The sequence below is a fragment of the Candoia aspera genome, chromosome 1, assembly GCF_035149785.1.
Source record: "Candoia aspera isolate rCanAsp1 chromosome 1, rCanAsp1.hap2, whole genome shotgun sequence".
In the NCBI taxonomy this organism is placed as follows: domain Eukaryota; kingdom Metazoa; phylum Chordata; class Lepidosauria; order Squamata; family Boidae; genus Candoia; species Candoia aspera.
This window is the reverse complement of record NC_086153.1, coordinates 317,160,023-317,304,201: the sequence shown is the minus strand read 5'-3', so window position 1 is coordinate 317,304,201 and position 144,179 is coordinate 317,160,023. Positions and strand designations below refer to the sequence as shown.

Here is a 144,179-nt window from a genome sequence, read left to right as displayed (position 1 = left end):
GATATATATGATACAAGTGAACATACACATAATCTGATCTTATTTCTTTCTGTACCCTTCATTTCTAATAAAGCTGTATTTTGCCAAAGCTTTTGGATGATATTTATGTCATCCTTGCTCATGTATCCAGGAACTTGCTATACATATCAGATAAGGTAAAAGATGGTGACTACAAACAAAGCATCAGAAGAGTGGGATATAATTAAAAATAATTAAACGAATGAAAGTAGGGAGTTACTTTTCCTGATAAAAGGAAGAGGAGGCATCCTTGCAATTATGTAGGTGTGCATCCTAGGAGTCCCTATGTGTTTCTGGTCCTTTCCTTTTCACACTCTTTAAAAACAAACTATTTGGGAAAGTGAGTATCATGTAGAACTCACAAATTTCCCTGACAAGTTTACCAATTTCGTACTTTAACATGAGTTAATATAATTTACATTGCCAAAACCAATATACAAACCTGTCACTTTTCAAGGAGAATTGGTTAAAGTAATGTGTACGCAATATTACTTGTAAATATGGGGTGATTAAATCTTGGTCCAGATGTACCTTTTACAGAATGGAATGCAGCTGGCAAACCATCTCAAACTGGGCAAAGGCACCCAGTCCATTACTGTGACCTGTCCATTCAAGATCAGTTCTGGGACTGAGAGTACTCGCAAGTTATATTACTGGTCTTTTAGAAAGAATGGTGCCCCATTCATAATGGCTGTATACCCGTTACGAGTTAGCCTATCCACTGCACAATAGAAATCTCACCAGACATTTGTGAATGGTAATTAGGTCAGCTAAAAATACATTCTTTCCTAGGTCCATTGCACCCTTATGACATTGACCATCAGAGCTTCTCTGAGTGGTTCATAATGTATCGCACGTGATTACTTTTGGAAATTAAATAGGCATTGGAAAGCTAAAATTCGTCATGACCACTTTGACCTCAACTCCACAGTTTTTGCAGACGATAGTGAAGTAGCTAAGGCTCCCTCAACTCTAGTTCTGTTTTGATGAATTTCAATTGTTGTAGCCTGTAGCAAGCAGAGGATCCTTAGCCATGTTCATCTAATATTTTGACTGCTCAACCGTTGCCCTTTACCAAATAGGGAAGGGCTACTAGTTTCGTTGGCTGGCTCCACGTAAATGCTTTATAGTGGGAAATGCTTATTCCAATCACCATGAAGAGGTGGACATATAATTACTTCTGAAAAAAGCAGCCTTGAATCCAAATGGGGTGGAATTAATGTTGGGCAGAGAAATTCATCAGTATTTTTTTCCCCATTGATTCTCATTCAATTTCATTTGATGAATTTGTTTTCAAAATTCTTTTAAAGAAAAAAAGAATGGGCACATGGAATTCTTGTACCTATTTAATTCTGAGAGAGCCAGGAAATGTGTGGGGAAGACTGAACAAACAGCCTGTAATTTTTCAGGCTTCTTATATATCAGTTAAATCCTATAGGAATTCATTCCCACTAAGGAGGAGTCCTGACCTTGAAAAATTATTGAAGAATTTCACTTTTTTTCTGGAGTAATTCCAGGCATCGTCTGCCTAGAAAATTGGTGGAGAATTTCAGAAGAAATTGTTTCTAGGGCTGTATAGAATAATTGGGTTGGAAAGGGCTGCATTAGCTATCAAGGTGAATTTTAATTAAAGCATCTCCAATTTGACCTCAAAGGGGATCCACTATCAAACTTCTTTTCGATCTTTCCTAATAGTCATTTGGAATCTGTTTTCCTATATCTTTAGGTCATTATTTTGTGACCAGGAGTCTTGCACAATATAAAATAGGTTGTGGTATTCTTTTGCGTAACATCTTTCCACATACGATTATCTGTTGGACGATAGCTAATATCCCCTTCCATGGTTCGGATGTACTGCAAATGGGCTAGAATGCTCAAGTGGACAAGCGCTCCACTACCAGTATAAATCCATTTAGCCAGGTTGGGTGCAAGGGGCATATATATTCAGTCCTTTCTGGTTTCAGAAGGTGAGATTGGGGACTGATGGATGTCTACTCTGTTTGGCCTAAGGGATACTCAGGCATCTCATTCATAAAAGTTTCTTCAGTGTTCCCCTCTACAAGAGTGAAAACAAGAATATATAGCTGGAATATGGGTATACATTTAAAAAAAAAAAGGAAAGGGGATTTTACTTGGTTGTCATACTACTTTATACCAACATACCTGATATCCAAGCTAAACTGAGAGTCTTAGAGATAGAACTTGGTCAGAATACTTCTTCCCTGCCTGGCTGAAGGATACTGTTGCATTTTTCACATCCGTGAATAATTTTCTGCAGGTACCCATTTCAGAGGACTTTGATGAGTCTCTAGGAAACTTGGCAGGCTTTTACAGTTTTTTCTTTTTCCCCTTTCGGGCTTTAAAAGATAATAAGTAGGCTTTAAGCATTGGCCTCACATTCCTCTTAAACAGTGACAGTTGTGGCAGTTGAGGCTGTTATTTAAAATGATTAAAATGATTATAAACTGTTAAAACACAAATTGTCAACACCACATGTCAAAGCAAGTACTCTTTAAAATCAACTTGGAAGAGTAAAAAAATAGAAAGTTGATGTTATTGTAGAAAGGAGAATGTCTGAGTGAATAGAGTGTCCATGGAAATATATTTGAAAAGCCGTATTTTAATTGTGAAGTGGACTAACAGATAGTAAGGTGGAGGGACTGAAGTTGGGGACAGCAGAATGTTATGGAAAATACAACAGAATAAGAGAGCAGAGGTTCCTAACGCAAAAAGACAAAATTACAAAAGAGGGGGGAAAAGTCTCCTAATACAGTACAGAGGAACACAGCAGGTAAACAATTATTGATTGATATTGATTGATTATGTGCCATCAGGTCATTTTTGACTCCTAGTGACCACATAGATAGCTTTTCTCCATGATGATCCGTCCCTAGGTGCACTCATCACCATTGTAACTGAGTCCATCAACCCTGCTGCTGGTCTTCCCCTTCTTCTCTTTCCTTCCACCTTTCCCAGCATTAGAGCCTTCTCCAGAGAGTGGCGTCTTTGCATAATGGGTCCAAAGTTGGATAATTTGAGCCTGGTCATTTATGTGTTTGGAAAGGATTGAAGACAGAGCTAAGCATGACTGCTGAACTTTCCTATCTATATAAAATGAGATACAGATTTCAGTTCTCTTTCTATTATACAATACAGAATTTAAAATTTACTAAAAAGGAAGGGGGAGAAAACCCCCAGACAATCCCCATTTCCTGGGAGCCTTAGAGATTGCATTCCGTTACACCTCTGTAAAGAAGGGGTTCTCCCACCATTCAACAGGGGGTTGCAGCTGCCTCATGCAACAGATGTCTCGGGCTGCCCCTTGCTGCCATCGAAGTAAGATGCAATTGCCAATCCACTGGCCTCTTTGCAAGAATTTAGCAGGAGGCCACCTTGGCTTTTGCTTCTAGCAACAAAATGCTTTGAGCACTTCATGACTGCCCCCCCGGAACAGGACATGAAGCTTTGGAGAAAGAATATTATTGTGGTATTGCATTCTTTTTGCCTTTCATAAAAGAAAAAAAAGGAAGAAAGAAAGAAAGAAAGAAAGAAAAAGAAAGAAAGAAAGAAAGAAAGAGGTATGGTAAGGGGGACAATTTGGTGTAGCCAGTTTGGTGTAATGATTGGTGTAGTGGTTAAGGCACCAGGCTAGAAACTGGGAGTCTGGCACCCCAGAGAGAACTCTAAAAGAGCTTTGAGAAAATAGGTAAAGTCTAGGTGGCAGCATTAGCTAATCTCAGTTGTTCTTGAAAACTAAGCAGATTCAGCCCTAGCTACACCATAGATGGGAGACCACTGGGAAATCCAGGACTGTTATTAAACTGAGAAGTAAAAAGAAAAAAAAAAACTGGGAAAAAGGCAGTGGCAAAGCATTTCCATATTGCTGCCAAGAAAACAACATGGATATGTTTGTAAAATTACCAAGAAGATGACCTTGACTCAAGAAAACTTTACATTAACTACCACTCACACTACACCATATTTCCCTAGCCTTCTGTCCTCCAGATGTGATGGATTTCATCTCCCATAAATCTCTGAGCAGCACAGCCATTATGGGACTTGATATACCATACAGCTGGAGGGTACCGCTGCAGGTTGGAGAAAGCTGGTATACACTAGATGGATCTGTGGTCTCACAAGATAAGAGGGAATCCTAAATAAATTTCAAGCAGTGAAAAGCAAGTGCAGTTTATGGTGACTGTTCTTGCCAATAGTATTGCAAACAGAAGAGGGCACTAGAGATAACAACTGGAAAAAAATGACTAAATAGGTCACTGGTTTAACCATTCTATTAGGGAACTCTTTATACTGATGTCTAGGGCTATGCAAATCCTTTAAAAAAGGTGCTTGGAAATATATAAGAGTCTGTAAGCAACATCTCTTCTCAAACTGCTAAAGCAGGTACATCTTTGTCCACATTAATACAGCTGCTTCAGAAGTTGCTCCCAACTGTCTCCGCATATGTACATGCAAAGATCCTGGGAAAAGAACAAAGTGAAGAGGCTGTGCATGCACATGCATATGGAAATAGCCAGGAGCAACCTCTGAAAGATGCCTTGCAAAACATGTGGCTGTTCTAACTACTCAAAAAGAGGTGCTTTGTAAGTGCTCCTAATCACTGTAAAACAGCTGTTTTGAAGGATTTCCACGGTTCTACTGATGTCTACCAAACAGCCCTTCTTGTATTTGTAGTGGCCTCATTGTGCACTGGGGAGAAGCAGATGGGCAATTTACATGGATTTCTGACCAGGATTACATTATAGTGCAGCACACTTATATTAGGCCAGACTATTTAGGCCAAAGTGATCTCAACTGTGACTGGATCTCAAGAGGTTTTTTTCCCATTGTCTGGGCAGAAAAATTTCTGTAGGCTAAGCAAGGCAAAGGAACAACAGGGAGCTCCTCATATTCCTTCTTATCCAGAGAACCTGAATGGCCAATTGGCTGGATAAGAATTCCTCCAAGTCCAGAACAGTCATTCCCCACCACCTATAATTTAGAGATTCCCCACATGGAGCAGGTGCCTGCCAGTCCTGATAGTAATACCTCTCTCCAAAAATGTGTTGTTTTTTTTTAAAAATCCCTGAATACACCTGCTAGTTCATGGCCAAGTGAAGAGTGTACTTCTTGTTCAACACTACCCCTTTAATGTAGTTTTTAGCTCTCTAATGCACAGGGCTGGATGTCCCCCACCCAATAAAATGACTACGTGCGTCATTTTATTTATGTTTTTTGGGGGTACCCCTTTAAGATGGTGCATATTTGGAGCTAAGGTGGTGGGGAATGACTGTTCTGGACTTGGAGGAATACCACTTTAACAGGTATCTCCTGCTCCTTGTTTTATAAACAAAACCAAATCACACACCTTTTTCCATACTGAGTTGCTAGGCAAAAAGAAATCCAGTGAACAACAATAGCAATAAATGGAGGGTGTGCATATGCCCTGTACCCATGACCATGTTTGAATATGGATATGCACATGCTCATGTACAGCTGCAAAAATCCTCTGCTGTTTCCCACATTTGATCAGCCGGCTAGAATGAATGACATGGACTGCTGCTAGAAACTTCAACTCTCCACATTGTTTGCGTGCCTATAGCTCAGCCAGATCTGTCAGCCCGCAGATTCCAAGCCAGCTACAAGACACATCTTTCCTTCCTGTGCACAAAATACATATAATGTTTATTACTACAGAGGCTTTGTCTTGTGGATCATCCTATCAGCTTTCATAAACTCTCCATCCAGAACACTGTCAGCTTAATCTGGGTAGGTGCCAAACAGTGTAGAAGACTATTGAGGAAACAGATGCTTACGATACAGGAATGGACACATTCTATACATTCATTTGTGTGCCATTCAGTATTGGAATTTTTCTGCTTCACTGTGATGTGTCGGGTTTTTTTTTAATACAACTGTAATATAATGACTTTGAGGCTGGGTTGCTGGTAACGATTTCAGATGATGAGAGAGAATGAATCTATCTATCATACCATTTTATACTTATTACATGTATAGCCAGTTGTTACTGTTTTTTCTGTAGTGTTTTTCTTTCCTTCCAATTTTACTGGAATAATATCTAATGAAAGTACATAACACAAATGTTAATAATCAAGTTGGTTTTTTATCTTAAGTAGCTTATTCTTTGAGCTAGACAGGGCTTAAAATTGTGCTGTTGGGTTGAAGAGGAGAGAAAAATATTTCAGGAATGGAACTTAATCTCATATTGGTTTGACTTCAGGTCCCATAGTTCTTTGTCAGTGTGACTGAATTATGGGGTATGCAGTCCACCAAATATGTAGCAAGTCAAGTTGTAGAAAGCTGTTTTTCCTGTCCTAACCTGTTTCCTCTTCAGCAAAGGATCGTTACCTTGTCGTGGTGGTGGAGCTTGAGCACCTCAATGATGCCATGAGCTAAACCGTGAAGGGCCACCCAAGACGGGAAGGTCGTGACAGAGAGGTCAGACTAAATGAGATCCCTGGGGAAGGTAATGGCAACCCACCCCAGTATTCTTGCCATGAAAACTAAATGGATCAGTACAACGAGAGATAGGTCGGTATACCATCGGAAGATGAGACCCCCAGGTCGGAAGATGGTCAAAATGCTACTGGGGAGGAACAGAGGATGAGTTCAACTAGCCCCAGACGTGATGACGCAGCTAGCTCAACGCCGAAAGGACGGTTAGCGGCCGACGGTGCTGGTGGTGAACGGCGAATCCGATGTTCTAATGATCAACACGCCATTGGAACCTGGAATGTAAGATCTATGAGCCAGGGCAAATTGGATGTGGTTATTGGTGAGATGTCAAGATTAAAGATCGACATTTTGGGCATCAGCGAACTGAAATGGACTGGAATGGGCCACTTCACATCAAATGACCACCAGATCTACTACTGTGGACAAGAGAACCACAGAAGAAATGGAGTAGCCTTCATAATTAATAGTAAAGTGGCTAAAGCAGTGCTTGGATACAATCCAAAAAACGATAGAATGATCTCAATTCGAATTCAGGGCAAGCCATCTAACATCACAGTGATCCAAATATACGCCCCAACCACAGATGCTGAAGTAGAGCAGTTCTATGAGGATCTGCAGCACCTACTGGACAACACGCCTAAAAGAGATGTTATTTTCATCACAGGAGACTGGAATGCTAAGGTGGGCAGTCAAATGACACCTGGAATTACAGGTAAGCATGGCCTGGGAGAACAAAATGAAGCAAGACATAGGCTGATAGAATTTTGCCAAGACAACTCACTCTGCATAACAAACACTCTCTTCCAACAACCTAAGAGACGGCTTTATACATGGACTTCACCAGATGGACAACACCGAAATCAGATTGACTACATCCTTTGCAGCCAAAGGTGGCGGACATCTATACAGTCGGTAAAAACAAGACCTGGAGCTGACTGTAGTTCTGATCACGAACTTCTTCTTGCACAATTTAGGATCAGACTCAAGAGATTAGGGAAGACCCACAGATCAGCTAGATATGAGCTCACCAATATCCCTCAGGAATATGCAGTGGAGGTAAAGAATCGATTTAAGGGACTGGACTTAGTAGATAGGGTCCCGGAAGAACTCTGGACCGAAGTTCGCAACATTGTTCAGGAGGCGGCAACAAAATACATCCCAAAGAAAGAGAAAACCAAAAAGGCAAAGTGGCTGTCTGCTGAGACACTAGAAGTAGCCCAAGAAAGAAGGAAAGCAAAAGGCAACAGTGATAGGGGGAGATATGCCCAATTAAATGCAAAATTCCAGAGGTTAGCCAGAAGAGATAAGGAATTATTTTTAAACAAGCAATGCGCGGAAGTGGAAGAAGACAATAGAATAGGAAGGACAAGAGACCTCTTCCAGAATATTAGAAACATTGGAGGTAAATTCCAGGCCAAAATGGGTATGATCAAAAACAAAGATGGCAAGGACCAAACAGAAGAAGAAGAGATCAAGAAAAGGTGGCAAGAATATACAGAAGACCTGTATAGGAAGGATAACAATATCGGGGATAGCTTTGACGGTGTGGTCAGTGAGCTAGAGTCAGACATCCTGAAGAGTGAGGTTGAATGGGCCTTAAGAAGCATTGCTAATAACAAGGCAGCAGGAGACGACGGCATCCCAGCTGAACTGTTCAAAATCTTGCGAGATGATGCTGATTAGGTAATGCATGCTATATGCCAGCAAATTTGGAAAACACAAGAATGGCCATCAGATTGGAAAAAATCAACTTACATCCCCATACCAAAAAAGGGAAACACTAAAGAATGTTCAAACTATCGAACAGTGGCACTCATTTCACATGCCAGTAAGGTAATGCTCAAGGTCCTGCAAGGTAGACTTCAGCAATTCATGGAGCGAGAATTGCCAGATGTACAAGCTGGGTTTAGAAAAGGCAGAGGAACTAGGGACCAAATTGCCAATATCCACTGGAGAATGGAAAAAGCCAGGGAGTTTCAGAAAAACATCTATTTCTGTTTTATTGACTGTTCTAAAGCCTTTGACTGTGTGGACCATAACAAATTGTGGCAAGTTCTTAGCGGTATGGGGATACCAAGTCATCTTGTCTGCCTCCTGAAGAATCTGTATAACGACAAAGTAGCAACAGTAAGAACAGACCACGGAACAACGGACTGGTTTAAGATTGGGAAAGGAGTACGGCAGGGCTGTATACTCTCACCCTACCTATTCAACTTGTATGCAGAACACATGATGCGACATGCTGGGCTTGAGGAATCCAAGGCTGGACTTAAAATCGCTGGAAGAAACATTAACAATCTCAGATATGCAGATGATACCACTTTGATGGCTGAAAGCGAAGAGGAACTGAGGAGCCTTATGATGAAGGTGAAAGAAGAAAGTGCAAAAGCTGGCTTGCAGCTAAACCTCAAAAAAACCAAGATTATGGCAACCAGCTTGATCGATAACTGGCAAATAGAGGGATAAATGAGGAGGCAGTGAAAGACTTTGTATTTCTAGGTGCAAAGATTACTGCAGATGCTGACTGCAGTCAGGAAATCAGAAGACGCTTAATACTTGGGAGAAGAGCAATGACAAATCTCGATAAAATAGTTAAGAGCAGAGACATCACACTGACAACAAAGGTCCGCATTGTTAAAGCAATGGTGTTCCCCGTAGTAACATATGGCTGCGAGAGCTGGACCATAAGGAAGGCTGAGAGAAGGAAGATCGATGCTTTTGAACTGTGGTGTTGGAGGAAAATTCTGAGAGTGCCTTGGACTGCCAGAAGATCAAACCAGTCCATCCTCCAGGAAATAAAGCCAGACTGCTCACTTGAGGGAATGATATTCAAGGCAAGACTGAAATACTTTGGCCACACAATGAGAAGACAGGGCACCCTGGAGAAGACGCTGATGCTAGGGAGAGTGGAGGGCAAAAGAAAGAGGGGCCGACCAAGGGCAAGGTGGATGGATGATATTCTAGAGGTGATGGACTCGTCCCTGGGGGAGCTGGGGGTGGTGACGACCGACAGGAAGCTCTGGCGTGGGCTGGTCCATGAAGTCACGAAGAGTCGGAAGCGACTGAATGAATAGACAAAAACAAAACCTGTTTCCTCAATTAGTTCCACAGATTAACTATATCCCACCTTATAATGACAGAATAGCACAGTCTTATTCATGTTCAATCAGAAAAATCATGGCTTCCTCTCTAATAGAAGTGAATCTGAGACTGCAGTTTAATCTTTTAATTTTTTTTTAACAAAAACAACTTGAGTAAGAAATAGTTGAAAGAGATATTTCAAAAAGCAAATATATTGTATGTCACTTTTCTGTTTCAAATAAGGAAATACAACTTGTAACTTCAGGACCAGATGTGGTTCTGCCTTGGGGTACTCCAGAAGTTGCCATATTATAAAATTGAATGTAACTTAAGGTGAAAATGTGGTATGTGGTAAGCAAATACATTAACTGCATTTTAATTTAATTAAATCAATTCTTTTTAAATTTAATTAAATGTATTGTTGTATTGCCCCCCATGTCACTCAAAGGCTAAAAGTGCCCTGGTTTGAAGAACATAGCCTATATCTGCTTGAAAATGATGTAAGTGATGAATCATTAATAAAATCTACAAGAGGAAAATTTGTTATTGCTGCTGGGGTGACATTTCTAGCAAATAATGCAACTAAAACATGCCTTAAACAAAGTAATAGTTTATGAAAAGCAAGAACTGAGAACAGCAGAAAGTCCTATTGATTTAAAAAAAAAACATGCATGTCACTGAGATAATGTGAAAGGAAAAGAAAAGCTAAATTAAGCTAAGCTAAGCCTCCTGGTGGTGCCTATATTGCCACAAAATATATACTCAGAAATAAGTCATCCAGATAAAAATGCAGATAATGGGTTTCCAATATGGGAAACATTCTTGGAGTGAAACGTTGTTTAGAACCCGAGGGTCTTTTTGGAATGCCAGCAGCCAAGACTTAGGATTCTTTGTATAGGAATTGTAACAACAGGAAGCTCAAACAATGGTTGTGAAACAAGGACATTTCCTAGCACTTTGGGGATGGTCTCTCCTGCTTCTTAAAGTGGAATCACGCTATATGACAACTAACAGAGCTTTTCAGAGCTCTGACAATTGGGTCTTGAGAAAAGCCACCAAGTAATTTCCATATTGCTGGCTTCATAATCATTATGAGATTGACTGCATTCATATTTTCTAGCGTGTACATTATCTTGGAAACCAGGATGGGTTTGAGCTACGTTGATCACCTTCTGACCTCTTCTCCTGATGCTTCTGCCATCAGAGCTGAGGATGACATATGGCACATCCCTGCTGGAAAGCTGCCTACACTTCCTTTATAAACTTTAAGCACTGGGCAAAGATTTTTTTCTACTTCTATCCTAGTAAGAAACTTCTAGAGAGCTTGTTGGTATTTCTTGAGAATTCTACTAGATTTTGTGATTTGCCTGCTTCTGTTTCACTGTTGGGAATGTATTTTCTAGCTGTCCATAAAACATTCTGTTTTTTCTCCTTGAACGTATTGATCTAGCCGTTATCCAGAAGTAACTCTTCCAGAATAGGAAGTGGTTCATAGCCTTTTATACTTGATTCAGCCTGAAATAGCTAAATTAATGCATTCTGGGAGAAAAATGGAACATTCCAGGAAATGCCAGAACATCCTGTGGCTGGGAGTCAGAATTGTACTTCTCAATGTTTTCCATGTGTGATATTTATTCTATCGCTATTGATTTTGCGGGTTTGTATTGTGAAATGTTTTGCAATCTTTGATAAATGGTTGTATAGGAATATTTTCAATAAATAAATGGGGAGTTGTGGCCAACTTTAATATCCACTGCAACATCTCAAAGAACAAGGGTTGCAGCAGCAATTATTTGTCCCACACTTATATAAAATTGCTGTCAGAATGATTTAAAGACAAGAAGTTCCTGTCCTCCCAGATGTCTCTGAATAAAGGGGAAATGGTACCTCAATACAGGTAAAGTTAAAGATGACTTGTGGGTGTTCCACTCACGGGCTGGAGACAAGATGAAGGCAATGTTATGGGGCCACAGCAGGTAAAAAGATGTTTCAATTCCTGTTTGTGGCATGGTTAAGGCAAGTGGGGAAAATGTGATTGCTTCTTATCATGCCCAAGCTAAATAGAATTGTTTTTCAGATTGAGCAGAAAGGGAGGATAAATTAAATAATGAATAAACATAATGCTAAGCCATGACTTCTTCTAATCGTTGCTTGATGAATAAGTCAGAAAGGCTGGGTTCACTTACCATAAGAAGCCAGAATGAAACAAATCACATTACTGTACACTTAGTTTGATGGATTAACCCAGTTTAAAATACATTAAACAAAGAAAAAATGAAGAACAGAGAGGAAAACAAGCACCACTCTTAAAGCTGGAAAATTCTTATTCTGATCATTCAGAGTAGCACAGGAGAAGACAAATGGAGTGGAATTGGGGTCCTCTTTCCAATCTCTCCCTCTTCTGCAGCAGCCACCAAGTTGTAATAGATGTTATTTGAGTGTGATTTGATCAATCTTGTCCAGGTCTGTCTGGTCCACATGGCACTGATGTTGTGACTTTCCTTCTCTTTTCATACTACAATTTCTGTAACTAACTTCAGAACAGTGTGCAGATGTATTATGTGTGTTTTGAACTCCCTGAAAACCTTGAAGCTGAGCAATATTGATAAGAAGCATGTGCTTGCTGAGAGGAGTCTATCAGATATGGACATCAAAAATAACAACTTCTTCTGTACGGTCAGGGGGACAATTTAACCCCAAAGAGAGGTCAGAAAGAACATCTCATTCTAAATTGAACTCTCCTGATCAAGTCAGGTCACAAAGTGATGGAAATAATATAATATGCAGGACTGAACCAGCAGGAAGTGGTCCCCATGTTACCGTGTGACTATGGCTGCCTGCATATTTCTGAAGGAAGGCTTAATATGAAGCAAAGCAGTTCATCACGGCATGTAGAAAGAAAGATTTTCTTTGGAGTTTTATTCTTCTTGCAGAAAAGTGTTTTGCCATTGTGCGAGATAAGCTAGGAAGGGAAGCTGCTCTTTGCAAAGGCATTAGAGATCTACTTGAGCCTTCTCAGGACCCCATCTGATGATCTGTAATATCTCTCACATCAATCACTCTGAATAAAATGTGACCCTGGCATGAGCAAAAAGGATATCAGCCTTCTCAACCCAGAGTGCTCCAGTTGCTTTGGATTCCAACTTCCATAGTCCCAAGTGCCATTCTTGGGTTACACTGAATTTTAGACATTTCCTAATTGTGTGAACCAGCCCTGTTTCTCTCTCTGTTAGCTTGAGAAAGCTCCACACTCCACACCCTCTCCCAGAGCCCATATCAATTCAATCACAAATGGGAGCAAGGCTGAGGATGCTATTCATGAAATCATAATAGGTGGGCATTAACCTGATAAGCAGTATCAGCTTTCCCAGAAACCCAGCCTAACCTCATGAAACTGAAAAACAATAGATTTACTGAAGGCTTTCCTAAAATAGGAGGAAATTATTACTCATTTGAATTCTGTTCGTGTTAAGGTCAATGGGCTTCTCTCCCCCCCACCAACTGTAATTGTTAATATTAGATGAAAGAACATTTCCTTTTACATTGTATTTGGCCCAGTAATAGCTCTAAGAAACAGAACAGACACATATATTACACCCCAAAAACATTTTTTGGACTTCACATTGTTTTCGATTTAGGCCATTAGTCATTTTCCTTTGACCTTTAAACTAATAATGCCAGACTCGTGTAAATGGTAAGCAACAAATGGAGGAACTGAGGCACAAGGCAATGGGGAATTGCTTCAAGATAATCACGTAGGAAACCTTAAATGGAGCAAGAAAATGTAGCACAAGCCAACAAGGTCACTTGATTGATTAATTTAGCTCTTTCAAATTAATTTTGGGCACAGTGAAGAATATTGGATCTTAAAATGAAGGTAGACATAATATTGGAAGAGTAGTAAGTCTACTTTTGAAACAGCAAATAATCTCTATATAAACTCAACTCTGGACACTTTCAATTGGCTACTATCTTTACCTTCCTCAATCATTTGGTACACTGAATTACAACCTTGTCTAACCTCCAAATGAGTGCAATAGTTTTAAAAAGAATTGGGGGTGGGGGGGTAGGAAATCAGATACAGAGACCTGTGAACACCTAAGTAGATAAATATGTATGTTGATGTTTTAAATGGATGAATAGCCTATCCCAAGTCTGCAGGAAAGCTGAAAGAAAACCCAGCATTCATTTATAAACACTGGATATCCATCACTATCTTGAACTCCTGGCTCAAGCCCTCCATTAGCTATGGAAACTCAATGAGATGACTTTGTGCCAATCATTCCCTTTGGTCCAAACTACCACATGGGGCTGTTGTTGTGTGGAAAAATGGAAGGAGGGAGTACTAACTATGTATGCAGCCTTAGCTCGTGAAAGAAAAGTGGGATCTTTGATTGATGGATTGATTATGTGCCATCAAGTCATTGTCAACCCTTAGTGACCACATAGATAGATTTTCTCCGTAATGATCTGTCCCTAACCTGGTCATTCAGGTCTTCCAACATCCATCACCACTGTAATTGAGTCTGTCCATATTGCTGCTGGTTGTCCTCCTCTTCACTTTTGTTCCATCTTTCCCAGCATTAGAACCTTCTCTAGAGAGCTGGGTTTTAAAAAAGTGAGATACAAAATAAATAAATACAAATAAAATGTATGTAAATTGTCAAGGTTTGAATATTACATCTGCATTCAATGTAGCACTTTAGAAAGCAAAATTAGCCAGTTGGGGAGCGTGTGTGAAAAAGAATAGTAAAAAGCCTGAAAAACAATCATAAAAGAGAAAATTAGGTATAACTTTGTTAAACTACATAATGTATCTACTTGTTTTCTTTATTTCAGTAACAATTATTTAAGCCTTCTTTAGAGCTCAGAAACACATTCAAGAAGTGATAATATCACCTCTGATAACTTCCAAGGGTTTGCATTAACATGTTTTAAAGCCTGCCTGAGGGTCTTGTTCATCTGAATTAGCTATACTTTATTTCCTTGACTCATCTTCTGTAATGAAAAACTGCACTGTTTTGTGCATTTGCTCTAATAAAGGTGTCCACTAATCCTTTTATGAGAGCAGACTGCCTTTTTAATTTTTATAAAAGAGAAAATCCTGATACCTCTTGCACACAGCCGACTTACCCCCTTAATCTTGATTTTAATGTATTATATACTGTCAAATTTCCTGGAGCAGAATACAGTATCTATTTCTTTCCAAAGAGACACTAAATTCTCCTGATCAAGTCAGGCAACATTTGGATTTCATTACATTTATTACATTATATTCATTACATTTGGATTACATTTTTACCCAGGCCTTTGGTGTGGGAGAGTGGGACCCCTTACTTCATCATTCTTGCCATCTTTTATCTCTATCTTTTATCTTTTATTGATTTGATTGTAATTTCTTTGATTGTTGTGAGCTGCCCAGAGTAGTTGAGAGTTGGGTAGCATACAGTTTTAATATATTATTATTAATAATAATAATATTCATTCCTATATATAAATATCTCCCTACCCCAGTTTCATAAATCACTCTATTTAAATACAAAAATAATCCTCATTAGTGCTTATTTAGAAAATGTTTCACATATATTCTTGTGATCCATAAAATGTCTTTTTTGACTGGTAGAGACTTCTCTTCAGGGTCTCAAGAAGAAAACAACCTTCCCATCCATCAGCTGAAGAAGGGAGAGCATATGTCCTCCATCAGTATAATCTACCCCATGTCTGTGGATTTCTCTAAAGCGTTTAGTAGATTTTTAAAAATGTATACTGTAATGTATTTGGAGTGTCAGGGCTGAACCCATAGGGTGAAAGGCTGGAGGTCCCAAAACCACTCTGTGACTATACTGTACACCTAACTCTGCTAGTTTGGCATTTACTGCTCCCACCATATCTTTTCTAGGGAGATGCCTCTACCTGGCATCCTTCCCACAGCCCCAGTGTTTGACAAAGAGGGATCCTAACCTTAGTGTACCTTACTAATTTAAAAAATTATAAAACAAAATTCTATAGTATATTGGTTGAGTCAGAGGGAGCTATAATAATAATGCCATGGAATAATGCCCTGCCAATGGAACTCTACTCACCTAGCAAAATTAAAGAATGTATTTATCAGCAATCACTGTGTTGTTCTGTACTGATGTTTTTGATTGCACATAAGCATGGCTGTGGGTGGCACTAAATAAATAGCTATTGGTTTTCTTGCTCAGCCAAATAATATTTGTAACATACCAAAGCTCAAAAAGGCAACCTAAAGCAACATGGAGTTGTTGTGCTTTAAATGCAAGCTGAAGGTCTGTGTCAACAGACACAAGGCTGTACACAGACAGCATATATATGCCAAACAATCCAATCAACATTGTACTAATAGGCATTATGTTTCGACAGCCTCAGCTGCATTAATTACATGTGTGTGAAGCCCAGCAATGCATGCACACAAATACTTTTCTGCCTGCAAATAAAACAGTGAGAAACACACAGGTAACTCACCTACTGTACTTACCTGAGCTCTAACTTCTGCATAGCAAAGTATGTTTTAAAAAAACAGAAGGAACTTCTCAGATAGGCATGTTGCTGCAAGTAGGCTTGTCTGGCTGGCCATATGCTTAACGGCTGCTTTCTTCTCAGAACTTCACTCCCACTTTATCCTATCCGGTTTAAACCAAAAGGAGCAGGAACATGATGGTCCCAGCTACTGTATTGGATAGGCTACAAAGCGTCTGGGGGGGATACGAGCATCTCCATCACAAGCCACAAAACACCAGCCCAGTCACAGTTCTTGGAACAGTTAGAACCCTTAAATTATTGTTGTTGTTATTGTTATTATTGTTATTATTACTGTCATTGGCCAGTACAATAATAAATATCATAAAATATTATAAAACACTAGAGCCAACATAGCTAGCATATCACATCGAAAGGTATAAAGTTAGTCTTTATAAAATGTGTACCACAGATTCTATTTCTCCCTTTCCACAGGGGTAGACTCTTTCAGAGTAAGAGATCTTGTAGTATTTGCCCTCTGTTAGAGCAGATGGGCTTTCTGTTACAGAAGGCCCATCTGCTTAGTAAGATTTCAACAGAGGGTTAATAGTATTCTGGACCATGAGACTCAACAGTTGGCATTCTTCTTTCTAGCCTAGTTGTACTGGCCATACATCTTGGGGAAGCTATAATGGTCCTATGGAAATTTGATTGGACACATTCATAGATTGTAAAATGAGAGAGTGGGCCTACTTGAATCCCACCCATCAATTGTGCAATTGATTTGGCCCCAAAAAGCTTAACTGCAGCCAGACAAAATGTGCCTCTTTGCATCACGTAGAATCTTAAGACGGCCTTGGTGTTCTTCGGTGCTTTTGAAACAACATAGCTAGTTTACATAACTGCAATTTTCCTGTTATTTTGAAAGACAACTCCTAGATATTTATATTGGTTAATTTGGTCAGTTGTGTTATTTTTAATAAACCATTTGTATTTCTGTCTGCTATTTGAGAAAACTAAGATTTTGGTTTTATCATAATTAACAGTTAAATTCTAATCTTTACATTAGTTTGCCAGAGTTTTCAATGCATGCCTCAGGCCAACTTGCATTTGGGAGAGTTTTATTGCATCATCCCCATACATCAAAACTGGGATTCTTCTATCAGTGAGTTTAAGGGCATGAATATCTGTTGAATGAAGGAACACTTAAACTGAGTATTTGAAATAGCCAAGTTTTGTTTGGTGCTCAGAACAAAGCCCTCAGGAAGACAACATTCACTGAGAACACTTAAAAACTGCTACTTTCAACTTGAAATATTTGCTTGTCATTTTGACATACCCGCAAATTATTATTATTTTGATTTTGTGCCCAGTCCAAGTGTATTTCACATTTGCATTGGGGCATGAAGATTCCTTTCTGAAACTAGTTTAAAATATCCTGCCCTTTAGCCTCTTTGCCCTTCCTCTTGTATGGTGACAGGCATAAAGAATTCATCAGAGTGATTTTGCCTCAATCTAGTGAAGAGAATTGAAGGAGGGACAGCTGGATGAGTAGAGGGGAACACGGGGTCAGGTTGCATGTGTCTCATCAGAAAGAGCCACAGGTCTGACCTGCTGGAATGAAGGAGACAGCTGAATGGGGAGGGGGAAAGTTATTTAAAGGGTAGAGAAACCATCATCTTCTTCAAAATGTTTAAACTAGGTAGGTATAATGAACATAAGAAACCAAGAAGATTTATATTTAATCTCTCAGACTTGGTTTTCATTTAGGTGATAGTCTAAAAAAGAAAGAAGGATCATAAAAAGAGCCATGCTGGATCAAAAAAGGGGGATACCTAATCTAGTATTCTTTTTCATTATCCCCCCTGAAACACCACAGGCACCCAGGAGTGTTGGTTGTCGCTGCTCCTGGAAACAATGGAGCCATCTACCAATCATGACTGTAGTCACTGAGACCTTTAGTCTCCAGGAATTTTCCTGTTTGCCTTGCACAGCCTTCTAAAATATTATTCCCACATTACAAGGCATGCTATTACAAGGGAAGAATGCTCAATAATTCCACTTGCACTATAATGCCTTTTGGCTGATCCCATCTTCTCCTCAAGGGGGTGGGAGTGGCATCTCTGCAACTAACTGGCATGCTGAATGCTTATAGAATCTCCCCATGTTCCAGAAACCTACATTATCAGACAGAGTACATAAGAGTTCAGGGAACATAATGACTTTTTTGTTTCTTTCTAAATATTAAAGGCTTCTGAACTCAGAAATTTGCATATTTCTGATGCTAATTAATCTAAACTGCAGGCAGACACTGGATAGGCAAGATTGTTTTTTTGTCTGTCAGAGAATCGCTGATTCATTATTCATTTGCTGTAGTCTTTCTTTCTGATTAATTGTTCAGCCTTCCTCAATCCAGTTATCTCCACAGACATTGGAGTAATACATTTGGAGGAAACCAAGTTGGGAAAGACTGATCTATAGGCTGATTATACAATTTAGGAAAGGGTGAATCGGTTCCTGCTTTTGCTACTTTCACTGCCACTGTAATTTTTTAAACAAAAAATATTACATATAAATTTGTAGTTTAATGTATACAGTGTTTTTTGCTCAAAATAAGTGTCTTAAGTGCATTTTCACAGGATTTTTTTTTTGTTGTTGCCAAAAACTGCATCTGAACTTTCAGAAGGGGTAAGCTTAGAGGAATCTGGGCCAATCAAATCAGTATCAGGACAATCCATGAAGATCAATTTCCCAAGCATCCTTACTCTAGTAGCTCTTCCATGACAAGAGAGATTTCCAAAGCTCTTTTCCTCGTGAAAATACTAGTAGGGGTGCTGAAAGGCATTGGCTGTTGACCTCAGATAACGTTTTACCTGGCCCACCATGGAGAACAGTTTGAAGGCTCTCACATCTGAAATAACAATTACACAAAAGAAGAGACAAGCGAAGACAAGCTTTGGAGATAGCTAAGGGCAGGTTTCTTTCTATGCTGCCTTGAGATTCATCTTCCTGCTTCGAAGGCATGTCATTAGAGTCTGCCTGTATTGCTGCAGGGTGGAACAAAGAATATCTATTTTGGACAAACTCATGGTAAATTGCTTCACTCGTGCAAAATAAATCCAAGATAGGGAATAGCTTGTGAGGTCTGTGCCAGCATAGAATAGGTAGCTTCAGGCAATGGGGCATCAGAGCCAGATCCACTCCCTCTGCTCACTTTTACCTGCCCTCCTCTTGATTTAGCAGAGTCTAAACCCTGGGAGCCAAGCTATAGACTCTCCTAACTCTGAACTGTTCTATCTAAATCCCAGCTGCAGTGTACAAGTTTTCCCAATGCACAGGACAAACGTATTTAGGCTACCATAGATAAGCTATTTTAAGAATTATGTCTTCTTTCCAGGGAACTTAAGAATTGTAGTACTATGAAGAGGCAGTGCTATGAAATACCCAATAAAGAATTCTCAGCAACTTCATTGAACTACAATCCCAAGTTCCTTTGTCAGAAGCCATGAACATGTGGGAATGTACATCTACATTGATTATATGATGGAATACAAACGTAATAAATCAACATTTTAGTTTTGCCCTAGGCCTCGGAAAACCTCTGGGTGGTGCTGACAAAAGGATGTTTACAAAGGATTTCACTACTTCACTCAGTCAGTGTGAGTCACCCTGTCCCAACTCATGAGTAATAAATTTCTTCCATATATCAACGAAGAAGAAAGGAAGAAAACATAAAGAGATCAGCCAGATGTCCAACTCTAGTTTTATGTAACTAAAGCAGCATGTAACTGCCTCAGTGTAACTGAAACTTCCTAATCAAATATACAAAACACCTCACACCCCCCATCCAGCAGCTGTGCCTTAGTGGTGTTTGCAGGCTATAAAATTCCAACTGGGTGAACAATGCCAGATAACCTTAACCCTAGTTTGCATATTATAAGGTAGGGTTTGAACCTCAGAACATTGGAAGGGTGTTGCTGGACTGAAATGTTGCCTCTGGGAAGTCTACACAAAGACAATAGCTGCTGCCTCCTACTTTTCTTTGCCAGCAGCTGGCATTCAGCTCTATACTGATCTGAACGTGGAGTTTGCATGTAGTCATGTAATGAATTCATTGATGGGCTGGCCTTCAGGAATTTGGCTAGACCGCTTTCAAAGCCATCTAAACTAAACTTGTGGCAGTGGCACTGAGTTCCAGAAGTTAAGTATGCTTTGTGTCAAGAAGTGATGGTTTTGTTTCTTGGTACTCTTTTTATGGGAGCAAGCATGCTCTATCTGTCAAAATGTGGCACTTACAGTATGCCACCTAAGCTTCAACTGCAGTATTGAAGGAGTTTACTGGCATCCATTTTTGTGGGTTTTAAACTACATTTGTGACGTTTTGGGCATAATGTCCATGCAAATAACATCCCCTTTTATTGGGGGGAAATGCATACTGTGCAAAAAAGGACAGTTATATTGACAAAAAGGAAAGAGAGAGAGAGAGAGAGAATATTTTCTGCTCACTCTTTTGTCTCCATGATACACTGCAAGCACTTTCTCTTGCACATCCATCCAATCAGTGCTTCGCAACCTTTTTGTGCTGAATGTAGCTTAGAACCCACAACTTGTTGGTTCAGCAATTATTTATGCATAGTGGTCTCTGAAAGCAAAACAGGTTTCAACTCTTTTCCTTTCTTTTTCTGTTCAGTTGCTTCATCAAACCATTGTTAATACCAATCATGATGTGCAAACTCACTTCAAACCATGTTTTCACATTCTGAGGCAGCAACTGGTCACAACTCACAGTCTGACCATTCAGACAGGGCACTGATATGTTTCCACAGTTAGGTATGATAGCTGACCAGCTTTTCCAGCTCCCCTGGGTTTCAGACACAGCTTTCTTCCCAGCGAGTAAGGGCAATTAACTTGATTTGCAAAATAGGATCTTCCACAAAACGTAAAATGTATATTCTATCATTATTACCCAAATTACCTTTTGTCTCATTTAAATCCTATGCTTCTAAGCTTTATGGCAGTGTTTTTCAAATTTGGCAACTTAAACTGCGTGGACTTCAACTCTCCGAATTCCCCAGCCAGCCTTAAGAAGTCCACACATGTTAAAAGTTGCCAAGTTTGAAAAACACTTCTTTATGGAAACCAAAATTCTTTTGATCAGATGGATCATAAGCACATAGGAGGAGGTGTGCTGAATCAGATCAAAAATTTGTCAGGATTGTGTCCTCACATAATTAGTCAGGGCCTCTGTGAAGACCATGTGCAGGACGTGAGTACAGTAGCAATCTTCCACACTTCCAGTTCAGAGGATATGATATTCAGAGGAATAAAAAGGTAAAGGTAAAGGTTTCCCTTGACGTAAAGTCCAGTCGTGTCTGACTCTAGGGGGCGGTGCTCATCTCCGTTTCTAAGCCTTGGAGCCGGCGTTGTCATAGACACTTCCGGGTCATGACGACACGGAACGCCGTTACCTTCCCGCTGAAGCGGTACCTATTGATCTACTCACATTTGCATGTTTTCGAACTGCTAGGTGAGCAGGAGCTGGGACTAGCAACGGGAGCTCACCCCGCCGCGCGGTTTCGAACCGCCGACCTTCCGATCGGCAGCTCAGCGGTTTAACCCGCAGCGCCACCGCGTTCCTATTCAGAGGAATAGTGCCTCTGATAATGGAAGTAATATTTTAGCCATTCACTAGTCTTTGCTCAACAAAATCAAAGTCCAGGAAAGTCAGTGGAAACCATTTGCCATGCAAGCAATATGGTTGGGAATTTTAAAAGGCAGCAGTAAAAACTCCTTGACATGTAAACGTTCTTTGGCTCGTAAAAGTTACCAAAGAATAGATAAGCCAAAGAGGATATAAACATCCACACCTATTTTTTTAAATACAGGATTTATATTTGTTGTGAGACTTCTTTAAACCTAGGCATATCTGTTCCCTCTGGGTGCTGCAGAATTGTATGTGTTCTTAATTAGGCACGTTAGATACTAGAGTTGAGACTTTAGTATCTTCAGCATAACATAAATACATCCAAAGATGCAGAAATGTAGAAGAAACAGTTTAACTTTTAACACAACGCAATTAATGTCACAATGGATGCTACCATGACCTTGGTCCTCTACCACTGTTTCCTGGAACTTCTGCTACTAACTTATTGATTCACTAGAATGCATTCTACACCCTGCCCCACAGCTCTCTAATCTGACTGAATCTCTTTCTCTCTTAATCTCTAATTCAACTGACAAGATTTTTTTATCACCCTGTTTCATAATGTTACAGACTTTCTCACATATTTCATGCTGCGACCATTTAATTTGTTTTGTTTTGAGTTTATCTAGTATGGAGCTTTTTAGAATGATGTAACCCTAGACATCTTGTAATCTTAAGCAGAATAGTATAACCTTATGCAATGAATATAAAGAAGAGATTTGATTGATTAGATTTGATAGGATACCAGAACTTTAGCCTGAAATTTGTGACATTGTTGAAGAAGAAGCAAACCAAAATATCCCTAAATTATATATTTTAAAAAATGAAGTGGCTGTCTCAAGAGACACTGAAAATAGCCAGACAAAAACAGAAAGGCCAATAGAGTCAGAGGAATTTGTCGTACTAAATGGAGTATTCCAAAGAAGAACAAGAAAAGACAAGGAGTTATATCTAAGTAAGCAGTGTAAAAACTGAGTGTAACAATCAAATGGGAGAGACAAGAGATGTATGTGAGTAAATTACAGAAATCATTTTTGTGGGTACAACGTGAGACAATGAAGGGAAAATCTACTGGAGAAAGAAAATATGAGAAGATATAGGCTTGCTGGTTGGTGTTTACCAGGCTTGCAGTTGTTGGTTGGTGCTGGTGTGTTGGCAAGGGTTTGTGGAAGTGCTGCTGACCAGAAGAAGTGCAGGGGGTCCTTCAGTTTTTCCCTGAATCATGGACCAATGTGATGAGACAAACAGTGGTGGAGACTGGTGGGAAAGGGAGCCTTGGGAACAACTTGCCTAGTGAGCAAGGTCAGGATGTGGGATGGCCAGGAGAGAAGATCAGACCTGGGCATGTGTCCAGCAGATGTTTTGCTGAGTTGGCAACAGGATGGCAACAGGGTGGCAGTTGCAGTAGCACTGCTGATCAGCTCTTTGGTGATCAGCTCTTTGACTGACACTGTTCCAGGTGAGAAGGGCTGTTGCTTGGTTGTTGAGGACATGACAGTGTGGCTGTGAAGTTGATGCTTTCTGCTCTGGTAGCAGTGGTACTGACCATGGTGTGGCTTCTGCTCTGGACTGCTCCACTGATTGTGACTTGGGGATGCCTACCGTACCTTTGGTGTGTCACAGGGTTTAGTCACCTGAGTGATGAAACTGTACAGCAGCAGCAGCAGCAGCAGATTGGTGGTCCTGAAAGAGAACCAGCCTATATCCTGTCATTGACACATGGTCTGCCATTCTGTACAGCAGTCATTTTGATCATTTGTTTCAACTCACCCTCAGACTCAGAGGGTTCAGAATTTATCCTGTTTGTTTCAGCTCTTGGCAGTTTCACAGTCTAAAGAACTGAGGAGTAAAAGGATTGGACTTTTAAACATTAATTGTGAGGTTTTAGTGGAGTGGGACCTGATATGGTCTGCTTCTTTGCAGGTGAGAGATCGGGGCAGGGGCAGGGTGAGGATGCACTCTGTTCACTCTAGCTAATGAAGGTCTGAGAGTGTGTCCTTTTTCTTTCAGCTACCTGGGTGAGAGCAGAAGGACTGAGGGGTAGGGTGTGATATGTGTATGGATGAGGAGAGGTAGATAAGCTAGCTAGCTGGCCAGTTTTCAGGTTGCTGGACCCATCAGCTATTTGGGAGAGCATGTCATCTGGTTGTACGATAGGCCTTTTGACCTGAGGGAGGATGGACATGTTGGAATTATCAGTGGTTAACTCAGCATTGTCTCATTAGCATAAGGGGGTCTTTCCAGTAAATGCATCTCTATTGTGCTTGTGGGATGTCACATGGGTCACCTGATTTCCACTTCCTCCTTCTTCTTGGGTTTGGGGATTAACAATCTCCATTACCTCTTGGGCATACCAGCAAGCAGGAGGTGCTGCGGAATGCAGCTCTCGTCCTCTCATCTCCCTTGCACGCAGACTTTCTATTTCCATAGAAAGTGTCTACAAAGAACCAGTGATGAATAAGTGCTTTCTACTATGAAGCTACTTGTATCCAGATCTACCGAATAAATGTAAGCTATCTTTTTTTTCCTCTTCATCTAACTACTGTGTGAAGACTGAATTTTATTTCTGAATGTAATTAAGCTTAATGTGCAAGTTTCTTTTTTGGTTCACACTTCTACTTTGCAAGATCATTGTTAGCTGCTTGGAATTCTTTTATTAACCTTTAAAAACTCCACCAGGACAAATGTCAGGGAACTTTAGTGCCCTGTGAGGAAGAGGACATGGGGAAGACAGGCATGGGGAGATATGGTGGGAGCTAGTGAGCAGGCCCCGCTCAGGGAAGATGGCCTCGGTATTTGATACTCATGCTGCATTCCAGCCCCCTGTGCTCTGCTCCATAGTCTGATCTTTGAAGTTTTGGTGACCCCAGTTTCTGGCTGCTGTTTAATGCAAGGTCAATCTGCCTTGCCTCATCCATGATCTTATTATGGATGAGATGGCTACCTGGTATACATTACTGAAACATGGATGAGTGTGGAGGGGAAGTTCCCCCTTATAGAAATGTGCCCACCTGTGTTTCTTTTTTTTTCAAAGAATTTTATTATTTTTCAAAGTACAGTTAAAATACAAAATAGAATATAGAAAAGCTAGAGTACAAAGCTAAAGAAAAAAGAAAAACTATAGAAGTGTAAAACAGAGAGAAAGTAGAAACAGAACATGACTTCTGACTTTCTCCAGTACAGATATGAATACATTTACAAATATAATTTCTTACCATTAAACCTTAGTAACATTATTTCTATCAAAACAAGCCATTTAATCACTAAAACCCAAAATCAAAGCTTCATTTTTCTGACATAAGCAAGTAATCTAAAAGTGGTTGCCAAGTACGAATAAATCCAAAAACAGTATTTTCTCTTATTAACACTGTCAACTTAGCCGTTTGGGCCAGCTCCACCAGTTTAATAATCCAATCTTCCACTGTAGGTATTTGTGGGTCTTTCCATCATTGTGTGTACAAGAGTCTTGCTGTATCATATACTGTATAATAGCAAAGTCCCATGTTATTTCTTCATCAGTCCCAAGAGAAACAGTTCTGTGGGGGTTTTTTGTAAGTCCACTTTAAGGATCTTTTGGATTCTAACACATATTTGATCCCAATTTTTTTTAGCCTTTTCACAGTCCACCAAAGGTGATAAAAAGTCCCTTCACCAAGAGACCATTTCCAACAGACATTTGTTACTCCCCCCACCTGTGTTTCATGTGTGTCACCAACCACAACCCTGGGGCCAGGGCAGTGGACTGGCTATTGTCATCTGAGAAACTCTGACGGCTATCAGGGGTGCTTCCCCATATAAAATTCTGGGTGTGAGACCTTGTTTGTGAAGTTGGGCTGTAGGGATCAGATAGAACTGCTGCTATTGTACCAGCCTTCCTGCTTCATAGCTGCTTCCCTGCTGTGGCTCTGTGTTGTGGCCGAGTTCATGGTGCAGTTCCCCATACTAATGGTTCTGGGAGATTTCAGCCTGCCTTCTCAGGGCCTGGAATCTGAGGCAGTTAGAGAGTTCATGGCCACCAGGGAACCATGGCTCTGATTCAGGTTATTGATGGCCCGACTACTAAGGAGGATCTCATGTTAGGCCTGGTTTTTTATTTGGGACAGTGGTGATGTGATCTGGAGTTGTCATGGACAGATCACTTCGGTTATCCTTGGAGTTCTCTGTGGCTGTTCCCCACTTCAGAAAGAAAGGATCTGCTCAATCTGTCTACCTCAGGCATCTGATGGACCCAGATGGAGCTTGGGATTCTTCTCAAAACTCTATTGTATGGCTTGACCAAGGCCTTAATCACCACTTGGAATGAGTGAGTGGCATCAGTGTTGCTTGTATGGAGTCTTTATACATGTGGATCCCAGAGGGTTTTCAGACATCCTATGGGAGATGAAATGGTATAAGAGATGCCTAGAGTAGTAGAGGAATACGAAGAACGAATCCAATTGAACACAATAAGAACCTATATTAAGGACTGCTTTGTGTCAATAAGAGCTACAGATGTACTTATTTTTCCACTCTTACCACATCTGCAGTTAGCTGGCCAGTGGCCCTGTTTAAGGACTTGGTCCTTCTTGCATAAAGAGGTGATGGAGGAACCTTTACAAGGTTGCTGAGAGGACTATTCTTGCCATCTGTTGGATAAAGTTGCTTGGATACGATCAGTGTTGGACTCTGGCTGTGCAGAACCTATGGAGTTGTCTGAGGCATGGTCTTGGCATGGTTATCTTGGAAGAATTCAAGTTTGTTAGTCCTGAAGAAGTGGGCAGGTCCTTGGGGCTTTGAGTCCTACCATCTGTGTTTCAGATCTGTGTTCTTCCTGGCTGATTAAAGCCTCCTGAGAGATGAGAATATATTGGACCTCAAGAAGAACAAATTACTCAGTACCAGATGAAGTACTAAAAATAAAGCTAAAGATTAAATGTTGTGGACACATAATGCAAAAGCAAGAGTCACCTGATGTTTGGAAAAATGAAAGCAATCAAACAAGAGGCAATCAGAAAATAACATGGCTAGATAGCATTACTGATGACACAGGCGAGAGTTTACAAGAACTCAGAGAATCAGTTAGCAACAGACAATCCTGGAGAGATGATGTCCATTGGGACATGAGGAGTCTGAAGTGACAGAATGATTAAACAACAACAACCTTTGGCTATGATGAAAAAATATCCCAGAAGAAGGCAAATGGCAAATCATTTCTGTAATGCTATTAAGAAAACTGCATGGATTCAGTCACGAGGAGAGCTTACCTTTAACACAACACAGATCCTTTAGGGGTTCTTGTTTTTGAAGGATTATCACCTGATATTTGATTATTAGTTGGTCACCAACAATTTTTTGAGCCTTTGTTAGTACATAGATAAATTCCAAAATTATTACTTTTTTACAATTATTATTTTACACAATTATTTCTTTTTCTTCTAGTCCCCATACATCTTGACTCTAAAGACAGGGTCACTCAGAGAAGGGCCTCCATAAATATTCTCAGAGAATATTCAGGTTTGTATGAAGGCAACCATTCTTTAGATACATTGTGCATGTAGTCCTGCTCAGTTCAATGGCAGCTTTGCATCAAGTGAGCCAGAACATACCCAACGCTCTCTTCAGTATGCTTAAGTTCCATAACAACAGCAGATCTGGTAAGGAGAAGAGTTGATATGGAGATAATTTCTGAAAGACAGAAAGTTCATGTCCTAGATTCAAGCCCTGTCTGATGCAATCAGTCAACAAGATTGCATCCAGGTAAATACTTTTATTTGGCTCAGCATGTGTTCCTTTCTTTTCTTATCCATTCTGCAGGTATTTTTTCTTGTAAGGCAGATCGTTTTTCCCTTCCCTTTTGTCAGAGTACAAATTTACAAATCTTGTTTGCATGCTCCGTGCTGGATTTTAATCAAGTTCACAGTGAAAGGAGATAATTGTTGAAGAAGAAAGAGACTCACAATTGCTTTGCAGCTGACTTCATTACAAGAAAAGAGCTTCTCCCAATGACAGATGGTTGGTAGCCCTTCTCTGCCTACAGCCCTCAGTGAGGCTGAATTAATCACAAGGAAGTGTGTATACACTACACTACCATCTTTGATTTTGGACATGTCTTGTCAACAGCTATGTTTTATTCATCAGAGAAACTGGACCCTGCATTATTTTTTATTCAGTAGAAGGACGGGAGAAAGGTGCACTTCAGTATGGAAGCTTTCTAGATGTCTTTCCAAGTTTACAGCCGGAGAAGGTAAAAGCAAAAGTGGTTTGAGAAATATTATTTGACAGTCGAAAGTTACAGATTAATTTTTAAGAGAGGTCTGACTCAGAAGAGATTTACCAGCCAGCTGAACTGATCAGAACAGCTGAATTTTTCTATAGCACACAGCCACTGCTAACCTCTGTAGCAGAATGATCAAGACAGCCTTGGATGGAAGCTATTTATAACTTGGAAAAATTCAGAAAAGACTTTTCTTGTAACTAGAGATGGGCAAATCTATCCAGTTTCATTCAGTTCTTAAAATTAAGTTTGTTTCATCCTGTTTCTGCATCTGTTTGCAACTTCTTTTAAGACTGTGTGAAAATTTGTACAAATTCTCATGCATATTTCTGAATACATTTTAATGCACTTTTCCATATATATATATATATATATACACACACACACGCACACACGCACACACATACACATACACACATACATACACATACACACACATACATACATATATACATACACACACACACACACACACACACAGTATTTTATTTATTTATTTATTTTATAAATTTATTCACCGCCCATCTCTCCCTCATGGGGGACTCCGGGCAGTTTACAATAAAATGCAGTTAAAACTTAAAACCATTTCAATATAACAATACAATAAAATAAGAATATAGTAACATCTAAGTGGCAAAAGATTTAATCAGTCCATGAGTGTGTGTGTATGTATGTGTGGGTGTGTATATATATATTTAATGCAACTTTGTATATACTTTCCCCTCATCTACATTGTAATGAAGAGGTTGAGTTACCACATTGCAACGTTGCATTGTAGAACATGATTTTTAACTATGTTCTGCCTTGCTATGGTTATGGTTTAAAAAGTATGAATTAGGAATGCTCACATTAAAATATAAATTTAATATCTTTCTCCTCTTTAGTTGTAACATGTGCTGGCTGGGGAATTCTGGGAGTTGAAGTCCACACATCTTAAAGTTGCCAAGATTGAGAAACACTGGTCTACAAAGTGAAAGCTTGCCACTGTTTGTACAGGCTGATGCAATGGGTGTATCTATTTAAACTGACCATATTGACCAAGGTCACCACTTGCATTCCTACAGACAGTGCAAAGCTTGGGCATTTAAGATAAATATTTCTTTGCTGGAGGGATGTATCACCCTTCCCACCTTTCTCTTACAACCCTTCTTCTGGGAAAGGGTTTGTAAGATGTTTGCAGTGAGGAAGTATTGGGTGGAGGAAAGACCTGAACAAGTAGATTGGATTAAGCCCCCACCACCACCACACCATTCCCCTAATCACATGCACACATATCCTTGTATTGGGAAAACAATGATATATATTTGCTGCCGAACACTTAGTTCTTCCCATTTCCCCCAAAGGCTTCATAAACAGAGAATGGGACATTGCCTGTGCCAGAAAGCATTCAAGAACTTGGGCATTTGAGAAGTATTATTGTATATCTTATTCATTTGAAGTGACAAGTGTTCTTCAGTGCATAACTGATGTCCAACCAGGTACCCGCAAGACCATCAAGCACTGAAAAAGGTGTGCTGCCACTGGAAGCACAAAACAAACTGTTTCCCACACAACAGCTTTGTTATTTGCCATTCATTAAATAAATGAAAAGAGTCAAACAGGTTCAGCAACTGTAACTAGGAAATATATAGCTTTGCATTCCACTTACTTACATTTTGCAAACTTTTTTTATTAAAATGTAAAGTTTAAAAGCAGCATTTATCCAGAATCTTCCAAGGGTTTCACACCTGCTCCTGTAGTCAAACAAACATAATTTCATTGCTTGGAAGTATATTATTTTTAGAAATGTGATCACCTTCTTTCTTCTGCATTGTTGATTTAATTATTATTATGTTTTGTTTTTTACTCCACATAAAGCAGCATTTTGGATATAGAGCTACATGAAATGTGCAAGATGTCCATTGAAGCAGGCTGCAGTAAAATTAGATTTGTTGCTTTTTTATTGTTCATTTTAAAACGTTCTATAAAGCAAGTATGTTTTGGAGATCACACAGTTGGTTGCCAGGACAACTTGTTGCATGGCAGGACAGATATTTTAGGACAGTCTTGGCCTACTGGTGCCCTGCCAATGTATTAAGCCTGCAACTTCAACATTACCAAACAATATGATTTAGTGCAATTTTAGAATAAAGAAAATGGGTTAATAGATATGGAGAAGTAAAATTTTATTCACAATGATACTTGTGACACTACGAGGCCAGCAGGGTCAGGTTTCAAAAGGATTTTGCCATACTGGAGTTTTAAAATAACAGAAAGCCTAACCAATTTGAATGTGTATATGTCATGTTCATCGTTTCAATGTTCTGTAACATCGTAACGTTTCGCATGTCACTTTTCTAACCCGTGTTTGCGGGGTGGAAATTTCCAGCCGTGCCAGGCTGTAATCTTCTTACTGCAACTGTGGAATGTATGTTTGGGTTAGTGACTCTGTTCAAGGTTACTTTCTCAGGCCGATGTGGGTAACGGTTGCTAACACCTGGGAGGGGGTGGTTGCTAAGCGGGAGCGGGGGCGGAACTGGATTTGAAGCGAGGGTTTTTTGTTTGTATTTGGTGCGCTTTTGCTCATTCTCAGCTTTCTTCGTATTTGCATACTATTCTTTCAATAAATCAGTTTTCATAAAGAATCCCCTTGTGAGACTGAGTATGTCAGAATAGGCAATCATTACAGTATATTGCTTTTTCAGAACTGAGTCAAATGTAGGACCAACTTTCTTAAAATTTAAATCTTTTCCTTTTAAGAATAATGCAGTGAATATGTATGTATAGAGAGAAAGCAAAAAGAGTCAGAGCCTGTATATAGATGTAGAAATATAGGTAACCATTCAATTTAACAGACTAATTGGGCAAAAGGTTCTATAAAGCAGAATGGCCATTAAATCCAAATGAGATTTTACACATTTTACATACGCACAAAATAGTGAATGGGATTTTATACCTGCACAGGAGCATACAGTATATGGAAAATTTTGTCTATTGCATCCAAAGTCCACTAAAGGGAAGTCTGTTTATATCAAGGTTTTATTGTACAATAATTCAAATTCAGGACTATAAGAGAAGATTACATATAGCTAAAATTATTGTACAATGATTAATTATGCAAATAATTGTACAAATAGTTATACAACTAAGTGCAAAACCTATCAAATGATACCTCCTGCACTCATTGCAGGTATTCTATTCAGAAGGATACTGTAGTTGATAAGGATATGAAGAGTGTTTTCTTCTGTTTCTTTTTCCACAAAGAACACCCCACATGGTGATCAAAACTACTTCTGTCCTTAGACCTGTGCATTATATTTCAACAAACAGCTTACCTTCCTTAGAATTGAACGTTTAGAAAGCATTGCTCACTCCGGATTCTACAAGCCATTTTTAGCTGCTGAATACTGTACTTATCTTTCATACAGAAAGCAGAACCAGCCTGAGTTAATTGAGACCCACAATTCTGTCTCTATAGAGGAAGATGGACTACATTTTCTATTTCTTGTGGACAGATTTAAAAATAAAAATAAAAAAATGTACTAGAAGGCAACTTTTACTAAGAAAGAGGTTCAGACGAAAGAAAGCCAGTACTAACAATGATTAAAACAGAGAAAATCTAAATAAATGTGCACCCTATCTGGGGTAAAACTCAAGAACTAATGAATTCTGTGAGATTATGTGAGTATAAATATGGAATTTCCTCCCCTGCCCCTTTTTTTTGTCATAAAGAATGCTGGTTTTTTCAGATAAGCCTCCTTTTCATAAACCTGATCTCTGTTAAATCCTACATTACCACACAGAAAACCATGCTTGCAGGCCTCTGCTATTCTAGCATTGTGCACCATTTGCTAGAATTGTGTGAACTTCATTTTTGCCTCCGTGCAAGAACGGGGTGGGTTTTGCCAATTAACTTCACACAATTCTTTCACTTTCATGAATATGCCCAAATTTGATTTGCTTTCTGGGCTTGGTTTGGTTTTTAATCAGGAATGCAATATAAAAGCAACTGAAGACTCTGTGTGCTGCATCAGTTCAGCACATAACGGCATAAATCCACCTTATTCATGTTTCCCTGACAAGTTGTCCTATACTGTGCAATTCACTAGTTTAACTCTTAATTCTAGTTGTAGGAAGTTTTTCCTCTGAGCTGAAGGGAGGCTTGTTTGATTGGGAAGATAGAACGTGGAACACAAAATATCCTGAAATTAAAACTCTGTATTGAGTTACTAACTGAAAAAAAATAATAACTATGGACCAAGCAGTTAAAGATACTGTTCCTATATTACCAAGAGATTACTGGTGCCGGAGGTAAAATTAAAAATGTTTGTTGTTGTTTATTCGTTTAGTCGCTTCCGACTCTTCGTGACTTCATGGACCAGCCCACGCCAGAGCTTCCTGTCGGTCAAAATTAAAAATAAACAGCATAACTGAAAAGGATGGAGATTAACAGAATTTCAATGTATGCTAAGCAGAAGTAATAAATAAATGGTTACCTGGCCTTGGAAAGAACACTCACGCTATGATAAGCCTCAGAGAAGATCACTACCATAACTCTCATATGTTCTGTTTCAAATCAAATTTCAGGCATTTAGCATAGTCCCTGTTTTCATGATAAATTTTTAAAAACTACCCAATTTCCCAGGTTCTCCTCATATACTAATAGGGAGAGGGATTTATTTTTTGTATGTTCTAATACAAACAATCTGAAGTAAACCTACCAACCTAATGAGTCAATCAGAATTGGTTATTCTTCAAGATCACAAATGTTGCAATGCTCAAACGACTCTAAGATGCATATACATTAGAAATGTACTGTTGATGAGAAAACATGTTCAAAATGCATATTTCAACACAAATTTAAGTACAACTTTGTGAAGATCTTTTAAAAACAAACTCCAGCTTGATGGAACAATGGGATGGAACTATGAATGGACTTATGAGAAACTGACATGAACTAAAAAGTAGCTGATCCATTGTTCATCCCTGCATGTAAGTGCCTGTTCTGTTTGGCTCCTAGTTGCGACAGACGTCATAGGACGCTGTGGTAGAAGCCAAGTCCTAAAAAGAGCTACAGAGGTGATGGGGACAAAAGATATAACATGTGCTATAGATTATCTCAAGAGGGACAAGCAGATTTCAGTGGAACCAAAATTCTCTAGAGTTTTATGAAGAGCAAACAAATACTATTCATAAATCATCTGAAGACTAAACTACAGTTTACTTGAGATGTAGCCGTATTTCATTTTCCGCTAAATAATTATACTTGGGTGGAGAATTTTCTTGTAATTTTCCCTTAGTTAATTTCAACTTGGGTGGGGTGGATTTTACTTCTAATGCAATACGCAGAAAGATATATGACTGTTCTCCCTACATGCTACATCTTAAGTAAGATTCAACTCTCTACACATACACATATAGTGTATATATACACCTCTAGTTAATTTAGGGAAAACAAGACAGAAACCTCATTGTGCATATCAAGCAAATGTGTAATTTTGTCTTGAGCCTTCAAGTAATGCTAAACTTAGGGTTATTTGGCGTGAGTTGAGTCTAGCCATAACCCCTTGGTCTATCCTCAACCTAAATTCGTTGTTGTGTGGTTATACTCCCACTATCTGATTTGAGAAGTCCCCAAATATCTGTGCTCCCTTTGAACTGAAGGTTTTGGTCCATGGGATCCTACTTAATATTTCTTTAAGCTTGTTAAAATTGGCTTTCCTGAAATCTAATGTGCATGTATGACCATGTTGTTCCAACTTCTTCCAAAGGTCCCCACTACTTTAATCTCTTCAGTCTGCTGTTTGATATTGGTCGGGATAAAATCAAGGAAAGCAAATCCCCTTGCCTCTTCTTCAACCTTCTATAAAATGAAATAGCCATCACGGGGGTGGGGGTCTTGCAATCTTAGCTGGGTTGGCTTTCCAACAGATGTCAGGGTAGTTGAAATCTCCTATGATTACTACAGTATTTCTGTTCTCCCTGAAAGTTCTATAATTTGGTCCAGGAGGCCACTATCCAGAACTTTTCCCTGTGTTGGCAGTCTATAGCACATGCTCATAATAATATCCTTGTCATTTCCTCTTCCTTGCATTCTTACTCAAAGATTCTTGACTGGTACCTTCTGCTCAAGTTTCTGGATCTGTGCACATGTACGCACTTCATCACATATAATGCCACTCTTCTTCTCTTTATGCCCTTGTATTTTAGTTTTGCGTTTCATGACATCACATTTCAGTAATGCCTATTGAATCTAGATCTTCCCATTTGTATTCTATACTCTGTGCATTTGTGTAGAGTCACTGGAAACCTTGGGTCATAAACCTGACCTATTCTTTCCTGCATTTATGTGCTCATTATTGGATGCCCTCACATGCTGGGTGTCACTCCCAGTCCTGTATCCAATACTTCATTCATTCTGTTTGGGGGGCTTTCTTCTCCCTCCCCCATATGATTCAGCACAGAGCCCTTTGGATTGGCTTTTCAAGGCACCTTCCAAACACATCCTTCCTAGCTCTTGTGAGGGACAGTCTATCTCTTGCTAGGAGTCCCTCATCACAGACTGACACTATCTGCATATCCAGTTGTTCACTTCTGTTTTGTTTTTTTCCTTTTCCTGGGCCACATCCTTGACAGGAAGCAGTGAGGAAAAACTCCTTGTTGCACCCAGCTTCTTCACCCTTCTACCCAGTGTTTTATAGTCCCTTGCAGTGTCTCCAAGAATATGGTATGTTGTTTGATTTCACTGGTCCTGTAATTCCTCTTTTTCCCATCAAAACTGGATAGCAATTCCTAGTTACTTTAAGTTATCAGTTCACCGATATGCCTTAATCAGTGGAAGCTTGAGTGTTGACTAATACAGTGTAAGTGATTAAGAGCACAGCACAGCTAAAGGCAAGGCACAAGTAAACAAACCTTTGTAGTACATAGACAAGGCCAACCATAAAGCAAAATGGAAATGATTTATGGTGCTCAAAAAAGAAAAGAAAAGTCAGTATAAAGGCAAGTTCCAACAGCTGAGGTTTCTGCTGGGAATTTGAATAGGCACCACTACTCTCTTAATGGTAATAAACTAGTCTGGATTGTAAATTCTTGGCCAGATTTTCAACTGATATAAACTGGCATCATAGCTTTCTTTAAAATGAAGGTGTCCTCTTAAGCAATTAGAGTTCTTGTTTATTACATTCAGGAATACCACATAGTAGAGCCTCCTGGGGAACAGACAATTTCAGAATGAGGGAAGGGGGCTTGCATTGAAAATTAGAAAATCAGAAAGACAGGCCTACTTCCATAGCTGTTTGCCTAGCTCTCCTCATGATGAACAGTGGGTGGATATAGCCTGCCATTTTTAATTGTTCATACTGTCCTACTGCAGAGTGTCATTTGAGAGCATTATGGGAATTCAAAATTGTTGTCCCTAAACAGCTATCAGTAGCACTCAGTAAGCCTATGGCTGTGGGGCAAGGGAACGCTACTGATATGCAAGGAAGCATTTTGCTGCTCCACATCCACAAATTCTAACTTGAATTATATTGAGAGGCTCCTGCTTGGCCAAAACTTCCAAGAAATTCTGAGGAAAGCCAAAGGCTCTTGGTATGAAATTTCTTGCAGCAATTTTCCACATGCCAATTGTTTTCAGAACGGCTCTGATAAGCATGCATTTAAGAAGATGAAATTCCAACTCATTCTTTCTGTGTTGGCCCACTGGGATGATCATTCTTTCTTGTAATCCTAGAGCCATGGAAGTCTGACTGCAAGAAAATGAATCCTTGGCCTAAAACGTTTAAATAACCTTGCATATTATGGTTGTGTTTGCAAACACGAAGACAAGGGAAAAATCACCAGTCAACACATCTGGGATCACAGATACATCTGTTTCCAGTAGCACTCAACACTAGGCTTAAATGTTGGCTGCAAAGCATCATCTTTAATTTCTCTACCTCAGCTTAACACCTTACAATTCCATGCATGTTTGCTCAAAAGTAAATTCTACTGCATTTAATGAAACTAACTCAATTTAATTACAACAATACATACAGTCTTCAGCAAAGGATCGTTACTTTGTCATGGTGCTGGAGCTTGAGCACCTCAATGATGCCATGAGCTAAACCGTGAAGGGCCACCCAAGACGGGAAGGTCATGACAGAGAGGTCAGACTAAAGGCGATCCCTGGGGAAGGTAATGGCAACCCACCCCAGTATTCTTGCCGTGAAAACTAAATGGATCAGTACAACCAGAGATATGTCGGTATACCATCGGAAGATGAGACCCCCAGGTCAGAAGATGGTCAAAATGCTACTGGGGAGGAACAGAGGATGAGCTCAACTAGCCCCAGACGTGATGACGCAGCTAGCTCAAAGCCGAAAGGACAGCTAGCAGCCGACGGTGCTGGTGGTGAACGGCGAATCCGATGTTCTAAGGATCAACACGCCATTGGAACCTGGAATGTAAGATCTATGAGCCAGGGCAAATTGGATGTGGTTATTGGTGAGATGTCAAGATTAAAGATAGACATTCTGGGCATCAGTGAACTGAAATGGACAAGATTGGGCCACTTCACATCAAATGACCAGCAGATCTACTACTGTGGACAAGAGGACCACAGAAGACATGGGGTAGCCTTCATAATTAATAGTAAAGTGGCTAACGCAGTGCTTGGATACAATCCAAAAAACAATAGAATGATCTCAATTCAAATTCAGGGCAAGCCATCTAACATCACAGTGATCCAAATATACGCCCCAACCACAGATGCTGAAGAAGCTGAAGTAGAGCAGTTCTATGAGGATCTGCAGCACCTACTGGACAACATGCCTAAAAGAGATGTTATTTTCATCACAGGAGACTGGAATGCTAAGGTGGGCAGTCAAATGACACCTGGAATTAAAGGTAAGCATGGCCTGGGAGAACAAAACGAAGCAGGACGTAGGCTGATAGAATTTTGCCAAGACAACTCACTGCATAACAAACACTCTCTTCCAACAACCTAAGAGACGGCTTTATACATGGACTTCACCAGATGGACAACACCGAAATCAGATTGACTACATCCTTTGCAGCCAAAGGTGGTGGACATCTATACAGTCGGTAAAAACAAGACCTGGAGCTGACTGTAGTTCAGATCACAAACTTCTTATTGCACAATTTAGGATCAGACTAAAGAGATTAGGGAAGACCCACAGATCAGCTAGATATGAGCTCACTAATATTCCTAAGGAATATGCAGTGGAGGTGAAGAATCGATTTAAGGGACTGGACTTAGTAGATAGGGTCCCGGAAGAACTCTGGACAGAGGTCCGCAACATTGTTCAGGAGGCGGCAACAAAATACATCTCAAAGAAAGAGAAAACCAAGAAGGCAAAATGGCTGTCTGCTGAGACACTAGAAGTAGCCCAAGAAAGAAGGAAAGCAAAAGGCAACAGTGATAGGGGGAGATATGCCCAATTAAATGCAAAATTCCAGAGGTTAGCCAGAAGAGATAAGGAATTATTTTTAAACAAGCAATGCGCGGAAGTGGAAGAAGACAATAGAATAGGAAGGACAAGAGACCTCTTCCAGAAAATTAGAAACATTGGAGGTAAATTCCAGGCCAAAATGGGTATGATCAAAAACAAAGATGGCAAGGACCTAACAGAAGAAGAAGAGATCAAGAAAAGGTGGCAAGAAGATACAGAAGACCTGTATAGGAAGGATAACAATATCGGGGATAGCTTTGACGGTGTGGTCAGTGAGCTAGAGCCAGACATCCTGAAGAGTGAGGTTGAATGGGCCTTAAGAAGCATTGCTAATAACAAGTCAGCAGGAGACGACGGCATCCCAGCTGAACTGTTCAAAATCTTGCAAGATGATGCTGATTAGGTAATGCATGCTATATGCCAGCAAATTTAGAAAACACAAGAATGGCCATCAGACTGGAAAAAATCAACTTATATCCCCATACCAAAAAGGGAAACACTAAAGAATGTTCAAACTATCGAACAGTGGCACTCATTTCACATGCCAGTAAGGTAATGTTCAAGATCCTGCAAGGTAGACTTCAGCAATTCATGGAGCGAGAATTGCCAGATGTACAAGCTGGGTTTAGAAAAGGCAGAGGAACTAGGGACCAAATTGCCAATATCCACTGGATAATGGAAAAAGCCAGGGAGTTTCAGAAAAACATCTATTTCTGTTTTATTGAGTATTCTAAAGCCTTTGACTGTGTGGACCATAACAAATTGTGGCAAGTTCTTAGCGGTATGGGGATACCAAGTCATCTTGTATGCCTCCTGAAGAATCTGTATAATGACCAAGTAGCAACAGTAAGAACAGACCACGGAACAATGGACTGGTTTAAGATTGGGAAAGGAGTACGGCAGGGCTGTATACTCTCACCCTACCTATTCAACTTGTATGCAGAACACATCATGCAACATGCTGGGCTTGAGGAATCCAAAGCTGGAGTTAAAAACGCTGGAAGAAACGTTAACAATCTCAGATATGCAGATGATACCACTTTGATGGCTGAAAGCAAAGAGGAACTGAGGAGCCTTATGATGAAGGTGAAAGAAGAAAGTGCAAAAGCTGGCTTGCAGCTAAACCTCAAAAAAACCAAGATTATGGCAACCAGCTTGATTGATAACTGGCAAATAGAGGGAGAAAATGTAGAAGCAGTGAAAGACTTTGTATTTCTAGGTGCGAAGATTACTGCAGTCAGGAAATCAGAAGACACTTAATCCTTGGGAGAAGAGCAATGACAAATCTTGATAAAATAGTCAAGAGCAGAGACATCACAATGACAACAAAGGTCCACATAGTTAAAGCAATGGTGTTCCCTGTAGTAAGATATGGCTGCGAGAGCTGGACCATAAGGAAGGCTGAGAGAAGGAAGATCGATGCTTTTGAACTGTGGTGTTGGAGGAAAATCCTGAGAGTGCCTTGGACTGCAAGAAGATCAAACCAGTCCGTACTCCAGGAAATAAAGCCAGACTGCTCACTTGAGGGAATGATATTCAAGGCAAAACTGAAATACTTTGGCCACACAATGAGAAGACAGGACAGCCTGGAGAAGATGCTGATGCTAGGGAGAGTGGAGGGCAAAAAGAAGAGGGGCCGACCAAGGGCAAGGTGGATGGATGATATTCTAGAGGTGACGGACTCGTCCCTGGGGGAGCTGGGGGTGTTGACGACCGACAAGAAGCTCTGGCGTGGTCTGGTCCATGAAGTCATGAAGAGTCGGAAGCGACTAAATGAATAAACAACAACAAAAAATACCGTAATATTATATCTTTTTCAAACCAAAACCCAATCTTTTTCAAACCAATACATAATATTATGTCCTTTTCTATCTATTCAAAAGAAAGCCCATTAAGTTCGTTAGGCTTAGTATAGGTAAATATTACTGGATTACAGCACAGTGGACAACTTAAATCCAGCTGGCTATCTACCCTGAACCCCTATTTTGCAGTTCCCAAAGTATTATAAGATTATATTGTGGAAATTTGATGACAAATGTTATTTTTTACAAAAGTAAGAGTGGAAAGGGATGTCTTAAGACTCTGCAAGCTTCTCACCCATTTCTACCTTAATGTGCCCTAAAATAGCACCAAAATAAGGCAATTTTTTGGACTTCCCCCCAGTGGAATCATAGCATCATCAGGGAGAAAGGAAGAGAGGGAGGGGGGGAGGGAGGCAGGCAGGCAGGCAGGCAGGCAAGCAGGCAGGCAGGAAGGGCAGACTGACTCTTGGCCACAAAAATGCCCACTTTTCAACTAGAGCCTTGATCCAAGTGTTTCTTTAGCAGCAAATGCAGGTACACTTCAGACAAATGTTTTCATACGCACAGAGAACACAGAGAAACAGCCTACAAGTAGGTGCAACTCCCAGATTTTTCTAAACATTCCAAGTACATTCCTGGTGGTTGGCACCTGAACTGATAAACGCTACTAAGGTTTCTGTAATGCCACAGTGCATGGGATGCTACCTTCATGTATTACCCAGTAGAGGTCACTACAGAATGAGCAATGCAAGTGAAATTACTTGAATGAAACATTTAGAATACTATGGGGCAGGTCTTACTTGCTGTAGCTTTGCTGTAGCCTCACTTAGAAGCTCATTAATTGAACATAAGTTCCCATAGTACTGTGATACTGGTGGAGTGTCCATTACAATCAATGAATTATTGATTTGATCTTGTATGATTAAAAATAAAATAGATTAAATTTACATTTCAGAACCACTTTACATTTTTCCAGAAAGCTTATCTTCTGTGTACACCTAAATGTATCAAAGGAATAATTCAATGTGTATAATATATACTGGGTGAGCCCATATCAGGCTAGAAATCAAGACACTGTGAGTTCTAGCCCTGCCTTAGGCACAAAGCCAGCTAGGTAATTTTGGGCAGGTACTCTCTTTCAGCCCTAGGAAGAAGAAGGTAATGGCAAACCACTTCTGAAGAATGTTGCCAAGAAGCTGCATGGACATGTCCGTGTATTCGCCAGGAGTCAAGGCTGACTTGAAGGCACAAAATATACTAGTATCACAAAATATAATATAATGTAATGTACTATTATACAAATTATAATACAAATAACTTAATATAAAACTTATATGAATAATATAACTTAATAACTTACATAAATAAACCCCTACTGGACTTCCAATGAGGATTCATGGTAAACTAGACATACCTGAAGGAGCAGGGATGGCATTGCAGTGGAAATCAGCAGTCAGAGAATTCTGGCCAGCAAAGTCTCTCCAGAAAAAGGAGAGATTGGGAGATCGCTCACTTGTACTCCAGACCGCTGCTCCTCATGAGTAGACTGCAGAAATTTAAGTTTTTGTGGTTGGCTCATGAACTGAGCAGCTGGAAGTCAAGGGATTTCCACCAAGCTCACAGCTGTAATGTAGCCTATATAGACATAAGGTTTGCTGAGCCTCATTCCTTAATCACTTTTGGAAATTGCTTATCAATTGCTTTTCAACTATTAAGAACCTTCCGAGCAACAAGTTTTATAGCACTGGGTGAGTTTCCTTCAATCCTTAGCTAAAGAAGTTTTAAATACAGTTTAAGGACTGTATTCTTTTTTTTTAATAAACAGCATTTTTTTTAGTTTGTATTAGTTTTTTTATCTTTTTAATTGTAATGTTTAATAAAATTATTATATAAAAAAAGAGACACTGCACCAAAACAAAGAGAAAGAGAGAGAAATTAACCTGGTTTTGTATAGCATATTTCTTCCATGGTCAGCCAATGACAGATGGGAAAAATAAATTCTTAGAAATAAAACCTTACTGCCTCTTCTGTTTCAAATAATAAATATGAGCTAATTTCAACACAATCTGAGTCAAGATTAGTTTAGAGGCAGGAGGGTGTGTGTGTGGAAGGATAGAATTAGTACCTGGCAAATGAAACAAGAGGATGTCTACATTCAACAGGAACTACACAGCAAAGTGCCATTTGATGGGTCACCCGATGTCTTTCCCCCACAACATCAGCAGTGTGTATGTCCATTTAACATTCTTCATGAATTTCCAAGGTAGTGATGCTCATGGGCATTATAGGAGAGCTTGCAGCTCTCACTGGAGAGCTTGCAGCCATGTGCCCCAAGCAAAAGCACTGCAAACTTCCAAGAATGCCAGAACCAATGCTGGTCATGGCCTATAATTAGTGATACCCAAAGCTAGTTGGGACTCAACTTTTGAAACTATTAAAATAAAAATTGGGACTCAACTTTTATTTTAATTATTAAAAAATAAGGCAGTAATCTTTCTTTTTTAAAAGATTCTGTTTTGATTACTATCTGACTGAATCCAAGGGACATAATCTCAAGGCCATAATTGGTTTTACATTCAAACACTGGTATTTAAGTACCAACAACTACTATTTCTTGGCAGAAGTAGTCAGGATCAGACAATGTTCTCATTATTGCTTTTTTGTGGGGGGCTAGTTCCTATACTGTTGGAGTCCACCACATACCTGGGAAGAACCCTCTTGATTCCATGCTTTCTGTTTGACTTAACTTTTCTATAAAAAGAAAAAAAAAGGGGGGGAGATGGGGGAGAAAGAGCAAAGGATCAGCTTTTATTATCACCTTTGTTTGGAAGCATGGTCATTTGGCCAGAAAAAGGAAAAGGAAAAGAGATGGGAGCATCCTGCAGGAGAGTGAATAAAAAGGATTGGCAGGTAGCAAACAGGTGTTCTTTAATTATGTTCCCCCGTGACAGCAGGCCCACAACTAGGGTCTGTGTCACCCGGGGCAAACATGGATTCTGCACACTCCTCCCATGAGTTGGTGAGGGAGGTGTTATTTATTTATTTATTTATCAGATTTGTCACCGCCCATCTTCTCCGACTGGAGGTACTCTGGGCGGTTTACAATATAGAACAATAAATATACAATAAAATTCTAATAAAATCCCTCTAAAACAATTTCTTAACTACCCCAGCTCATAAAATCCAGATGGCTGTGATCTCCTTCAGTCATTATGTAGGAGGGGCACTTCAAGGCACTAGTCAACCCCAAGTATGGCGATTCTCCTCCCTGCCCCAAGCCCGGTGGCAGAACCAGGTCTTCAACTTCCTCCGGAAGGCTAGGAGCAATGGGGCTAATCTCACCTCCGGGGGCAAGATGTTCCAAAGGGCGGGCGCCACTGCCGAGAAGGCCTGCCTCCTTGGACCCCGCCAGATGGAATTCTCTTATCGACGGGGTCCGTAGCATGCCCTCTCTGCATGATCGGGTGGGACGGGCTGATGATACGGGGAAGAGGTTAGCAAGTTTTATTATTCTATTATACATTGAATTAATAAAACATTCAGTATACAAATACTATTTTGTCATTTTGGTGCCCCCTCAGGGCAGCGCCCAGGGCACATGCCCCATTTGCCCCCCCGCCTCAGTTGCAGCCCTGTGTGACAGCCATGTTGTGAATGGATAACCCCCCAGCAGCCATTTTCAAGTGTGCCTACATCATGTTCTCAAAATTGCCAGTTTAGCCACCAGGTCCAAAAGATTATGATTCCTGCTACAGAGTATGAGAAAGAAGTGCTGACAGGTTGCAGTAGAAACATCTCTACTTTCTAAGCCCTTTGAGGATAAAATTGCTCATCATGTCAACTTAAACTCTGCTTTTGATACAGTATACATTGAAGTATACTGTATACCACTTGGTCTAAATGTATGGGATCACTCCCAGTTTTTCAAATCTAAGGAAGAGGAAAGATTATTGTAGCTGTCTGGCCTATCACATGCTTTCTTGTTCCTTGCTGGCCTGAATCTAGGGAGAGATAAATGCATGATGGAGAAGGGTACTGGCCTTAAAGGAGGCAGTGGTTCTTCCATTCCAAACGATGTCCTCTCTGGATGCCAAGAATTTTGTCTACTATTTCATCCCTTTGGGAGTAAAGTGTCTGAAACAGTAGATGCAGTTATAGGTAGTCTTGGAGGACAATGATTATTTCAACACTTTTCAGGCTGGGTTCAGGTCTGGTTTGGTGGTAGAACCAGCAATAGTAATTGTTACTCTGTTTATCATGCATGATTTCTCAGTGGGTTTTGATACCATGGATCACAGTATCCTTCTGAACCATCTCTGTGAGTTGGGAGGTGAAGGTTCTGTGTTATCATAGCTCAAGACATGATCTTGTCCCAAATGCTATTTAATATCTGTATGAACTACTTGTATCATCAGGAGAAGGCAGATATCATAAATATGCTGGTATCACTGAGCTCTAATTCTCCATAACATTTTAATTAGAAGAGCCCATATGGGAACAGGGAAGTTTCTATGTTCTAAATGGAGCTGTGCTCCATTTAGCATGACATTTTGGGGTATGCCAAGAGTCATCACTATCACTGAAGACCACATGACTTCCATGATCAGGAATACCTATGATCAGTTGTGATTGGTATACTAATCACAGTCTATCTTGGAAAGGGATACCCTAACTGCATGTACTGCTAACCTCACATCTGGATTACTGTGGTGCAAATTATGTGGGACTATCCTTGCCCTTGCTTTGAAAGCTGCATTTGGTGGAGAATATGGTGGCCAGAGTACTCAGTAGTTCATGCATGTGTTACACAATTGCTGAATGAACTACATCATCTGGCAATTAGCTACCAAGTTCAAGATTTGTTTCTGAAGTATTTTGTTGTTGTTTATTCGTTTAGTCGCTTCCGACTCTTCGTGACTTCATGGACCAGACCACGCCAGAGCTTCCTGTCGGTTGTCAACACCCCCAGCTCCCCCAGGGATGGGTCCGTCACCTCTAGAATATCATCCATCCACCTTGCCCTTGGTCGGCCCCTCTTCCTTTTGCCCTCCACTCTCCCTAGCATCAGCATCTTATCCAGGGTGTCCTGTCTTCTCATTGTGTGGCCAAAGTATTTCAGTTTTGCCTTGAATATCATTCCCTCAAGTGAGCAGTCTGGCTTTATTTCCTGGAGTACAGACTGGTTTGATCTTCTTGCAGTCCAAGGCACTCTCAGAATTTTCCTCCAACACCACAGTTCAAAAGCATCTATCTTCCTTCTCTCAGCCTTCCTTATGGTCCAGCTCTCGCAGCCATATCTTACTACGGGGAACACCATTGCTTTAACTATGTGGACCTTTGTTGTCATTGTGATGTCTCTGCTCTTGACTATTTTATCAAGATTTGTCATTGCTCTTCTCCCAAGGATTAAGTGTCTTCTGATTTCCTGACTGCAGTCAGCATCTGCAGTAATCTTCGCACCTAGAAATACAAAGTCTTTCACTGCTTCTACATTTTCTCCCTCTATTTGCCAGTTATCAATCAAGCTGGTTGCCATAATCTTGGTTTTTTTGAGGTATAGCTGCAAGCCAGCTTTTGCACTTTCTTCTTTCACCTTCATCATAAGGCTCCTCAGTTCCTCTGCGCTTTCAGCCATCAAAGTGGTATAATCTGCATATCTGAGATTGTTAATGTTTCTTCCAGCAATTTTAAGTCCAGCCTTGGATTCCTCAAGCCCAGCATGTCGCATCATGTGTTCTGCATACAAGTTGAATAGGTAGGGTGAGAGTATACAGCCCTGCCGTACTCCTTTCCCAATCTTAAACCAGTCTGTTGTTCCGTGGTCTCTTCTTACCTTTGCTACTTGGTCGTTATACAGATTCCTCAGGAGGCAGACAAGATGACTTGGTATCCCCATACCACTAAGAACTTGCCACAATTTGTTATGGTCCACACAGTCAAAGGCTTTAGAATACTCAATAAAACAGAAATAGATGTTTTTCTGAAACTCCCTGGCTTTTTCCATTATCCAGCGGATATTGGCAATTTGGTCCCTAGTTCCTCTGCCTTTTCTAAACCCAGCTTGTACATCTGGCAATTCTCGCTCCATGAATTGCTGAAGTCTACCTTGCAGGATCTTGAACATTACCTTACTGGCATGTGAAATGAGTGCCACTGTTCGATAGTTTGAACATTCTTTAGTGTTTCCCTTTTTTGGTATGGGGATATAAGTTGATTTTTTCCAGTCTGATGGCCATTCTTGTGTTTTCCAAATTTGCTGGCATATAGCATGCATTACCTTGACAGCATCATCTCGCAAGATTTTGAACAGTTCAGCTGGGATGCCGTCGTCTCCTGCTGCCTTGTTCTTAGCAATGCTTCTTAAGACCCATTCAACCTCACTCTTCAGGATGTCTGGCTCTAGCTCACTGACTGCACCATCAAAGCTATCCCCGATATTGTTATCCTTCCTATACAGGTCTTCTGTATCTTCTTGCCACCTTTTCTTGATCTCTTCTTCTTCTGTTAGGTCCTTGCCATCTTTGTTTTTGATCATACCCATTTTGGCCTGGAATTTACCTCCAATGTTTCTAATTTTCTGGAAGAGGTCTCTTGTCCTTCCTATTCTATTGTCTTCTTCCACTTCCGCGCATTGCTTGTTTAAAAATAATTCCTTATCTCTTCTGGCTAACCTCTGGAATTTTGCATTTAATTGGGCATATCTCCCCCTATCACTGTTGCCTTTTGCTTTCCTTCTTTCTTGGGCTACTTCTAGTGTCTCAGCAGACAGCCATTTTGCCTTCTTGGTTTTCTCTTTCTTTGAGATGTATTTTGTTGCCGCCTCCTGAACAATGTTGCGGACCTCTGTCCAGAGTTCTTCCGGGACCCTATCTACTAAGTCCAGTCCCTTAAATCGATTCTTCACCTCCACTGCATATTCCTTAGGAATATTAGTGAGCTCATATCTAGCTGATCTGTGGGTCTTCCCTAATCTCTTTAGTCTGATCCTAAATTGTGCAAGAAGAAGTTTGTGATCGGGACTACAGTCAGCTCCAGGTCTTGTTTTTACCGACTGTATAGATGTCCACCACCTTTGGCTGCAAAGGATGTAGTCAATCTGATTTCGGTGTTGTCCATCTGGGGAAGTCCATGTATAAAGCCGTCTCTTAAGTTGCTGGAAGAGGGTGTTTGTTATGCACATTGAGTTGTCTTGGCAAAGTTCTATCAGCCTATGTCCTGCTTCGTTTTGTTCTCACAGGCCATGCTTACCTGTAATTCCAGGTGTCATTTGACTGCCCACCTAAGCATTCCAGTCTCCCGTGATGAAAATAACATCTCTTTTAGGCGTGTCGTCCAGTAGGTGCTGCAGATCCTCATAGAACTGCTCTACTTCAGCTTCTTCAGCATCTGTGGTTGGGGCGTATATTTGGATCACTGTGATGTTAGATGGCTTGCCCTGAATTCGAATTGAGATCATTCTATTGTTTTTTGGATTGTATCCAAGCACTGCATTAGCCACTTTACTATTAATTATGAAGGCTACTCCATGTCTTCTGTGGTCCTCTTGTCCACAGTAGTAGATTCTGGTGGTCATTTGATGTGAAGTGGCCCATTCCAGTCCATTTCAGTTCACTGACGCCCAAAATGTCTATCTTTAATCTTGACATATCACCAATAACCACATCAAATTTGCCCTGGCTCATAGATCTTACATTCCAGGTTCCAATGGTGTATTGATCCTTAGAACATCAGATTCGCCGTTCACCACCAGCACCGTCGGCCGCTAGCCGTCCTTTCGGCTTTGAGCTAGCTGCGTCATCACGTCTGGGGCTAGTTGAGCTCATCCTCTGTTCCTCCCCAGTAGCATTTTGACCATCTTCCGACCTGGGGGTCTCATCTTCCGATGGTATACCGACATATCTCTGGTTGTACTGATCCATTTAGTTTTCACGGCAAGAATACTGGGGTGGGTTGCCATTACCTTCCCCAGGGATCGCCTTTAGTCTGACCTCTCTGTCATGACCTTCCCATCTTGGGTGGCCCTTCACGGTTTAGCTCATGGCATCATTGAGGTGCTCAAGCTCCAGCACCACGACAAGGTAACGATCCTTTGCTGAAGTTCTGAAGTATACAATCCTAAAAAACCTGGGACCAGGCAACGTCCCTTACTTCAGCCGTGGTAAATCACTATGCTTGTCTAGGGAGATCTTTCTGTATTTGCTGAAAACAACAGAGTGTCGTCCTGTGGTTATCTGCAAGCAGACATTCTCAGTAGCAGCATCTATACACTGGACTGTTCTCCATCAGGCATATACTAAAACATCTTTCAGGTGCACTTGGGAACAATCTCTTCAATCAAGCCTTCTCTGTTCAAATGAATCCCCACTCTTCTTACCACAATTCTACTAAACAGCACCTTCCAAGTGACTTTTTCCTAAAACATCCTTCCATTAAGAGGTCTGAGTATGATGGAATTTGGAGTCCAAGCTACTTGGAAGATATTTGGTTGGGGATGGCTTATTTTTGTGTATTGTGTATATTTGTGTGATACATAGTTGGGTCATACGTACTTTATTTTTCTGAGAGACTGTGCATTCCAAAATATTTATTCCAACACTACAGCAGAACAGACACAAATATCTACTTTCCCATCACCTCCCTTCAGAATCTGTGCTGTGCTTTAATCTTTCTAAGCTGAATCATATTTGCTGTATATAAAAGTTGAATGTACAACACTTCTCTGAGGGAATATTTATTATGTTGTAGTAGAAAAAGACAATGTGTCTTTTAAAGTAAAGGTAAAAACATGAGCTTCTGTCACCCTATACATGTGCTGCCTGTGGTTACAAAATATTTTATCAAGCAACATAAAAAGGAAGTTTTAGCCAATAGAGTAATACAGTACTGTTGGAGACTGCATCATAGTTTGACCTATGTGGCAAATGGTGAGATGTAGATGAGGGAAAGGGTCTTTCCATGATGCCCCTGTCTGTGTTTAGCTCCTGGCTTGCTGTTGGTTAAATCAGTCTCTGTATTTAAGAGACAAGTACATTTCTTCTCTCCCCTTCTTATGTTTCAGGCCTCATCAGAATCTTCCCTCTCTTCAAGAGGTAGCTTAGATAGAAGTGAGGCTTTTCTACCTGTATTTTTTTTAAAATAAATTGAGTTTTTACTTCAAATGCAATGAATGTCTGTTAACATTTACTGACAGCTGAGCTAAGCTGATTTACTATATCCAAGGCTATTTTTTTGTTCTGAGCATTTTATTTTTAATGGGATGTCTTGCTACTTTATTGTTCAGTATTCTTTCAGCACTCTGCTTAAGTCCAAGGGCATATCCTCTAACAAGGGCTACTGCTAATTCAGGTCTCCAACAAATACCCATAGATGCCTAGGGCTGACTTTCACCCTGCTTACTGCTGCTGGCATTCCCTGCCATTTTCAAGGTAGCTATTTGAGGCCTCTTGACCTACAAGACCAAGACTTCAACCTTGAGTCCAGACTAAGCTGTAGCACTGAGAAGTAAGTAGCTTAAAATCATCCACAGCATAGGAGTCAGAGATACCCTTGCCAATCTACTGCAAAATACCAGAGATAGATCAGTGTGTTCCAATCTAGTCCACCTTCTTCCATTTTGAAACAAAAAATGATGACTAACCTTTCTCAATCTGCTTTCAAAATGTATCAAATCAAACTGCCCATCACTAACGACCTGCTGAGGATGATGGAGGGTTATACTCCAACATACCTGGGTGGTTGGGGGAGGTTGATAGAGATTTGTAAAAAGTTGCTTTCTTGGTTTTGTTTTTAATCCTAGCTGCAGCAAAAGCACAAGAAGGCCTCCTTGCTGCTCTCAAGCCACTCAGCTAAAATGGAGTATCGCCTTGGTGATAAAACAATGAACTAATTCTGAGTCTATGCAGACTGATTCTAAGCACTTGCCATTTCTCTCTCTCTCTCTCTCTCTCTCTCTCTCTCTCTCTCTCTCTCTCTCTCTCTCTCTCTCTTTCTTTTCTGAGGTATTTGAGGTATTTGATGTTAGAATATCTAATTGGTATTGAAATAAAATTTCTTGGGACATATATTTTGAAAATATATAAATAATGTTAAATAATGTTAACAGAGAGAGATGAAACCAAAAACATGTTGTCACTATTAGCTACATTAATAAACCACAAAATTGGAGAGCTATTTGGCTAACAGTGATGGGTGGGAGAAAAATGAGAAATGTTCAGGAGACTAAATAGGACATGATGCAACTTGATTTTTTTTCTTTTAATCATAGCTTGTCTACTGTAAATATTGTAAGGATTCCCCATCAGCTGCATTGTGTTCCCCCCAATATAACAACATAGCATAATTCCATGTACATTGTGGGGTGAAAAGTCATCAGTGAAGATGGTCGACTTTTTTTTTCCAAACAGTGCCATTGAAATGATGCCCTACCATGTCACTCCTGGGGCACTGTGGGAAAATAAATGCCAGCCAACTACACTGTTCTTATGTCTCTGACATTTTTCTCCCCTCTCCTTCCATCTATATCTATTGGTGCTTTCAAATCAGTCTTGACTCCTGACAACTTCATGGACAAATCCATTTAGTTTTCTTGGCACCATTTTTCAGAAGCAGTTTACCATTGCCTTCTTCCTAGGGGACCAAGTTAGGGACAGATCATCATGGAGACAATCTATCTCTGTGGTCACTAAGAGTTGACAGTGATTTGATGGCACATAAGCAATCAATCATTCAATCTTCCCTGGGGACAGAGAAAGTCATCAGCCCAAAGTTACCCAGCACCTACACCTACACACACACCTACACACACACACACACATATATGCCTGCAATTATACCCTTTCCAAAATGGAAAAAAAAGTCCTTCCACAATTCTTTACCTGTGAATGTAATAGCAAATTGTGAAGATGCAATTTTCTTAGTTCAGCCACTCTTGGGGTTGGTTGGTTCCCTAGTCCTGCCAAGGCTAGTCTTGTCCCCCTTTGGGTGGAATTAGATCTGCCATTACTTGGATCTCATTACATATTATATTTATTTATTGATATTGATATTTATTGATGAATGATATTATATATGATTTTATTGAATTTTAAACTGTTTTATTGTGAACCTCCCAGAGTCCCCCATATGGGGGAGATGGGTTGTGATAAAAATATGATAAATAAATAAATAAAACAAATAAATAAATTGTGAAGATGCAATTTTCTTAGTTCAAGCTGTCTTCTTGATCTGAATTGATTTTTTAATAATAATCTGCTAGATGACCATTTATGTTAAGTTTGACTAAGGATTTCTGTTGCATTTCCAGATCAACTTTATGATTGTTGTATACTTATAGTGTGATTGATTGATTGATTGATTATACAGGACTTATAGGCCACTCCAATCAGAACCAACTCTGAGTGACATAGAATTCCTCCTGTTTAAGTCCAGATCAAAACAACACAAAAGCCAATATATAGCTATGCAAGATAATCAATAAATCATCTATATAAGACTCAGGGACGAAATGCAATAAGCATGTTACAGTTGCTTGGCAGACACAATTAACACCTTCCAAATGCTGAAGGGAAAACCAAATCATTCAGACCCCAAGGCCTATTTAAACAACCAGATCTTAATGGACTTCCTAAATGCCAGAAAGGGAAGGAGCTCTTCAAATGTCTGGGGGAATGGCTGTTCCGTTGGAGCAGGGGAATTTCCATGAAGTAATAGAATATTCTCAAAGGCCTGTTTCATACAAGATGAGGACAGAGTTGTTATGACCTTATCAGAGCTTCAAATTCATGCACTTTAGGATTCAGTTCTCAAGCCACAAAGAGCCTATTGGAACTTCCAGGCTGGCGTTTCACCTCAGTAATGCTTTGTATACCACCAGTAGACAATTATCTGAGGCAATAAGAGGGGGTAACTTCATGGTAGACAGAATTTTCCAACATGGTAGAGAAATTCTGATTGGCCAAGCTTCCTGTCCCCATTCTGCAACTTTTCCTATATTGAAAATTACTCTGTTAAGACTCATCAGATTCAACACTGACTTGGGAGTACAGTGCAGTCAATCTCTTCAGCATTGTCAAGAGGGTGGCAATAGACTCACATATTCCAGCAGGCTTCTTTATTCACTAAGCAATGAATCCTGAAGTAGGAATATATTGGAGCAGTTTTCCACATTCATGTAGTTAGGCTTTCATGCCATTTGTACCAGCGATACCAGCAGAGGGATAATAATGAATCACATGATCAGGAAGGTCTCTGTGACTGTCACTTGTATGCAGCAGATACTTAAGTTTGAGTATTGATTTGTAAATATCAAATCAATCACAACATTTGGCTTTTGGGCATTTTTTGAGTGTGTTGTTCATGTAGAACAAGCTTTCCTGGCTTGTACTGCATGCTAGCATCCAAGCTGCAAGTTGATTTGCTGTATCTTAAAGACATTCTATAGACATTATTCAGGTAAATGGTGCTTTTTCTACTTGAATTGCTATGTTAACAAGCTCTGCAAAGAGGCAGGTTAATTATTGATTGAATTAACAACTGTGGAAAACATGTAGCCCATGAGAACAAGCAACTGCCTTTTCCAAATGCATGTGTGTGTCACTAACCACTTAGAGCTTTTGATTCAACTTCTACCCCACACAAAGAGGTTGCTAACAACATCTTATTTCCAATTCCAGTGTACTCCAAGTGCATCAGAGGCTTGTCTGCTGACTGCAAGCAAGCTGTTTAGGAAGCTGAGGCTGGTTAATTAACCTTTAAAAAACATGGTTTTATGGCTGGGTTGAGAGGGAGCTACTTGTGGTTAAGATGTAGATGTAAATTTACTATGCTGTTTGGTGTAGAGATACTCTGAAAATACACAAGGCTGAAACTATTGTGTTTTCTTTCTTTCCTCAGTAAAATGTCCCAAACACTTCCAAAAGTGCCAGGGTCTCCTCAGAGGCAAGTTTTCCTTTGCAGAACTTCCTAAACTGATTATGTAACGACATGGCCCCATGGTCATGTCAATAATTGTGACAAGGAGCATCTCTCTGTAGGGAGCTCCACACTGCCATGATACAGAGGAGGATTTTGCTTTGGAAAGAACAAAAAAGGTGGGGGGTGGGGACCAAGAGGCCCCTGCCACCTCTTGAGTTGGATTTTTTTTTTAATGGGAAGGGATGAACATTAACCAGACTTAATTCCTTCAAGTGTTTGTCTTACCATGGATCTGCTGGGAATGAAAGTCCCAAATGTGTTTTCAGTGAGATCAATTGTCAACATCCTTTTACATATGAAGTGAAGCAGTTGCCTCATGACTTCATGACCAGAATTCTAGATTAAAGCTTTAGAGTTTTTAAAATCTATTAATTAATTAAAGAAAAGATCTTTAAAGTAATTCAAAACAAAACATATTTAGGACAATCCAATCTATAATATGGCTTTTTTTCCTTCCCAGGGACAAAGTTAGAAAAATAACATTGAAATGTGAACAAAGTTGTAAATAACACTATTGTTTCAAAAAGGCTTCTCTTGCTGAGGTTGCATTTATTTTTTTAAAAACAAACCTTTTCCATACCGTACAGGTTGTTATGATTATATTAGTATTGTGATCAACTCTGAAAACTTTTGAAAAATGACCTTGTCTAGAAGAATGAAAACTGACGACAGCACACTTAACTTCCATGTAATAAAAGAGCTTCATAAAAATCAAGGTTTCCTATTACAAAGACCTACTATGGATGAAAAGGGGAAATGGTGTAACTCAGAAAACAAAGCCTCTGACATCCGGTTGCCTTTATTTGGAGATTTAATGTGAATTCTGAGATGATTCAGGCTCCATGTAATAGACAGTTAACCACCTGATATGTAAGTCTGATAAACTATTTGATTGATATTCTTTCAGTTAAAATCCCATTAAAGTTCAGAAAAGATACTTACAGGATTAGATTTGATCCTGACATTCCATTTCAGACCAGTAATTCAGGACCATCCCTATCACTGGGCACAATGAAGCAGCTACTTCAAATGGTGGAGAAGCTGGAAGAAGAATCCAGTACTCTCCCATCCACTTCCAGAAACAACTACTTAATCAATTGTGCCTAATGCACACAGCTTTCCAGGGTGACTTGCTGCCCCTGTGTCCACTATATAAGATATACACCACCCAGAGTTATTGTATGCGAGATGGGCGGTAGAGAAATATGCCAAATAAATAAATACATACATACATACATACATACATACATACATACATACATACTCTTAGAATCACTGCCCAGGTGAGCTCTGATGCTGTTTCTACCAAGGCAGGTGAGTTCAGGAGGGATCATACAAGAGAAGAGAGTAGCAGGGGACAGAAGCGGCAGGGAGACAGAGGGGAGTTGGCGGGTCCTCCTCGTATCTCAGGGACAAGCCTTCCTAGACTGCCCTTACTCAAGCTGGATTCAGCACTGTACAGAGGGAAAGAGTTTGTTGGCTAATGGAGGAGGGGGTAAAAAATTGATGATGGAGGCTGAAATGAAAGACATGGAGGAATATTGAGTATACATGGTGCATCAGAAATGAAGGAAAGGAAGACAGGAAAAAAGCAACTTTTTCTTCCTCCTCTAAGCTGTACAAGATTGGGAAGTCTGTGTTTAGACAAAAGGCTTATAAAGCTCTTTCTGGATCAGACTAAGGTTGGGAAATAGTACATGTAGTCCACTGCTTCAATACATCCAATAGAGGTAATATTCAACAGAGGGGAAATAAGATGGGCAATAGCTTGATACAAGAAGACCTCATCTGTATCCTCTTCCTGCCCAGATAGGCCCCCTAAACTCTCACAATGGCATCATTTTTGTTTCTCTTTTTATTATTACCCACATATTTTCAGCAGGATTTCTATGCTCTGCTTCCTAAATTTCTGTATAATTTTCTTGATGCACAGTGCAACGCCAGCACCCTTTTTGTCTGCTCTAATGTTTTAAAATATATTATAGCTTTCCAGTGCTGGGTGTCAATAATGAATATCATCCCACCAAGTTTCAGTGATATCTATCACATTGTATTTCTCTTCCTTACTAAGGATCTTTAATTCTCCTCATTTAATTCCCATAGTTTGTGCATTGATACAGAAACAACCAAAGCTTTGAATGGAACCATCTACTGACCTCTCAGCTGTAGTTTCCTTTGAAACTGTGTCCCCACCCTGGCCTCCTCCTTCTCTCTTTGAGTTCTGCTCTCTTGGCCCCAGTCTTTGGCTGCATATTTGGTTCTGTGCTTTTACCACCCTCTACCTTTTATTCTGCGGACGCGGTGGCGCTGCGGGTTAAACCTCTGAGCTGTCGATCGGAAGGTCGGCGGTTCGAAACCGCGCGGCGGGGTGAGCTCCCGTTGCTCGTCCCAGCTCCTGCTCACCTAGCAGTTCGAAAACATGCAAATGTGAGTAGATCAATAGGTACCACTTCAGCGGGAAGGTAACGGCGTTCCGAGTCGTCATGCTGGCCACATGACCTGGAAGTGTCTATGACAACGCCGGCTCCATGGCTTAGAAACGGAGATGAGCACCGCCCCCTAGAGTCGGATTCGACTGGACTTTACGTCAAGGGAAACCTTTACCTTTACTTACCTTTTATTCTAGTTTCTATTCTAGTTTTTATTCCCTCCAGAAGAGACTAGTGAGGTGCCTATCAAATGCTTCCTTCCTAGTTTTTGTAAGATGCATCTCATCATGTCCCATGATTCTTTCATGAAAGTAGCATAGACCACAGTCACAGAATCCAAACCCTTCTTGGTGATACATCTGCAAAGCTAGTTTTTGAATTCCAGGATCCTGATTTCTCTTCTTGGGCCTTGACCTTTTATTAGAAGGACTCATGAAAAGAGTACCTGTGTTCCCAGTTCCTTCACCCTCCTCCTCAAAGCCTCATAGTCTCCAGAGATTCTTTCAAGGTTATTTCTGGCTGTGTCATTCACTCACATGTGGATCAGTTAGAAAGAACAGTTGGTAGGTTTTACAATAGGTAACCTCTCAGTCACATCCTGTATACAGGCACTTGGAAGATAATTAACTTTCTTGATATCATATCAAGTCTGCATACAGCTGCTTCAGTTCCTCTTAGCAAGGAATCAACTACCACTACAATATGCCTCTTCTTTCTCAGCATGACTCTTGAATTTCCTTAAACCATGGGGAATCAAATGTCTTCTACAATATTTCATGGCATGGTTTGCTCAGGTGGCTGTGAAGAAGATCCTGGTACCTGTTCCTGATTTTCACTGGCACTGAGTGCTTCCTGATTTTCCTCCTTCTTTGGGTCACATGCTTCTATGCAGTTAGCCTTTGCCAAAGGAAGTTTTTCTTGTTCTTTGGTGTTTGCTTATTCCTCCTCCTGGAGAGCTTCAGCTGTTCTGTATAGGAACCTCTCATCTTTTCTGACGTATTTCAGTTTAACAGCTCTCTCAGTCCTCTCACTTCCTCCTCCAGTAAGGAAACAGGCTTGCCCCTGCAGCAGGTGTAGTTTGGGTCCTCTTCAGGCAGGAAGACAAACATTGCACATACTTTGCAGGTCATGATGATGCTTCATTTGCTGTCCATGTCACTGGGATTCTTGCCTGACAGCTCCTCTACCTAACTCCCATGCAGATCATTCCTGTTTGCTCCCTGTATGCTTGGTCCAGTTACAAGCTCCCAGAAGATGCCTCTCTGGGTGATGACTAGCCTGGACTGAAAGAAGGTGGGAAAAAGTTAAAAAGAAGGAAAAAAAGTTCTTCTCCCACAGAACTCCTTTGCCAAATTTTTGTTTGCTCTTCCATATTGACTATCAGCGGCAGTTACCAATCACTAAATCAATCCATCAATCAGCAGCAATCTCTCTTCCTTATTGGCTCTTCCTCTCTCATTGGTTCGCCTTTCTGTACTGTTTTTTCCAACTCCCCTGCCAAATTCAGGTTTGCTCATTCGGTCATATGGGAGCATGGTTTGGACAAGACTTTGGCCTCTTACCTCTTTGCCCTTGTGCTTTTTCTGAACATGGGGTTATCACTCTTCTGCAAGACCAGCATTCCTATGTTCTATATCTATCTAACTATCTATCTATCTATCTATCTATCTATCTATCTATCTATCTATCTATCTATCTATCATCTCCTTGAAGTTTGTTGCTGCTTCCACTCTCCTCTGCCCTGTTAACCTGTCAGCTGTGATATTTTTGGACATAGGAATATCAATCTTCTTATCAGTATGATACCCACTTTTTATACCTCCGCCCTGAATGATATCACGGAAGACCTGACACTGCCAGTGTCTGGAGGGTGTAAAGGTCTGGATGGGGAACAACAGGCTTCAACTCAACCCTAGCAAGGTCAAGAGGCTCTGGATTTTAGGACCCCCTGGTTGTGGGGACTTTCCATCTTTAGTTCTGAATGGGATGGGATTGCACTGCCCCAGACAGAACCTGTGCATAATTTGGAGGTCCTCCTGGACTTGTAGTTCCTACCTGAAGAGCAGGTAGCAGCCATGGCCAGGTGGGCCTTTGCACAGCTTCATGTTGTGCACCAATTGAGCCTGCTCCTGGACTGGGAGGCCTTACTCAGGGTTACTCATGCCTTGGTTCTCTCCCATTGGACTACTGCAATGCATTCTGCATGGGACTACCCTTGAAAAGTATTCAGACACTTCAGCTGGTGCAAAATGCAGCAGCATGGGTGGTTATGGGTGCTTGTTTTTTGGCACATGTAACACCTCTGCTGCACAAGCTCCACTGGTTCCCAGTATGCTTCAATTCAATGTGCTGGTGGTTACCTTTAAAGCCCTTCATGGCTTGTGGCCAGCTTACTTACAGGACTGTCTCTCCCCAGTGGTACCTACTCATCTGGTTAGATCCAGCAAGAGATGCCTGCTCCAGGTCTGGTCTGTCAGGGAGTGTCATCTGGCAGGACCCAGGAGGAGACCCTTTTCTGCCATGGCACTGGCATTCCAGAATATCTTTCCCTCAGAGATCATACTTACCCTAACCCTCCTGGACTTCCATAAGGCCTCGAGTACCTAGTTTTGTCATTGAACCTGGGGCACTGGAGGTGTGAGTGAATCCATTTCATGGTGATATTAATTATTATGAATTCTTAATTGGTGGTGGTGGTTGTTTTCCCAGCTGCTATTTATTTTATTTATAATTCATATCATTTTTATTCTGCTTTTAACTATTGTTAGTTGCCCAGAGTCATGGAACTGAGATGGGTGGTCATATAAATTCAACAAATAAATAAATTCCCATGTCATGAAAATAGATCTATATAATCTGACAAGACAGTGGAGCATAAGCAGGACACAGGATGAATTCAGAGGGGACGCTGTCAATGTGCCTGCAAGCACACTGAAGATCAATACTCCCATATCTAAAAATATCCCAGCTGAAAGGTCTATGGGATGGAGAATCCACCAAACACTGCCCTGAAACTGTCCTGCATTAAACCAGTAAGTATAGCTCCACTTGCCTGCCTTGTTGACATTGCAATTTATGTTGATGTACCTTTCTGCCCACCGAAGGAGCAGAACAGTGTTACTCAACCTTGGCAGCTTTAAGATGTGTGGACTTCAACTCCCAGAGGAGTTGAAGCCCACACATCTTAAAGATGCTAAGGTTGAGAAACACTGGACTAGAGGAATGCATATTAACATGACATTAAAGTGCCCTCTATTAGGGCTACCAAATCTGAGTTGCAAAAATCCAGATGTTCATGAGATGGCAACAAAGCATTAGAGTTTTTTGTATCTTCTTTCATGTCTACTGTTCACCTCAATTTTTGCAGCCCAGATCTGATAACCCTACATTTTATCATTCTGATTAAATTATTTATAATAATTGTAAGCTCTGATAGAATTATCAGAATCTTTTGGTTTAGTTTACAGATATAAACACTGTACACGCAAAGCCAATCAAAGATGTATCAATTCACCAGGTCTTTGTTTAGATGGCACCTTCTGCTTTGCTGTTGACATCCATTTGTTTTACCCTGTGTTTTTAAGCTGTTTTATGATTTTAAACATGTAGATCTTTTGGAGGTTTGTAATTCTATTTTTTTAATTGTATGTCATTTTAATGGGTTATATAACAACTTTATGATTGTTCTGAGAAGCTGGTCAGAAATTCAGTAAATCCAAATAAATGCAAATAGAGGCAAAATATGGGAAAAGTCCAGATTCTTCATTTTTATAAACTTGATTCAATAATTTCAAAGCTTACAACAGCCCCACCACAGATGAAAATTTTCAAGAGGAGAGCAATTTCACAAGGGGTTCTTGTACCATCTGACAGCAGACTTCAACAGCCATTTAATTGCTGCAGCTAGCCCTTATATTCAGAGTTCAAAACCCTCAAATACCAAGTCTCTGCATGCAATTTGGGGGCAGAATTACCTCTGATTATCCTTTATCTTGTATCTTTCTCTGCTGTTCTTAAACAGCATTGTTCTTTGTGCAAACTATTTTAGAGTTACTGGGGGGAGGTCCACGTTCCAGGCTCCCTGGTGCCTGCTTCTTCCACCCCAGTCCTCAGTGAAACTGCATTTCAAAAGGAAATCTTGATATAACCTCTGCAACAATTATAGCCAATAAAGTTCCCACCCAATGAACTAACACTGCAACTAGGAAAATATATTGTTTTAAAGAAGCCAACGTATAAAGCTGCATAGGTCTTTCTTTTATTTCCCCCCCTCCCACATCTACAAGATGCAACTAGATTTTATTGAAACAATTGGCAAAAAATTCAGTCAACAATATTCTTATCCAAAACGGTAGTTATCAGCCGAGGCAGCTGTTACAATCTTTCACTGGCATACTTTAAAAAGTTCACAGTCCTATTCAATAACTTATTGTTTGGGTAGCCGTGTTTGTTTAGAAGTAAATCACTCATAAATGTGTAATTTCCTGCTGATACCTAATAGCATTTGGTGACAGGAAGCCACTTAGAACAGGCTGAAATGCCAAGATACGCCATTCTCAAAATTTACTCCAAAGTTTGACTTCAGCCTGACTAGGACAGCCACACTTTCTCCAACCTGACTGTAAAATTGGCATATAAAAGTAGTCCTAATAATAATTGTCATTTCTGATTCTCAGCTTAGTGTGAGATTAGAAACATCTTACATTCACCATTTTTCAGTTGCATAGTCTCCCTTGTGAATAATGTTGATCAACCGAATTATCCATTCACTCGTATCCGAACCTCTGCAATTCCATAAGCCAGCTTTCTCCGTGATTTCTGATCTTGTACAGCTTCTTTCAGTTGCTTTATATTTTGGGCTGTGTCTGCTTTGATTACATCCAACCAGTGCATTCTTTGGCATCCTCATCGTCTTTTGCCACTGACCATTCCAAGCATAACGTCTTTCTCCAACGATGTTGATCTCATGACATGACCGAAGTAACTGAGTCTTAAGTTTTGTTATTTTTTCTTCTAGTGACATGACCGGTTTTATGCACTTCAACACTTCTTTATTCGTTATCTTTGCAGTCCAAGGGATGCTCAAGAGCCTCCTCCAACACCATAGTTCAAACGAATCAATTTTCCTTCTATCCAACATTTTCATCATCCAACATTCACAGCCATATGTAGTTATGGGGAACACGATAGTGTGGACTAGCCTACACCTAGTCATCAAGCTGACATCCTTGTTTTTCCAAATTCGATTCATACTCATCATTGCTGTGCGACCCAGCATGATTCGACATTTAATTTCTTGGCTGCATTCGCCACTTTGATTGACCAGTGATCCTAAAAAGGTGAATTCTTCCACACATTCCACCTCCTCGCCATCAATTACTATTTTGATGTTTCCATTCCTTGCAGTTGTCATGAGTTTGGTCTTTTTGATATTCAGAAAGAGGCCAAACTTCTCGCTTTCTTCTTTGAGTCTCATGATTAGGTGCTGTAGGCCTTCCTGGGTTTCTGAGAGGAGGGTTGTATCATCTGCATTTCGAAGGTTATTGATGATTCTTCCACCAATTTTTACCCCAATTTTTGATTCATCTAGCTCCAGTTTCCTGATGATCACTTTGGCGTATGAGTTGGATAAGAAAGGTGACAGAGTGCAACCTTGTTGCACACCTTTCTCGATCTTGAACCAATCAGTGTCTCCATATTGAGTTCGTACAGTGGCTTCCTGATTTACATACAGTGATTTTACCAACTTCACCAAATGTAGTGGCACCTCAAGGTCTGCTAGGGCTCTCCATAGTTTGTCATGGTCAACACAATCAATAATGTACTGATTTTTGTTCAATGTGCAAGCAGTAATAAGCTCCTGTCTGTCTACCTTCCTAGATATGCTATTGATTAAAAAGAATAATCAAGATACGTCGGGAGTACAAAAAAAGCCAAAGAAATGGATGAATGTGTGACCTTTTTCCTCAGGAGCCATGCTGCTGGTGTGGCAGGGTTGCTGCTGTCAAGAATGTTGACAAGGACAGGAAGGCAACAGATTGTGTTTGCCAAATCTGTGACCTAGGAGAGAGCCCAATAAATTCCATATGCCCTTAGGAGGTAAGATGTGGATGAGCTCTTTGTATGCAGAGTTAAGAGCCATGGTGGCATCAACAGCTGGCAAGCCAGATCTTGCCATCTTATGTGCATGCAGCTTTTGAAGATTATCTTGTGAGCTATAATATAAAGACCCAAAAGATAAAAGGATAAAGGGAATAGCGAAGAAAGCAGTGAAATGTAGAATTTTGCAGACCTGGATTAAAAAGCGTAGTCTTGTTATGAACTTTGTTCTGAAGTCCTGTGCTGTTTTTTCCAAAACATCTGCCTGTAATTTCCATAAATAAATATAGTCGAATACACAAATAACCTTCTGAGCATTCAGCTAAGCATCCTGAGTATTCAATTGAATAGAAAAGCAGGACGTGGACTGACTAAATTCATAAACTATTTCATCATGATCTGCTTCATATGTTATTTATTTATGCATTACACTGCCATCCTGCCTGATCTCCAGAAGCTCAAGGTGCAAGCATAGTATTTCCTCCTCCAAGTCTATCTTCATAATAACAATACCATTTTATGAGAGGTGGGCTAAGAGGTAGTGCTGGGGCCAAAGTCTCACAGAGAGTTTCCATCATTAAGTACAGACCTGAACCTGAGTTTCTCAGTCCTGATCTAACTCGAACTATTACATCACACTGGTTATAGCGGATCATGTAAACCGAATTGTTTTCTGTTGGTAAAGAGGTTGGCCAATGTAGAGAAACCAAATTGTTTTATGTTGGCAACTAGGAGGGCCACATGTAGAAGTTGGCAGAGAACAGTTCTCTATTTGAAAGATTGACCACTCGGGAGTCCGGTTTCAAGAAAAGGGAATGTAAGAAGAGAAGGAGCAATAGGAGGCTCAACGTTGCCCATTAAGAGAGCAGATTTGCAGGCAGAAGCATGCGTCACCTGGTCAGAATAAGATAAATCCTTTTATCTAGGGATTTCTATTGATATTATATTAATTATTTTTAAATTTTTATTTTATACATATTAATTGCCATATGCAAATTTATGCAAATCTATGTCAACCTTTTTTTAGGGGATGTTGTGATGCCTCAGTGCCCCCCTACTGGTAACCTGACCAATAGGATAAAGGGAAATAATTACAGTATGCATGTTTTTAGTTGTCTTTTCTTCTCAACAATCATGACATGAAATCCAAGGGAAATGTGCAACTTGAATACTTGCTTTTTTCCATGCCAGCTTTTAGAACTGTTTCCTTTTCATATTTCCTGAGTGGCTTAAATAAAAGACAGCCTGGCTATGGCTGTTTTTCAGAACTTTTTCAGGAAACTCCTGACAGTTAAAAGAAGAATAAAACATTCAAGGAATGTGCATTAGAGCCACTTTAAGATCTTTAAAAACAAAGACGTAGCTATTTAAAATGTGCTATTTGACTAAACAATACCAAGATTTTTCATAAAATTTGGAAAGCGTCCTTCCATACCACTCCACTTCATCTTGCTGGATCAAACCAAAGGTTCCATAGTTCACCTTTTCGCAAAAGGTGTCCTCAAGTTGTGTTGTACTTCAACTTCCAAAATCTCTAGCCAGCTAATATAACCAAAGACTATAGGGGCTTTCTTACAGAAAGCAAAACACAATGCATGTCAAGATATTGGAGAAGTCTAAGAGTGGGCAGCTATTGAAGTCTAAAGGTAGGCAATATAGCAAATGCCCTACTGCTGATACCCAATATTGGCTTATGACTGTGTCCTGTGATCGACCTGCATTTTTTAATTAACCCCTGGAAGACAGCCTACTTAGACAAGCTAGCTCCTCCTACAGTATTTACTCTCGCAAGCTGTGAGATAATAAACTTCCACATCTAACCTCAATTAGGGAATTAGTTCCCTCTTTTGTCTTAGCAGGCACCCAATACCTGCTAGACACTTAATCCTCATTATGTAACCCTCCTTTGCTTGTTGCCTAAGCTAAGCAACTCTAGGGGTGGAGGGGGAGAGGGAGGCTGAAGGGCTATAACACTTGCCCAGTGAAAGCAACCCCTTTGTGAGTCACACCCATGGACTACCCGCCTCACCGCAACCCAAACTCATTGTGGTGTACTGGGGGTGTGCATAAATCTCTGATGCTGTAAGTACAGGGACCATTTTAATAAATCTTTATTAATTGTAAGCATCCTGGACCTCTTCCCTAGTGTCCACCTTTTTTTGATATCCGACCTGCAACTACACTAGCTGAAAACAGATAGTGTCCCAAAGTCTGCTCTCAGCTTCAAGAACACATACAGTACATACAAGAACATAGTATACTAGGGAGATTAATCTCAAATTAATAGGAATAAAAACAGAGGACAAGGTGAATGTAGGACAGTATCTTCCTGTTGAATTTGACTTATGAGTCCACCTCAGTTAGCAGGTCCCAGGGAGCAGGAAGCGGCAGGGAGTTGTTAGAAGACAATGTGTGTCAAAGGATTTGCCCTGCATTCTAATCACCAGTGTTGAAGAAATATAGAACTGAAAATCAGCTTGGTTCCTATAGATATATGATCTTTCAGCACAAACAGCAAAATCCTTTGCAGGGGAGATGGGCGGTGATAAAAAAAAAAGATAAATAAATAAATAATAAAAAGCTCTTGGGATAGCTCTGGAAAATGGAAGGATACCTAATTATCTAAAAGACAGAAATATATTTAAATAATATATTAGAGAAATTGGATTTTTAAAACAATGAAATGTAACAGAAACAAATGGAAAGTTCTTCAGGCCACAAGTATAGCATGGGGGATACCTGGCTTGCTGATATTACTTGTGGAAAGGATCTTGGAATAATAACTGAATGCAAAGTCAATATGAGTCAGCAGTAATGTGGCTAAAAAAAAAAGGCAAGTGTGACTTTAGGCTACATTGATAGAAATATAGTTCCAAGTCACAGGAAGTAATTTTTCTACATATTTCTGCGTTGGTGTGATTGGACCTCAAATATTGCATTCAGCTCTTGGTAGCACACTCCAAAAGGATTCAGAAAAACTGGAACAAATTCAGAGAAGGGCAACAAGGATGAACCATGCACTAGAAACTGTCTTCCATGAAGAGAAGTTGAAGGAGCAGACTATGTTTAGATTTCAGAAAAGATGCTGAGGGGGGAATACGATCATACTCTTCAACTGCCTCAAGGGATGTCACACAGAAGGTCAAGACCTCTCATCTCTTGTTCCAGAGGGCAGGATGTGGAACAAAGGATTTAAGTTACAAGAAGGCAGATTCCAGGTGAAAAACAATTCATAACAGTGACCACGTCATTCCCCAAATGCCTTCCCATTACTTCTCAGACTTAAGGAATTTCTACAAGATCAGCAGTGAGCATGCTAGCATACTAGCCTAACCTTGACAGGGAGGCCACTCCAAAGTCTGGGAGATACAACAGAGAAGCAGTGCCTTTGAGCCCGCATCCATCTTACCTCTTGAGCATGGGAAACCACCAACAGATCTTGATGGAGTGTACATATTGGACAGTCTTGTGGTTAACTTCTATGGAAAGGAGGGAGGCCTGACAGTACAAGAGACTAAGCCATATAAGGCTTTATAGGTTGCTCCCCAGACATCATATTCAGCACCATCTTCAGTGATAGCTCTCCATGTTATCTTTCATGTCACTTCAAATGCAGCAACACAGTCAATTCACACATTCAACTGCCTATCATTATATTACAGGAAAACAAAATGATGTATATTTATGTATGAAGTGGCCAGTTATCAGTAAAATGAATGGATCTATTCCCTATGAATTAAAATAACTTTTCTTTAAAAACAACAACTGATGATAACAGCCATAATAATGTAAGATAATGAGTTCTGTATGCTAATAATATAGGATGTGTAGATGTTACTTCCTTTTCCTTCCAGTTTCTTTATGCTAAAACTGGTAAATGAGGGATGAGGCCAGTGGCAGAATGAAAAAGACCAAGGATGTTTGCAAAGGGGAGTAAAAGAAAGTCAAGATGGCAACCACAACCTTGAAACTGTGACTGCCATCATCACTTTTCTGATCCCTCTTGAGATGCCCCTGGAAGACAAATGGCACACACAGCATGCAAAGCACTCTACACCACCCTGCATGCTGAGTTTGCTGGTCAAGATAAGTTAGCAGTTGGCAGTTGAGTAAGTGCTAAGCAAAACTGCTAAAGCAGAGCTGGTCTCTAAAAAGAGAGGATGAGAGCTGGGAAGCAGACATCTCTTGCTAGCAATATGCTAGTGTAAAATGGAGGTCACAGATTGCTGTATCAAAACTAATAGCTGGATCTGCTTTCCCAAGAGGCCTGCTAAAACAGCAGATCCACTGCATGCTCATTCCACTCTGAATCTGCCAAAGCCTACCAGCTCTAGAAAACCAAAGGTAGCTATTGCTATATGCAGTGCTCCAATGTGGCTTTTCGTTGCTGTATAACTTTGCCCTATGGTATTCATTTCCCCTTGATCAAGACAGTGGTGTCCACAAGGTGGAGAGTCCAAAGAGACAAGATGGTGGCTGCACCATCACAATCCAAGCCCCACCTCTGCATAGGACACTGATGCACATATAAAAGGGACAGGGCTTAGATTGATGCCCCAACCACATCTTGCCATTTTTGACTCCCACCCAGCCAACCAGATGACATTGAATCCAGTTTAAATTATTGACTGCAAACAGAAGGATCAAATCAGTTGAGAATGTTCAGGGAAGGACTTTTCTACTAAAGGTCTTAATTTGAACCTGCACTGCCTGTTTCCAGTCCAATGTGCCAGTTTGTTGGGCAATCAGTGCCAATCCACATGCTTTGCCTCATAGGGGCACATTAGTCAGACATCTCCAGAACTTTGTCAACTGCCCCTCAGATGCTCTGTCACACAAGAACTGGATGTCTGAGCTATGTGTTATTCTATATTTTTACATCCTGCTGAATTTCCCTCCACATGGCAGCTTATCAGTATTCTTTATGTCCTGCTGGCTTCTTTCCTCCCCATTCATGTCCTCTTTCTGGTTTTCCCCCATACCTTACCAATAAACTCCCCTAATGAAATTTCTATTTGCAGAAAACATCACACAAGTCATATAAATAGTTGCAAATTTCATTCACAGCATTTAATAGGGAATTGTGTCACTGGTGAAGGAAATAACACCTCCCCCCTGCTGGAAAATCCAGCACCATCCCTGTAATAATGCATATTGTACAATCATCTGATCTTTTTGATGACCTAATTTTTTAATAGTTGCCCAATATATCTATTCATCTATCTTCCTCTGTTGGAGGAAGAGGAGATGGTTTATAGGTTTCCGCTTTAATTATGCCGCTGCTAAAATTAAAAGAAAAATCCTTTTGTTTCATTATCCAGTGCTTCCAGTTGCGCTCAGGTGCAACTCCCTTTCAAACAAAAGAATAGTTTAAAAAAAAAAAAGGACATGACTAGTAGTCAACCTTGTCACTCAGGAGCAAATGAATAACTACAAAGCAATCTCACATTTCCTCTATTTCCTCAAGGACGAAAAGAAACATCTGTCATTCTGAAGGTAGCAAGATCTTCCTTATGCTTTTTAAAAATCTCTTTCTTTTCCTTTTTAAGGAGAAGATAAGCTATGGAAGGTATATAAAGAGCAAGATGAAGAGTTCTCATAAAAGTTACAGTGTGCACTGGGATACAATATTTATTTATTTATTTATGTAACCTATTTCTAGGCAGCCTCAATCAAAAAGACTCTCAGCAGTATGGAAATACATTTAATAAATACATAAACAAAAGCTATGGTTCCATGAATTGTAGACAGAAAAAATCCAGGATGCAGAATAGGGTTCAGGATCTGACTTTCTAAAGATTTCAGAAAGGTCTTAATTAGGATTTGAGATCAAGAGGACCTAAAGGTGAATAACCAGGGCAAGGGTGAGCAGCTGAAAGTCCCAAGGCTGCAAATGACCTCTGAACCCCTTTGGAGAAAGTTGAAGAAGATGAGTAGCATTTCCTGCTATTCAGAGGCTGGGAAAGTTTAAGGTAAGCCCTAAAAGAAGCTGCCTTAAAAACACAAACCCTTCCTCACCAAAACAGGAAAAAGCAGAAAATCCTGGCCACACTTTCAGATACTGTATGTGACAAAGCCCCCTCTCAATTTTGCATCTTCAGGCCATCCATGGTAGTTCCAAAATATTAAAGGGAACCTCTGGTCACCAAAAGATTGCTTACTTCTCAGTTAGAGGAAGGACAGAATGTAAGTGCAGACAAATCAACGTGAACTTGTCAAAACTTCATTGCATCGGGAGAATCTGTCAGTTTGCTTTTTGCCACTTGTAAAAAATCTCGGCTTCTTTCCATCTGGTTAATAAATTAATTGGTAGATTTTTTTGTAAACTATTATTAAAAACAAACCAATACAATTCTCATATGCTTGCATAGTCTAAATGCACATAGTCCAAATGCACTCATGGAGAGTGCCACAACATTGGTAAAAATAAGAAACCTGTTAGGAAAAAAGTGGCAACTCTACCAATATGGCTGAGGGGACGGGGAGAGAACAAAGGGGCCAATGATAACATGTGAGTCATAACATTATTGTGCAAATGATGCAAAGATGTCATTACCAGACATTACAAACTCAAATTACAAAATTCATCACATTTATGTGATGAGGTGATGATACATATGGTGTTGTTGTACCTTGCATTGGATGACAATCAATTCAGGAATTGGTACAATGCAGTTTGCCCTGATTCCAAATCAATTTGAGCTCTAAAAATCCATGAAAAATCACATAGTTGTGGGCATAGTATACTTTTTAAATAAGCTTATTAACATACACACTCTATTTGCAAAGAATTTTCTGTAACAGGATACATTCTGTTTATAGCTTTTCCTACTTTTGTATCAATATTTGTTATTAATAGATTATATTACAACATATGGAGAATTAGACATTTTGAATAAGAACTTTATATATTGGTTTAAATACAAAAAGTTTGCATTAATTTGTCAACCAAAATTCCCTCTGATCTGATATATATTTGTCCTTCGTGATAAATTCGATTATTTTGGTTATTATGGAAAATAACCTTAAAAGCTTAAGCTTAAAAAACAAATTACAAAGATTCAGTAAATACAGTAAAGCTTCTGATAGATAAATTTTATTATGTTCATAGACCAAAAGTTTTTAAAAAACCATATAATAGAACATAACAGAACCATTATTAATGACAGCTCATGATAGGGCGGAGTTTACACATAACATAACAACACTTAGCAACATTTAAGGACACAGAATTATCTTTGTTTTCAAATAAGTAACGTAAGTAAAAGGAGTCAGAATGCCCTGGGAATTTAGAAAGGAGAGAGAAATCAATTATAAATGAGGTAAAGCTGATAGAGTAATCTGTTTGCTTTGTTTGATCCTCATTTTTCTGAACACAAGTTCATTTCAGATCACTTCAGTGTCAGTTTTGTAAATTTGCCCCCACCCACACCCCCAAAAAGGGTCCATGGAAAAATGTGTATGCATTCTGCATCAAGTTGCTCCTAATATATACATTGCTGTGTGCAGTTTTCCAGTGATGCTCACTTGTAAATGATTTCCTTCTGGTTTATGTATTCTTGTCCATATCTTTCTTTAATTTACTGTACTCACTCCTGTGCACATGTGAGAACTCTGAACTGATCACAATATTTTGAAAAATGAACCTTTCAGTTGCAAGTATGTTTTTGTTATACATGTTTTATAAACGTACATAACTATTGGTCTTAAATGTCTCCTGCATCCATTACCAGATTAGTAGATTTACAAAAAGCATTACACTTAGATCAGTTGCAAGTCTACCTAGACAGGAACGAATCAGCTTTCTCAGACTCCCGTGACATGGACCAGTCAGACTTCAGCTTGCCAAGTTCAAATACAAGATCCCAGTCAGTTCCTGTTCAGTTGTCTGCGAGCTGCCAAGAAACACACCACAAAGTGGCTCACTGCGCCTCTGAAGATGCTGGCTACAGCTGCCGGTGGAAAGTCAGGACACCAGAAAACTAGACCACGGCCATTCAGCCCCAAAGCTTGTCATTGTTTGATTGATACCAACCATGAAAACCTACACCAGTAAAAATCCTCCCTCTGTCCCTCCGTCCCTCCCTTCCTAATCTTATACCACAATCTCATTCTAAAAATCGCTATCAGTTATTACAAATAGACATTTATTGTCAGCTATAAGTGTTTTCCACATAGTATGCATTTCCCAAGAAATTCCTTACTGCTCTCTGTTTAAAGACTCTTCTGTTCAGAGTACCTAATCTTTATCCCAGAATACAGACATTTCATAGCCTACTGTTATATGTAGAAGTACTGAATAAGGGACTGGGGTGGAGAAAAACTGACCTTCGACATCAATTTCAACTGCCAGTGCTAACTGAAGCAAGGTTCAAAGATTCTCATGGAGGTTTCTTTTGCTCAGTCTCTGCTGGTTTGGGCCCTATGAGAGAGATTCAACCACAGTGTACACTTCTTTCCTGCTGTTCCCAGGAAACACAAATGCAAGGGCAATTTTTCATATGTATAGCCCACAGCAGGGAAATAGTTCAGGTAAGATCAATAAAGCATTTAATGAAAACAGTTTAACTAGTTTTCAAAACAGTTAATAACTAAAAATGGATAATTTAATAAAAACCTTAAAAACACTTTTTAAACAGTAAATGCCTTAAAAGTCTATAAAGAGCAGACAAGAATACTAATAATTCCCTGACAAAAGATTTTGCTTTTGCAAAACCTCAGCTTTGCTTCCTGGTCTCAGTATCAGAACTGGCCTAGACACTGCCTGAGGTGATTACACTCTTTTGATATACCAGACTGGCATCGGATCTGAGGCGGCTTTGGACAAATATTGTCTTGTGAGTCATTTAACCCTTCTATCAATTCCTAGAGATATTGATCATCATCATCATAACTCTTGGCCAAGGGTACCAGTTATTCTTCCACTATGCCTACCTATATTGTGGCATTGTAGGGAAATTGAAATGATGGGTTCCAAGCCCAACCTCTTAAAAAACATTGGGAATATAAGAACATGGCAGATAGCTACAAACAAAATAGCCTTTTTAGCCCTTCAAAGTGAAGTTATCCCCCCTGAATTTCTCCCCAAAACCTTCTGTGGTCTCTTTCTTTTAGTTGGCAATGCATCCTATCTTAGAGGGCAGTCCTTTGTGTGAATTGCCATCTGCTTGAAGGACACTCCAGTCCAAATCAAATTCAAAAATCAAACACTGTCAGAAGGGAGAACAAGGCCTTGAAGTTGTTCACTTGAACAGGCATATAAGTCACAGTGTCACAGTGACTATGGCGACTCCTGGTAACTATGCTGATTTCTTGGCAGCATTCCCAGTTTGCCATTGCCTTCTTTTGAGATTTGACTTCCCAATCAAGCCAATAGCTTGCAATTTCCTGGTGATTTCCCATCCAGGTACTAACCATCCTCACCTGTCTTAGCTTCCCAGATCCAGGAAGATCAGTTAAGTGCTGCTATCTGCTGAGTCTCAATCTACTCATTTATGTTGTAATATTTCCATATCTGCATTCATACATTTGTATCAGTATTTATAAATTCTATGCAGATCCACATTTTCTTTTTCCATTTCACAAGGTTTATATCCTGCAGGATCTCAAGGCACTGTACACAGCATTCCCTTTGCAGTGTTTCATCATTTAGTCTGATGGCTAAATGGACTCAGGGCTTAAACGTATGCCATTAAATGACACTTGCTGTGGAACTAGATTGATTAAGGAAGAAGAGATCCATTACAGCAAAATCTGTAGGTTAATTAACTGCAAGCACTGCTAAGGTGTCTTTAAGAACACTGATCAGGCTGATTCACACATTGTTCTAAACTACAGTGTGAGTTCTTGGCTTTGGTCTTTGAGTGCTGTATTAACCAGGCATTATAGTTTGCAAAGTATGGTTTATGTTTTAGCATATATGTGAACCCAATCACTATTTCCTGTTTGTGGTACTTCGGGAATCACCAGAAAGCCCAAAGCTGAAGGACAGAATGTCATTGTAAGGAAATGGAGGAAAAAAAACATAAGTTTTGCACTGCTTTTAAATGACAGTACACGTTTTTGTTTTTGTTTTAACTCTGCAGAGAGAATTATTGCCCCTCTAACCCCAGGCAATATCCTGTGTGTCTGTTAGTCAAGGATGATCTGGGTCAAAACTGAGCAAAGTAGCAAAATGTGCTTATTCTGATTTTTTTTTCCTGCTTACCTGGGTTTTTCCAGTCTTCCACTGGGACTTATTCCAATGTTTTTTAAACTGTGAGAGATTTGCAAGAAGGCCTACCTAGAGGACATTTTCTTGTATTTAATGTAACAATTAGATGTTAGCACTATTTAGGAATCCTTTGAAAAGAGTTCAGTAGTTATATTTAAATTGTCTTCCAGCTTGCCTTTCAATGATTCCCCGCCACCCTCTTGAAAAGCTGTATATCTGCCAATGACTTAAGTCTAATATGTAATCCAATACTTTAATTATTTTGTAAGTACAAGATCAAAGCAAATTTTATTACTGATATTCCAGTGTATAAATTAACTATTTAACATTATTTCTTTAAAGCACTGAAATCACTTTTGAAAATGTAAGTTGAAAGACTGTGTCTAGTGAGGTTGATGTTTTTTGTGATGATTTTGATGATGGATACAATAAAGGAAAACTAGTTCAATACCAATTCTTTGTTTTGAAGGTACCCTTATCCATTCCAAACTTGATAATTTTGAAGGAGGCATTGTCAAAACCATTTCTGAAGAAATCCACTACAGACCAGATGGCTTTGGAAAAGTATAAGTAGTTTGTTTGGCCATTCTTGGGCCAGGTTTTGCAGGCAGGATGGTCTTTACTTCCAATCCACTCTGACTTCTGGGCTGGACAAATATCATCTTGATGGATGCCTTACATTAAAGAAATGGATAGAGGGATGGAGGAATATAATCAGAGTCAATTTTATTATGTTCTGGACCATCTTTCTTGAATGCACAGTAGTGGGGGTTTGACACTGCAATGGAAAGGAAAGCCCAAGCAAGGTATTGAGATCCTTCTGTTCAACTTTTTGATCACACTTGCCATGCTGTTCAGTATCCACATGAAGCAGCTAGACTTACTCATGCAGATGACACAGAGCTCTGCCTTTCTTTTCCATCTTCTAATCCTGAAAAACTGTTGAAAAATGTGAAAAGGTATCAATTATAGGTTGAATAAGTCAAAATTCTCCAGGCAATGCAGTGTGGTGGAAGGGCAAATATTTCTCTATCTCTGTGTAGAATTGGTGTGTGATAGGGCTGCATCTCTCCTACAAGTCCGAGCACGAGTTTGGGAATTACTCCTTGACTATTATCTATGGAAATGCAGGTGTTACTAATGACCAGACAAAGTGTGCTTTTTGCCATATTCCCCTGGTCTGACAACTGAACCTTAAACTGATCTTGCCCCAGTGAAACATGGCTTAGTCACATCAAGATTAAATTCTGGCAATGTGTTCTATGCTGAATTTCCCATAAAGACAGTCTGGAAACTTCAACTGCTGGAGAAAATACTATTTATAAAGTTTATAGAAGGTAAGCCAGGAATACCTATGAATATTAATATGTTACTCACATCTCCCTTGGCATCTGGCAGGCAACTGGAGGATTAGCCAAATATGGTTAAATTAATAAATAGGAAATCTCATTCTGAAGTATCAGCTGAAGAAATAGCCATTTAACTTTTTAAAGTCATCTTTCCTAACCAAAATTTTCCAGATATGCGGGACTATAACTGTCTTTGTATCCAGTCATATTATAGTCCAGCACATCTGGAAGATGTTAAGGTGGGAAAGATTACTATAGGTTATAAGCTAAAGATGATCCTTTAACCTGCATGAATGATAGATAGATATTCCTAGAGCTACCTGAAGCTGCTTGATAGCTGGTAACTACTGTCCTGCCAACATCTTTGCATCTCATTCACTGGACAGAAGAAGGAAGACAGTCATTTCAGTTTTTCAAAGTGTTTGGCATTTTTAAAAGAAATATATAGATGTTACCTATATTGACGTGGCTGAGTTGGCACCTGCCAAAACATTTGCCAACCTCTCTTAAAGACAATAGCAGTTAATTTCAAACTGATTTATGAGGAATTGGGAAGTAACCACACTGATAGTTTGGAACTGCTCTCAAAATAATATGGAAGTCAGTCTTTCATAAATAATCAGCTTGCAATCTTTTGACTGAAGGTTTCTAGATTTGATAGAAGGGAATAGAACAGCAAGGAAACCGTTACTGTAGTTTTTTGAAATTGTACAAGAGGGATTATATATAACACAATGCAATTATATGTAAGAATCTTATTAAAACTGTAATCTAAGTAAGTAGTGGTGTCTTCACTTATTTTCACAGTATGTTCCGCCCGCCCCCCTCCCCGAATTACTTCCCTATAAACTGTACATTTGCAACAAGTTTCTGATTTGTTTGTTCAGTCATCTCACTCTCAATTATTGGATTCCAACCTTATATGGACATCTAACAAGCTTGTCATTTTTTCATAGAGTTTGTCTCTCAAACACTTGGACCACTAGTCATCCAGCGAAGCTGACTGGAAAGAGAAAGCTCTTTATGAGTTGGGCTGTGAGCAGAAGATTCACATATCATGACTGCTGATCTGAACAAGCACCGTGGAGGCAAAGATGGGGTCTTGCTCTCCAAAGCACAGCTAAAATTATGCTGACCCTCTGTGACTTCTGGTTAAACAATAAGTTTTAAGGGAACTTTTTTAAGAAGCAACTTAACTATTAACTAGGAATGAATGAATCAGGCAACTCAGTTAAAAGCTGCAGCCGGAAGGGAGCCGCACTGCAAGGGACATTCCTCTATGTCCAAGGTAAACACCAGGCTGCTGCCTGAGCAGTTGGGCTGGGCCGGGACAGGCAGCAAAGGACGGTGCTGACTCACTCGCTCCACATGCTCACACAGGTGCAGGTCGGGTGGGCGTGCTCAGCTTTCAACAGCTGCCAGAGGCAGGAACCGGGCACAGGAATGCAGCATCAGGCTTGTGCAGGAAAGCCCTATCTAACAGCAATCCTCAAAGCCAACAGAAATGAAAACAAAACAACACAACAACAGTAATAATGCAAGCTGATTTTGGTTGAACAGGAAACAGCAGCACACAGCCAAAGAAGCAGAAGGAACACAGGTTAGGAAAGGGGGTCTCCAGTGTCTTTTCTGCTTTTCATGCAGCTCTTGAAGATTCACAAGGTCATTACCAGGGGAAAATGGTGCACTATCTGGCATGTAGCAGAGATAAGGAGATGATCTCACAAGATATGGTAATATCCCATTTAGTGGCATTAATCTCCTCCCTTCAGGTTCAGATGGAAGTAGTTTCTTCTGTTAAGGCAGGCCTGCAGCCCTCCATTCCAAATGCAGCCCTACCCACTGATCCATCATGGGCATGATCAAGTGGCTAATGTTTCCATTTCTTGCATCTGCAAAAGTAGAATTTTCAGTTCTACGTGGCTGATTATATTATTTAGTTTAGTGAATGAGAAGATATACAGACCTGCCTTAAAGGGGCTTACTTATTTGTGAGACTGCCTTTTTCCAATTGTTTCTGCCTAACCTATAAAATCAAATAAGGTTGCCATGCTTGGATCCCATCAATAAAAAATGTCATTCTATGGACCAGGAGGTGTGCCTTCTTTGTATCTGCAGCTCCTATTGGACCAGTGGGTAAGGCTGCATTTGGAATGGAGGGCTGCTCTTCCCACAGGAACTGAGGCTCTTCCCACAGGAACTGAGTTAGTGATGTTGTGATGAATCTCTAAATGTAATATGGTAGAAGCTGCTGGTCCTTTTCAGTGTGATTGCTTTTTACTGTAACAAACCAGGTAACTATGAGGCACAATTTATACACCACTAGAACTGGAGAAGGGGGACTAGATTTCATCAAGTATACATCCTTAGCCAGCAGCAAGTAAAATGTTAACTCCTCATTCAACTTTGCTGGGAGAGAAGCTTGCCATCTCCATTGGATTTAAGAGCAATCCTAACATCGCCTAAGAAACATATGGTCAAGCAAGAAAATAATTGATGTGTGAAGCCAGCCATTATAGTTTATAGGCTATGGTTTAAAATTATTTGAGTTTGCAAATTTATATGGCTGCCCATCTTAATCAAATAATTACGAGTGGTCAGGTGAGTAATGGTGCATAAAAAGAAAAACATGCATATAAAAAAGTCACCAGGTAAAAATAACCAACTCCTCCATCAACATGAAGGAAAACATACAAACTAGGCTCTGATAACTTCCTGGCCCTGAAGCCTGAGGGAATTATCCATGAATCAGACCACTATGCCTATTCTAAGTGTGGTAAAAACAAACCATGAGCGAATCCAGCCTAGGAGCTCATACCATGGTGGTAATGATGATGAAGTGTACTTACTTCTCCACTTTTATTGCATCTGTGGATAACCTCCCAGAGGCATTAAAGTGACTCAGCCAAGATGGAAGATCATCTGCTGATCCATTATGATGAATTCATGCAGCATCTGGAGAATAAAATTGCTCACAGCCACTCAGAGATTGATGCCAGTTGGGCAAGTCCAGCTGAGATTACAGAGGCCTTATCATTTGGGATGGGTTTGAGCCTGAAGACAGTTCCTGCTCAAACAGCAGGTGGAGATTGCAACCACAAGGGCTTTTGCATAATTACATCTTCTGCATCAGTCATAGCCTTTTCTGGATCAGTCACTCATGCCCTTGTCACCTCATAGCTACCCTTGAAGACTATTCAGAAGCTTCAGCTGGTCCAACAGTCTGTGTAATTTTGGGTATGCTTAGGTTAACCTATGTATCATTACTACTGCAGGAGCTGCACTGTCTACCAGTAGCTTTTGGGTGCTGGTTATAAAACCCTGTCTGGTTCAGGGCCTGGGTATCTCTGAGATTGCCTTCTCTGAGTCCTCTGACTAACGAGTTCTAATTGGGGGGGCTTGCTAAGGATGCCAAATTTGGGGGAATATCATTTACAGGGACCCCTTCCTCAAGCATTCTCAATGATGGCCTCTGGAATAGCCTACCCCAGATATCTGGCCCACTACCTCTCTATTACAAAGCCATGAAAATCTAACTCTTCAAACAGGTATTTTGGGGCATTTAAGATTCTGCTGTCTGATTGGCAACACATCAGGTACTTGCTTGGGTTATTGATTCCTTACATTGTTATTGATTGTAACCTGACAAGAGGCTCTCAATTCCAGTGGGCAAAAATTCATAGAAATAATTAAATAATTTAATTCTGTGTTGTTCCTTGTGACTTGCTTGACATATTCAGAAAGAGAGTAAAATAAATATAATGAATAAAAGTGAAATTTTGTTTCAAGGCTTAAATGTGCTATCCTAGAATTGGATTGTTGCTGGTTTTTGTATTATTGAACATGTGACCACTAAAGCTACTTCAAGAATTGGTAATTTAAATTTGGATAGTTTGATCACTGTGAATGACCAATCAGACTTGGCAAAATAATGTAAATGCTACAATGAGCCTCAATGAATTTTAACTCCCATATCCCAATTTGTCTTCCTTTTCTACTGACACAACTGAGAGAAATTTAGAATGACTTGTTTTTCCTGAACCAGAACTTGTTGACTCCTTTTCACAATTCTTGTTACCTATAGTTTGTTAGAAACAATGCACCTTGGCTTGAAGTATAAAACTAGGCCCCAACACTGTGCCAACAGGTGCCAGCTTCCATTAACATCTCCCTTGACACCTCATTTTTTAAAGTTCCTTTTAATTTAAAACTAAAACAAGAAGCTCACATGCTGCACATAACCAGCCTTAACATATTTTTTATTTTCGGTAATGTTTCCAGGCCCCTAAAATATATCAGACGCATTCTTCAAAAATAAAAATGATAGGGCACTGAACCTTAGAAGTGGGCCTATGAGGTAAATTATTGGCTGTCTTACCAGGGCAGCAATTCAAGACAATGTGCATAGCATAGACTCAAAAGGCCATACCCTGCTCTGGAATCCCAGGGAATTACCCTGTAAGTCTAATAAAAGATTCAGGATCCTGATAAGTGAGCTAATTAAGAGAAGTTTAAGTAAATAAAGTATGTTTGCTTTATTATAAACTGCAGCTGGCTATTTCTGACTCTTCTGTGCTGGATTCTCCAATAAATATTGTGCATTGGTATGGGAATCTCCCTATCCATGTGCCAGACTGCTGACTGTGCATAGTGATTAATGTTAGATTTAATAGCCAAGTTGTCTTTTCCAGAGGCTAATTGTCAAAAATGTAAAGTTCTTTTTGATATTCCTTAACACTAGCAATATGGATCCTTAGAACTTCCAAACTGCTGCAGCCATTTTGTTAATACAGCTACAAGGCTGCAGCAAGTCAGGGGCACAGTCTTGAAACAACTTGCAAATGATTGTACAAAAACATTTTTTTTCCTGAAATGCTAGCTATCTGCTGAGTTGCCTTTAATCTGATAGTAGTAAAGGTAAAGGTTTCCCTTGACGTAAAGTCCAGTCGTGTCCGACTCTAGGGGGCGGTGCTCATCTCCGTTTCTAAGCCTTGGAGCCGGCGTTGTCATAGACACTTCCGGGTCATGTGGCCAGCATGACGACTCGGAACGCCGTTACCTTCCCGCCGAAGCGGTACCTATTGATCTACTCACATAGGCATGTTTTCGAACTGCTAGGTGAGCAGGAGCTGGGACGAGCAACGGGAGCTCACCCCGCCGCGCGGTTTTGGTATTTCAGGTTTTAGTTAAAAGATACACCATTGTGATTACAAGAATATATGCCATCCTCTTATTTACATAGTAGTTACCACTTATGCAGAAAATGCAAAATTTCTATTGTTACATTTTTTACATCCTGTGATTTATTCTGCATAGTCATGCTCCAAAAGTAGGGCAGAAATATCCCCTGAAATAAAAGTCACCATGCTAGATTTGTCTACACCCATTTAAACAAAATGACTTCTCATGATTCTGATTCTTCTCTTTGTCCATCTCTACAATATTTGGCTAGCATTATCTCGGAAAAGGATGCTCTGAGATTCTCTGATTTACTCATGCTACAACTCACAGAACTGGAGAAATCCCAAAAGCATTATCAGTGCTGAGAAAAGACCATCCCACCCCTGAATGTAAATCACTCCACACATCCCTGAAAGTAGATGTATATTAAACATGCATTGCTACATATGCATATAAAAGTAGTTTGCAGGAGTCTAGTCTTTATAGAAATGGAGTGCACAGAGGAGGGGAGCAACATCTGTTTCCCCTTTCCCCTCTAAGTTACATAGCTTTAAAATAGTTTTCCCTTAACCATCATACCAGAAATAATCCAGACATGTAGATCAGTCAAACTTCTGATTTGGTCCAAAGTGAGTGGGCAACATTAAGAAAGCAACAAGTAACCTCTTCTTAATTAAGCAACCTGCTAATTCTTTGGCAGTTCATAGAGAATATATGGAACTTTTGCAATAACAGGTAATTCAGGCCTCCAGTTTTAAAGAACACACACTCCAAACCTGTGTACCACCTATAAAAAAATTAGGAAACACTACATCATATAGTGCAATTCCACACAGCTATAAACAATAGAATAAAATCAATATAATCAGTTTATACATCTTGTTCACTAACTGTGATTTAATAATAATTCTGCACTGACATAAACAGGGCTATATACAGTGTATTTCACAAACACAGAAGTATTAGATGAAAATTCATCTTGCTATTTTCAGCGGCCCTTCCTGGCCCCCATCACCTGTAAAGAAATTTAGCTAATTGTTATATTTCAACTAATTGCTGAAATTTTTGAAGCTAAAGGCTTGGTTGGTGAAGGACATTAATGCCCAGGATAGCTCCTTGCTAATACTAGCTTAATTAAAACAAGCAGAAATGCAGAATATAGCAAATGTTAAAACATTCCAAAATAAAAGGAATTATGCAAGGTTGTTCAATTTGGCTAATTTGTAACAACTTCAAAACCAAACCATTTTGGGTGCATACTATTAATTTTTAAAGAACAGAAGTTGATTATATATGCACAATTACTTCCCTTGAAGCCTCAAAAAAGGAATAAAAGAACTCAACAATTGTACTTATACAGTAATGAACTCACCAGGTAGCCTTATGCTGACTTCCCTGCCCCTGTCTCTTTCCAGCACTTTCTTCACAATTTGGAAATAGTATCACTTGTCCGTTTTGCAAGGATGAATTAAAGATTACCTAGAATTACCATGGCCTGGTAAGACATGGTTTGCTTAAGCACAGTGTACTGAACAAACCAGAACTGGCTGGATGGTACTATCAATCAAGCCATAAACCATGGTGTACAAACAATAATGCCTATGCTTGCTAAGCCAGAAAACAAAGTTCAGCTTAATGTAAAGGCACTCAGAACCTCTCTTTGGCTACAGTCACGTGATCACTCAGTTGGCAATCAGTCTCACTGAGCCTCTGAAACTATCCTACATGATTATGTATTATCAAGTCGTTTTCGACTCCTAGAGACCACATAGATTTACCTGCTAGGAACTGCTATATATGTGCCATTTAAACCTACAGCCTTCTCTCTCTTACAAGGGGGAGGGGGGGCGAGAGCAGTCCAAACTACTTCATAAGGTCCCCCTCAAGCTTTTATCGCTCAAAAGCTTTTATTCCTTAAGGAGGATTTTAATAACATCCTTTTCCTCCACCGTGAATTCAAGTATTTTCCATGGGAAGAGCATTTTCATTTATTCATTGCTCCCCAACTCCGCTCTTTCACATAGGGAAAAGATGAGGGAAAGGGGAAACATCTGGAAAAGCCCCCCCACACGCACACCCGCGCGCTCTTTTCAAGTTCCACGTCCATTTCCGCGCTCTCTGCCCGCGCTCCTTTTCGGTCCGTCCTTCTCAGCTTCCCTGCGGGGCTAACACCGCGCCGTCATCCAAGGCTGAGGTGGCGCCGTCCGGCATGGAATCGATCGAGGAATTGGCTCTCGGACCTTGCATCGCCTCCCAGTATTTGCGGCCCTTTCGCCTCCGTTACCGCCAGGTGAGGGGGCCACGGGAGGAGGAGGAGGAGCCGCCGCCCGCGTCAGCAGCGCTCCGGCTAGCCGGCTTACGTGGGAGCGCTCGGGCTAAGCTCTCTACGCAGAGCCGCTGCTATGAAAGGCCTACCTCTGGCTCTCCCGAAGGCCCAGCTATGGAGGTGGCGGGAGGGTCAGGCTTTCCTATCCTCGTAAGAGCCGCTGCTACTGGATCGGGAAAGGGCTGGTGGGAATTTAAGGCCCGGGAAAGAACTCTGCAGGCCGGCAGGGTAGTGCTGGAGGTCCCGGGTCAGAAGCAGCCCCTTTCCTCCCTTAGGAAATCTCCTGACACCTAGGATTGAGCGTTTCCGAGCACACGCAGAATTTTTAGTCCCTCCCACAAGAAGAAAAGGTGTATTAATACTTTTATTTGGTTAAAGGGTCTTTGCGATGATCGCCATTGAACACAGGCATAGAGGCCTTTCTTTCCCTGTTCTGGGACTGGCTGGTTTGCTGTGTGTCCTCTCCCCTGAGTATGCTTGGCTTCAGCTTCTATGTTTAAAATGGGCAAATTCGGGAATAAGGGAATAACTTTTGGTCCCATAAATGTTGCAGCCTTTGAGGGTTGAGGTCAGAAAGTGGGTAGGGATTTCTCTGGTGCCCCACTCTACAAATGTAGCTGTTTCAGCACTTTATTTACTGCAAAATGAATACCCACATGCTCCTAGCATGCAAACCTATGCATTGGGCAACCAAGCCAGCACATACTTATCAGGAGTAGCTCAGCTAGAATTTATCTCCCTATCTTTTGACATACATTTCCAGCAATTGTCTCAAATGGTACAATTCTGATTGGGACAATAGAATTCTGACTAGAGTTCTCTGCAACTCTGAAGATAAATTTCAGGATTATATTAAATTGTCCAAACCCACCTATTCACCCTTTTCATATTGTCCTGAAGACTCTGGCTAGGTTCATAATACTTATAAGACAGTTATCTCTAGTCTTTTGAGGAGCAAATTTGGAGTTCTTTGAAATTATATATGGGTGGTATGGCTATAATGAGAGCAGAGTTGCAAATTGGTTACTATTTTAAGACCTGAGTTTTCTTTCTTTCCACTGGCCAGTGTTCCTTGAGTAAATTGGCATAAATTTGTTGAATGGATGGATGGATGGGCCTCCCATCCAAAGGTTGTTTTTTTTTACTCTGAATTTTATGTTTGTGTCTCTTTTAATTGAAGCTGTTCTGAGTGTTCTTTCTGGACAGATAGGATATCAAATGAAATTAAAGTCAAGTGGGAGCAAGGTTCCCAATGTGTGAAGCGTGATGCTCATAGTAGAGATCTTGACATTAGGTTAAAATTTCTTTAATAATGGGGTTGTTGGCCAAAAAGCTGGAGGTTAGTAAAACCCGGAGTGGATCTGCCAATCACCGAAACAGAGTCAGAAGGATTCCAGTAACTCTTTATTTATGCACACAAGCCAAAAGGAAATCTCTTGGCTGAGAGGAACACCAAGCAGTTACAATTGATTACATTTATACCATTCATTAAGAGAGAATATACTGTATAAAATTGTGATTGGCTAACTAAAATCAGCTGCTTGCACCTGCGTGAAAGCTTCTCATGTTACATATTAACATCCCATATCTCTAGCATGTCTTTGCTAATACTTACTTGAATATTCAAGGGGTGTGTTTTTCCATTATAATTGGGTAGGCATCTTTCAAAGTTGAACAAAACTGCCCAAAGCTGGTTCCCTGTATTGCTCATCCTTGCATTCCTCTGCTTATCAGCTGGAGCCTCCCACTCCCACTTCCCCAATTAAGGGCTGCTCGTCCATCAGGGTAGTAAAGAATATGCAATTGGCTAGAATCACACAATGCACTAAACTATGCATTATAGTTGATAGAACAGTTGATTTCACAGAACATACTAAGTTTATGGCTTAGTATATTCTCTGAACCCAAGCAATTGTACTTAATTCAGCAAACCATGTGTAAACACAGCCAGTTTTTTATTCAATTCATAGATAATGCTAGGTCCTAGTTTAAACACAATCAACTGTGCTTTATTACTAATGAGATGGTTCAAGCCTTATATTAAAACATGATAAGTTTATTTGGTTTTGGCTTACTATGCTTTGTCAAATTAGCTGATTGTAGTTTACTTAATATGTTGTTATTAAACCAAGCATGAATTAGTGTAGTATACAAACCCAGTCCACATCTTCAGCTTGCAAGCCCTAAGATTAATTCCTACCCTCCCCTAGTAAAAGGATTTTAAATGGCAAGGCTGGGAAAGATTCTGCCTGATCTGTCAAACTGTTATTACACAGAGAAACTAAAACTGAAAAAATTAAAACTAAAGTATTTTCCAGGACTATCAATGGAACCATTTGCCTTTAAGAAGCATAACATTTTTCTTTTGATGTGAACAGTAGCACATAGATAAATTCTGCCTTATCAGAGTTTGGACTTAATATTGTAAATTGTAATATCTGTAATTTGTAATATACTCTAGGTACATTTAGTACTTCTTGATAGATTCTCACAACCTCTTTGCTTATTTTTTGTTTACATTCATATAATTTCATGTGGTGAAATCAAAACTGGAGGATGAAATAGCATTTGTGTACTTTTATTATGATTCAGCTTTCCAAATGGTTACAGCTAAGAGTATTGCCAAATCCCTTAGATGAACAATTGAAAATGCAGGCTTCAGTAGTTTCTTGCATAAATATATACTATTAAGAATATAAAAAGAACAGAAAGTTTGAGTGCTTTTGAAGGAACGAGCAATAATTTCAAAATCTTACAGAGAATCATACGATTCATAATAGTTGGAATTTTGTTTAATTACCCTTCATTAATCGAGGAGGCTCAGCAAAGGATCGTTACCTTGCCGTGGTGCTGGAGCTTGAGCATCTCAATGATGCCATGAGCTAAAGGGTGAAGGGCCACCCAAGACAGGTAATACGGTAACGATATAGGTAAAAGGGTGAAGGGCCACCCAAGACAGGTAATGACAAATAAAATCCTGTTAGATATCTCAACTCTGGGTCAACCAAGTGATGCTGTTAAGGTCCTTTCCCAGGTTGTTGATGTATCTGGTCAGGGAAGAACAGACGTAAAATCAAGACTGGCTGTTCTTGGTTCTTCTGGCACCTAGTTTTTTCCATCTTTACCAAGGCACTCTCAGAATTTTCCCCCAACACCACAGTTCAAAAGCATCGATCTTCCTTCTCTTAGCCTTCCTTATGGTCCAGCTCTCGCAGCCATATGTTACTACTGGGAATACCATTGCTTTAACTTTGCGGACCTTTGTTGTCAGCGTGATGTCTCTGCTCTTCACTATTTTATCGAGATTTGTCATTGCTCTTCTCCCAAGGATTAAGCGTCTTCTGATTTCCTGACTGCAATCAGCATCTGCCGTACTCTTTGCACCTAGAAGTACGAAGTCTTTCACTGCCTCTACGTTTTCTCCCTCTATTTGCCAGTTATCAATCAAGCTGGTTGCCATAATCTTGGTTTTTTTGAGGTTTAGCTCCAAGCCAGCTTTTGCACTTTCTTCTTTCACCTTCATCATAAGGCTCCTCAGTTCCACTTCGCTTTCAGCCATCAAAGTGGTATCATCTGCATATCTGAGATTGTTAATGTTTCTTCCAGCAATTTTAACTCCAACCTTGGATTCCTCAAGCCCAGCATGTCACATGATGTGTTCTGCATACAGGTTGAATAGGTAGGGTGAGAGTATACAGCCCTGCCGTACTCCTTTCCCAATCTTAAACCAGTCTGTTGTTCCGTGGTCTGTTCTTACTGTTGCTACTTGGTCGTTATACAGATTCTTCAGGAGGCAGACAAGATGACTTGGTATCCCCATACCGCTAAGAACTTGCCACAATTTGTTATGGTCCACACAGTCAAAGGCTTTAGAATACTCAATAAAACAGAAACAGATGTTTTTCTGAAACTCCCTGGCTTTTTCCATTATCCAGCGGATATTGGCAATTTGGTCCCTAGTTCCTCTGCCTTTTCTAAACCCAGCTTGTGCATCTGGCAATTCTCGCTCCATGAACTGCTGAAGTCTACCTTGCAGGATCTTGAGCATTACCTTACTGGCATGTGAAATGAGTGCCACTGTTCGATAGTTTGAACATTCTTTAGTGTTTCCCTTTTTTGGTATGGGGATATAAGTTGATTTTTTCCAATCTGATGGCCATTCTTGTGTTTTCCAAATTTGCTGGCATATAGCATGCATCACCTTGACAGCATCATCTCGCAAGATTTTGAACAGTTCGGCTGGGATGCCATCATCTCCTGCTGCCTTCTTATTAGCAATGCTTCTTAAGACCCATTCAACCTCACTCTTCAGGATGTCTGGCTCTAGCTCACTGTCCACACTGTCAAAGCTATCCCCGATATTGTTATCCTTCCTATACAGGTCTTCCATATATTCTTGCCACCTTTTCTTGATCTCTTCTTCTTCTGTTAGGTCCTTGCCATCTTTGTTTTTGATCATACCCATTTTGGCCTAGAATTTACCTCTGATGTTTCTAATTTTCTGGAAGCGGTCTCTTGTCCTTCCTATTCTATTGTCTTCTTCCACTTCCGCGCATTGCTTGTTTAAAAATAATTCCTTATCTCTTCTGGCTAACCTCTGGAATTTTGCATTTAATTGGGCATATCTCCCCCTATCACTGTTGCCTTTTGCTTTCCTTCTTTCTTGGGCTACTTCTAGTGTCTCAGCAGACAGCCATTTTGCCTTCTTGGTTTTCTCTTTCTTTGAGATGTATTTTGTTGCCGCCTCCTGAACAATGTTGCGAACTTCTGTCCATAGTTCTTCCGGGACCCTATCTACTAAGTCCAGTCCCTTAACTCTATTCTTCACTTCCACTGCATATTCCTTAGGAATATTAGTGAGCTCATATCTAGCTGATCTATGGGTCTTCCCTAATCTCTTTAGTCTGATCCTAAATCGTGCAATAAGAAGTTCATGTTCTGAACTACAGTCAGCTCCAGGTCTTGTTTTTACCAACTGTATAGATGTCCGCCACCACTGGCTGCAAAGGATGTAGTCAATCTGATTTCGGTGTTGTCCATCTGATGAAGTCCATGTATAAAGCCATCTCTTAGGTTGTTGGAAGAGAGTGTTTGTTATGCAGAGTGAGTTGTCTTGGCAAAATTCTATCAGCCTATGTCCTGCTTCATTTTGTTCTCCCAGGCCATGCTTACCTGTAATTCCAGGTGTCATTTGACTGCCCACCTTAGCATTCCAGTCTCCTGTGGTGAAAATAACATCTCTTTTAGGCATGTTGTCCAGTAGGTGCTGCAGATCCTCATAAAACTCATCTACTTCAGCTTCTTCAGCATCTGTGGTTGGTTCATATATTTGGGTCACTGTGATGTTAGTTGGCTTGCCCTGAATTCAAATTGAGATCATTCTATTGTTTTTTGGATTGTATCCAAGCACTGCTTTAGTCACTTTAGTATTAATTATGAAGGCTACTCCATTTCTTCTGTGGTCCTCTTGTCCACAGTAGTAGATCTGGTGGTCATCTGATGTGAAGTGGCCCATTCCAGTCCATTTCAGTTCACTGACGCCCAAAATGTCTATCTTTAATCTTGACATTTCACCAATAACCACATCCAATTTGCCCTGGCTCATAGATCTTGCATTCCAGGTTCCAATGGTGTGTTGATCCTTAGAACATCGGATTCGCCGTTCACCACCAGCACCGTCGGCCGCTAGCTGCCCTTTCGGCTTTGAGCTAGCTGTGTCATCACGTCTGGGCCTAGTTGAGCTCATCCTCTGTTCCTCCCCAGTAGCATTTTGACCATCTTCCGACCTGGGAGTCTCATCTTCTGATGGTATATCGACATATCTCTGGTTGTACTGATCCATTTAGTTTTCACGGCAAGAATACTGGGGTGGGTTGCCATTACCTTCCCCAGGGATCGCATTTAGTCTGACCTCTCTTTCATGACTGGCCTAAAGGCAGGAGTAAGGCTGGATGACATGTCTAAGGCAGGAGTAGAACTCACAGTCGCCCGGTTTCTAGCCTGATGCCCTAACTGCTACACAAAACTGGCTCTCATACAACAGGATATCATTAGCATATTGATAACATCTGATCAACAGATTACCTCACCCAGCGGCTTCACATAGATGTTAATCAGGAAAAGTGAGACAGTTGAGCCTTGAGGCATCCTGTAAATTAGGAGCCTCAGGAATCTCACACACAACACACACACACCAACTGGAACCAATCCCAGAGAAAAGGGGAGAACCACTGTAACATTGTGTCTTCCACTCTAATCCCTATATTTATTTATTTAATTTTTATTCTGCTTTTATTATTTTTTTATAAATAACTCAAGGCGGTGAACATACCTAATACTCCTTCCTCCTCCTATTTTCCCCACAACAACCCTGTGGTCTGTCTAGAAGGTACCATGATTGATGGTATAGAAAGTCCCTGAGAAATCAAGGAGAACCAGAACAGTTGCACCATCTGGTTGTCCCATCACCATCCCAGCTCCATCAGAGGTAATTGACAAGCATGGTCAATGCTGTCTCCATATTATGCCCTTGTCTGAAACCTTCTGAAACCGCAAACTAACTACCTTCTCAATACACTTCTTTAAAAAATGGGAGACTAGACAAAAATTGTCCAGCAATGTTGGGTCCAGAGATGGCTGCTTGGGGAGGAGGCATACCACTGTCACCTTCAAGACAGGCAAAATTATTCCCTCAGTCAAAGACTGACTCACCACCACATGGACCAAGCCACACATTACCTTCCAGGAAGCCCTAACTAACCAAGAGGGGCAAGGGTTTAATAAACAGGTGGCTGAGTTAATAGTCCCAAGGATCCAGTCCACTTCCTTGGGAATTATAGGGTAAAACATCTGGCAGATACAGGACAAGACAGTGCCTCAGTCAACTTAATCAACTCACATGGACTTGTTCTGTCTGAATCTAACTCTGAGTGGATCTGAACAACTTTACCTAATACATGCCTAGGATAGTCCTCCCAGCAGCCCTGAAGATGTGAACCCTCCCTTCCCACCAAAGAGCAGCTCACCTTGAACACAGGCATTGGCCACCTATCTGGGGACTATCTGATTGTCATAGTTCTGATAAAGGTACAGAAAATCAATAAAAAGTTACCTCTGTACTATAGAGCCCTACTGTCTTTCTGATGTAAAACAACTTAGCTGCTTATACAAGTTTGTTATTCTCACTTTATGCTTTTTTGAAGAAGCTTGCTAATAAACTTTGTTTTAAAACTGCAGATGAGTAAGAACGTTCTGTGTAGGAGCAGATTTGTATGTGAACTTAATTTTCTTTGCCATTTTCAGTTAAAAAAGCATCTTCTCACTTTCCTCATGCATTTACTTTCCTTAGTCATGTCCCTTTACACATTGACCAGAATTTCATTAATGTATTAACAACCAAGTTTAAACAAACTTTAAAAGGTTAGTTTCCTTCAGTGGTCTACTTAATAGCACACTAAAGTCATGAGCTCTGATCGAATCAACATTAATTATTTGCTTCAAGTTTTTCTTGCTGGATCAGAATCCTCTGAACATTTCGTATGAAGCCTGGGAGAGAGCAGCTGGCCTGGACATGGGTTGATGCCTCAGTTGACAGGTTGTTGGATTAGAAAGAATATCAAAGGCAGCAAGCAAGATTAGGGATAAGTAAAAATCTAACAGCAGTTTCCAGGAGAAGAAAACAGATGATAAACAATGGGAACGGGGTTCTTAAGGGGGAGATGAGAGGTGAGAAGGCCATGGGAAAAGTGTGGCGGTAATCACTAAAGCTCCAGGTTGCTGCACCTCGTGAATAGAATAGGAAATGGGATTTGCAGGGACAGATGTGATGAGCGATGATGAATACATTAAAGGCAAAACTTTTCAAGGTGAGTGAAGTTCTTTTCATTAATCTGTTCAGTATAATTATGGGAATGTGTTTGCCTTACGGAAGGTACTGTTTATGATACACACATTAAAGGACGAGATACACATTGAGATGGGGCATTATATTATTAAACACATTGCTAAGAGTATTTTATCTGGATGAGAGAATAAAAAATAGGGGCAAATTATTATCATAAACAGTGCTTACATAAAGATTTATTATCAAACTTGTTGTCTTCAGTTCAGTTCTGATATCATTGCTCATATCTCTGAGAGTTCTTTACCTCTGAAACCAAAACTGCAAAAGTGGGGCCTTTAAAGATTTATTCTTTTTTCAGTGTGGGTATATGGATTGTTTTTGATTTACAAAATAACTATGGAATAGGTATGAGAAGTCTACAAGAGTTATATTTATTTATCTATCTATCTATCTATCTATCTATCAAATTTGTCACTTCTCATCTCCTCCCACCAGAGGAACTCTGGGCGGTTTACAATAAACTAATCAATAAAACACCAAACATACAATATAATTACAACATATAAATACAATATATATAAATAAACAATAAATATAGATAAAAATGAAATCCAGATGGAAAATGATCTAATTCAGTCCTTGTGTGCAATGAGCAGCTTAAGGCACTAGCCATCCCCAAGCGCGACTATTCCCCGCCCCAGGCCAGGCGGCAGAGCCAGGTCTTCAAATTCCTCCGGAAGGCCAGGAGTGAAGGGGACAACTTCACCTCCAGGGGTAGGATGTTCCAGAGGGCGGGAGCTACTGCAGGGAAGGCCTGCCTCCTGGACCCCGCCAGATGGAATTCTCTTACGGATGGGGTCCAGGAGGTGGGCCTTCTCTTCAGTAGCTCCATTAATAGGAAACGTCAGCAGAAGCAGCTTACCTCACTTTTGTATAACAAGCTGTCTTGTCAATCCTTTGCTTTTGGTTACCACATTTATCACGCAATCCACTTAATTCATTAAGTCACAATATTTCAAAAAGTGGCTGTCTGGTATAATGCTTATGGATAGTACTGAATCCTCTGGATTCTCCAGCTCTTTTACTTGAATTAAAACAAGCCAGATTTTGTCATATTCATATTTGAAGCATTTTTTTAAAAATGCCAGGAGAATTTTCTTTTTTTAATTTCCTAGTTAAAATGCTTTTGTTATTTTATTAATACGTTTCTTATTATGAACCATCTTGGAAAGTATAGTCTTGTAAGAAATTGATTAAATAAATAGTCTGCTGAATTTTAGTGGAATTGGCATCGTTTGCTACAAACATGGATGTGGCTCCTACCCGTTTTCTGAACTGTCAGAAATGTGGGGCATACTTTATTTTAAATGTTTTGTACTGCCATGCATAATATCAGGCTTCAGGGTAACATAAAGCATTACACAAAAACAGTTTCAGCAATTGTGTCATTGAAATGTAGCAATACAGTCAAAGAGGGTTGTGGGGCCTGCAAAAATGGGTTTGGGAATCAAAGGTCCCCTGATTTTATCTTAAAAATACACACCTCTTGGGAGTTCACAAACCTAATATCAGTGCCTATAAATGCTTCTACAAACAAATTATAGATTTCCATGGTATTCACTTCAATTACATCTTACTTTTTTTTTAAAGAGAACATCACTTTAGGTTTCTTCATTAGAGTTCACTTCTAACTCACAATTTTTTAAAATCCTTCATAAAGAAAGCCATCTATGTACTTTAAAAATATATGATTATTTATAGGGCAGATCCTTAGACAGTTTCTAAGATTAGGAAGCATATGATGCTGAAGCTAGGTTGAACAATGTAACAAGGAGAGACTGCAAATTCTGATATGCTGGATTGTGTTCCATAAAATGAACAAGCACATCATATAAATAACTTCTGGACTTAATTCAGGTTGTTGTTTTAAGTACTTTGCAGAACCTATAAGGTCATTACATTTGAGACCATCATTTCTATCCCATGAGGTTTCTTCTCTCTTCAGTTAGGATTTTCATCAGGCCCTCTGCTTTATTTGCCATCATTGTGTGAGGTAATGACAATCTCCATTATCAGTCATTGCCCTAGGGTTGTGGAAGAGTCTACCAAGAAAGTCTGCCGCAGCATGCTCTTGGCTTGCATTCAGGAAGATCTGCAAAACTCAGTTTTAGAGGAAGTTGTTGAATAATATTACAAAATAATGTTTCACCATTTTGTGTTTTGGTCTGTTTGTTTTAAAATACAGTTTTAGGAATGTACTTAGCCTATGACATCTGTAACACAGAAATATATCTGCAATTAAATATCTTGAAGTATTTTATCTCTCCCAGAATCCAGGCAGCAGTATTCATTTATATAGTCATGTGAAAAAGTTAAGTACGCCCCACTGAATTTTTTTACTTTTTCAGCATATTTCAGCATGCAATATTTTATCTTCATTTCAACAATATTGATAGATAAAGGGGATATAGTATAACAAATATCATGCACCATTTACATGTTGTAGTCCATTGTGTAATTTAAATTAAATACAAATGCAAATCTCACATGTGGAAAAATTAAGTACACCTCTACATTTATCAATACTTCAAATACCTACAGTTAGAATCAGGTGCACCAGATCAGGTGCAAATGATTAGAACATTGTTACAGAGGATCTGGGAGGAACTTGTCTTATTTAAATCTCAGGCATTTAGTTTGATTTGCTCTTTGTTGTTGAAGTGTGTGCTGTCACCATGCCTAGATTGAAAGAGCTCTCTGAGGCCCTCAGTAAAAAAGATATAGATGCCTATGAGTCTGGAAAGGAATTTTAAAAGATAGCCAAAAAATTGGATATCAATCATTCCACTGCCTGGAAAATCATGTACAAGTGAAAAATATTTCAAACAACTGCCAACTTGCCCAAGCCAGGCCAGGCTATCCCAGCAAGTAAAGCCCAAGAGCAGAACACGAGATGATGAAAGAAGTATCTAAGAATCCCAGAATTTCATGACATGACCTACAGGTAGCTCTCGCTACTATTGATATCAAAGTGCATCAGTCTACCATTAGAAAGAAGCCGCACAAATTAGATCTACATGGGAGATGTGCCAGGAGGAAACATCAGGGCGAGACTAAAGTTTGTTCATGAACACCTTGGCAAAGATCAGGACTTCTGGAACAGATGAGGCAAAGATAAGAGTTATTTGGCCAGAGTACCCAAAGACATGTTTGGTGAAAACCAAAGAGCATTTCACCAGAAGAACCTGATACCAACTGTAAAGCATGGTGGTGGAAATGTTATGGTTTGGGGCTGTTTTGCTGCTTCGGGGCCTGGGCAGCTCACCATCATAGTATCCACTATGAATTCTTCATTGTACCAGAGGGTGCTTGAGACAATGCGAGACCATCTGTCAGAAGATTGAAGCCCAACCAAAAGTGAACCTTGCAACATGACAATGACTCTAAGCATTCCAGAATATCCACCAAGAAATGGCTACAAAAAAAAAAAAGGGAAAGAAAGAAAAAAAGAAATGGAGGGTTCTGGAATGGCAAAGTCAAAGCCTGGGTCTAAATTCCATTGAGATGCTGTGGAGTGATTTGAAATGGGCTGTGCTTGCAAGAAACCCTTCAAATATCGCACAGCTGAAAAAATTCCTCCCAGTAAATGTTGAGACTGGTAGATAGTTATAAGAAATGCCTACTTGAAGTTGTTTCTGACAAGGGGGCAATACCATTACTAGAGGTATTAGAGCCAAAGGTGTACTTACTTTTTCCACAGAAGGAAATAGCATATCTTAATTTTTTGTTGAAAAATGATTGCAAAGGCATTTTTTCATAGTTTTTTTTGTTCAGTTATATCATGTTTATATACTGTTTGAATAAAGATAAAATATTGATATGTCCACATATGTTCATTTTTCTTTTTCGTTGTTAAATTATATGGGGTATACTTACTTTTTCACATGACTGTAGTTAAAAGAACCATGTTAAGAGGAGCACTTTCCTACTAACATTTGAATCGACTATGTGCCAAGAAACTGGTGTCAATTCTTGGCAACCCCATAGATAGACCTTCTCCAGGATGACCTGTCACCACCTGCCCTTCAGGTCTAATGGTGTACCCATCACCACTGTAATTGAGTGCATCCACTTTGCTGCTGGTTTCCTCATCTTCTCTTTTCTTCCCAACTTTTTCAGTATTATAGAGTAGGTTTTTGCATGTGTCCAAAGACATCTGTTACTCTTCTGGAAAGCTAAATATGTCCCCATAAATAAAAACAGCACTTTTGATAGTACCTGGTAGGGCATATGATTCTTGAAGAGATTTTTAAATAATCATAAATAGACAGTCATGTGTTAGCACTGTCTAGTCTCTTGAGGGCAGCAGGCTGGGGAAGGCTGTGCTAGGGACTATACTATAAATTATGACAGGTGTCAGGACTCTAAAATATAGTCAGAATGGTATCATAAGCAAATGTCACAGAACTTCAATCGTTCTATGGCTGTGAGGATAGTATCATAATAGTTCTGGCTATCTATCCTGGGCCAAATTTGTTTAAATGAAAAAATCCGAACCCAACTTCATCAAAACTATGTAGGCACACCTACATGTAATGTATAGAGGGTTACAGTTATTCATGGATCCCTATGAATGTATGTAAATTGTTTATCAGTGGCTGTTAATCATGATAGTTAAATAGCAGAAGATATATGCCTCTGAATGTATTTGTGAGTTATTTATTTCATTTCTATTTACCAAAATCATACAACATGAAAGCCGGCTGGGTGACCTTGGGCCAGTCACTCTCTCAGCCCAACTCACCTCACAGGGTGGTTGTTGTGGGGAAAATAGGAGGAGGAAGGAGTATTAGGTATGTTCGCCGCCTTGAGTTATTTATAAAAATAATAAAGGTGGGATAAAAATTAAATAAAAAAAATATCACTCAGTATAGAGGGGAACACAAACAATGTAGGAAGCTGTTATCTTCCTGTCATTTTATGGGCTTCCTGAAAATAGGCTGCTAACTGTAATTAGTCACTATGGAAAACAGTATTGGATATGGCAGCTTTTATTTTATGCTTCTTGTATGTATCTTGTGGTATAGTGGTAGATAAGTAGGTAGGTGCAGCTTCTCAATCAAGGAAATTATCAAATTTTGCCAATGATTCTCTTCTAGCCCAACCCAACTCACAGGGTTGTTGCAGAAAAAAATGGACAAGGAAATGCTGTATGTACCATCTTAAACTGGAGGAAAGTTGGGTTATAAATCTACAAACAAAAATGTGATTCTCAAAAAGACAGGAGTTGACCTGTATGCTACTGTTGTTATGGTCCTCTGTATTCCAGATTGACAAAAACAAATCCTCTTTTAAAAAGATTTCCCTCCTTTGTGTGTGTGTTTGTGTGCTCAAAGCTGGGAGAAAGATTAAAATCTTAAAGTTGCAAATTGTCTATCCTGCAGAGTCTGATTTTATAAAAGTGTGACAAGCCTTGAATAATGTAGATCACTAACTGGTATTTTAGGTACACGTACATAAAAATTGGACTAGGCAGTAATGGTTTTGTTGGACACAGAAAAGCCTTTAATGTGATACAGTTCAAATTTTCACAACAAGTTATGACCATATATGGATTTCCTTCCTTTTTTAATTAATTGAAATAAAATGTGCAGTTCTAATCCTTTGTCCAAGATCATTACAAATGGGCGTATCTCCTCACTGATCAAAGATATCTCGTGGAAATTGTCAAGGATGTATTTATCTTTTCTTATATTTAATTTATTGCTCTGTCAAGAAATCAGACACATTCTGTTGGATGTGATTTTTTAAATTGGTAGTATGAAATAATGGAGGAAACGGGTATGCATATGATATGGACTTGTCTCACTATGCCTCATTCTGGTTGAATATCCATAAATTTTTCAATATTTGGGGGGGGGGGAAGTAACATGGTTTTAAAATGTGAACGTGGTTCTAAATTAAGTATAGAACTTTTGAATCATTATGTGAAGAACTGTGGATTTACTGAGCATGGAATGTAGAAAAAAGAATGTTTTGTGCTGAAAAGACAGTGCCACCTCAGAATTACAGTCTTAGATGGATGGTATGTGTCTGCTCTTTGCACATGAACTGGCTCTCTATTGATGTAATGGAAAGACTGATCAATATTACTCTGTGTGGTCAGGGTTTAATGTTGTGTTTGAAAACCAAGCTTTTTTCTGTATGTTTTTTCTATATGTTTTTGTCCTTTTCCCCTTTTTTCTGGTAATTTTAGTTTTTCCTTTTTTTTTGTACCTTTTCTCCTAGATTTCTGTATCAAAGCATATTTTTAAAAATCTGAAGGTGCTAGCATTTATCCCGTTTTCCATTGATTTTGACAGAGGGGTGAGAATTGTGAAGATCTTTGTCATTTTCGTTGGAAGGACCTGTGAGAAACTCTTTAGAAGAAAATCTAAAGATTGTTTCTAAGCCTTGCCTTCCATTAACCCCCTACTGCTGTTCTTCAACAAGTTGTTTTAATGGCTTTCAAAGCAAGTGAGTGGAAAATGGCTTCTGTGGAACTTTGAGGAGGCTGAGATGCAACCTGCCCCTTGCTTTTTATCAGTGGGAGGATAGCTTGTTAAAAGGCTTTTGTGATTCTAATTTTAAAAATGAATATATCATTAAAAAGGGCATTAGTTAAAACCAAAGATAAAACCTGTCATATTGTAAAGTAATTATTTCAGTGCTTCTCCAATAATTTTCTCCATATGCCCCTTTTAAAAAAAGAGGCAAAATGTGTACTTAGGCAGAATAATGTTCTCTTCCCATTTATTTCAGTGTCAGCACTTCAGTTCGCTTGTTTTCCATCCTGTAAAATTATAATACATTATGCCGTGGGACAAGTTCATGACCCTAAGTCCCTCCTTCCCCTTTAGAATCAGCATTAAGTCGCATTAAGAATAGGCCCAAATCCTTTAAAATACAGGTATTTATTCATTTTATTTTTATTCTGCACATTTTCTAAATGAATCAGAATGCCATACATGATTCCTCATCACACCCCTTCTACTTTATCCTTGTAGCAACTAAGTCAGCTGGTGTAGGCTGAGAGTGAATAGCCAAAGGTTATCTGTGAACTTCATAATTGACTGGGTTGCTGAGGCTTTCAGGTCTTAGACCAAAACATTAACTATTTTCTCTCATAGGTTGTCTAAGGAATAGTATACAGTAGTTGCTGCTGTCATTCAGATAGGCTTTGCCTATTCAAATGCTGTTATGCAACCCTTTATGCAGTTACTGCTGTCCAATGTCACTCCTCTGGGCACGAATTGTTTGCCAAGTCTGGTTTATTGTTTTAGAGTGAAAACACGGGACTAATAAGACAGTGTAACAGTGCCATTCTTCTGTGGTCTTTGAAAAGGCTCTTAAAAATAATACTAAGTTGTTTTCAAGTAGAGTGATTTATATGGACATATCCATGTAATTTTCTTTGCACGATACAGATGTGAGTTGCCACTGTCTTCTTGTAGGATTTTTTTTTCAATTTCCCAGGCTAACCTGCAGTTCTAAACCTTCCAAATAGTATTCCATCCATGTACTAACCAGGACTAAACTTATTTAGCAACCTAAAAGAGTCAGAGTTAATTAGGCAACACCACCTAGCTGGATGAAAACATTCACTTGTTTACCTGATGTCTACTTGGGGAAAGCAAAGATGGCAACAATCCCTTGGTGAACTGGTCCTGTTTGGCTTTTTGCCTCCATGAAATGTGGCTTATGTTCTATTATGTACCTTCATTATATAATTTGGTACTTAAACCTTATTTCCTTCTTCTAAATGGCCTCTTAGCCATTATCTACCATGTAAACAACATGGAATGCTTTGGCAGAAAGCATTGCAAAAATATTTTTCATGATTATATTTCTTTTCATGATGTTTACCCAGTAGGGGCTATATCTGCCATTCTTTTATGAATGTACATTGTTTATCTTAATATGGCCTATATCAGGCACCGAACTGGTGTCCAAGTAAGTTTGAGGGTTATAAACATTATTTAAAAATTGCTCATCATGCTAGGTGCTATAATGTCCACCTTCAGCATTTTGCTATTTTAAACCAAAACATCAAAATTTTACTTGCTTTTTCTGGAATCACTTTGCACTGGTGTCAGTTGCTTCACGTATGTATCCCAGTTATAATCTTAATTTAACTGCTGGCCTCATAATAAACTAGAAAGCAATAAAAGTCATAATTTTAATCTCCAATTTACAGTGGTGCTTAAACGTTCATGAACTCTTTTGAATTTTCCGTATTTCTGCATAAATATGACTTAAAACATGATCTCTTCTCCACTCAAATCCTAAAACTAGATAAAGAGAACCCAATTAAACAAATGAGTCAAACACATTATACTTGTTTATTTATTTATTTATTGGGGAAAGTTATCCAAAGCTAAACATTTGTATATTGCAAAAGTGTGAGCCTCTAGGATTATCAGTTCATTTTAGGGGGAAATTAGAGTCACATGTTTCAATCAATGGGATGATAATCAGGTGTGAGTGTGGGAGGTCCTGCCTTGTTTAAAGAACAAAATTCTGGGTATTCGCTATCAAAGTCTGATCTTCATGACACAGATATGTGAAATGTGTCATGGCTCAAACAAAGATTTCTGAGGACATCTGAAAAGCAGTTGTTGATGCTCACCAGACTGTAAAAGGTTACAAAACTATTTCCAAAGAGTTTGGACTCCAACAGTCCACTGTCAGGCAGATTGTGTACAAATGGAGGCAATTCAGCACCATTGTTACCCTCTTTAGGAGTGGTTGACGAATCAAGATCACACCAAGAGCAAGGTGTGTAATGCTCCGGGAGGTCTCAAAGAACCCCAGGGTAATGTCTAAGGAACTAAAGACCTCTCTTGCATCAGCAAAGGTCAGTGTTCATGAGACCACCATTCGGAGAACAGTGAACAACAATGGTGTGCGTGGCAGAATTTGCAAGGAGAAAGCTACTACTCTCCAAAAAGAACATTGCTGCCCCTCTACAGTTTGCAAAAGACCATGTGGATAAACAGAAGGCTATTGGAAGAATGTTCTGTAGACAGATGAGACCAAAATAGAACTTTTAGCTGGAATGAAAAGTGTTATGTTTGGTGAAAGGCAAACACTGCATTCCAACATAAGAACCTTATCTCATCTGTGAAACATAGTGGTAGCAGTATCATGGTTGGGCCTGCTTTGCTGCCTCTGGACCAGGATGGCTTGCCATCATTGATGGAACTGTGAATTCTGAATTGTACCAGCAAATTTTACAAGAAAATGTTGGGGTATTTGTCTGTGAACTGAAGCCCAAGAGAATGTGGGTCATGCAGCAAGACAGTGACCCAAAACAAACAAGTCATATGACCAAAGAATAATTAAAGCAGAAGAAAATTAATGTTTTGGAATGGCCAAGTCAAAGTCCTGACCTTAATCCTATAGAAATGTTGTGGAAGGACCTGAACTGGGCAGTTCAAGTGAAGAAGCCCACCAACATCCCTAAGTTGAAGCTGTTCTGTAAGGAGGAATGAGCTAAAATCCCTCCAAGCCGATGTGCAGGACTGATCAACAGTTATTGGAAACATTTAGTTGCAGTTATTGATGCCCATGGGGGCACACCAGTTACTGAAAGCAAAGGTTCACATACTTTTGCCATACACAGATATGTAGCTTTGGATCATTTTCTTCAATAAATAAATAAATAACCTTTTAGGTCATATTTATGCAGAAATATTGACAATTCAAAAGGATTCACAAACTTTGTTTCCTAGTGTCAGCAACATGTCTATTGCCCTCCCTCTTTCAGATATCAATACTTACTGGAAGATAAAAGATGCCTTAGGAAGTCAATTTTCAGTTGCCCCAGAGCTGATTGCGTAGCACCCTGAACAGTATTTGGATTTGGAGGAGCTTGTCGTGTTACATTGTTTTTGTAGTTTTTCTTGCTGTCTGTAGAGCTGTCTGTGATGTTCGTTGGTTTCCCTTTTTGGTTTCGGTGGTGGTGCATGGGGGCTGTGTGCTGCAGACTGGGTGCATTTGGAGCACTCACCTGCAGCCACAACATGACACACTGGGGAGCCACTCTTGAAACTCCAGGGTTCCCGCTGGTGGGAGGAGCGGCGAACAGCAGCAATGAAGGGAGGAAGACAACAATGAGAATAACCAGCTGGATGTTGCAGCAGAGGCAGAAGCTGGAGTCTCAGGGGCCTTGCTTTGCACGACAATGCTTGCTTACAGTAATATGTTTATTAATATACTTCCTTTTTATGTCCCTCATTTCCTTGCCAGTGCATTACTGCTGGCTCTGTCTCTTTCTACGCTGAATATAGTAAGAGAGAGTTGGACTAAGAGATATTGACTGGGCCAAAGCCATTCAGTAAGCTTCATGGCTGAATGAAGTTTTAAACCCATGTTTCTTTGGTCCTACACTTGGTACCTTGCACCACGCTATGTGAAATAATTGTTTGATTATGGCATTGGCCAAATATAAATGAAAGATATATAAATCTTAGAAGTAAATGATGTTTCACAACATGATCTTAACAATAAAGGAACTGCTAACTTGCACATCATAGATTTTAATGTACTTGACTTGGACACAAATGAGTATGAAATGAACACAGTGGCCTATGGTATCACATTAATAGTTGAATAAGCAAAGAAAACATGTTCAGAAATGTTTGCTTTACCTCCTAATGGGTGAAAAAAGTACCTTTGCAGAATAAGCTATATGGCCATAACCACCTGGATGCATTTTCTTTACAGCTGCTTGTCAAAATATAAAACTTATAAAAGTTACTATGAAGAGTGAATGGATATTGTTAAAATTATAAATGGCTTGGAGGTGTATGCCTTTCAGATGATTGCATGGGAAGAAATCTTTATTCCCTAGTTTGTGGTTTATTTCATTTTGTTTAGAGTGGTCAGTTGAAATTTGGATACAAATTGAAATCTGAGTCCACTGTTACACTTACTTGTAGCTGGCTTTGAATGTGGAAGCTCAGTAACTGTTGAGATACTGAGATTATTTTTCTAGAACATTCTAGAAAAGAGCTCAACAATAGTCTTCTTAATCTCTTGGGGCATGAGCCAGAAATAGAAATAAAACCCTCTACAATGATAAAAATGGTGAAAACACAACAAAAAAATTAATAGAAGCTCTAAAAAATCTAAATAACTAATTGAAAATCGAAACTTCCTGCCTTACATTGCCTAATGGGTAGGGCAAGGTTAGAGTGCCATTAGTGTCTAATTCAAAGATCAAAACCATCAGAAGACAGGCTTTGAATTTGCACCAATGAGAACTGGGCCTCAGCCTAAACAGCAGGCTCATAGCTAATTTGGTCTATATGGTGAGATGTATTATTATTAGAGCAATTATTTTTAATTTGTTTTATTCAGATTATTGATTATTCTAATTTGTCATATAGATACAGAAATCAACATATGTTCAAAATGTTATGCAAATGTGTGTACCTTGTCCATGTGTTTGCGTTGTAGGTAGCCTCTGTAAGTGCTTAACCTTTCTACAGAATTTATTTATTGTTAGATTTACCTCCCACCTTTATTTTGTACAACTCATGCTCCTATCTCCTATTTTCCTCACAACAGCAACCCTGTGCGGTGGGTTGGGCTGAGAGAGAGGGACTGGCCCAAAGTCACCCAGCCAGCTTTCATGCCTAAAGGAGAACTAGAACTCGTGCTTTCCTGGTTTCTAGTCTAGCACCTTAACTGCTCCACCAAACTGGCTCCGTTTCAAAAAGAAAGGAGAGAACCTGTCATAGGAATGGTGTTTTAATAGCAGGAGTCAAACTCAACTTGAAATATTTTACTTAGTGTAATTGTTTGTTATATTTGGAAACATGAAAAGCTATCATGCTGGCTGGGTTTATATACTGCACTAAACTATGATTGCTTTAATTATGGTTTGCTGAATAAGTCAAAACAGTTGGGATTACCCAACACACTAACCCAAAACAAGCTCTTTTATAGCTATTGCCATAATGTGCCATGCTCTTAATCCATTTAGTTCAGTGCTGTACTGTCTATGCTGAATAATCAAGGTTCTCCAGATAATATTACTTCCCATCTGAAAATTGCTGTAATTGAATCTGGAACCTTTTGCATGAAAAGAATCTGCTGTGCTACTGGATGTACCAACCTTCCTCCAAAAAATTTAAGGAGTTTGTATGTGCACTATCCTATTTTACATGTGGATTAACTTTGTTACTTGCATGAGAAGTCTGTTTAGTAAATTAAGTTGAGAAAAATCAACAACTTGATTTTTCTCAAGGCAGGTATGCTATCTGCAATAGAAATATGAATTTGGATCCACGTCCAGATTATACTAACTGTACTATCTTGACTGTTCACATTAGGGGTGTGGGAAATAACTTTTGAATTGTCAGCAATCTTTTTCTCCCACATCAGGAAGCATTGGAAAGTTGTACTTTTTGTAATGGTGTGCAGAAAACAGCTTTGGTTTTTTACAAAGAAACTTGTATAAGCCCAAACGTGCTGTGTCTGTCTTGTGATGCACAATTTATGTTGACAATTCTGATATTGCAATACCATATGAAGATTTGGCTTTATATAACTCTTTAAATACCTACGTTTTAAGTGGTAGGCAGTGAAGGTGAAACTTTGGAGTTTTTTTCTCTCTCGTTATTTTATTTACATGAAGACTGCTGAAAGAGGAAATGAAAATTCCTCCCAAGCTTCTGTAATTAAAACAATACAAGGGAAAAGCATGCAAAGGGAAATGTGCACAAACAAACTCCATCAAGTTCATATTGACCTAGAGGTACAGAGCGTGCAGGGGCATTGCCATAGTCACTTGTGGTGTTAGCTATTGATGCTACATGGCAGAAATTGGCATTAATAGTGCAGATGGCAAAAGGAAAAAAAGCCCCAATCAAATTAGGAAATCCTAGTTTGTCTTATTTTGCAAACCACATTAGATCTGAAATCAGTTTCCATTAAGCTAAAATGGAAAATGGTTAAACAAAATAATGTTTTAGCCTACAAAACTAGGATAGTGCAAGATTTAAGAAAATACTAAGCATCTCATCCTCCCCTTATGTACATATTCTGTTCCTCAATGTCTTTTTGTTGTTTGTGCTCAGCAATTCAATTATGTAGGAATAATGCAAGATCGTCTAGAGAGGGAGGATATTTTCATAATAAGATATGAAACTGCCTTGCACTGAGTCATATCATTAGTCCATCTGGCTAACAGACTAAAGGCAGCTCCTCAGCATATCAGTTTATTCCCAGCTGTACCACCTGAGATGCAAACTCTGTCCTTACCTAATAGGAAGGTGACACCCCCCCCCCACAAAAAAATAATTGCTGTATATTAGGAATGGGAATTATTTTATATTGCTGGTAAAAATAGGATCCATTTTATTAAAAAAATTAGCATGAGGCTCAAATACTTGTACATTCTTGCTGAAAAGCATAGATGTCTTTGAAAATTAGCTTGAAAATAAGGCCTTGCTTCTTTTTATTTATCCATTCAGTCGTGTCCAGTTCTCGGAGACTGCCTGGACAAGTCCCTGCATGGACAAGTCCCTGCAAGTGTCCTTTTTCTTTTAGATGAAGGTAAACTGCTGATTCTGGTCCTGGGGTGTTGCTCTTCCTGTGTTGGGCCATCCTCCTAGGACACTCATTTGAGGACAATAATGTTCACATTTTGGACAGAGAAGATAGGTGGTTTGAGAGAGGGATTAAATTCCATTTATGCCAAAGTGGAAAATCCTTCCCTCAATAGAGGCGGAGGCCTCAGAAACAACTTGTCCCCCATTTTTCATGCTGCTCTTTCATTAGTCCCCAGGAAGATTAAGACCACTTCACAAGTTTACCAGGAAGGCCACTCTTAACGATCCACTTGGGGATGAACAAGGGATTTAGGAGTAAGACATCCCAAAGACAATCCACACCTCCATGGCACAATTAACAGCCATTCAGGTGTAGGGACAATGCAGCCACCCTGGAAGACATATATGGGGTCCCCTTACCAACCTTTGCACAGACTGAAGAAGCTGCTTGGACAAGCAGTGAAACGTTTCAACCAAAAAGAAAAATCCAGTTGCTGTGACTCAACCTACAGACAATTCCACCTGGATGACTGAGAATCTTCATTGACTTAACCACTACACTAAACTGGCTCTCAAGGCCTTGCTTAGGAACAATCATATGCCTGTAGAATTTAATCCTTTTTGTAACACCTTAATAGGGCTTTTCTCCCTCTTTCCTTACCCAATTCTCTTCTCATTGCCTCATCTCCATTAAATATTCTTTCTTTCTTCTTCCCAATTTTGTGCTTATGCTTTTTACCCCATCACCATCTTGTTTTTTCTTCATTTTTTTTTCTGTCTCTGCTGGAAGAGGTGTGTGTATGTGGTGTATGTGTGTACATGTCTGTGCATAATTCACTGTTGCTGTATGTGAGATAGGTTCACATATATGTGTTACAATTTTTTTCAGTCTATGAATTTGGTGCCTGCCAGTCCACTCCATGTACCTACTGGTTGGTGGTATGCAGGTCACAGTATGTTGGCTTACAAAGTAGTCTATGGATTACAGATCCTGGACTGGTCAAAATTGAATGACTTTACCATTAGCAAGGGATGCTGTGTGTGGCATAGATGTGACTAAGTCTAGTAATTTATTCTCTATAAAAAGCCTCAGTTGACCATAGCCATGATGGGTGGCAGAGGACCATATTTATGGGCCTGCCTGGTAGTGATGATGGCATATGAAATATAAAAGAAGTAAATAGCAGAGGGCGTGAATTGATGCATGAAAGAAAAGTAAATATGTTGTCTGTTTATGAAACCTAGAAGAGGGGGAAGAAGGCAACATGGCTGTGAGTAAAAGCATGCTTCTGCCACTTTTTTATATGGGGATGAAAGTTGATATGTCAGTAGAAATATCAAAGTTTAATGCAGTAGGAATGTGGTGCTTAAAAATGTAAGTGATAAAACAGGAAGTAGGATCAAGAGTGAATTCCAAAACAAATATAAAGAGAGTGAATGAGTCATGAGGAAAGAGAAGACCAAGGAAGTTGTGATTGGGTGGAGTTAATGAGATACTCAAAGAAAAGGATGAGAAATATGAAGAACGAAAGGCAACGAATGAAGTAGCACATAGACGTGGTGAAAGCAAGGATGGTTTGGATAAACAGAAAGGTATGTAATGAATGGTGTTGGTATAAACTAAATTTAAATATATTTCCTTTCATTTATCTCATATCTTAATTTCCTTGGCTTACTATATCTTACTCCTTTTATGTGCTTTGCAGAATGTTCCCAAAAGGGAATGGCATGATAGATGTATATCTATGCTTGATACTTTCAGTGTATTCTTCTTTTGAGAGAGTGATCGTCTTAAATTCAAGAGTATCTTCCTTTTCAATATATATGGTATGGGGAGATGAATCTGAAATCTCCTAAATAGTTACGTATGTATTTTACCTCTGCATTATAGGGTATGTGCCTAAAAAAAAAAGATGGTATTTCTGCAGACAGCATATGTTATAGAGAGGCTTGATGCTGGATTTACATACTAAGGCTAGAAAGAGATTGAGTAGTTGTGATTCACTATGTTGTAGGAACCCAGTCACTGTCTTAGTTTAATATAATTACACAAGCTGCAATTTATAATAAGATGTATTTGTTTGGCCATAGTCTGCTGTGCTGTGCTGTGCTGTGCTGTGCTATACATGGTTTTGTTAATCCATATTAAAGATTTAGTGCCTTGTATGAAGCCAGCAATTTTTGTTTTATGCATAAGTCTGAATGGCATAAAGGGGCAGTTTCTCTCATATGAACTTCTTGTTTTTAATAATCCAATGTGTAGTCAGTCCTTCCTTCCTTCCTTCCTTCCTTCCTTCCTTCCTTCCTTCCTTCCTTCCTTCCTTTCTGAGCAGGGACTCTTCGTTTATGGCGGTTCACTTGCAGAACATCCTACATAAGAACCACCACCACCAGTCTAGGTATATTAAGCTTTTAAATGCAGGTGATCTTATACTTATTCAAACAGACCCATGGAAATAGTTCACTGTTGAAAAGATATTTATTTTGTGGTTTTGGTTAGTTAGCAGGCAATTGATACGCAAGACAGCTAGCTTGTTTATTTTGCTTGTATACAGAGTATAGGTGGCTAGCAATAGAAACATGTAAAAGTACCCCAGAAATCCTGAATACCTATAAAGGTAAAAAAAAATCAAAGAAATTGCTTTTTCACCAACAAATACAAATGCCATGCACCAGCAGTCCCACCTTCAAATCACAGAACTCTCCCCTGTGCAAGACAGAACAGGTAGATCTTCAAAATATTCCTAAAAACTGGAGGAAAGAGGTTGATTGAATTTCTACTGGGAGGGAGACTTCCAGTGGGGATATGGCAGACTGAACAGCTGTTCCCACAGGCTTAGCGAGCAGAGCTGACCACAGCAATTTTTTTCAAGCTCAGGTTTTCCTGAAGCCCAGGAGTGTTCTCCGGATAAAGGAAAACACCTGGAATCACCCCATCTGTCCTCTGGATGGCTGGTTGTAGCCAGAAGATCGCAAACAGCATTTCGCATTCAACTGGTAAGAGCTAGCAGGGAGGCGGGGATGTCATCATTTTCCAAACCATGCTGTAGCCTTAAAGGGACATTAAGACCAGCCACCCCATTTCTAAATCACCAAATTTATATTTATTTGTATGTATGTATGTATGTATGTATGTATGTATGCGTACCCTAAGAGAGGCTTTCTACAGCGAGGAGAAGCAGGCTCTCTTGGTGCTTATCGTTATTTTTGGGATTCCCTTTTTTAAAAAAACTTTTTTAAGTTTGGGACTTTGTTTTCCTTCCAAATATAAAGGAGGATTGAGAGTAAACAATTGTCTTCCCATTATTATTTTTGTATTAAATTTGAAGATATTAGCATTTTCCTATACATTGACTTGGCTGATTTGAACTTCCAGCTTTCTGTTTCTACTTTCCATTAGGAACTGTCTGCTTATCTCACTTTCGCTTGTGTAAACACATTCTGGAACTTTTCTATATCTTCGACTTTCACTGGTTAAGCTCCTAGGGGGTGCCATAATATACTGCGTGAGACATGGAAGCTTTTAAACAGATTTTTTCTGACTTCCACCAAGATTTTAAACAGATTCTTTCTGACTCCTCTCAAACTTTTACGCAAGATGTTCGGGACATCATGGAAAATATGAGGTCTAAAATGTGTCATCTGGTTGGGGATGTAGTGGATGAAACTGAGGAATTCAATAGTGATAGAAATGTTTCTTCTAAGAGTGAGATCAAAATTTCTATTGAGATGCTGGATGAAGATCAGATAGTGGAGTTGGAGAAATTTAAAGGAGAGAGAGATCTGCAAGCAATAAGTGAAATTGACTTTCTAGTGGAACGCCATGAAAAAAGAAGGGGCATTATGTATGGGAGAGAAGTTGAAATTTTTGAGGGGGGCAGTTGGGCTGTTCAATTTTTTTTAAGAAAAAAGCTCTGTGCACATTGTGGGGGTATGTAAATGCTCTGGTTTATTTTGAAGTGGGATAAGGGTTGAAGAATATTTACCTGGATTGCTTTTAGGGTTTGGCTGATGTTATTCATTTTTAAGGATTTGGATTAAGATTATTAGGGTATAAAAATGTTTATGGTTTTGGGTTTATTAAGATTAAGATTATTAAAATTGTTGTACTATTAAATATAATGGCAGACAATTTTTGTGCTTTTTAGCTTGATTTTTATTATAGTAGACAGAAATGTATAGAATAGTAGTAGGGAGGGAATAATTAAATGTTATCTTTTGGGGGGGAGTTGTTTAGGAGGTTTATATGAATTTTTTTTCTTTATTTTAATATAAGGGGAGGGAGTAACTGTACTTAGTGATTTTTATAATGTGCCAGAGTGGAATGATTTATAGAAATAATGTGGTTTTGGTTTAATATAGAGTAAGAGATTGATTATGGAAAACGTTGATATCTCCTTGCTGTTAAAAGTCGGAAGTCACATGTTTTTGTAATTTTGAAAAAAAAAAAAAATTATCTTGTGTTTTCACACCTTTTTAGTTTTTCTTCTCTTTTTTCGTAGTTTTTTCTTTTTTTGTAGTTTTCATCTTTGTCTTGAAACCTAATAAAATTCTTATAAAAAAAAAAGAATTTCTACTGGGAGGGAATTCCAAAGCATGGGAGTGACTACTGAGAACACAAACTTAGATGTCCCGCTCAGGAATGCATGGATCTGTTTAGTTGACTGAATAGTTAAAAATACAAATACATAAATGTATTTCTCTCTGAGAACTCTCTCTCTTTTACTTGACAAATGCCAAAATTCAAGCAGTTTCTAATAGGGGGACTTTTTGTGTAGAGCTAGTATTACAGGGTTAATGGTATTTGCTTTTGCTACTAGCTTTCTCCTATATAAATGAGATACTAGAAAAACATTCGTCCGTCTTCTTCCTTTTGACGAGAATAGCAACAGGAGCAGTAGCTGAGCCCTCACCTTACTACTGTGAATGTCTGCATGATAAACATTTTGATGGTTATTGATTGATTTGGGGCAGTGCTTGGTGACTAAGAGAAGCTTTGAAAGGCCAAGTTGATTCCCTATTTTCTGATCTCTTCATTATTTTATAAACATATGAGTTTGTTGAATAGAAGAAAGATAAATCATTTACATTTTATGTATTGCCTGATAAAATCACCATAAGCACGTTAGATTTAATGTGCTGTAAAGTACAGAGAGCCATATAACCATTGGTAACTGTTTGCTTGCTATTAATAATTAGCAGCCTTCACACTGGACTGTCAGCAAGAAGTCAGGTATTTGGCACAATAGAAACTTAGCTGCATATAGCTGACTCTGAATTGCATTATGCTCGGACAATAGTAGCAAAGATAAAAAGAATATTTTTCATTCTAATACACAACAGAATAAAGTAAAATAGGGAAAGCTATAATTGGAAAACATTACACTGATTAATTGGTTTTTTTAAAGGAACTACTTTTATTCTTCCACAACTGTGTGCTAGCTATAAACATTTCCTGAAATATGTATAGTTATAGGTAACTTTCTAATTTGGAGATCATCTGTACCCCTTTCAGCCAAGTTTCAGGTCTGGATATGAGACTGAGATAGGATTGATCATGCTCGTGGATAATCTACGGGATGGGCATTATGCCTCTATCCTTGCTCTTCTTAACCTGTTGGTGGCTTTCAGTATGGTTGATCATGGTATCGTTTGGGACCAGCTCAAGAAGTTGGAAGTGGGGGAAGCAGAGTAATACAGTGGCACTCCTCCTTCCAGGGTCAGTTCCAGTGGTGTTGATGGGGGCAAAGTTCTAGCCCAAGGCTTCCTTTTTTATGGAGTTTCTTAGCGTTCAGTGCTCTCCCCACTCCTTTTTCACATCTACATGAAGCCGCTGGGCGAGGTCATCCTCAGTATGCTGATTATACTAGTTATAGATCTCTGCCCAAATCAAGTGATGCTATTGAGGTCATTTCTTGGAGTCTGGAGGCACTAGGGGTCTGCGTGGGGAGGAATAGATTTCAACTCTACACTAGCACAAGTGGCTCTGGATTTTAGGGCCTCCCAATTCTGGTGATTTGCCATATTTAATTTGGGATGGCACTATGCCAAGCAGTATCAATGTACAATTTGGGAGTTCTCCCAGACTCATAGCTCCTTTTTGAGGAACAGGTGACAATCATAGCCAGGAGAGCTTTTGCACGGTTACAACTTGTGTGCCAAGTGCTTGCTTTCCTGGATTGTAAAGTATTGCTCACAATCACTCATGCTTTGGTTACCTCCTGATTAGATTACTGCAACGTGCCATAAATGGGACTGCCTTTGAAGAGCATCTGGAAGCTTCAGCTGGTTCAGAATGCTGTGGAGCAGGCAGTTATAGGTGCACCTCAGTATGCCCATATTATGGGCTAACAAACAATGTTAGAGGAATGTTGATGATAACCAAGTTAGTTTTTCTATAATATTAACTTCAGGATTGGTGCTCTTGAATGCCTGCCTGTAGTTGGTAATAACTTGGATAAGAGAAAATATATTTAAATCATGAGAAGAGGTGCTTATATGTCACAGTTTCAAGGAAGGGACTTACCTTGTTCTGAATAGGATTATATTCCACTGAAGAAGTATTTGGTTTAGATATAATCTATACTATGTATAATCTGTCTCTGATTTCCAGACTGAGGCAACAGCTAGGAGTGTCTTTTACAATGTCAGTTGATGGGTTCCATCTTGGAAGAAAATGACCTAAAAACAGTGGTGCACATGCTGAAAACTTCTAGGCTTAACTACTGTAATGCACTGTATAAAAGGCTGTTTTTCCATCTAGTCCAGAAACTTAAGCTGGTACTGAATCTTGATACCAGATTTATCTCTGGAAGGACTATTTCATATCTTTATTTATGGTTTACATTGGCTGTCTGTTTGTTTCCAAGGGTTTGGTTGGAAAGGGTTGGTTTCTACCTTTAAGCTATTCTGTACCAATATATTACTTTCTTGGGTGTAATTGTTTTCTTGGTTTTAAGGAAAAGGAACTAACAATTCAAGCCTATCAACAGTGTTAAGATGAACTGCCAGAGATCCAATCTGCCCACTGCCATGGAAAAAGTTATAAACTATCTTAGCCAATGTGAATGCTTTGGTTATTAGAAGGCCAGAGTCAGTTGTACATCAAAGCATTAGTCCTATGCAGATCTCCTTGGAAAGACTTTAAGCAGTCACCTGGTATAATAGCAAATGCTACCATATATAGACTTAGCTCAGTGGCAGTACATAGCTGGCCATGGCCATAGCTGGCTAAACTAGAGGAAGGTTGAATATGTTATAGGAGCCATCAGGAAGTCTCAGGACTGTACTCTAGATTGGGAAATTGAAAAAAAAAATCAAAACAATGGCAAACCACTTCCATATTACTGCCAATAGATGTGCCTGTGAAACTGCCATATTACTGCCATAGATGTGCCCATGAAACTTAGCTTTTTTCACATCAGCTAGTCAGTGTATATGTAACTTTTCCATCAGATGTAGGAAATACAGAGAGGCTTTCAAAATAACTGTGGCATTTATAACTAAAAACATGTGCTGAAAGTAACATTGAACATTAATATAACATATTAATTACTTGTTATGGCTTTTTTTCAGAATGGCATTTCAAAACTTTGGGATTTCATGAGGACACATGACAGGTAAATTTCAAAGAATGCAACTGGTGGGCGACATGTTATTACTTGTTTTTTTAAAAAAATAGTTCATTCTCTTAATCTGTTTCACCTAATATTTAGCATTTTGAGAGTTCATGTATATTTGCATAAAATCATTTTGCCAACTCTGTAAAGTAAGCCTATATTACTATATGCATAAGAAAGGATTATGCAAAAGTAAGAGCAGATTATGGATCTGCTCCTACTTGCGGGTATCATCTCTGAGAGTGTGATTTCATGGCCTTTTGTACCTGGCAGGTATATTGTGGGATGCTACAAGGCACTATTTTATCCCCAGTGTTATTTACATCTACTGTATATAAAATCATTGGGGAAGATCCTCAGGGACTTTAGAGTTAAGTGTCACCAGTGTGCAGATGCATTCAGCAGTACTTTTCCATATCATTTAAATCAAAATAGGCATTTCTTGGATCAGTGTCTGAATATTGTGCAGTGACATGCTGAATAAGGGTCATAAACTGAGACTGAATCATGAGAAGCAGAGCTCATATGTGGAGTTATCTAAATGGGCTGTACTTCCTCAGTGACCTTCATGAGTAGTCCCTACAGCAGTGTTTCTCAACCTTGGCAACTTTCAGATGTGTGGACTTCAGCTCCCAGAATTCCCAGCCAGCACTGCCCTACAGTATTACCAGCTTCAGCTGGATTACTCTGCTTTTTCTGGATGAGGACAACCTAACTAGAGTGGTTCATGTACTGATAACCTCAAATTTAGAGAACTGTAATACTACCTGTGAGGGACTACCTTTGTGCTTGTGTTTGAAGCTGCAGCTGGTGCAAAATTATTACTATGTTTATTTTAAATGTATGCTAACTAATATAACAACAGGGAGTTGGCCATGTCATGATGCTATTGCTTTAGACCGGATGGAGTGATTAAATAATGCCATCTATTGAGTCCTCAGAAGCTCACCTTCTCTGTAGCAGCACCTGCCCTCTGGAATGAGGTTTCCCCCTGAGATCCAGGTCGCTCCTGCCCGACAGGTGTTTCAGAGGCCTTGAAGACCTGGCTTTTCTCCCAGGCCTTGGGCTAAGATGCATGTAGCCCCTAAAATATGCTGCTGATCTTTTAAGTTGCAAATGCAAAGACAAGTACTGTGCATTTAAATGCATGTTTTGTTCATTTATAGAGGTTGGGGCACTAGTACGTTTTTACCGATTTACTGTATGTTGATCGGTATTTATGTTATGGACCTTTTAGTCTACAGGCATTGTCATTTTACAGGGTTTTTTTTTTGGTAGAATGCTGTTTTAATAGCTATTTTTATGTCTATACTTTGCCTAGTTATGCACATATGATAAATGCATTTACTGCTGGTATTACAGTATATTGCTATTATTATTTTATTTAGTTTTTGTAATGTTAACATTGTTATTGATACAAGAGTTAAGAAGCAGGGTTTTTGTTTTTGCAAAAACGTAAGTAGGCATACAAATCTAGCAAAGAACCTTCTTTTCAGCTTGTTCCTATAAGGCAGACAGATTGCAAAACAACTTGTTGCTTGAATATGATAGGGTGGTAGTACATACTGACTGCTACCTGGCAAATAATCTACAAAAAACGGAGATATTTTAAAAAAGAAAAAAAATCAAAAACATTTTTAAATCCCTATTGGAAACAACAGAAGCAATGTTTTTTTAATCATTCACTTGACCATGGGGCTGGGGGAAAAAAAGTGAGCAAAAGATTTGTCCCAAGCTCCCAATGTTTTCGATGCCTGATGTATTCAGAACATTTCCAATTTTCTGCTGTCGGAACACAGAACACTTGAGCCATTCAAATTTTATTCTGTTGGAATGCAGCCACTTTGGAATGTTCTGGCAGAATGTTTTGAGTAGGGCTGTTTTATTCTGGGCTAAAAACAGAATAATACTCCTTAGTGTATGCACAGCAAAAGCTAGATTCAAACTTGAATAGTAGTTTAGCCTTTGGCACTTAATTCATTTGCTTAATTTGTCTGTCCGGCCATTCAGAAAAATACAAATGACAAATCTGGGTAGCAGCCTAGTTACTCCCTACTAACCCAGCTTGTCAAAGGCATTATGTCAAGTTAAATGTAATTGGCTCTTAATTATGCTACTCTCATTGCCTCCAAGGGAAGAGAATTCTAAAGCAAGGAAAGCCACTTCAAAAACATCTCTTGCAGAAGAGAAGGACATTCTCTAGAGGTTATCTCTGGAGAATTATACAAATCAGTGAGTTGCTGAAAATGCAGTACCTCACTATGCCTTGCTATTTTGGGATATAACCATTCTGTAAATTGTTTCTTCAGAAAATAACATTCTTTCTGTATTGTTGTAATGTTTTATAAGCTTGTTTGTGTGTTGGTTTTGGGACAGTCCTAATTTTAAAAAGTCCTTTCCAGAGAACATTTTTAAGACAGATGAGAACATGATTGCATAAGATGCACATGTCATGCCAGTCATCTCTGGTCACATAACATTTGTTGCCTTTACATGTCCAGCAGCTGTCATCCTGTAACTTTTTTAGTGACTACATACAGAGCACAGTGTTCAATGAACCAATTTACTCCATGCTGCAAAATTCCTATTATTCTAGGAATAGGAAATGCTTCTTTATCTCCCGTGCCTACCCCAAATATATCATCAGCAATTGTTCCTGCTAGATTATAATTTTATTTCAAGGCAAAACCTGATAGAATATTTCCTGCATTGAAAGCCTCCTATATTATTTTCTTTCATCATATTGGAATTTTTCTCTCCCTCAGATGTTCAGCTAATTGGGCTCATCCATCTTAGCCTTAAAATTCAAGGCTAAGAAATTAGACTTAAGCCCAGAATCACCCAATTATACATCAACAAACTCTTGATACCATGTGAGCTCAACTCTCCCCAGTCTCATTCCAGGAATCTCTCTTTGTCTTACTAGCATTTGGTTAATGTTGTATTATATGATAAAGGCTATATGGTTAGAAGGCTTGCTTCATCCATGCAGGTCATCTCTTAAAGCATGTGCTGCCCTTTCCTCTGCCACCATGGTATTGTGATGCCCAGTCAATTTCTCTGTGCTTGCTACAGCAGAACACTCATTTTGAGAGAGGCTGTCCCAAATTCATGATTAAAGATTCAGCATATCCTTTGTTTCCAGGTACAGCCTATGTTCAGCATGGTATTGTACCACATGCATCGGGTTGGGGAAGAAGCGTCTTTGAATGCTTCAGTATGTGGCATAACAGAACCTCCATTAAAGTAAATGCTCCATTAAAAGAAGGCATGACTAGTATTGAAGCAGCTTGGCAGGGAAAGGGAGGATTGTTCCAGCATATAGGGCAGCTGTCCTATGTTCTGAACAACCATGACTCAGATCTCTTCACAAGCAAAAGCTTCAACACTGTTGGCAACTCTGGTTCATTCAAAGGATACTAATGATGGATTGGGTCTTCGGTTATGTCAGCTGTGGCCAGTAATTTATTAGATTTTTGTGCTTGTAGCATTTGCACTATATGTTTGCGGTGTGCATTATTTACTCCTTCCATATTATTTATTCTACCATCACTCTGTCAACATTACAGATAGTTTGTTGAAATGGAATTTTTTAGTGGCTGTTTCTGTTTTCGTGGTCTCAGTTGTGACGTAGTGTGCATTAAGCTCTCAGTACATGTTAAAATAAAGTTTCCTTTTTTAGTAATGATACATTAAGATACATTAAGTATTTTGAATGAACTCATAACATTCTAAATTTGAATAACCACTAAGATAACAACATTGAAATTATATTTACTGTGAACTTCAGATCCATATAGATTGTACAAGCTACTAAACACTTTTGAGAATAAGGCACATGGTACAAAGTAGATATATTTTGCATAAATATAATCAGAAACATGATCATTTGAGCCTGGTTATTTGTGCCTCAAATGAGAACTCTGGATTGATTTATAAAACCTTGTCTTGTTCCTTTTCCAACCTGGACCCAGTCTATTTTGCCATGTTCTGTGTGGAATATGGCTTTCTGTCCCATGTTTAGATTTCACATGAGGATGATGAGATGTTCTGGGATTCCCATTCTACTAAGGACATTCCACAGCTTGACATAGTTGATACAATCAAAGGCCTTTGTATAATCAATGAAGCACATACTTCTTTTGGATATTCTTTGGGTTTTTTCAATTATCCAGTATGCATCAGCAGTAATGCTTCTTGTTTCTCAGCTTTTTCAAAAACCAGCTTGAAAATCTGGAATTTCCCTTTCTATGGTAGGGCTCTAATCTGTGTTGGATTATCCTAAGCATTATTTTGCTAGCATATGAAATTGAAGATATTGAATGGTGATTTACACAGACTCTATTAAGTCTCCTTTTTTTTGTACTGACAGCAGACTGACCTCTTCCAATCTGTTGGCGACTGTGTCATTCTTCAGGTTTGCTGGAATTGTTTGATTACAACCTTTACTGATTCTTCTTCTGTAGCTTGCCATATTTCTGTAAATAATTATTCCTGCAATTACTGATTTGGTAATGATTGGAATCCTGATCTAACTTCATGTTCTAGTATGAGAAGTTCTTGTAAATAGGGACTAAGGTATCTTGGAAGTTGATATCTCTACTGTACAGCATAGCAGTATGCTCTTTCCATCTCTGTTTGGTCTTCTTTGAATCAGTTCCTATCTGTGCCTTGGAATTCTTTAGCAAAGCTATTTGCGATTGGAACCTCCTTCTGAGATCAGAGATCTTGGGAAAGACTTTCTCAGTTTTTCCATGTCTGTTTGCATCTTCAGTGTCTTTACAGAAGTTATAATACTGCTTCTTGTCTCGTCTCACAGCCTTCTGAAATAGTGTATTCAAGGTTCCTTCCTGAGATCTTTGTCTTTCTTGGCTTTGGTGTCTATTCTCCTCTTGGCAATTTTCACCATCTGTTCTGCCATCCAGTTTGCTTTCTTCTGTTTCTTGGCCTTGGGCAGCTGTTTTCACATTCATCTTTAACAGTTTTTAATTTCATTCCACAGTTCCTCTAGTTGCTATCAGTGATGTTCAGAATGTCGTAGCAATTCCCAATGTTCTCCTTGAAAATGGTGGCGATATGCTCAAGGTGATATTGTAGAAACTTGTTGGCTTTCTTCTTTTTGATGAGTCAGTTTTAGTCTCAAATCCATCAATAAACATTTTTAAAGATTTTCAAACATTAATGAGACATTATTGAAAATTCTAATTCTTTAGTCTGTGATTGATATATTGAAGTATTATCCACTTTAAGAATGTTCTTTAACTTTTGGTAAAGATATATTGTGGGTTTAACTTCCATCATGGATTCTATCAGATAAGAAAGCACCTCAAGTACTTTGAAGCAACCAAGGCATCTGGCTCCTATTGGGTCGTCAGAGCATTCTTAAATTGAAAATACTGCAAGTATTGTGAACTAGGAAGACCAAATTCAGTTTGAAGCTGAGAAAAATCCTTAAAGTAAACATTACAGGTAGCCCTCAGTTAACAACCACCATTCAAAGTTCTAGTTGTCCCAGTACCCCCACAATCACATTATCGTGATTAGCACTTGGCAGCTGGCTTGCACTTGCAGTACAACAGATGCAGCATTCTGTGGTCACATGATTACCATTTGTGACCTTCCCTGCCAGCTCCCCACAAGCAAAGTCAATGGGGAAGCTGCCAGGGAAAATTGCAGGTCACTCCTGCTCCCATCACTTTACTGAACGCCCTCCCACACTCCGTAGCACACCCTCCCCCGCCCAACCATGCTCATGCCAAGCTGCAGCAGCCACATGTGTACTCTCCTGCCCTCTGGAGCACCCACCCTGCGCCCAGGTGTGCTCGCACCACAGCGGCCATTTACCCATCCGCTGGCCTGCTTGTGAGCCACCCAAGACTCGTGACTTCCTGCAGGCTTCCCCATTGACTTGGCTTGTTGGAAGCAGGCAGGAAGTGGTGAGAAGGTCCTCCTTAACGACCCGCAATCCTCAATGACGGCAACAGGGACTGCCAGGATTGCCATTGCTAAGCAATGCAGTCACATGACATCACATTTTACGACTGCATCGCTTAGCAATGGAAATTTTGGTCCCAATTACTGTCATTAAATGAGGACTATTATTTATTTATTTATTTTCTATCCTGCCTTTATTATTTTTATAAATAACTCAAGGCAGCGAACATACCTAATACTCCTTCCTCCTCCTATTTCCCACAACAAGAACCTTGTGAGGTGAGTTGGACTGAGCCCAACTGACTGGCCCAAGGTCATCCAGCCGGCTTTCATGCCTAAAGCAGGACTAGAACTCACTGTCTCGGGGTTTCTAGCCCATTACCTTAACCACTAGACCAAACTGGCTGTCTATCTTTACTATCTTTATGTCATAATTTATGTCATAATTGATTTAAAGTCACTATCCCAGCTTCCAACCATCGTTTCCTATAAAACATTTTACCATCTATTTTTAATCTAGAATTCTTCCAAAGAATTAAATATTCATGAGTCTTAATCTCAAAATCTAATCTATGCTCTAGTAAAGCCCAAAGATTTGTTGCAGAATACACTCCTGGAAATAAAACATTTTTCTACTGTACATTGATCCAAGAACTTGCCATGATTGTAATGATAATAAATAATAACACTCCAACACATAGAATATGATATTCTACTAAATTTTCATTTTGTATACTTACGGCTGATAAAATATAAGCCCAATTATAGTTCTGCAAGTCCAGTAAATTAAAACCATCATCATCAAGTAGCAATCTCAGTTTAGCTAATGAAAGCCTTGATGGTCTATTTTCACAAATGCATTTCTTAAATAACTTATCAGTCGTCAGATTGAGCTTTCCCTTGTTTGTGCCTCATACATTCAATATCCCCACTGTACTTCTCTCGTTGCAGCTTTGAATGTTCTTTGCCTGCATGGCAAAATGAGCAACTAGATGTCCTGAAGTTTTTAAATCTAGTCACATCATATACACTATTAATACTCTGAAAGATCCTCAGCTTTTCCACAGTAGTATTATCTGATTAGTAGTATTGAGTATTATCTGATGTGAGGGCACTATATCATCAATTACCTTTTATTGGCTGTATTGGTATATTATATTATATGCAGTAGGTAAAGTTGGTTTATTATTATATATAAAATTCCCTTCTCACCCCTATGGGTGGTATGTGTCTTCCTCAACCTCGAGTCCTCTACCAGAGGCCTGGGAGTTTGAAGGTTCTGCGCAGTATCTTAGCTGTTCCTAGCACTGCACTCTTTTGGACAGAGAGCTCTGATGTTGTTCCTGAGCCACTCTCCCAGCTTAGGAGTCACAGCCCCGAGTGCTTCTACCACCACTGAGACCACTTTGGCCTTCACTTTCCACATCCTCTCTAGTTCTTCCTTCAGGCCCTGGTACTTCTCCAGCTTCTCATACACCTTCTTCCTGATGTTGCTATTACTTGGCATCGCTACATCAATCACCATCGCTGTCTTCTGGTCCTTGCCTACTGCAACGATGTCTGCTTGATTGACCAGTACCTGCCTATCCATCTGGATCTGGAAGTACCACAGGATCACAGTCCTGTCATTCTCCACAACTTTCTATGGAATCTCCCATCTGGACTTGGGAGGGTCTAGGCCATACACTGTGCAGAAGTTCCTATACACAATGCCAGCTACTTGGTTGTGCCGTTCAATGTATGCTGTTCCTGCCTGCATGTTACACCCTGCCACTATGTGTTGAACTGTCTCTGAGGCCTCTCTGCACAGTCTGTACCTTGGGTCCTCTCTAGTGTGGTAGATCCCTGCTTATATAGATCTGGTGCTTAGTGCCTGTTCTTGTGCTGCTATGATCAGTGCCTCAGTGCTGTCTTTTAGTCCAGCCCTTTCCAGCCACTGGTAGGATTTTCCAAGGTCAGCCACCTCAGCTATCTGTCGATGGTACATTCCACACAGGGTCTTGTCGATACAGATACAGATACAGATACAGATGTAATATAGGAATGTTTACCATTGCCTTCTGCTGCACAGTATGAAATGATGCCTTTGCTGTGATCATCCGCTTCCAGCATGTTCCTATATTGTTGTTGCACAATATAGGTACCTGCTTGTTTTAGCTGGGCAGCTGGGGATTACCTTCACACTTTGAATGACCCTTCTGACAGTATTTACTTTTGGCACATACTAACATTCTTCAGTCATCCCTCCCCAGAATGTACACAGAACCTGCCACAATAAGGCAAGATAGAAAGATTTGGGGCAATAAGGCTTTATAGATAATCCTATAAAGCACTTTGAATCTGGCCCTACAGTCTTCTGGCAGTGCAGTGTTTGTAAAATAGGTGTAATTCTTCAATGGCAGGATTTACCTGCCTGCTGTTAGGCCACTATTCTGTACCAGTTGCAGTTTCTAAATAGTTTTCAAAGGCAGCCCACATAGAGCATGTTGCAGTAGTCCATGGTATTAAAGGTATGAATCTCTGTCACCAATGCCTCCTGTCCAGTTACAAATCTGTAACTGATGCACTAGCCAAAGCTTGGCATAGCCCCCCTTAGCTACTATTGCACTCTATTCAAGCAGGAGCTGATAATCCAAGAGGACCCCCAAGTCACAGACCCACTGCTTCAGCGGAAGCATAATTCCATCCAGACCCAAAACTGAAACTAGCGTTTCAGAGAGGCCAAGATGTCTCTGGACAAACAACAGCTCTATCTTGCAAAAGTTTAAGTCTTCCATTATTTCTTCTCATTCAGTCCCTGATAGCATCCAGATACCAACTCAGTAGCATCTACATGTGGCCCAGGAAGGCAATATACAGTTAAGTATTTTAAGTATATTGATTATACTTCACCCCTAATTGACAGATTCTCTCAGCAGTTTCATATAGATATTAAGTAACTGTAGGTAAAAGTATAGAGCTCTATGATACCCCACATTGGAGCAAACATGTGCTTAATCATTCTTTTCCCTTGACTACTGACTGGAACTGCCCACTCAGCAGTAGTGGGACAATCATAACACGGTACCTCCAACCCAACTCTCACAAGCAGTCAAGAAAGATATCATGGCCAATGGTGTTGAATGTCACTGAGAAATCTAATTGGATCAGGAGGGATGCAGTCCCCTCTAGTTCCTGATGAAAGTTTTCCACCAGAGTAACCAAAGCTTTCTGTCTCATATCTGGGCTCAAATCTTGATCAAAAAGAAAGTAAGATAATCCATTTTCTCTAGGATTCTGTGTACTGATTCCCCACCATCCTTCAAAAACCTTCCCCCAAACAGGGAGGTTGGAGACCAAATGGAAGTTGTCCAATATGGCTGAATTCAGAGATGACCTCTTCTAGAAAGGATTCATATATCTCTTGGTCACTTACTTCAACAGAAAGCAAGATCCCCCCGTAGTTTCTTTTAACAAGATATATTGAAAGAGGATAGAGAAAATATTATAAAAATCTCAATGGCAGGATTCAGTTTATCTCCTGTTAAGGTGGAGACTGTTCCAGTCTTTTATTCACAGCTTACTATACAGTCCTTTTAACTGATAGGTGAGAAATATCCAGATGGTCAATATATGAATCTCTCTCAGACTCTGAACATACAATTATAGTACATCACCAACTCCTTATGGTTGCTGGCATCTCACCTTCTTTCAAAGAGGCATTAACTCTTGAATCCAGCCAATTGGGATGGGCATGGATACAGTCCACAGGTGACAAACGTCATACTGATAGAAAATCCTGTTCACTTCCTCAGGTACCAAAAGCTCAAAAGAATTCTAGCGTTCACTACAAGGCATTGCCCTATTCACTTCATCTAGCTCTGTACAACTGGTTTATACTCTGAGTGAATACAAGTGATTATATCCCAAAACAAACCCACAAAACTGTGGTCTGCAGGGATCTTGACTTTCTCTAAAAGTGTCCAGGTCACCCTGAACAGGAAATCTGCAAATGCAATAGAAGCAAAGATGTATGCAAGCTTTGCCCTCATATAGGCCTGAACTTGAGCATGGACCAACATTCAGCAGTTTATCCACAAGACAGCTCAATCATTCAACAATACACAAAGTACACTTCTACAGACCTTCATGAATACTACATTTGTACCAACCCATCATGTTCTCCTGTGCTGAAAATTCCTGCCACAGAGCCCTCTTCCTTCAGTGTACCACTTTCTACTTTGGTATCCTGTATATTTCTTCTAGATACATCTTTAATTTTTAATTCAGGTTCTGGTGCTATTCCATTTTTAATACATAGTTTTAAAATCTCATTTTGTAGGAATCCATCTGCAGTATTAAACTCCAAATCTGGTGTTGCGGTAGCTTCACCATCTTAAGGAGGCCTAGTTCATACATTAACTATCTTTTTATTGACCTTGTTGCTTTTAAAAAATACTGAATGCCTTCTTGTGGCAAAATGCAAAATGCATGGCATTAATTCTTTGCATGTTTAACTCAATATGGGGAAGATCATGCAACCTAGGTTACATATTTTGCATCAGACATTAGAGAATGCAAATGGGTAAAGAAACACATATTCCTTTTTATCCATCGTGAAAAGGAATTTTGCAGCATAAATATATTAATCAAGCTAGTTAAATTAGTGGATCTTTGATTAGGGTTAGCTTTAGGGTCATGTTTTATGGTTAGGTTCATGTTACCCAGGGACTGCTCACAAGAGAAAATTTAAGAATTAGAAAATTGTACTGGCATAAAGGTGAAGGTAAAATTACGGGGTTTTTTTAGATATGTGGTTAAATTTGGTTTGAAGATTAGTTTTAGGGTGATTTTTCATGATGAGTGATGTTCTTAGCTTTCAGTTAAGTATTCATTACTCATCAGAATAACTTTAAAGTAAAAAAATGTGTATTGGCATAATATTAAATATAGGATTAGAGTTAGGCTTCTTTTGGGCTTATGGTTAGACTTAGTTTGAGGGTTAATTTTAAAAAATGTTTTACAGCCTTTGGTTTATGTTACATGGGGATTGCTTTCCAGAGTAACTTTAGAATAAAAATGAATTAGTATAAGGATGAGGATAGGCTTTCTTTTAAGGCAGAATATCTGTACTCTGTATATTTTATTTTAAATCAATCATTCCAGCTCTCCTATTTTGGCTCAGAGACTACTAGCATCAAGACAGGAACCTCTATGTATGGTGTCCAGTTTTAAATGTTTTGGAAAGTATATTTGTCTCTATGCTCCTTGGCTGTTTTCGATTCATTGTCAGTATTATGATCTTGGACTTTAATCTGTTTTCAAGTATATTGCTGGATCACACTCCAAATGATGTTCTAGTATGATAGAACACTGATTTTTGCATGAATAGTTCTATAATTTGGGGGAAAAGCTGATTTGGATATTAATGGGATTTTAATACAAGGTTGCTTTTTAATATATGTTATATTTCTTTGTTCTGAACAGAAATTAGAGTTGAAATCATGATATTTTAGAATATGTTTATTTAGAAAAAAACGAATTCACCTTAATTGTATCCTTCTATATTATTATATTTGCTTTTCATATGTTTATTTAAACTAACAGCTTGCTTCACTAAGAAGTGATACTATATTACAAATTGTGTGTGTGTGTGTTTTAAATTATGAAGCGCATTGCTCCATACTGCCTCAAGAATTGCTTACTTCAAATAGGCATATAAGAATTCTTCCATAGTTTATCTCTGAATGAGCCAACAGTCATAATCTGATGCATCCCAGCTCAGTAGAAATTGAGAAGGAAGGAAGCAGGATTTTTATTTAGTTGTTTAACTGGGTAAGCCAGATAATGAATAGAGATCTTCTGCAATGAAAAGATGTTCTGTGGTCCCCTTTCATTGTGTATTCAATGTACAATGTAAAAGATCGAAGGTCTGCTGATTGGAAAGACCTTCTTTGCCTGACATCTTGAACACCTTCTGTAGTTCCAGTCAGAGTAGACAACACAGGACCACATAAATATAGTAAATAATTTGATCTAGTATAAGAAAGATCAGAACTTCTTAAATTTTAATTGTACACAAAATACATGTGGTAATTTAATGCAGCGTCTACGAGGAAAGTTGGCCGGATAGCCAATTTCCTATTCTTGTTGATGATTGTTTACAATCCTATTTTATCCATTGATACATGTGTGCTGATGTTGGAAAACGTATTTAAATTTTCTTCATTCTTTTATATACTTATTAAATAAAAACACTGCAAGCAGCATAAACTATTGTAATAATATGTAGTTGTAGTTTATATTTCAAAGATACAGTGGGTGTTTATGCAATAGTTAATACCATTTCTTACTCTATTATGAGCTGGATTACAAAAACAGCAGGGCTTACTGCTCATAGTATTTCAAAGAACAGGGTCTTGAGTTAAAAACAGGATTTTTAAAAAGACATCTTGTATATTTGGAGTCTTAACTGACCCTAAAGGAGTATAAATACTCAAAAATTTTCCTTCAACCCATGTTCATATGTATCCTCCTACAGAAAAGACATTGTTTTATCATGCTTCAGCAAAGGCACACATACACATGAACAGACACATACAGTACATACCCCAAAGAGGTTTTTGAAGTACATTTAGGCTCCAGTTCAAATGAACAGAGAAGCAAGAAAATGTGGTATGTTCAAGGTATTGGTAGTTTAAATGAAAAATACTGATGACGAGGTTGTGAACAAAAGATAATCATCAGAGTTGTTGAATTTACATTAAATCAAAATCATTATCAAATATAACTCACAGGAAATTGTTGCGTAACAACACTGTAACTTTCTTTGATGCAGTATCATATTATTAATCACACACACACCCCAATTAAAATAAAATTAAAATATCTCTGTATTTTTATTGCCAAGTTTTAAATACTGAACTGTGCTTTTGAATCTTCTTTTATTGTGAGCAGTGCAAAGAAGCAGATTTAAGATCACTGTACTTCCCTCTTTTTTGTTTATTTATTTTTGTCAAATTTATAGAGCCACCCATCTCACACAAAGTGACTCTGGGTGGTGTACAGTAAAATCTCCTATTAAAACATACTCCCAAAATAATTAAAAACAATTAAAACAACGAATATAGATAAAAACAAGACCACAAGCAGGAGAATATTACACATAATACAGCCAACACATGGCTGGGGATCCCTATTACGAGGGGATCCCCAGGCTTGCTGAAAAAAACACGTTTTAAGGGCTTTCTGGAAGGCCATGAGTGTTGGGAGAGGTGATGTTCTAGAAGGCAGGTACCATGGCAGAAAAGGCTGACCTCCTAGGTCCCATCAGATGGAACTCTTTTGCAGACGGGACCCACAGCATGTGTCTCCTGCCAGACCTGATGGGATGGGTAGATGTAATGGGGAAGAGGCGGTCCCTCAGACAACCTGGCACCATGCCATGTAGGGATTTAAAGGTCAAAATCAGCACCTTGAATTGGACCTGGAAGCAGACTGGTAACCAATGCAGCCCACAAAGCAGAGGTGTAATGTGTGTCCTCTTAGGGGCACACATAACTAACTGCCCATGTCGCCACATTTTGCACCAGCTGAAGCTACTGGATATTCTTCAAGGGCAGCTCCATGAACAGCACATTACAGTAGTCCATGCAGAAGGAAGGGCATGAGTAACTGTGAGCAGAGTTTCCCCCTTTTTTTCCTTTTCTTTTTTCTTTTCTAAATAAAGTGGATTTATTAGTAATTAGTGTGAAAGGCTAAGTGTTTTTGTGTGGCTTTTCTTTTGTAATGCACAACATCTTCAATAGCCCCTTGAGAAAGTGTTGCCTTTTGGGGGGAAATGCATGATTTTTTGAAGGACTAAGGATGAGCTACTAAAGATTATGCAAGTATGCACACATTTACTCTTCAGTGTCCCTGTATTACCATATGGCCAAAGTTCTAGGAAAGTAAAGGAGTACACTAATTAAAAGATGTGGTGTTAACGTATTGCCCCTGGAATTGAGCAGGTGTGTGTTCTCCAATATAAATTGTTCTTTGGACCTGACTGATAAAAGAAGGCAATACTACTATGTTTATCTTATTGCACGATTTGATTTGATTTGATTTTGGCGCCACCTGACTCCAGAGCAATTCTGGTGGCTCACAGTATAAAACAAAATACAAATACAATAACATAAATAAAAATACAAGAAGAAAAATGACACAATGGCAGTCTGGAGAACAACATCAACACAAAAACAAAAAATAGCAATTATCTCTAACAAGGGAGGTTCCATCCACCCTTCCCCAAGGCCTGGGAGAACAGCCACAACTTTAAGGCCTTCCTGAATGCCATCAAGGTGGGAGCTATTCATATCTCAGGGTGTGGGGGGACCTCATTCCAGAGGGCATGCATCGTAACAGAGGACGCATGGTTCCTGGGTCCCAAAAGATGACACTGTTTTATCAAGGGAACCCAGAGTATGCCTACTCTGTCAGATCTTGCTGCCCAGGCAAAAACTGCAGGAGATAGGCAATCCCTCAAATGGGAGGTTCCTATGCCATGTAGAATCTTATAGGTGATAACCAGCACCTTGAATCGCACCTGGAAGCATAATGGCATCCAGTGCAACTTGCAAAGCAGGGGTGTCACATGGGCATGCCAAGGCATTCTGGACGAGATGCAGCTTCATCAATATATCAGGAGATACAGTAACTGACTTCAAAAATTAAACATTGATTTGAGGAAGGGAATGTGTTTCCCCTATTTGCTTTCTCTGATCCCATTAAAATTACTTGTCATTCAGGTACTATTACGATTTTAATATTCAAGAATTATTTATAGGATTGAATTAAAGAAAAAGAAATCACAGCCACTTGAAAGAAGAATCTATATAATTTTCTTCCAGCAGTTGAATAATTCTTGATAAATAATGTATCAAGGCAAAATTCACTTTTTCACATTTTTTCTTAAAGAAATTCTATAATTGAGATAAATATCTAAGGAAACTTATCAAATAAATATTTTTGAATTGAGACCCAAGTCATTCTAGGAGATAATCATGGCATGTAAGATTGTTAGATCCCACAAGCATTGCTTAAACAATTGTGCTGAAGAAAAATTATATTAATTCTGGCTCCATAAAAAAGTATATAAGAAGTAATAGCAAAGATTTGTTGAGTTTAGGGATCAAGGAATCATATTTTATTAAAGTGGCAAAACGTAAGGATTGAGCAAAGAAATTAACATGCAACAGCAGTGCTGGAAAACAGACATACAGAGTAAAAATAACATGCTTGAGCAGGCTTGGTAAGTTGTTGATTTGGAGAAATACAAACTGCATGCTAATTCAGAAGTATATCTGGCTAGCATCTATTGGTAGAATGATGCACAGTGATAGTGACAGTTCTATCATATGAATTTACTTGTTGAATAAAGTAGAACCTGAAAGTCTGGCAGAGGCATAGCATCCCTGATGTAACTTAGGTATCAAAGACCTCTGGGGACAGTTCAGTGCACATACAGATCTCCTTAGTGCACAGGATTCAGTGGGGCAATCCTAGGCTATGATGTGTTTAAAAATATCCCTTCAATTTGAGGAATATATGCAAATCAAAGCAGCCATCTCAATCCAATATTTTTCTCTTACCCTTGTCTATTCCATACAGTGTACAATGATTCATACATCTCTCATCATCCCACTGCACCTGAAACAAAGTTTTGTTGACTGTATTCTCCAGGGAGGGAGTAAGAACAAAAACGAATTGTATGCATTTCTGGCATGTTTGCACATGAGACTTATTGTTCAGGACCTTTTGATGTCAATTTCAGATTAAATTCTTGTATAGGCCTCATGACTTTCCAAGGAAAGCCTACTCTTTTCCTGCTCTTGTGTTCTGTTTTGGCATTCTGATAACATAATACTTGATCAGATGTAATCTTTTGTGTATTATGTTGCCAGATACATTCCCAGTACAATATGGGGAAAGCAGCAAGTTCTGTCTTTCTCTATGTGTGAGAGAGAAAGAGAATAAGAGAGAGAAATTCAGTGATGGAATCCCCTCCCCATCTTTTCTTTAGAATTCCCACTTGCAGCCCAAAATTGGTTATCCTGATTTAAGTAAAGATTATGACAAATTTCATATGTAGGGGTGTTTGAAATTCCAAAATCCTTCTCACTTCTGTGAGGATGGGCAGGGGGGAGGAATAACAACACCTGAATCATGATGCAAATAACACAACTTACATACTTTGGTCAGATATTATGATATCATTTTTTAAAATCCGTTCAGTCATGTCCGATTCTCAGAGACCACCTGAACGAGGCCCTGCAGTTTTCTTGGCAAGGTTTTTCAGAAGTGGTTTGCCATTGCCTCCTTCCTAGGACTGAGTGTGTGTGACTGGCCCAAGGTCACCCAGCTGGCTTTGTGCCTAAGGCGGGACTAGAACTCTCAGTCTCCTGGTTTCTAGCCTGGCACCTTAACCACTACATCAAACTGGCTCTCATGATATCATTACATAGATGTTATTTACGATGTGGAGCATCAGAACAAGAATTTAGCTTGAATTAATTATACTGTCTTATAACCATTTCTTTAAGATGTATTTTTGGTAGTTCCTTTAAATATGTAAATAAATATTTCTTGCCTGTTGGTGATTAAATACCTATAGAATTTACACCTTGAGCAGAGGCAGTAGATTCAAGGATGTGTACTGCATGCTTCTTTTCTCTCTCCGTCTTTCCAAGATAAAATAATATTGCATTCCAAGAAATCTGGACATCTATGGTCTGTAATGTCTTCATATCATGATAACCATGTTTCCCTTAGAGTTGTAAAGCAATTCTTTCTCTCTTGGGGTACCCTATTGGTATATGTGCATGCTCAAACCATCTTTAAACAACATCAATGTAATTTTGGGGCTCTTGCTCTTGGCTCATCTGGGTGCAAGATTCCAGTGATTCTGTAACCAGTTTGTTTTGGATCCTCTCCAGTTGTTGGGTAAGCTTTCCACCACAGCACAATGACATCATGACATGCATGATATCATTTTGAGTCATTATAGCTTCATATGAACATCTATGATTCTTCTGTTTAAAAAGTCTGGCTTTACTTACAATTGGAGTACAACTCTCTTTGAGCTGGTTCTAAATAAGATCCAAGAAAGCAGAATATAGCAAATTAAATCTGAAGCGCCCTCTGACATTCAGTAATTCCCCTTCCCTGAAAAGGAATTCTCCCGAATCCCTCTCCCTATTCATTCTAAGCAAGAAACCAAACCAAAACAGCAGCAGCAAAAAAAACTTATACTGGGAACAAGCTGAGAAAAATGGCTTACATATCAAAGGAACCACCCCAGGCCTCATACTCCCCAGTTATGGGGAAGCCTTGCAAGTTTTGTCTAATGTGATAAAACCCATCCTTGCCCCATATTGTTTTATCTAAAGTAAGGCTGTGTTTTCATTGGCAAAAATGAGACTTAAAAAAAAATTGGACCTGAAAATTCCCGATGACTGGTTGCCTTGAATTGTATTTGTTGGTGGAGAGGAAATAAATAGGTATATGCAAAATTCCTTATGATTATTCAAATGCTTAAAAGAAGTGCTGTTTTGAGATTCACCTTCTCATTCAAAATGTCATCCCTGATCCTTACATCTGCATTTATCTCAGCTTCTGGACACTTCCAGTCTAATGAAATTTAGTGTTTTTATGGAAAGCAATTGTCTACAAACTGTTCTTGTAAAATCAAAATTGGAAGGGCTATTTAGATCATCAAATTTATGTCTAATAAAGTAAAAATATTTGAATAAAGCAGTAAATTAAATATAATATTCCTATTATGTAAAATATCAAATATGTTATTAAATAATATTTAATATCATAAAGTAAAATATTTATTTCTCAACTGAAACACGAAAAATCACTTTCAGGAATATTTATTAATAGAATTAACAAATAATTAGTTCTTTTGTTAAAAAATACGTGTATAAATCCTTTATGCTTGAATATTCCCTGTTGTCTCAAGATGGCAAAGAAACAAGACAGTTGTAATGAAAGCACTATTTCATTCAAGTTTAATTTGATCTTGTTCCTTAACTTTGACAGCTTGGTTCTGATTGTTCCATCTGTTATGTACATGTCTTTAAGTGACTAAATCTCAAGGGAGAAAATAACCCATTCTTCAGTGAGTTGGCACATGTTACCTCATTTTCAAGAAATCATTATCCAGTCTCCCTCTGTCTCTTTGTTGAAATGTGAACTCTAATTTCATGAGGCTTTTAAAATTTAGGTGAAAATTTCCTTTTCTTCATTTGTAAAGAAGAATTTAACAAAATTCTCAACTGTCTATATACGTTGAACAGAACTAACTTGATTTTTTTTTATTAAAAAAAGCACAAAACTTTGAGAGTTTAGCTTTATAAAATGTGAATTCTTAGGACTTCAACAACATCTGTATATGCTGAATTGGGGTTGCTGTCTTTTTCTTCCTGACAATTTTTAACTAATTTAACTAATTAAATTTTTAAAAGTTAACTAATTTTTAATAATTACATGGTAGGAAGGTATAGCATATTCTCTTTATTTTAAGAACAGCTTTTCAATTAAATTTGATGGATATCGTTGAATGAGAATTTCTTTCACCTTATTTTTTTAAATAAGAACATTTACAAACAGAATGGAAAAAAATTGACATTTAAAGAATGTGGGAGAAAGTAATCACTAGTAAAATAGTAGTAGCAATGGAGATGATGAAAGGAGATAAGAATTTTTAAATAATCCTTCTCCAGTAGAGGAAACATTTCTGGAGATAGGTTTCCTTACATAATATAGATATAAAAGAAAATTTGGGATACTTTTAAATATAAGTGATGTAAGCTTCCTTACTTGTATCTATGCTTGACAGAATCCCTCCTGTCTGAAAACATTAACTTTGCAATAGTTTGAAGAAGAAATTCCAGTATCAAATCCTAGAAATGTGGCTTATCTGCTCATGTAGGAAAAAAACAGAAATAAAGTTGAATCATTAATAACATTGCAACCTTTGAATCAATATCCTTTAAAACTTTTGGTTATGTGTACCTGATTCAGCTGAACTCAGGTCACCAGCAAAAAATGTGTAATTTTGAACAGGTCTTCATTTCTCCATAATGAAATGGATAAGCCTGAATTAATTTCACTCTGATTCTGGATCTCCACAGATCTTAGATCTACATTTATTTCTTCATATCTCTTGGATACTGTAAAGGGTAGCAAAACAAAACAAATTATTAAAAATGTTTAAATAAAGATCACAGAGGGTGGATTGGATGGAATTTTCAGCCTTGCTTGACTCTTCCGAACGAATTAAGCCAGCCAAGTTTCAGATTAATAGGTTTGGGATAGGGTCATACTAAAACAGCAATACTGATTTAGGGTTCAAAAAGGAATGTGCCAATATTGCTTTTCTGGACAATTATTATAACTATGTTATGCAGCATAGAGGTACCCGTAACTAACCAACCTGCAAAATTTCAGAATAATTAATGCAGTGCATTTGTGGAGCTCCAAACTGGAAATGAAATGAAAAAGTAATGTTGCATCATTGCAATGCACATTCCATCCCCTTCGTATGTGTATATGGAGTTACGATGCACATACAAAAAGGGCAGAGCTTGTGTTGCAAATGCTTTTGTCTTTTGACCCCCTCATCTCTCCCAGTGGCAGAGAGAACCAGCAAAGATCACTGAACAATAAACAGTCCTGCAAAGTATTAGTTCAACGTTCCTCACTCAAAATTCTGGGTTTTAGTGGATAGAGAGTCTCAATAAAGCCATTAATTGTGTTCACTAGTTATAAATGTTGCAACTAGTTGTGTTAGAATACCAAGTGAATCAATGTTCAAATGTCATCTTCCATTTTTATGTATTATATCCACACTGATTTTCAAATGTACCCCTTCAGCCATCTGTACAGATTCCAGAACTTTTGGAATAGGGCAAGACATCAATCAAAATTAATATTAGATGGCTAACAAGCTATCATGGAAACCTAACATGTACATCAATTAAAAAAAATTTTGTCAAGAAGTTGGCAATAAAGCTGCCGGTAAAATAATTAAAAAGATAAAATTGTTTTTCTATAAAAAATATGGAAAATTTATTCTGTTTTGTTGTGTAAAAGCTTCATATATCTGACTTAACAAAAGAAAATAATTTATTGTACCAAAGCAGTATTTGCATGAGAGAAAAATTTCCAAAGCCAATAATTTTGTCCCATTTGTGCCCTGGCTTCTGAGTTCAGACCACTGGTCACTGATGTAGTGTTTTCAGAGAAAGTAGCAGCATTTGTCCCCTTTTCCAACTTCTGTATTACTAGGGTATCTTTATCTATAACAGGGATGGGCAGCATTGGAGAGATTAGAGAGTAAAAAAATCAGCTTCCCAACTTACACTGTGCTGCTGAAAGCCATCCAATGATGTGATAATGTCACTGGATGTCCATTTTTTTTTCAATATTTTCAATGGTGGGAATTTTTCATTGCACGAGGATTTCAATGGAGCAGATTCCTTACATTGTTCCAGAGGTATTGTCTCCAAAACCAGGTGATCTTAGACAGCCCAGGGTCCCTCTTTTCAGGGGAGATGGGCGGTGATAAAATTTGAAAAATAAATAAATAAATAAATAAAATCTCCCTTAAATCAAAAATAGCTTCTTCACTTGTGCAACTATCATTTAATAGTAGTGTCTGTTAACTCATGTGCTTGCCTTTTAAGACCTAGCCCTTAACCAATTGAAACTCAAGACTCTCAGTATAGCACGTTACTTTCTTAAACTTCATTAATCTGTGGTCTTGTGATGCTTTTTCTCTTTTCTATTCTCAGTGTGTCCATTCTTATCTTCAATATTTCTCGGCAATGCTTTGTTATGGTGAAGCAGTTCCGTCCAGGTAATCCTCTTCCTTACTTTAGCTTTTGTTTTCCAGCAAAGCAAAGCTCTTATGGGTTTAATAGTAAAAAGCAGGTGGGCCTATGAATAGTTGTAGCATAATAATTTGTTCTGTAGCCAGAGGAAACTGCAATCAACCTTCTGGTTAATTACTGTGCTCTGAGCTTCCTGACAGGATATTACCATCCTGAGATCTGTCAGTTTCACTGTAAGTTTATATCTTTCAATTAAAGTGAAAGATGTTTTCTGCTAAAAAATAAATCTATCACATATATCTCCTGCTATTTCTCCAAGGCAAGGGAGACAGAGTCATGACAATTGGCTATAACTCACTAACTTCGCATCATTGTATGGATAACCAGTTATCTTTACAGATTGTCCAATCCAAACCTAGTTTAAAGATCCCTAAAACAGGTGAACAACAGACTAAATTTCTCATCAAGAGTGAACACCTATCCATTTGTGAGACACTTGATCACAGTCTTCTCCATTAAAATGAGGTATTTTTCGGTTAAAATTGTAATAATTTGTAAATCAGTAGCTATATATGAGAGCCAGTTTGGTGTAGTGGTGAAGGCATCAGGCTAGAAACTGGGAGACCATGAGTTCTAGTCCTGCCTTAGGCACAAAGCCAGCTGGGTGACCTGGGCCAGTCACTCTCTCTCAGCCCTAGGAAGGAGGCAATGGCAAACCACTTCTGAAAAACCTTGCCAAGAAAACTGCAGGGATTTGTCCAGACAGTATCCAAGAATTGGACACAATTAAATGGGTTAAAAAAAAATCTATATATACAAATCAGCATTTACACATGCTCTGTCTTGTATTCCTTCTTCCAGTAGAAGAGTGGTCACCTTACTGCCTTTCCTGATATTTAAGTTTTAAATATCTATAAGTTTAACAAAAATTAACTTATGGTTAGAAGATGTAAACAAAAATAAAATGATAATGCAAAATGAATTAAGTGATTTTAAAAAAACATGTGAAACCTCAGAAAACTAAGATTTACAATGGTTCCAAACAAACTTCCAAAGAAAGGAATAAAAAAACTCATGTCTCCAGTACCCACCTATCTAACTTCTGATGATGAGTAACCTAGAGAAAGTCTCATTTGCTTTTTCCAGCGAACATAGATGTTATAACTCTAGTGACACAGCAGCTGATTTGGCAGGCTGAAAGACTCATCACTGTGCACATGGTACATCATGTACATGCCAATGTCCCAAAAAGTATCAGTGATTCCTGTGAAATAAGCATGTTAGCTGACAAACATGAGTGGTTCCTGAAGTGAAAATAATTCTGGAAGGAAAAAAAATCAAACTCTATAAGCCATTCAGATATGTCTTCTTTCTGCTCAATGCAATTAATTGATTTCCATTCAACTTCAAAATACTCAGAACATTAGATATTCCAGTGCCTTCTAAGTGCAGCTGTTACATCTTGCTAATTGTATACTCTATAAGGAATATAGATGTGCACATCTAATTAAATGAGTCCCTCAGCCTTTTACAGCCTGAATATATACAAGAGATTAGTTGTTATTAGTTGTTTTAATTCTGCCCTTCAAGTCTGCTGTGGCAACGAAATCCAGAAAGGGGAAGATAGAAATGTTTTACTTTGTGATTATTAGCATAATAACCATATTGTGCGTTTTCTGTCTTCTCCCTGATTTGAAGGAACTGAACCCAATGCCACATAACCTGAATAAAGCCTAATTATGTAATTAAAAGAATTGCTCTTCCTATATTTGCCTTAAGGGAGCAAAGAAAGCCATGGGACTGAGCCCACAGTATTGGTATTACCTGCCGCATTTGAGGGAAAATACTTGTTTTAAAGTGGTGCTGAAACTACCTCTCCCCTGACGAAAATTGTGATGCTCTTATCTTCCATTTCTTAATGCATGGAAGGATGGGATGGCATCTGCTTGACTGATCCAATTTCTCTTTTCAGATAAATACAACCTGACCATGCATGCTCAAAAAGTGACAAGCAACTGATTTTACTTTTTGCATCTTTTCAGCTGTCTATATGTGTGAAATGGAACAACAGTGTCCTCAGTACTTTGAGAATAAGAACGAAGAGAGTTGGTGCCCTCTGTCTGGTTTTTTGCCTGCTTCAAAAGGAATAACATATGAACTCTGTGCTGGTATTGTAGACAAGCCAGAGCTCTCTTTGGAAGAAATTGCTTGCAAGGAAGTTAAAGAAGAATGTGGCTATGACGTTCCTGTAACCAGCCTAAAAAGAATCACTTCGTACAGGTTTGTAGATCAATGATTTTCAAAGACCAATCAATAGAGAAGGTTTTGTAAAATCTCATCTGACATATGTTATAATCTGCTAGTTATTTTGACAGTTTATTTTTTTTTCCCCCCTTGGGTTTGGGTGAACTTCCTTGGTTTTTTTCCCCAGTCCCAGGTTTGTAGCGAAAGTAACAGATTTTTCAAGCCATAGTAGACCACTGCAACTAGGCTACAGTCACAAATAGTTAGAATGACTGACCTTTATCTTTGAGCATCTGGGAATTGGTGGTAGTGACATCTGCTATAAGAACTTGGAAGATGAAGGCAACAAGAAAGGGAATTGTTCCCTTTTGAATGTCCTAATATCTAAGGCTTCAGGGTAATAAATCCCTTGTAAAGCACTTACAAATTAATTAATTATAATTTTGGTATATTGCCGTATTTGAGAATGATTTGTGATATAAAACCAAAAGACTGACCAAAAAAAACCCCAGTTCAAATAATTATATCAATTAAATTATGATAATATTGAAATGTATTATTCTGATTCCATTGTGGCAATCAAAGGCTCTCTGAAACAACACCATTTTTACAACCTTTTTAAGAACGTTAGGGTGAAGGAACAGCAATGAAGAAACATTACCTTTAAGGCTGCCTACCAACTTCTCAAAAGGAAAGTGGGGAGACCTTAAGCAACTTTTCATTGAATGAGCATAAGGACCAGGAGGATTCTATTTACAGGAGATAGTCCTGAAGAGACATGGGAACTAACTCATTTAAGCTTTATAGAATAAAACCAGTGTGTTGAATTATAACTGAAAACCTTGGAAACTAGTACAATACCTGCAAAACAGGTGTATTGCGGTAACAATTCTGACCCACTAACCAGCAGGCCATGTATGGTACATTGCAATAGTTTAACCTCTAACTTACAGAGGGACATGATTTACCATTGCCAAGAGTTTTTTGGAGTGGGCAACTATAATAAACCAAATGAATTCATTCATTCATGTTCTCCTGCTACTAATAGGGCTGAGCAAAGGCTCCCCTGCCCACAGTCCAGCAGTAGCTGTGAGGTTACAGACTTGCTTCTACGGGGGAAATGCAACCCTGTCCAGACTCAAAATACTGTAAGCTGGTTTTTGGACAAACTGTAACTCTACGTGGCAAGGAAGACAGAATGAAATAAAGGCATAATAGAAATTTTTTTCTTCCACTTGGTTTTAAGTAATATAGAGAATTCCCCAAAACATACCATTTTTATGTAATCTAAGGAAACATTGTTACTACTGTGTATGCATACACAGTTTTTAAAAGGCATCTTTCAATGTACAGTAATTCATTTGCTCAAAGCAACATAAAGTAAGACATATAGGAAAACAGTATCCTGTATATATGAATCTACTTACTAATTGGCATTATATGGTGTAGTCATCTAGTGGCTCTCAGAGGATTCAGAAGTTTCCCAGTTGTGCTATTTAATTAAAACGAATAAAACAAAACAAAGATGTTAAAGATTGAACTGAGAACATTCTACTTGCTTAGTTTTTGTTTTGCTAGTAATCTACTGTTCCTTTCTGGTCAGTAAATATCACTGTAAATCGAATCCAGTTCAATCCGCAACCACTATAAACATGAATAGAAAGGCAAAGAAAATAATAAAATTTTATCATAGTCTGCACAGTAGCTCCAAAAGGAAAATCTTTACCTGTTGTGTTATATAAATAATAAGCAGTTCATTTCCTTGATTTTCTTCTTTGCACAGAATTGATATCTTTTCCTGCATTTAATTTTCATGAAACTATATCAATGTCCTCTTACATTCCAGGCCCTCCACTATCAAAACTTTCTGCTACCAAGGCAGTTGTTACATTTAACATGACATTGTCACAAAAAATGGTAGCTCAGCATGGTGTCTCCCCTCCCTGCCCTTTTACCTAAGTTGGGATCTCATCACATTGTGCATTTTCCTTGCTAGCAGCAGCCATTGATTTAAGCCAGAGGTAGGGAAACACATAACTGGATGAAACTGTAACAAGTAACTAGTAAAACATGAGTTGGGGCCACCGTTATCACCAGCATCACCTTGGAAATGTCCCTTTCTATTTACAGTACTTTTGTTTGCTGATTCTTAAAATTAAAAAGCCAAGACCACTCCAGTCACAGTCAGTCTAGACACATGGCTAAATCACCTATTTACTGCCAGAACTGATTAAAGAAGGCAGTGCCAGAACAGTAAACAGTATTAGCCCTTATTAGGTGGTCTCCTGCAGTTGCAGGTGTTTAGAGCTCTCAGGGGATCTGCCTTTTTAAATCCATTTGTTGCCTATAGCAAACTCTTGTATCCCAACACACAGTTTCAAAATTGTTAAGATGGACCATTTTCTGGCCCTTGTGTAATGGCAGGATTATTTAAATTATTAAATATATAATGGGATCTATTTTGTTACTCCTAAGTTACTGTTGTAAGGACACCATTTTTATAAGGAATTTAATATTGTTGCTGTTTCATTGAAATTCAGTTAGAAATGAAAGAAGCCAACTGTGTGTGTGTAAAGAGTATTTGGAATTAAAGAAATGTCAGGAATTAAATACTCTAAAATGAAAATGTGCTCATAGCCTTCTGCCTCCCCAGATTGCAGCCTTCTGAAAAAAGCATCTGTTCTCATACTTGGAAATGCATGTCAAAATGTATGGAAAAGTGGTGATTTTAAAAGGAAGCAAAACTTCATTTGCTTTTCTTCCTGACAACTCTGTTAAAGTGGATGCTAACATTAAAAAAATGAAGAAGGTGGAGGAGGGAAGAAAACTGGGAATTAAGTACAAATCCTCAGCTGCCAATCCTGGCAAATGTTGTTTCCTGCTGGATTAACAAGCTCTGTGCTAAAGAGAGGGGACACTGAGCACAGGAGAAGTCTTTTACTACTCCTTGGAGCCAGATTAGAGGACTAGTTTCCTAGATGAAAAGGTGCTTTCTTTGGCATGGAACAAAGCCTGCAGTCCTAGCCGTGCTTTGTTGGGAATCACCCTCAGTAGGATACTTTTGAGGAAAAATGGATAATCACATCTTAAAAGTTGCATCTTGGAATTCTGTTGTATATAATGCATTATTACCACCTTTTGAATTGTAATTCAGTAGTCAACCCTCAAAAAAGGCTTTGATGTTGTGAATTCTTTCTTACCCACTACTCTAATCCACCATGTGGTATTAGATTGCATTCTGTTTTATGTGTATCTTGTAAACTTGTGTTAGCCAAATAATTGGGAAGGGAGGTAACACTGAGGTAAGAGTTACTGGAAAGGTTATATACATGGGATGTGTTATGTTCTGTATGTATTTGAGTAGAGAGCCATGATATTAGAATGGCTTCAAAGCCCTCTTGTAAGATATTATACATCTCAGCATTTCCTATATTTCCTATATTATAGTTCCTACATGCCAGTTTCCCTACAAATGTACCCATAGCTGTGTCAGTTGGAAAGGTATGTGTATTCTGAGCTGAGAATTGTTTCAGATCACAAAAGAATGCCAGAAAAAGCAAACATATACAATGTAAAATTATTCGGGGTTACATATTAGTCCATCCAACCCCAGCTTTGTCTGCTCTAGTGATAACGAGTCTAGTATATCAGGTTCTTTCAGCCCTTTGGGACCTTGTAACTGGAAATACCAGGATTTGATTCAGACTCCACATGTCTGCCGCTTTCCTGACGATGTGAGCATTCCTCTGCAACCATCTTTTTCACCTATAGGCCAGCAGGTCACCAGATCCATTTCCCCTTTGCTTGCTGCATTGTCTCCTGGTTAACTGAGCACTGTTGGTCAGCCAACATTACATTACATACTTGCATTGTCGACATATCTGGGAATGAATACCTCCAGAGAAATGAAGAATTACAGAATAAGAAATGGAATTGGTAAGAGCAAGAGTAACTGCAGATGAGATGAGCAGGATACCCTGCTAAGACTGAGAAGAGATGGCAAAATTCCCCAAGCAACTCAAGACTGCTCCATAAAAGGAGCCCATATCTACTTGCATCAGGAAACTAGTTATTAAATATTCTGCTTCCTACTAAGTTATTTCCTGGAAAAATGGCATATTGTATTGACTCCATTTTATATGCTATACCCTAGCTTAAGGGCTACTTAGTATACAAATCTGAAATTTTGTAGCTGAGATAAATGATTGTTATTCCTTTTGGAGGCACAAATGTTGGATCAAGTTAGAGCTTTGTTCTCCTAAGGAGAACTTAGGGATTTTATTTCTTTATATAATTTATAATCCACCTTTCTGCTCAGAAGGCACTCAAGGCAGCTACTAGTAAAACCTAACAAATATCATAGCTTTAACTGAAAAGGTCTAACTAAATAGGCAGGTCTCAATTCATTTCCTAAATGCAGGAAGAATAGGGACAGTGGCAGTTCTAGCTTGGGAATGACACAGGAGAAGATCCTCTCCCATGTATTAGATAAATGGAGCTCAGGAATATCAGAAAGATCTTCCCCCTTGTGAGGTTAGGGGGGAGGATGCCCAGAAGCAAGTCTTTGTTTGTTTCAATCAATTTACTTGGCTACCCATTTCACAACAACTTTGGGTAGCTAACAGGATTAAAACCCAAATATAAGCAAAAAATAATATACATAATGGCATCCAAGGACAACAGCAGTCACCATAAATTAACATCCATCTTGCAGGCCCAATTACCAGTCTTCTTGGTAACAGTCCCTTTGCTCTGGAATAGCAAGGTCAAGGTAGCCATCTCCCTACTGTCAAGGCAGAAAGTGATGACAACTGCTCTCTTCCATCAAGCCTTTGGAGCAGAAGATGTCATCTGATTGAAGGAACTGCTTGGGGAGGGGAGAGTTACGTGATGTGGCTTGATACTGATTTTGAGGATTTATTTTTTATTGTAAGCTGGCTAGAATCTGGAGAGTAAATGGCATAAAACATAAAAAATAAATTGCAATAATCAGTTCAGGATGTAACCTAGATGTTGCTAGGTCTCAACAGCTCAGGAATGGTTGCAGCTAGCAGGTTAGATGTAATTGTGCAAACACATTCCTTATTACCACTGCCACCTGGAACTCCAAAGATAGCTGAATTTAAAGTTCCTTCCCAGTCTGCAGACCTGCTCTTGCAGGGAGGATGCAGCCCGCAAAGCCTAGTTTCTTATTGACAAACAGCACCTTTTTATTTTCTGGATTTAATTTCACTTTGTTCCCCCTTATCTAGTCCATTATTGAAGTTAGGCAAGTTTTTCTTTTCTTTTTTTTCTTTTTGAGTTAGATAGCAAGGAACAGTAGACATCCCCCATCCCCAGACTGTGGTTACACTTCAGAAGTATATTGAATCCAATACCAGGGCCTCATTTCCTTTGTTTATAGTTTTATAAATTGAATTTCTTTGATGTTTTACAAAAAGAAAATATAGTAAATGGAGTATAATCATATCTAATGTAGTTTTTTGTGCAGTGCTACATTCTGCATTGTAATCTATACATAAATGCAATTTTAACCTCACTACACTGTGGTTAAAGACTGTAGTGCAATTTAGTGGAATCACCTGCTAGTACACCTGCCTTTACAGATTATTAGAGTATAATATCATTTTGTGTCAATTGCTGCTATTCTGTGGGTGTGTTTTCCTGCACCTGCTACTTATAACCTCAGAACTGTGTAAAGGTCTAAGAAATTATCTAGGGAAATTACCTTTATTGCTCACCCATTGTGTGTTCCTGGATTTGGAATGCAATACAAGGAACACTATGAGTCTAGATAAATGTTGTGTAAAATGTTTTCTATAATCTAGATTGTAGATTCTTAATTACATTCTGTTAAGGAATGAAAGTCAACATTTTACTTAAGCATGGCACTTTAAAATTTAGTATGATTAATGAGAATCCATTTTTAAGAATGAATATGAAAACATCGATTTAGTAGAAAATTACCTACATTGTTCTGTTTTTATGCTTGGAGCTGCCTGGAGTTGATTGGATTTGGGTGGTGTCCAAGCTGAATAAGAAGGAAGGAAGGAAGAGTATTGTATGAAAAAAGAACATTGATTCTCCCAACAGAATGAATGGAAAGCCATAAGGAAAAAGGGTATGGAAGTTACTTGGAATGGAATGAACCAAATTATGTTATAAAACATCACAGAAATGTGTGGACTTTACTAATGGAAAGTATGAAAAAAATGCTTGGTTTAATGATGAAGTGAAAGAAGCTGGGGCTGAGAAAAATTAAGAGTATATGAATGATTTGCTACAAAAACTGAGGGCAAAAGAGAAAGATATGTGTAGAGAGAGAGAAAAGTAGTTGTAAAGAAAGAATGTAAAGAGCAAGGAATGATTAAGACTAAAAATGGCAGAGGGAATGCAGAGTGATTTTGGTGGAATTGTTAAAGTTTTGAAAGTGGATAAAAAGGAATGAACAAGAAACCTTCAGTGGAGTAAATAAAGAATGAAAGTGATTAAATTATTTGGGATGTTAACTAATGCTGGAAGGAGTATTTTAAAGATTTGTGTGGGAATGATTATAATACACTGAAAAACTGAACTAAAATAAACGGTTAAATAAAAGGAAATAATACATTTTGAAAACCTCCCAGTAGGTTGCAGGTGTAGCCAGTGTAACTGAAGAAATGTTAAAATGGGGGTAAGTTTGCATCTGTGCCTGACATTTGGAACAGTAGCATTTTTTTCTGTTACAGAAAGTGGAAGGATTTGAAGTGAAAAGAATGAACTCAGCCTGTCCCTTTCTCCATTGTTTTGAAAGGGCTCTACTATCTACACTGATGGCTTTGAAAAAGATAACAGCAGGAATTTACAGCTGATGAGATGAAATCTGGCTGAAGACACTGAAGCTTCTTATCAAGAAAGCTGGAAGGGTTTTCCTTTAAGCGTAGAGCTGGAAGTTGAGCTGCCTAAAAGCCAGAAGAAAAATAGTAACAGGTTAAATATGCCTGAAGCCACAGCAGCTGAAGCAGATAAAGATAAGGCAAGGTCAAGGCTAGGAAAAGCCCCAGTGGTAACTGCCCTTTGAAGAAGCTTGTAGATGGACTTACTGTAGAACGCCAAAACACATCCTAGCGAGACAGGCCTAGGAAGGGGTCAAGCAGCAGTGTGTGGCACTGTGGCTGAAAAAGTCCTGCAGCAGACTGGTGTGGTAATACATGGCCTAACAAACGGGGGCAGTGGGAGAGGCTTGCTGAAGAAGCCCCCACAGCAGTGATCTGTCAGACCCAGCAGCAGAGAGCAAGTACCAGGTTGAAACTGACTTCCTGGGAAAGGGTGCTGGGAGGATGCACAGATGCAGTTCTCATTATACCTGTAGGCCTAGTTAACTTCAAGCTTTTAACCAGCCTAGTAGTCCATAAAAGAACCAGGGCAGGAGGTGAAAATAAAACTGGGTCACCCCTTGGAAGGTAGCTCCATCCTCTAACCCAGTGTTTCTCAGCCTTGACAACTTGAAGATGTGTGGACTTCAACTCCCAGAATTTTCCAGCTAGCATGGCTGGCTGGGGAATTCTGGGAGTTGAAGTCCACACACCTTCAAGTTGCCAAGGTTGAGAAACACTGCTGTAACCAAATTCCCAATTGGCTGACTAATTTTGGTCAGTTATCACCTGTGCTTGTAACCATCCTGAGTGAAATGAACAACAGAGTAAATGCAAAAAGTACAGGGGGAATAGTTTGTAAAGTACCCAGGCCTGGGGTTAATGTGTTTATTGATGCAATTGTGGAGCGCCTGTCATATCTGTATGGTTTAACATTCTGGGGTTGTTTTTAGTCCAGGCAGCTTGTTTTTGTTTGTTTTTATTGTTTTCTGGATTTTGCAAGCCACCCAGAGTCTAATGGTGTGGGCAGCTATAAGAAATTTAATAAATTAAGTGTCCTGGCTATTATTTGGCAGAATTCTGATTGAAAGGGTATAAGAGGTAAACATGAGCAAAATTTTGGAAATGCAGTCTGGCTTTATGCCAGACAAAGGATGTGCAGACAGATGTTTGCTCTTCAAAAGGCTCTTGAAATATGTATCAATACAAAAAGTAATACATTTTATTGCTTTAGAAAAAGCATATGATCAAGTGAATAGGTTTGACTTACAGAATATTTTGCACAAGCCTGGAGTTGAAGATTGGTTGCTGAATGTAGTAAGAGCACTATATGAAGTAAGTAAAACATGCGTGAGAATAAAGGATGTTTACCAAATGCTTCAAAACTGAGCAGGGAGTAAGACAAGGATACGTGATATCCCCTTGTTTGTTTAATGTATCTATTAATACATCTATAAAGGATACTTGTGGTGACAACAGAGGTGTTGGTTGAGAACATTAATGTAGATGTACTTTTGTATGGAAACAAAACTATGTTGCTGGCTGAGACCCCAAATTATAGTGAAATTAAATAGATGGTATGGTGCAACAGGGAGTAAGAGTCCGAAAATAAATATATCAAAGGCCAGGATAGTTGTATGTGGGAAAATGAAATGAAAGATTGCAAAGTATAAGTCAATAGTGAAAACCAGAGCAAGAAGCTGAATTTGTGTAGCTTGGAAGAATGTTTACTAAAGATGGAAAAAAATTAAGATGTGCACATGCTGGTAGAAGAATAGTAGGGAGTATGTGGTCTGTTGCAAGGAATGAATGCTTGCCAAAAGAAGTGAGAATGGCTATGTATAAGTATATTTCTACCCACTTTGTTAAACAGAAGTGAAACTTGCAATGTCAAGGGAAATGTAAAAGTAATTTGAATGCAGCAGGAATGGGATACTTAAGGAGTGTTAGTAGTAAAACAAGAATGAATACTTGATGAATGAATGTAGATTGAATATAGAAGTGAGTGGCAATATGTTACAAAAGCAGTATGTTAAAGTGGTTTGGTCATATAGAGAGAATGAGCAAGGATCAAATTGCAAAACAAATATATGAAAGAAGAGTTACTGCAGCAAGACAAAGGGAAACTTGTGATTGCATGGTGTTAATCAGATATTCAAAAATGAGAGTTCAGAAGTTTGAAGAACAAAGGGCAACATGTAAAGCAGAGTATGGACTTCTGTTCTGCCACAGTCAAGAGATTCTTGGCAGTACATAACACAATCCAGAACAAAATATTCCCAATAAAAATATTAAAACATCCATGATATAAAATGTCTGTGTGTGTAGACATATACACATAATACACATATACATGTGTGTGTTAGTAATGGAATCAAGGAAAGTTTGCAAGAATAGAAAGGCATGAAGTAGTATACTGAATTGTGTTGATAATGAACTGGATATAGTTACTTTTTCCTTTGCCTTTAATTTCTTCCATGTTTGTAGAAAGCGAATAGTGTGATGACTATGTACTTATGTTAATCTAAGGTTTACTTAAACTTACATTCTTATTTCTTTTTCATCCCTCAAGATCTGGAGTTGGTGTGACAGGATCAAAGCAGACATTATTCTACGCACAGGTAACCGATGAGATGAAATCGAGTGAAGGAGGTGGTCAGCCAGAGGAAGGCGAGCTGATTGAAGTTGTGGAAATACCTCTGCAGGATTCCATGAAATTTGCATTTGATGAGACTTTCCCTAAAACTATGGGTGTTGTCTTCAGCTTCATGTGGTTCCAGTCCAACATAGCACCAAAACCGCTTGAAAAATAAGGTTCTGGACAAATAGAACAGAAAGACAGGACCAATCTCTCAAGATGGTACCGTTCCTAAATTTGCTATAGTAAAGATTCACAAAGTTAATAATTTGGAAATGCAGATCTGGATTATATGCTAACAGTGGCAGATAAGTAACTCAAGTTTTAATAGGTTTTTCATCCCATATTTTATTTCCCATCAGGCAGAATTTGAGGGAAGGACATTTGCAAAAAAAGAAGCATAATTATCTAGGGCTCTTGCTGGTCCTAGGGCCTAGCCAAGGAGCAGGCCAGACTGCCTTCAGAGCAGTGAGCTGTTCTAATACCTTATTCACTGAGGACATTAGCTGAGAAGGTAACGGGTACCTTTGTCAGTGGAGTGCGACCCACATCTGCTCTCCTTGCCATCCCAAGTGGCACTGCTGACTCTCTGTGCTATTCTGACTGGCACTGGATTTTCTTCCTCTGTTGTTTCGTAGAAGGCTCTCCTTAATATATATCTTATTCACTGTAAAATTCCTGATTAACTTGGATTTCGTCATTAATGTGTCTTCCTTAATTTAGAGTAAATGTCCCCAGGCAGGGCCCGTGCTTAAATATTTATTTAATTAAAGTATCCATACCCCACATTTCAAACAAAAAGGCACCCAGTGCAGTGCACAAATCAATAAAAAGAGACATCTGTGCATTTAGGCTTATAATCTAAAAATTCAAGACACACAAAGAAAAATGCGAAGGAAAACAAGAATACTCATGTACCAGCAATTAATGTTATAACCAGCTTAGTCTCTCCCTGCGCCACCCCTCCTGGAATGGCTTGATAAATTACTCCTTTGAGTCAAGTTTGACTTCTGGTGACTACATGGACTGATCCATATAATTTTCTTGGCAGCAGCACAGGAGGAAGTTTGCCATTGCCTTCTTCCAGGACATTGCTTGGACTTCCCGGTCTGATCAGTAGAACTGGGATTTCCTGTTGGATTCCTATCCAAATGCTAACCAGGCCTGATATTGCTTAGCTCTTTTGCTATCAAACAAGGTTGACTAGGTGCTGCGTGGATGACTATTATGGGACAGGAGAGGCCTGATGGAAGTGGTTTCTCAAGGTAACTAAGGCTAATAATACTTTCTATCCCATCCCAGCTAGTTTTAATTCTGTTCAGAACCTAACAACAGCAATAATAATCCAGTATAGCTCTATTCCATGTCATAATCAGCTGAATAAATTCAGTACAGGAAGCAAGGGCAACCTTTCTGTTTAATGTATGTAAATTAATGGTCTCAAGCACTGCCTTCTTCTGAGTGAGTTACATGAATATGTGACATCTTCCAAGAGCTTCTCTTGGTCCTCTCAACTTTGAAAAGAAGGTGGGTGAGTGAATATTGTGGATAGGATCTTCTGTTATCTTGACATGAATTGTCTCATGTTCTAGATGATTTTATTTTTGGAATTAATGTTTTAATAATTTTTTAAGGTTGATCATGTTTTTTTATTTAATGTTTTGATTTGATGTTTTAGTCATCCCTCTGCTTTAACCATATTAAAAACTTGATCAAATTGAAACATAGGATAAGCATTTTAAATAAAAATAAAGATAAATGGTATGGCATTTGCATTATTCTCATAAATAAAATGTTCTTTTTCTTATTTCCAAATTAAGACACAGGGATCATTCAGCTGACAGCTAAAATTATGCTTCAACTTTAGAACTGCAACCTTCAGTAATGCTGTGAAATGTGCCATGACTGTAGGCCCTGAATAGAACAGCCATCCTTCAAAGCAAAAGAAATCTAAATTATCTGCAAATGAAAGGAGAGCAAAGCTGCTCCTGATCTCAAATGTGCTGTTCACTCACGTTAGCATTAATTACCATAGCAATGCTATCTGTGTCAGGAGGGTGATTTAAAATGCATGTTCCAAAGCAACTTATCTCCAGAGTTGTGCAGTACAAGAGACAGACCTCCTTCGGTAATGCTGTTGGCTGAGGCCATGCTCCACTGGTATTCTGTGGCTGATAGTGCTAGAGAGAATGGCTTTCCTCAGGACTTGAGTTCAAGCTCACAGTAATGTGCAGAATCATATTCCTATCACCAAATATAGGCAGGATCTACAGGATCTATATATTGTGTGTGTGTGTATGTGTATCCTATTTCTGAGGCACCACTACATAGTCGTCTTGGGCATGCGTTAATGAATCTCAACATTCACTGAATTTATAATGGGATTGAGTACTGCAATTCAGTGTTGTACTTATGGGAATTTTAATTTCTGGATTTAAAAGTACCCATGTGATTTACCGTTTGCACTAATATGAACACATACCATAGTCACATGATAATGTCCAGGGCTGCATGAAGCATTGCCACTTTGCTTCACAATGCCTTGAGTTTTCCTTTCTGCTTCAGCTTGGAGGCAAGCAAAAGGCCACTTCAGCATGGGGTGGCAGCTCTAATTCACCCCTGAAAGTAGAGTGCTGCTTTCAGAGCTTCACCAACAAGGCACTTTGTCAAAATCTTGGTAGCAGGTAAGGATCCCCACCCATGGTGCTCTGCTTGTTATTAGAGGTTATCAAGGATAATAACTGCACATGCATTGGCAGAATTTGCAAAA

The 144,179-nt window shown here is 39.1% G+C and overlaps 1 protein-coding gene across 2 annotated transcripts; it reads left to right on the top strand.

Annotated features, from left to right (window-relative positions):
* The first annotated feature begins 79,598 nt into the window (after positions 1-79,598).
* On the top strand, positions 79,599-143,113 carry NUDT14 (nudix hydrolase 14). Of its 2 annotated transcripts, none has more exons than XM_063290419.1 (5): positions 79,599-79,779; positions 108,835-108,878; positions 129,635-129,699; positions 131,716-131,953; positions 141,344-143,112. In XM_063290419.1, exons 1-5 carry the CDS (start codon positions 79,699-79,701, stop codon positions 141,582-141,584), a joined length of 669 nt encoding a protein of 222 aa, XP_063146489.1. In that variant the 5' UTR covers positions 79,599-79,698; the 3' UTR covers positions 141,585-143,112. The 2 variants fall into 2 exon arrangements, with proteins under 2 accessions (XP_063146489.1, XP_063146490.1); XM_063290420.1 differs by lacking the exon at positions 79,599-79,779 and adding an exon at positions 87,306-87,680 and having other exon boundaries at positions 141,344-143,113.
* The last annotated feature ends 1,066 nt before the right edge of the window (positions 143,114-144,179 follow it).

Coding starts and splice junctions, on each gene's coding strand:
- NUDT14 (XM_063290419.1), top strand. CDS start 79,699: ATGGAATCGATCGAGGAATTGGCTCTCGGACCTTGCATCGCCTCCCAG. Junction 79,780..108,834: donor TTCGCCTCCGTTACCGCCAG/GTGAGGGGGCCA, acceptor GCTTTTTTTCAG/AATGGCATTTCAAAACTTTG. Junction 129,700..131,715: donor GGTGAAGCAGTTCCGTCCAG/GTAATCCTCTTC, acceptor GCATCTTTTCAG/CTGTCTATATGTGTGAAATG.